The following is a 107578-nucleotide window of genomic DNA, read 5'->3' as shown; positions in this document are numbered from 1 at the left end:
TCAGCTTTTATTTATCTGAAATTAGGTATTGCCTGGGACTTCCCTGGTGATCCAGTGGTTGAGACTCAACGCTTCTGGGCTTCCCTGGTGGCGCAGTGGTTGAGAGTCCGCCTGCCGATGCAGGGGACGCGGGTTCGTGTCCCGGTCCGGGAAGATCCCACATGCAGCGGGGCGGCTGGGCCCGTGAGCCATGGCCGCTGAGCCTGTGCTCCGCAACGGGAGAGGCCACGGCAGTGAGAAGCCCGCGTACCCGCAAAAAAAAAAAAAAAGACTCGGCGCTTCCACTGAAGGGGAGCTGGGTTCAATCCCTGGTCAGGGAACTGAGAACCTGCATGCTGCACGCGGCTTGTGGGGTCTTAGTTCCCCGACCAGGGATTGAACCCAGTCCCCCTGCAGTGGAAGCTCAGAGTCCTAACCACCGGACCACCAGGGAAGTCCCACTTTATCTCTGATTTCCAACACTTTAATTTATAATGTGCTTCGTTGTGCTTTTCTCTGTGTTTATCTCCCCCTGGAGTTCATTGAGCTTCTTAGATTGTGGTTTTATAGTTACTATATTTGGAAACTTTGTGGCCATTCATTCTTTGATTTTTAAAAAAAAAATAAATTTATTTATTTATTTTTGGCTGTGTTGGGTCTTCGTTGCTGCGCACGGGCTTTCTCTAGTTGTGGCGAGCGGGGGCTACTCTTCGTTTCAGTGCATGGGCTTCTCATTGCGGTGGCTTCTCTTGTCGTGGAGCACAGGCTCTAGGCGTGCGGGCTTCAGTAGTTGTGGCACGTGGGCTCAGTAGTTGTGGCTCACGGGCTCTAGAGCGCAGGCTCAGTAGTTGTGACGCACAGTTGCTCCACGGCATGTAGGATCTGCCCGGACCAGGGCTCGAACCTGTGTCCCCTGCGTTGGCAGGTCGATTCTTAACCACTGCACCACCAGGGAAGCCTCATTCTTTGTTTTTTTGTGGGTTTTTTTTTGTCCTTCTTCTCTCTCCTTCTTTCTAGGACTCCAGTTATGTATATTAGATTACTTGATATTGTTCTACAGGTCACTGAGGTTCTGTTCATCTTGTAGGCGTTTTTGTTCTCTGTGTGCTTCATTTTAGATAGTTTTTAAGTCTTTAATTTCACTAATCGTTTTTTACTCAATGTCTAATCTGTTATTAATTCCATGTAATGAATGAATATTTTTCATATGTTGTACTTTTTCAGTCTACAAGTTCCTTGGTTTATTGTTTTAATCTTCCTTTTTCTCTCTTCATTGTGTACATGTTTTCTTTTCAATCTTTGAGTGTATTTGTAGTAGCTATAGTATAGTCTTTGCTTATTCTCATCTCTCTGTTATTTCAGGGTCCATTTCCTTTTTTTTTTGGTCATGCTGAGCAGTATGTGGGCTCTTAGCTCCCCAACCAGGGATCGAACCCGCACCCCCTGCAGTGGAAGGCGGAGTCTTAACCACTGGACCGCCAGGGAAGTCCCCAGGGTCCATTTCTATTCATCCCTTTTGTTCCCTTGTTCATAGGTTACATTTTCTTGCTTCTTCACGTGTCTACTAATTTTTTATTGAACTTATCCAGTTTCCAGTTCTTTCTTGTAGAGTTGTGTAACTTATAATGTTACTTAATTCTATCACCGTAGGTTAAATTTGCCTGCAATTGAACATCATGTCAATAGAACCACACTGTGTACACTCTTTTGTGTTTGGCTTACTATGTTCACCATTGTGTCTGTGTAATTCATCTATTTTGTTCTGTGTATTAGTAATTTGTTCTTTTTTTCCTATAAAATTTAATTATTTATTTTTTTTTGGCTGCATTGGGTCTTTGTTGCTGTGCACAGGCTTTTTCTTTTTTCTTTTTTTGTTAATAGCAACTTTTATTGTTTCACTGGTGAAGCAGGCTTTTTCTAGTTGCGGCGAGCGGGGGCTACTCTTTGCTGTGGTGCGCGGGCTTCTCATGGCGGTGGCTTCTCTTGTTGCGGAGCACGAGCTCTAGGTGTGCAGGCTCAGTAGTTGTGGCTTGCAGGCACTAGAGCACAGGCTCAGTAGTTGTGGCACACGGGCTTAGTTGCTCCGCGGCATGTGGGATCTTCCCGGACCAGGGCTCGAACCCGTGTTCCCTGCATTGGCAGGCGGATTCTTAACCGCTGTGCCACCAGGGAAGCCCCAGTGATTTGTTCTCTTTTGTTGCTGCATAGTATTCCGTTGTTGGATATACCACAGGAGTTATATATCCATTTTATGTCAGTGGACATTTGGATTGTTTTGAGTTTTGGGCTAATATAAATACGGCTGCTGTGAACATTCTTGTCCAAGTCTTTGGTGGATGTATTTATGCATTCTTGTTGGGTACAGTAGTAGAGTTGCTGGGTCAAAGGGCATACATATATTAGTTTTAAAAGATACAGCCGGGCTTCCCTGGTGGCGCAGTGGTTGAGGGTCCGCCTGCCGATGCAGGGGCTACGGGTTCGTGCCCCGGTCCGGGAGGATCCCACGTGCCGCGGAGCGGCTGGGCCCGTGAGCCATGGCCGCTGAGCCTGCGCATCCGGAGCCTGTGCCCCGCAGCGGGAGAGGCCACGGCAGTGAGAGGCCCGCATACCACAAAAAAAAAAAAAAAAAAAAAAAAGATACAGCCAGGGGACTTCCCCGGCAGTCTAGTGGTTAAGACTCTGTGCTTCCACTGCAAAGGCTTCCAGTGTAGCTGTGTAGTTTTACATTCCTACCTGAAATGTAAGACAGGGGAGTTGCAGTTACTCCACAACCTTGCGACACTTGAAATTGGCAATCTTTCTAATTTTAGCCATTTTTATGGGGGTACAGAAATATCTGTGTGGTTTAAATTTACTTTTCCCTCATAACTGAGATACAGCAGCCTATTGGCCATTTGGATGTCTTCTTTTGCATATTCACAATGCATATTCACAATCTTTTGCCATGTTTTAACTGGTTTGTCTTTTTCTTTGCGATTTGTAGGAATTTTTGTTTGGTTCGCTTTATTTTCTGTTTAACTGTATTGTGGATATAAGTCCTTTGTTAGATATATAAATTGCTAATATCTTACCCCAGTTTGTGGCTTGCTTTTTTACTCCCTTTATGGTGGATCCCAGTGGGCAGGAACCAAGTGTATCTCATTCACTGGTCAGGCCTGGCACATAGTAGGCTGTCAGTAAAGTTCGTTGAATAAAAGACTGTGTTGAAGTCCTAGTTCTGGGCCTCAGTTTTTCCACGTGGCCATGTTAATCCCTGCCCTGCCCATATCACAGGATTTTGTGAGATGTGAAAGAGACTCAGGATCGGGAGACTCAGGATCGGTTCGCCGCAGAATCGGTTTTTGAGGTTCTCCGACACCGTCAGCTTTTAGAATCAGAAAGGGCGGAGCTGGGTTCTTCTCCAGGAACCACCCTGGGAAGCTCCACGTGGGCGCCCCGCCCATAGCAGGCCCCGCCCACATATGGCCCGCCCACACCTGTCACTTAGCTGAGGGGCGGGCCAGGGAAGGAGCTACTAGAGGGCGTGGTTACAACCGGAATGAGGAAGTAGGTGGAGTTCCAGAGGTCACTGACCTATGAGAGGGAAGAGCCCTGAGGTGGAGGGGTCGTGGCCGAGCGGCCCGGAGGCTGTTATCTGCGTTTCCATTGGGCTGTCTGGCGTCGTCAGGGAAACGCGGCGTCTCAGGGTGAAGGGGCGAGGTTTATAGGGAGGCGGGGCCTCTGGGGGCTGGCCGCCCGGTCTGGGTTACCGCTGTCAGCTGATCGGCCGCCATTTTGTCCGCCATTTGCAAGCGGCGCGGAGCCGGAGGGGAGGGGAGCGCGGCCTGCTGAGCGGGTCCGCTGCCGCCGCCGCCCCGCCGACCGCCGCCGACCTGGCCTGGGAGACCGCCTCGCCGCGGCGGCTGGCAGCGCAGCGCTCCGCGGGTGGCAGACGCGGCCCCCCGGCCCCCTGAGGACGCCTGGCCGCGGGCCTCCCGGGGTTCGGGCCCGGCGGCAGCCGCCGCGATGGCCCTCAAGATGGTCAAGGGCAGCATCGACCGCATGTTTGACAAGAATCTGCAGGACCTGGTGCGCGGCATCCGCAACCACAAGGAGGACGAGGTGAGCCCGGCGCGCCGGCCCGGGCCCGGATCCGGACCCGGACCCTCGCGCCGACGCAGTCCGACCCCGGCCCTGACCCCGACCCCGGCTCTGCCTCTGATTCCGGCCCCCAGCCCGCCCCCGAGGCCCCGCTCCCGGCTCGATCCCCGGCTGCCCGCGGCCTGGGCCTCCGCACGCCCGCTCCGTCTCCGAGCCTCAGTTTACCGCCCGGCGTTGGGGGCCCGCCTCCTCCTCCCCGAGGGTGGCCCGGAAGAGACTTCACGGCCCACCCAGCGGTGGATCTCCAATCTTGAGTGTGGTTCTGGGTCTCCTGTTCAAAAGGGAGGGCCCCCGGCCCCGCCCCAGGCCTTGGACTCCTGGTTGGGGGACTCTCCTTTCCGCGGGTCGCCCCCGGAGGGACCCCCTGGTGGGATAAACACATGTCCAGGTCACTCCTTGGTGCCTGGCCCGGAACTGGGCCTTGCCTCGTGGGCCCGTGTCCTCGGGAAGGTGGGGCCGCGCCTCTTACGAGGTAGCGGGGGTGGGGCAGCGGACGTCCTAGGCTGAAATGAGGAAGCCGCTCAGGGGTCCTGGAATAGGGAAACCGACTTAAACTAGACACCCGAAAGTCGGGGGGGAAAAGGTTTTCCAGAAGTAATGTTGTAATCGTGGGCACCATTTTCTTCCCTCCCGCCACTCCCCAACCTGTGACCTAGATTTAGGAGGATCGGGGACAGTTAGTGACCACCAGACCGCTGACTTCCATGGGTGGACGCCCAAGCCTGCACTTACACAGTGGGGTGTTGGAGAAGGTCCCCTTTTCCTGGCTGGAGAATGAGGCTGCCCGATGGAGAGCAGCTGTTAGACATCATGCAGGTCCCACTACCAGATTCCACCCCGCCGGCCCTCACAGTGGCTCCCAGGAAGCCCAGCAGTACCCGGAGGAAGATGCACAGAAGTTAAGGAATTTGCTAGGAGGCACCAAGGGCCCTGGGCTCTGTCCTTCAGCCGAGAGCCTGAGTTCCTTGCCTCTTTGTTGCACTTTCTCAGAATGGATGTGACCTCGCTGAAATGTAATTAGGTTGTTTTGGTTAATTTCTGTCACCCCCTTCTCTTCTCTGGCTACACTTGGGTTTTGCACCACGTTGGAAGCTCTGGCCAGCAGCGTTGGTTACAAGTGTAGGGAACTCTTGGTCTGATTTTCAGTTTCTCTTTGAGTTGAAAGAGTAGCTGGTTGCCCTGCATTTTATTTTACTTTATTTCAATTTTTAAAATGTTTATTTATTTTTGGCTGCGACGGGTCTTCATTGCTGCGTGCGGGCTTTCTCTGGTTGCGGCGAACGGGGGCTGCTCTTCGTTGTGGTGCGCGGGCTTCTCATAGCGGTGGCTTATCTTGTTGCGGAGCACGGGCTCTAGGCGTGTGGGCTTCAGTAGTTGTGGCATGCGGGCTCAGTAGTTGTGGCTCGTGGGCTTAGTTGCTCCGCAGCATGTGGAATCTTCCTGGACCAGGGATGGAACCCGTGTCCCCTGTATTGGCAGGCAGATTCTTAACCACTGAGCCACCAGGGAAGCCCTGCATTTTAGATACTAAGCATGGCTAAGCGAATTTGGAAGGTGTCTGCACCCTTAGATTTCTTTTTCTTTTGTCGGTTGGCCTCCTGATTTTCCCGCCTTGGTTAGTGGATGTTACTGAGCAGTCTGTTCCGGGATTCTGAGGAGGGGCCGAGGGCTCTTTCCAGTAGAGAGACGCACAATGCAGTTAGGGGGGTCTGCTTTTTACGGCGTGTGCTGGTCATCACTGGTAGTACCCTGGGCCGTGCTCTGGGCCGTGCTCTATTCATTTGGGATTGGTGGGGATTGATGGCGCTGTCCCCACAGGCTCGGAGCCCACTAAACGGAGTTTTGGTGGTAGAGGCGCTGGTGCTGGGAGTCCTCAAGGCAAGGTTCCACGCAAATACTGCCCTTAGCCTGTTGGCGATTCCCACAGGCGTGGCGTCCGGATGTGGAGGTTTCCTCATCAGAATTGTGATCTGGAGGGTCATTACTGGTTCCAGATGTTCTGGAGCACAGCATGTGGCTGTGGGGTGACTCTTCTAGCTCCAAGATGAGTTCTTCCCTTCTACCCCGCCCGGCCCCATGCATTCCAGGGAAGACTTCTGGCAGCAGTATAGTTTCCCCTCACAGTAACAGATTTTTTTTTTTAAGGATTTACTAATTTATTTTTTATCTATTTATTTAATTTATTTTTGGCTGCGCCGGGTCTTAGTTGCGACGCGCGGGATCTTCATTGTGGTGTATGGGCTTCTTTCTAGTTGTGGCGCGTGGGCTTTGTAGTTGTGGCACACAGGTTCCAGAGTGCGTGGGATCTGTAGTTTGTGGCACGCGGGCTCTAGTTGAGGCACGTGGGCTTAGTTGCCCTGCGGCATGTGAGATCTTAGTTCCCGGCCAGGGATCGAACCCGCGTTCCCTGCATTGTAAGGCAGATTCTTTACCACTGGACCACCAGGGAAGTCCCCAAAGTAATAGATTTTAGCTTAAAACTTCTGTGCGGCACCACAGAAGTGAGACTTAGAGGTGACTAAAAGCCATGTGGAAAGGAAGCGCGGTTTAGTGTGTGACGTTTGGGAGACCCGCATCCTGGTTCTTGGGTCTCTTTGGGTGACCTGGGGAGAGCCCCCTGATGTTTTGAAGTGGGGGTGACAGCCACCTCTCCACCTTGCTGAGTGCCTTGGAGGGTGCAGCGAGTGACGGAATGCAGGCTTCTGTGAGCCCCCAAAAGAAGAAACTAGAAAATCCAGACCACTGGTGGAATAACTTGGTTTTTGAAACTTTTGTTTCAGCTTATGATACTAAGTGTATGCATGCCTGAGAGTTGGGTTACCATGGAAAATATATGTTTTCCAATGAGTCAAAGAAGCTTGAGATACAGTGGTCCCTAAGATACAGTACAGGTAATGTTGGCAGGTAGGTAGAAATTCACTTGCGAATGTCTTTGCTTCCAAAACTTGGGTATGTCTAGGAAAGAAGAAATGACTTTTTAACATTTCATTCTTATGAGTACTTTTCATGTTTTGGGGAAAGGTTTTTTTCTTTCAGTCTTTTAAATTATACTCGTAACTTTTTGTAATGAGCTTAGTGCTTATTAAGTCAAAAGGTAACATTCTTCTCGCCAGAAATCAATTTGAGAATTTTTTCTGGGCATAGAAATTGAGGGTGGTTCTGTCTGTTGAGATTCTGTCCTGGTCTTGCCTGCTAGCCTTCCTGAGTGCTGTCCACGCACGCCAAGCGCCCCTGAGGGCTCAGCCCTCACGAGTGTGGGTTCCACGTGGGGGCACTGCTGTTTATGTACCCTGCTCCCCAGTGGCGTTGAGGTGGGTTCCACGTTTTCCGTTTGGTGCCACAGCTTATTCCACTGGGTGACACTCAGCAGCTTCAGCCAGGGTTTGGGTGGTGTCTGAGCGTTTTCTCTTGGGTCTAAAAATTTCCGACCCACTTAACTGAAGTTTCTGAACTTTATTTTTAATTTATTTATTTACTTTTTTTTTTTTTTTCGTTACGCAGGCCTCTCACGCTCATTGTTGTGGCCTCTCCCGTTGCGGAGCACAGGCTCCGGACGCGCAGGCGCAGCGGCCATGGCTCACGGGCCCAGCCGCTCCGCGGCATGTGGGATCTTCCCGGACCGGGGCACGAACCCGCGTCCCCTGCATCGGCAGGCGGACTCTCAACCACTGCGCCACCAGGGAAGCCCTACTTTTTAAATATTTATTTGGTTGCACTGGGTCTTAGTTGCAGCACACAGGCTCCTTAGTTGTGGCATGTGAACTCTTAGTTGCAGCATGAATGTGGGATCTGACCAGGGATTGAACCCAGGCCCTCTGTGTTGGGAGCACAGAGTCCTATCCACCGCACCACCAGGAAAGTCCCCTGAACTTTATTTTTATTTGTTTGTTTTAAAATTTTTTAAATTTTGTTTATTTTTTTGGCTGCAGTTGGGTTGTCGTCGCGGTGCACGGGCTCAGTGGTTACGGTGCGTGGGCTTACTTGCCCTGGGGCATGTGGGATTTTAGTTCCCCGGCCAGGGATTGAACCCGCATCCCCTGCATTGGAAGGCGAATTCTCCACCACTGGACCACCAGCGAAGTCCCAAAGTTTCTGAACTTTAAAAAATTCAGTTTTAATTGTGTATGGTCGGCTGTGTGTATCTGCAGGTTCTGTATTTGCCAGTTGTGGATTGAAAGTATTTTTTTAAAAAATTCCAGGGGCTTCCCTGGTGGCTCAGTGGTTGAGAGTCTCCCTGCCAATGCAGGGGACACGGGTTCGTGTCCCAGACCAGGAAGATCCCACATGCCGCGGAGCGGCTGGGCCCGTGAGCCGTGGCCGCTGGGCCTGCGCGTCCGGAGCCTGTGCTTCGCAACGGGAGAGGCCACAGCAGTGAGAGGTCCACGTACCGCCAAAAAAAAAAAAAAAAAAAATTCCAGAAAGTTTTGGGACTTCCCCAGTGGTCCAGCGGTTAGGACTCCACGCTCCCAACGCAGGGGGCCTGGGTTCGATCCCTGGTCAGGGAACTAGGATTCCGCATGAAGCCACGAAGATACCGCGTGTTGCATCGAACACCTGGCACAGCCAAACAAATGAATAAATAAATATTTTTAAAAAGCATATATCACATATGTGCTGTTACATACATTAAACACATTTTAAAAAAATTTCCAGAAGGTTTCAAAAAGCAAGACTTGAATTTGCTGAACGCAGGCAACCATTTACACAGCACTTGCATTGTATCAGGTATTGTAAGTCACCTAGAGATGATTTAAAGTGTACCGGAGGCTGTGTGCACGTTGTATGCAAGTCTGCGCCATTTTATACAAGGGACTTGAGCGTCTGAGGATTTTGGTGTCTTTGGGGGTCCTGGAACCAATTCCCCACAGATACCAAGGGGTGACTGTAGAGAGAGATTTTGAAATTGGGTATAATCTGGGATTAAGATGGAACTGTGTGAAGTGCTGATATTCTAGTGCTTCTGACCTCAAAAATGGCAATTTCCTGGGGTTCGTCCTGGTGCCGAGGTGTGTGGGGCTCCTCGGGCTGTGAGGTGTGTGTGGGGCTGGCCCTCGCTCCGGGGACAGTGACTGAAGCATGTGCTATGTCTGGCACAGCTAAGCACTTGGTGCTTTTAAGCTATTTCTGTAAGATTCCTTTTAACAGCTTCTGAGGAGAGTGAAGATAGGACGTTTAGTAAATGGGTGTCACCCTAAGTCAGGGTCTCTCCCTCTTGGCACTGCCCTCATCAGGGCTGGGCCATTCCTCTGACGGCGGCCGGCCTGGGCACTCTGGGGTGTGGAGCAGCATCTCTGGCTCCGCCCATCTGATACCAGGCCATGCCCAGTCTTGACAACCACAGTGTCCCCGGACGTGGCCCAGTGTTCCCTGGGTGGGTGGGATTGCCCAGATGAGAACCCCAAATTGATAAAGGAAAATTTCCCAGAATTCCCTAATGCTGGCCCTTCATCCAGGCGTCCCTTGTCCCCTGTGTTGTCATTGTGTTGTTGGCCCCTGTGCTATTGTGAGATAAGATGGCCTTTGTCCCTGCTCCTGTCGCAGAGCTCCTGGAACTTTTGTCGTTTCCTAAGCAACAGAGGTACTAAGGGCATCCTTGTTGGGATGTTCAGTCTCTGCCCCTGGTTCCTGACACTGAGCTGCTGAATCCCTTGGGGTTTCCTGGGTGATGGGCGTGTCTTTTGTTCTAATGAGATGATCTGGGGTGGGCTCCTGGGTGGGACTGGTCACCAGAAAGACCAGGCCGTGGTTGGAAGCTTCACACCCGCTCGCCCACCAATCTTTCGGAGAGGGGAGAGGGGCTGCAGGTGGAGTTCATGATAGATCATGCCTACGTGATGAAGCCTCCATAAAAATCTAAAGTATGAGGCTCAGAGAGGTTCTCGGTTGGTGAAAGTGGCGTCCCCCAGTGCTACGAGGACAGAAACTCTGCCTCCCGACCCTCTGGACCCCACCCTCTCTGCCTCTTGGTCCACCTGTTTATCTATATCCTTTGTCGTGCCTCTCACTGTGCGATAAACTAGAAAACACGAGTAAGTGCTTCCCTGCGGAGAAGCGGGTCACAGGAACTCTGGTTTACAGCTGGCGGGTGTGTGAGGTGGGGACAGACCTGTGGCTGAGCCCTCAGCCTGTGGGGTTTGCGCTGACGCCGGGCAGAGAGGTTCAGATCCTAACTGAGTTTTGGGACACCCAGCTGGTGTCAGGGAGTCGGTCATTGTGCGGGAGGCCCGCACTGGACATCAGAGTGAAGGGAAACGGGGAGGTTTCCTGGACAGCCCACAGGGTGAGTCTCCTAGATTTGTGTGGGGGTTTTGGGGTTTTTTTTTTGTGGTACGTGGGCCTCTCACTGCTGTGGCCTCTCCCGTTGCGGAGCACAGGCTCCGGACGCGCAGGCTCAGCGGCCACGGCTCACGGGCCCAGCCGCTTCGCGGCACGTGGGATCTTCCCGGACCGGGGCACGAACCCGCGTCCCCTGCATCGGCAGGCGGACTCTCAACCACTGCGCCACCGGGGAAGCCCTGTGTGTTTTCTTCGAACTCTTGTTAGTTGTGAAGTATATAATGCACATTCATACAGCTTAAGTATCATGATAATTATCCTAAGTTCTCCAAGGGTAATTTCCTTGCCTTGCTTATAGTTTTGTCCCTTAAATGTCCCTGAATGTCTCGCTTACTTCTGTTTGCAGGCTGGTGTCAGTGGCTGCCTCTGTTACTCTTTGCTGCGGGGAAGGGCCACAGTGGCTTGTTCGCTTTGGTCGCCGGCAGGGGTCTGCTGTGGTTGATTTATCCCTCGGACTGTTGCCGGACCTCTGGGTTGTTTCCCGCCTGGGGCGTTCGATGAAGCGCCCTGCGTGAGGGGGCAGTCACCGCAGCAGCAGGGCAGGAGCAGCCATGGCCTGCAGGCCAGCATCGCAACCACTAGCAGCGCTCCTGTGGCTCCTGTTCCCAGCGGCAGCCGCCAGGGCCTCGCCTGCCTTTACTCTTTCCTCGGCGTAGTGCCATCTGCAGCCTTCGTGACGCTGTCTGCCTGAGCCTCCGTGCCTGAGTCTGGGCACTGGTGCCCGACAAAACCAGAACGGAGGATGTCTGTGGCGGCACTCTGGGGAGGCCAAGCCTTGGGAGACAGTGAGGGGGGCGCACCCGTCCTGCCTATGCCCACCGCGGACCCGGGCACAGCCGGGGGGGCCCGGTACTCGGCCACGGATCAGCTGCGGGGCTGCAGTCAAGCCTCAAGCTTCCTGACCTTCAACCCCCCAGCCCGTCCCCCCAGCAGAGCTCCCAGCATAAGGCTCTCAGCTCTCCCTGACTTGGAGGAGTTATTCACAGGGCACAGTCACAGGGCAGTGGGTGGACAGGCTGTGGGCGGTGGCAGTTGTGAGGAACAAGTCCGTAGTGGGCTGTGTCTGTGCGGGTCACCAGCCCCTGAATGTCCATTTGCATAACAATTCCAGGAGGTTGAAAGGCAGGAGGGGGGAATTCCCGGCGGTGCAGTGGTTAGGACTCTGCCTTTTCACTGCTGAGAGCGTGGGTACAATGCCTGGTCGGGGAGCTAAGATTCTGCAAGCTGTGCGGTGTGGCCAAAACTATTAAACCAAAAAAAAAAAAAAAAAAAAAAGGAATGGTGACCTAGGTAGGCTCGATGCTGGGGTGCCCCCTTGGCACTGTGGACTCTGGGGCCTGCTCATCCCCTTGGGGGCGGCCGTCCGGGGCACTGGGGTGTGGAGCAGCCTCCCTGGCCCCACCCACTGCCTGCCCGACCCTCCAGTCTGAGGACCAGGGACGTCCCGGGTGTGGCCCTGCGTCCCCTTGGGGCACAGCGGCCACAGAGAGCTGGGAGCCTTTGCGCTGGGAGTCGGGAACGGGGTGGGATTTGAAGGTTGGGAAGCCTGAGGCTTGACTGCGGCCCCATGGCCGAGTCCCGGGCCCCCCGGCTGTGCCCGGGTCCACGGTGGGCACAGGCAGGACGGGCGCGCCCCCCTCGCTGTCTCCCGAGGCTCGGCCCCCCCAGAGTGCCGCCACGAATCCTCCGATCTGGTCTTGTCGGGCACCAGCGCTTACTTGGGCGCAGAGGCTCAGGGTGAGTCCTGGTGCCACCGTCACCGTCCACTGCCGGGGGACCCCGGCGCCGAGGGTCTCCTCCTCCTCCACTTGAATGACTCGGGCCCTGGAGGCCACTGCTGGGCCGGGTCTCCGGGCCGCTGTCGCCCTGCAGGGAGGAGGGTCGCCGCTCCGGTGTAGACTAGTGCTGTGAGCATTTGCAGAACCAGAGGCGCAGGCCCGTCGGGTCACGTGTCGTCGAATAACGTCTTTCCATTCTGGTGGCACCGAAGTGGTTTTTCTCTGTGGCTTTATTGAGACAGTATGGTTTATATAGCTTAGCATCCACCTGCTTGAAGTGTGAAATTCAGTGAAGGTTTTAGTGTATTTACAAAAGCGTGCAGCCGTCAGCACGATCTACCTTTACATTTCCGTCACCCCACCGGAGATGCCGTGCCCACTCTACGGTCCCCATTTCCCCATCCCCAGCCCCCACCCATCTGCTTCTGTCTCTGCCGAGGTGGGGCTCCAGTCCGGGCCGAGGGCGACTGGGTGACGAGAAGGGCCATGATTGGCCGTCAGGACCTGCTTGACGTGCCTGCGTGGGGTCCTGGGGGCTGAGCGCGGGGACGAGGGGCTCGTGGGGTGTACGGGGTGGCGGTGGTCCGGATGGGCTGTCTGGCCTCTGCCCGTCGCACTGCTCAGCGCCGTGCCCTGGCTCTGTTCGTTGCTGGGGTGGTGACGGCTCCTGACCCCAGGGTGGGCCTCAGCTCGGGCTTCTGCAGGAGGCCTGGCTCTTCCGGCCGCAGAGGCGCCGGCGCCCATGCCCGGCTAGGTGAGCACAGGACGGCGCCCTCCTTGTGGGTCCTGCTTGCACCTCGTCAGAAGTTCTCTCTTCTCGACACTGACTCGCCTACGTTTCTGGGTTAAAATGTTAATATTTTCTTGTGGAAGCGATGGTCGTAGATGGCAGCTGGGTTGTTCTTGGCAAGGTGGATGGAATAACGGGGCGAGCCCTCCCTGGTTGTGTATCATAACGACTTCTGAAATGTTTCTGGTCTGACACTGGCATGCCCTGGAAGCGCTGCTGTCGTACACCCGTCTCTGGCGGCGGCGGTGGTGGTCTCAACCTGTCCAAGCCCCCAAAGGTCTGAGCACTGCTGGTGCCGGTGCCCGTGCCCACGAGAGCAGGGTGTTTGGGCTCTGGGTCCCGAGCCCGGGCGCCCGCGAGCAGCTGTGGGTGGTGGCAGGACCGGCATGTTGGGACGATCCGGAGGGCACCTCTGGGAGACCGCAGGGGACGAGACAGCAGAGATGATGTCGCCCAGGTGGTGGACGGAGCATCCAGACGATGCAGCGTCCCTCAGCACTAAGGAGAAAGCCATCAAGCCACGGAAGACACGCAGGAACCTTAAACGCACGTGACCGAGAGGAAGAAGCCAGTCTGTAAAGGCTACACACTGTGATTCCAACTCTGGGACATTCTGGAAAAGGCAGGACTCTGGAGCCGGGGGGAAGGATCAATGGTGCGGGGCTTGGGGGAGGAGGGATGAATGGGCGGGGCCCCAAGGGGTTTAGGGCAGTGAAACTACGCCGCCGTGTGACGCCGTAAAGGTGAACGCGGGTCAGTGTACGTGTGTGCAAACCCACAAACCAGTGAACCTCCGTCAGCTGTGGCTGCTGGGTGATAACGATGTGTCTGTGTAGGCTCATCGGTTGTAACACACGTCGCACTGGTGAGGGATACTGCTAGCGTGGACGCTGTGCACACGTGGGGCGGGGGGTGGGAAACCTCTGCCTCCCAGTCAGTTTTGCTGTGAGCCTAAACCTCTTAAAAAGAAGTCTAAAAGAAAAGCCCAGCGTCCAGCTGTGTGGTTTTGCAGCCTGCCAGCATGTCGGGGTCAACGGCAGCTTCTCTGGGCCTCGGCCCTAGGCCCTCGAGGTGTGACTCCACTCCCCTGGGAGGGCCTGGGGGCCCTGGGGATTTTTAAGTGTCCCAGGGAACCCTGCTGAGCGGGCAGTGTGGAAAGGGCTGTTTTATTATAGCTGCCGGGTTCGTATTCATGAGGGAGGTTTGTATCCTTTGTTCTCAGGTAAGTTCTGGATCACACATCCGTTTCCGTACTGTTTGCTCTGTGGTGAAGTGTGACCCTGCTCAGAACAGGCCGGGGTGTTGGAGACTTTCATCCTGCTTGCATCTCCAGCTTCTTTTTTTTGAAAACAGTGTCAGTGATATGTGTTAGCTATTTATACTTAAGATCTTAAAATATTTCTATTTCATGTTTTTGGTACAGACAGGCCTTATTTTTTTGCGCTTCCCTTCGTTGTGCTTCGCAGATACTGCGTTTTTCACAAATGGAAGGTCTGTGGCGACCCTGCAGGGAGCACGCGTGTCGCCGCCATTTTTCCAACAGCATTTGCTCACTTCCTGTCTCTGTGTCACATTTTGGTAATTCTCACAAGTTTTCAAACTATCTCATTATTACGTGATGGTGATCTGTAGTCTGTGATCTCTGATGTTACTCTTGCCGTTATTTTGGGACTCCACGAACCTTGCCCACGTAAGACATGACATAATCGATTGTTGAAATGACAACAAAGCACTTAGAATATTACATAACGTAGTTGATAAAGGGTTTGAGAGCATTGACTCGAACCGTGAAGGACGTTCTCCTGTGGGTAAAATGCCATCAAACAGTATCGGACGCCACGGAGAAGCCGTTCGCGAGAGGAAGAGGCCACCGATTCGGCAGACTTCACTGTTGCCTTATTTTAAGAAATGGCCACGGCCGCCCCGTCCACAGCATCAGAGCAGGACCCACCACCAGCAAAAAGATTATGACTCGCTAGGAATCCCCTGGCTGTCCAGTGGTTAGGACGACTTGGCACTTTCACTGCTGAGGGCGCAGGTTCAATCCCTGGTTGGGGAACTCAGATCCTGCCCCCCCCCCGCCAAAAAAAAAAATAGATGGCTTGCTGAAGGCTCAGATGATGGTTAGCATTTTTTAGCAATAAAGTAATTTTAATTAAGGTGTGTATGTTGTTTTTTTAGACATAGAGCTACTGCACACCTGGCAGACTACAGAACAGCGTAAACGTGACTTTTACGTGTGACTTGCTTTACTCTGATATTCGCTGTATTGAGGTGTTCTGGAACCCTCCCTAAAATATCTCTGAGGTCTGCCTGTATAATTTCCTGGATCTAGATCATGCCTGTATACCTTGGCCTTTTTTTTTCTTTTTTTGTGAAAAGGAGAGTAAATAGTTCTTTGTTAGCAATGCTGTGTGTAAATAAGACTGCAAAGACTAATCATTCTCTCCCACGTTCCTTACTTTAACTTCATGTGTGTAACTATGTTTTAGATAAATATTTAAATACTCCCAAGGGAATATGAAACGTTTTATTTATTTATTTAAACATCTTTGTTGGAGTATAATTGCTTTACAGTGGTGTGTTAGTTTCTGCTGTACAGCAAAGTGAATCAGCTATATGTGCACATATATCCCCATATCCCCTTGCTCTTGCGTCTCCCTCCCACCCTCCCTATCCCACCCCTCTAGGTGGTCACCAAGCACCAAGCTGATCTCCCTGTGCTATGCAGCTGCTTCCCGCTAGCTAGCTGTTTTACATTTGGTAGTGTATATGTGTCCATGCCACTCTCTCACTTCGTCCCAGCTTACCCTTCCCCCTCCCCATGTCCTCAAGTCCAGTCTCTATGTCTGTGTCTTTATTCCTGTCCTGGCCCTAGGTTCATGAGAACCATTTTTATTTTTAGAGTCCAAATATATGTATTAGCATACAGTATTTTTCTCTTTCTGACTTATTTCACTCTGTATGACAGACTCTAGGTCCATTCACCTCACTACAAATAATTCAATTTCGTTTCTCTTTATGGCTGAGTGATATTCCATTGTATATATGTGCCACATATTCTTTATCCATTCATCTGTCGATGGACACTTAGGTTGCTTCCATGTCCTCACTGTTGTAAATAGTGACATGACTCTTTTTGAATTATGGTTTTTTCAGGGTATATGCCCAGTAGTGGGATTGCTGGGTCATACGGTAGTTCTGTTTTTAGTTTTTTAAGGAACCTCCACACTGTTTGTTCTCTGTAGTGGCTGTATCAGTTTACATTTTCACCAACAGCGTAAGAGGGTTCCCTTTTCTCCATAGCCTTTCCAGCATTTATTGTTTGTAGATTTTTTGATAATGGCCGTTCTGACCGGTGTGAGGTGATACGCATTGTAGTTTTTTTAGTTTTGTTTTGTTTTTTGTGGTACGCGGGCCTCTCACTGTTGTGGCCTCTCCTGTTGTGGAGCACAGGCTTCGGACGTGCAGACTCAGCGGCCATGGCTCACGGGCCCAGCTGCTCCACAGCATGTGGGATCTTCCCGGACCGGGGCACAAACCGGCATCCCCTGCATCAGCAGGCGGACTCTCAACCACTGTGCCACCAGGGAAGCCCTCATTGTAGTTTTGATTTGCATTTCTCTAATGATTAGTGATGTTGAGCATCTTTTCATGTATTTGTTGGCAATCTGTGTATCTTCTTTGGAGAAATGTCTGTTTAGGTCTTCTGCCCATTTTTTTTTTTTTTTTTTTTTTTTTTTTGCGGTATGCGGGCCTCTCACTGTTGTGGCCTCTCCCGTTGCGGAGCACAGGCTCCGGACGCGCAGGCCTAGCGGCCATGGCTCACGGGCTTAGTTGCTCCGCGGCATGTGGGATCTTCCCGGACCAGGGCACGAACCCGTGTCTCCTGCATCGGCAGGCGGATTCTCAACCACTGCGCCATCAGGGAAGCCCCTGCCCATTTTTTGGATTGGGTTTTTTTTTCTTTGATATTGAGCTGCATGTATGTTTTGGAAATTAATCCTTTGTCAGTTGTTTCATTTGCAAATATTTTCTCCCATTCTGAGGGTTGTCTTTTTGTCTTTTTTATGGTTTCCTTTGCTGTGCAAAAGCTTTTAAGTTTCATTAGGTCCCATTTGTTTATTTTTGTTTTTATTTCCATTTTTCTAGGAGGTGGGTCTAAAAGGATCTTGCTGTGATTTATGTCATAGAGTGTTCTGCCTGTATTTTCCTCTAAAAGTTTTATAGTGTCTGGCCTTACATTTAGGTCTTTAATCCATTTTATAGTGTCTGGCCTTACATTTAGGTCTTTAATCCATTTTGAGTTTATTTTTCTTTATGGTGTTAGGAAGTGTTCTGATTTCATACTTTTACATATACTTGTCCAGTTTTCCCAGCACCACTTATTGAAGAGTCTGTCTTTTCTCCATTGTATATTCTTGCCTCCTTTATCAAAGATAAGGTGACCATATGTGAGTGGGTTTATCTCTGGGTTTTCTATCCTGTTCCATTGATCTGTATTTCTGTTTTTGTGCCATTACCATACTGTCTTGATTACTGTAGCTTTGTAGTGTAGTCTGAAGTCAGGGAGCCTGATTCCTCCAGCTCCATTTTTCTTTCTCAAGATTGTTTTGGCTATTTGTGGTCTTCTGTGTTTCCATACAAATTATGCAGTTTTTTGTTCTAGTTCTGTGAAAAATGCCATTGGTAGTTTGATAGGGATTGGACTGAATCTGTAGATTGCTTTGGTTAGTACAGTCATTTTCGCAATGTTGATTCTTCCAATCCAAGAATATGGTATATGTCTCCATCTGTTTGTATCATCTTCAGTTTCTTTCATCAGTGTCTCATAGTTTTCTGCATACAGGTCTTCTGTCTCCTTAGGTAGGTTTATTCCTAGGTATTTTATTCTTTTTGTTGCAGTGGTAAATGGGAGTGTTTTCTTAATTTCACTCTCAGATTTTTCATCATTAGTGTATAAGAATGCCAGAGATTTCTGTGCATTAATTTTGTATCCTGCAACTTTACCAAATTCATTGATTAGCTCTAGTAGTTTTCTGGTAGCATCCTTAGGATTCTCTATGTATAGTATCATGTCATCTGTAAACAGTGACAATTTTACTTCTTCTTTTCCAATTTGGATTCCTTTTATTTCTTTTTCTTCTCTGCTGTGGCTAAAACTTCCAAAACTATGTTGAATAATAGTGGTGAGAGTGGGCATCCTTGTCTTGTTCCTGATCTTAGGGGAAATGGTTTCAGTTTTTCACCATTGAGAATGATGTTGGCTGTGGGTTTGTCATATATGGCCTTTATTATGTTGAGGTAGTTTCCATCTGTGCCTACTTTCTGGAGAGTTTTTATCATAAATGGGTGTTGAATTTTGTCAAAAGCTTTTTCTGCATCTCTTGAGATTATCATATGGTTTTTATCCTTCAATTTGTTCATGTGGTGTCTCACACATTGATTGATTTGGGTGTACTGAAGAATCCTTGCACTCCTGGCATAAACCCTACTTGATCATGGTGTATGGTCCTTTTCATGTGCTGTTGGATTCTGTTTGGTAGTATTTTGTTGAGGATTTTTGCATCTATGTTCATCAGAGATAACTGGCCTGTAGTTTTTTTTTTGTGACATCTTTGTCTGGTTTTGGTATCAGGGTGATGGTGGCCTTGTAGAATGAGTTTGGAAGTGTTCCTCCCTCTGCTATATTTTGGAAGAGTTTGAGAAGGATAGGTGTTAGCTCTTCTCTAAATGTTTGTTAGGATTTGCCTGTGGAGCCATCTGGTCCTGGGCTTTTGTTTGTTGGAAGATTTTTAATCAGTTTCAATTTCACTGCTTGTGATTGGTCTGTTCATATTTTCTGTTTCTTCCTGGTTCAGTCTCGGAAGGTTGTGCTTTTCTAAGAATTTGTCCATTTCTTCCAGGTTGTCCATTTTATTGGCATATCGTTGCTTGTAGTAATCTCTCATGATCATATGTATTTCTGTAGTGTCAGTTGTTACTTCTTTTTCATTTCTAATTCTGTTGATTTGAGTCTTCTCCCTTTTTTTTTTGATGAGTGTGGCTAATGGTTTATCAATTTTGTTTATCTTCTCAGAGCCAGCTTTTAGTTTTATTGATCTTTGCTATTGTTTCGTTCATTTCTTTTTCATCGATTTCTGATCTGATCTCTATTATTTCTTTCCTTCTGCTGACTTTGGGTTTTGTTTGTTCTTCTTTCTCTAATTGCTTTAGGTGTAAGGTTAGGTTGTTTATTTGAGATTTTTCTTGTTTCTTGAGGTAGGATTGTATTGGTATAAACTTCCCTCCTAGTACTGCTTTGGCTGCATCCCATAGGTTTTGGGTCATCATGTTTTCATTGTCATTTGTTTCTAGGTATTTTTTGATTTCCTCTTTGATTTCTTCAGTGATCTCTTGGTTATTTAGCAGTGTATTGTTTAGCCTCCATGTGTTTGTGTTTTTTACAGTTTTTTTCCTGTAATTGATATCTAGTCTCATAACCTTGTGGTTGGAAAAGATACTTGATACAATTTCAGTTTTCTTAAATCTACCAAGGCTTGATTTGTGACCCAAGATATGGTCTATCCTGGAGAATGTTCCATGAGCAGTTGAGAAGAAAGTGTATTCTGTTGTTATTGGATGGAATGTCCTATAAATATCAGTTAAGTTCATCTTGTTTAATGTGTCATCTAAAGCTTCTGTTTCCTTATTTATTTTCATTTTGGATTATCTGTCCATTGGTGAAAGTGGGGTATTAAAATCCCCTACTATTATTGTGTTACTGTCGATTTCCCCTTTTATGGCTGTTAGCATTTGCCTTATGTATTGAGGTCCTCCTATGTTAGGTGCATAAATATTTACAATTATATCTTCTAGAATTAATCCCTTGATCATTATGTAGTGTCCTTCCTTGTCTCTTGTAATAGTCTTTATTTTAAAATCTTATTTGTCTGATATGAGAATTGCTACTCCAGCTTTCTTTTGATTTCCGTTTGCATGGAATATCTTTTTCCATCCCCTCACTTTCAGTCTTTATGTGTCCTTAGGTCTGAAGTGGGTCTCTTGAAGACAGCATATATATCGGTCTTGTTTTTGTATCCATTCAGCCAGTCTGTGTCTTTTGGTTGGAGCATTTAACCCATTTACATTTAAGATAATTTTTTTAAAAAAATAAATTTATTGGGGCTTCCCTGGTGGCGCAGTGGTTGAGAGTCCACCTGCCGATGCAGGGGACGCAGGTTCGAGCCTCAGTCTGGGAAGGTCCCACATGCCGCGGAGCAGCCAAGCCCGTGAGCCACAACTACTGAGCCTGCGCGTCTGGAGCCTGTGCTCTGCAACAAGAGAGGCCACGATAGTGAGAGGCCCGCGCACCGCGATGAAGACTGGCCCCCGCTTGCCACAACTAGAGAAAGCCCTCGCACAGAAACGAAGACCCAACGCAGCCAAAAATAAATAAATTAATAAATTAATTTTTAAAAAAATTTATTTGTTTTTGGCTGCATTGGGTCTTTGTTGCTGAGTGCAGGCTTTCTCTAGTTGAGGCGAGTAGAGGCTACTCTTCATTGCGGTGCGTGGGCTTCTCATTGTGGTGGCTTCTAGGGCTTCAGTAGTTGTGACACATGGGCTCAGTAGTTGTGGCGCATGGGCTTAGTTGCTCCGCGGCATGTTGGATCTTCCCGGACCAGGCTTGAACCCCTGTCCCCTGCATTGGCAAGCAGATTCTTAACCACTGTGCCACCAGGGAAGCCCTAAGGTAATTATTGATACGTATGTTCCAATTACCATTTTCTGAATTGTTTTGGGTTTGTTATTGTAGGTCTTTTCCTTTCCTTGTGGTTCCTGCCTAGAGAAGTTCCTTTAGTATTTGGTGGTGCTGAATTCTCTTAACTTTTGCTTATCTGTAAAGGTTTTAATTTCTCCGTTGAATCTGAATGAGATCCTTGATGGGCAGAATAACCTCGGTTGTAGGTTTTTCCCTTTCATCACTTTAAATATGTCCTGCCACTCCTTTCTGGCTTGCAGAGCTTCTGCTGAAAAATCAGTTGTTAACCTTATGGGCATTCCCTTGCATGTTGTTTGTTGCTTTTCCCTTGCTGCTTTCAGTATTTTTTCTTTGTATTTAATCTTTGATACTTTGATTAATATGTGTCTCTCAGCATGTTTCTTTTTGGGTTTATCCTGTATGGGACTCTCTGTGCTTCCTGGACTTGATTGACTATTTCCTTTCCCATGTTAGGGAAGTTATTGACTATAGTCTCTTCAAATATTTTCTCAGACCCTTTCTTTTTCTATCTTCTTTTGAGACCCCTGTAATTTGAGTGTTGGTGCTTCAATGTTGTCCCAGAGGTCTCTGAGACTGTCCTCAATTCTTTTCGTTTTTTTCTTTATTCTGCTCCCTAGCAGTTACTTCCACCATTTTATCTTCTGGCTCACTTATCTGTTTTTCTGCCTCAGTTATTCTGTTATTGATTCATTCTAGAATATTTTTAATTTCAGTAATTGTGTTGTTCATCACTGTTTGTTTGCTCTGTAGTTCTTCTAGATCCTTGTGAAATGTTTCTCGTATTTTCTCCATTCCGTTTCCTAGATTTTGGATCATCTTTACTATCATTGCTCTGAATTCTTTTTCAGGTAGGTTGCCTGTTTTGTCTTTATTTATTTGGCCTTGTAGATTTTTACCTTGCTCCTTTGTCTGAAACAAATTTTTTTTTTTTTTTTTTTTTTTGATGGTTGGTGCTGTATTCCTGTCTTACTGACTGTTTGGCCTGAGACGTGCAGCACTGGAGTTTGCAGGCAGTTGGATAGAGCTGGGTCTTGGTGCTGAGATGAGGACCTCCGGGAGGCCTCACTCTGATTGATATTGAATATCTGAGTGATATTCCTCAGAGGTCTGAGGTTCTCTGTTAGTCCAGCGGTTTGGACTTGGAGCTCCCACCATAGGAGCTCCGGCCCGACCTCCCGCCTGGGAACCAAGATCCAGCAAGCTTTGTGGTGCAGTAAGAAAAATTTTAAAAAAAGAAGAAGAAAGAAAAAAGGAGCAGTATAATATCAAAGAATAAAAAAACAAAATAAAATTAGAGAGATAAAATATATTAGGAAAAATAAAACTATAATGGAAACAACCGGTCTCCGGGGGTTCCTCCCATCCCCTTAGGTTTCTGTGGTCCCCCACCGGTGCCTGGTAGGTGCTCTAGTTGTGAGGAGATGCGAATTCCACGTCCTCCTAGTGTGCCATCTTGACTCCACCTTCCTGAAACATTATTTTAATATTTTACAACCCATTCCTCTCTTTTCCTGCCTGTAGGAACCATAAGCCTGTGCACCTGTCTTATAGCTAAAAACTAGCATTGAGGCTGGGTCTTCCTGCAGGTCAGCCCCTTCCTGTGGGCTCATTTGTCGCCCCCGTGGGTGCTCCCAGGTGCGGGGATGTTACTCTGCCTTCATTCCTGAGGGGTATTCTTGGATGGAGAGCCCTGGGCCTGGAGCCCTCCCACCTCCCTCAGCCCCCTGCTCCCCTGAAGCAGCACACCCTTTTCCTCTGGCTCCTCTGAAGAGTTTCTCCTTATATTCAGTTTTCAGCAGTTTGTCTGTGATATGTCTGGGTATGATTTTCTGTTATATTTCCTGTTTTGTGGGGGGCAGTGCTGGGCTTCTTGAAATTGTAAATTTATGTCTTTCACCGAATTTGGGGAAGTTTGAGCTGTTAGGTTTTCACATGTTTTCTCTGTCCTTCCTCTCCTGGGACCCCAGTTGTACACACACTACACCTTTGGTGTACCACAGCCTTGCCTGACTTTCCTTCCTTCAGACTCGGTGGGCCCTGTTGTTCCCCTTTCTTCTCGGCTCCAGCTCCCCATCCAGTCCACGCAGTGCCTGTTCTACCTCAGGAATTGTTTTTCATTTCTAGCGTTTCCATCTGGTTGTTTCCTGTCACTTTCCTTTCTCTGCTGAGATTTCCTCTCTTTCTATTCATTAGGAGCATATTTTCTTCCTGGTCAGGAGAGCATGGTTACAGTTGCTGTGTTGAAATCTCAGCAAACGAATGCGTTCATCATCACCAGGTTCACCTCAGGGCCGGTCTTCATTGGCCGTCCTTTTTTCCTTGCGTATAGGTTATGCTTTCCTGTTTCTTTTTTTATTATTATTTTAAGTAACTAAATTTTTGGCTGTTTTGGGTCTTTGTTGCTGCACACGGGCTTTTCGCTGGTTGTGGCGAGCGGGGGCTACTCTTTTTTTTTTTTTTTTTTTTAGAAGGCCGCGAGCGACCGGGGACCTCCCGGACCACCCCCCACGCCGAGGGTGGCGGAGGACCCGGACGCCGACGCATCCGGCAGCGCACGTGCACCGCCGACGGGAGGCTACTCTTCATTGTGGTGCATGACCTTTTCATTGTGGTGGTTTCTCTTGTTGCGGAGCACGGGCTGTAGGCGTGTGGGCTTCAGTAGTTGCGACTCGTGGGCTCTAGAGCGCAGGCTCAGTAGTTGTGGCGCACGGGCTTAGTTGCTCCGGAGCCTGTGGGATCTTCCCGGACCAGGGATCGAACCCGTGTCCCCTGTATCGGCAGGCGGATTCTTAACCACTGCGCCAGCAGGGAAGTCCTTCCTGTTTCTAATTTGAATAATTTTGGCTTGTGACCCGGACATTGCGGCTGGTATGCTGTAGACACTGCATTCTGTTGTATTCTCAGTGGAGTGTTGGTTTTGCAGGGAGAGGATGTGTTTTAGGGCCTGGAAGTGAGCTTGTGAGCTTGTCTGGACTGGAAGTTCGGCTCGGCCTGTCCTGCAGTGGGCAGGAGGCCGCTGGAGTGCGGGGCAGCGCGCAGCGTGCAGTGGGTGCGGAGTTCGCGTGAGGATGTGCCGCCCCGTCCCATTCGCCCCTCGCTTCCCGGCGGCTGCGTTTGCCCAGGCTGCTCCCTGCTCTGCGTGGCTCTCGGGATCAAAGCCGGGGCCGGACCAGTGCTCTCTCCTGTGCTGCACAGCCTGGACGTGTGTCTCCAGACAGTGCTAGTGGGGGACGTGGTCCGACGGTGCCTGCGCAGACGTTACCGGGCGTGGGCTCTGCCCGGCTTCCTGAAAGCTGGGGGGTCATTGGGCCGCCTAGAAAATAGATTTGTGCAGAGAGTGCACTGTGTTGGCCGTTCACCAGCGGACCGACACCTGGGCATTGAGGGGCCAGCGTGTGCGTGTGCATGCGCGTGCACCGGTTTGCACCTGGGACCTGCAGACCATCTCCCGCGGCGCTGCGTGCCGGGCCTGTTCTCCCCCGCTTGGGATCATCTCTCTGTTCTTTCCCTTTTGAATCATTAACAGCACATCCAGGGTGCGCAAAGGGGTTATCGCGCTCTGGGATGGGAACTGAGGCGCCTGGGGGATTCGTAACTGGAAGCCCGTTGGAAGGATCTGGTGACCCATGTTCCATTGTCCGACTCTTGGTCATGGAATATTCATCAGACGCTCGCTGAGAGCGCTCTCAGGGTGGCGCCTTCCCCGGGAGCCTGTGCTGGGCCTACGAGTGGTCTGGGGTGACATGGGAGGAGGGTGCAGCCACTTGGGCGGGGTCGCTGAGCTCGCCAGCCTGGCAGGTTTAGGCGATGCCACTGTGGGTGGGTGACGGGAGCGCAGGACACCACACTCCTCCCAGCCCTGAGTGACGACCCGCCTCTGGGGGCTGGGCTCTCCTGGGACCGCCAGTGGGACTTCTGTGCGGCTCTGGGGGTGGAGCCTCGCGCCCCATGGGGCACATTCCTCGCTCTGCTCTGGACCACCTGTGTCATACTGACCTTTTGATCCGTGTTTTAGTACAAGTGCTGGGGTAGTGAGGAAACTGAAGAGAATTGAAAAGGTGTCCACACAGGCGCCTGTATACACACATCCACGGCAGTGTGCGTCACGGGAGCCGGAAAGTGGGAAGGATGCGAGCCCTTGCGCTGCTGGGTGGGTGGACACGCATGATGGCAGCGCAGCCAAGCACTGACACGCTGCAGCGTCCGTCATAGGGGGGCCGGTGGGGCATGCACACAGACCCCGTCAGACAGGCCCTGAGAAGCGTGCGGGAGAGGCTGCCTAGAGAAGGGCCTCAGCGAACGGGGAGCCCGAGGGGAGCCCGCCAGTGTGGCTGGTCCTGGGAGGAGCCAGGGGTCCTGGGGGCCGGAGGCGTTCACCCTCCCACCCCCGGCGGCTCTCTCCTGCGCCCATGCCATCTGGCCTACCTAGGCCTTAGGCACCTCGACGCTATTCTTGGGCGGCCAGCCCCAGAGCAAGTGAGAGGCCTGCGAGGGGCCCTCCCAGGGGACCCTTGGGTGCTCCTGCCCACGGGGTGCAGCGCTGCACATGGGCAGTGAGCACCGGCCCTGCAGGAGCTGGAAGGCACCAGTGTGCTCACCTGGATGGGGGCACGGAGGGGGGTCAAACGAGTGGAGTTACGTGAAGTGCTGTGACAGGTGCCTGGGGGGAGGCCCCGGCGCCGCCTGTCACCTGCTGGGGCCCGGCTCCGTCATGCGCGGCGTGGGGAAGGAGGACGGCCGCCCGGGCCAGTAATGAACCCGGGCCGCGTGGAGATACTGGAGGGGCCCAACAGGCACAGTTCCTGGGGCAGCCGGGCCCTTCCTGCTGTGGGTGCCGGTGGGGTCCCCCGCGTGGGTGGCCGTGCTGGGCGGGGCTCCCGGGCTCCCCAGTCACAGCAGCGTGGGACCGAGGTGGACCTGCCGCCCCCGTCCACGTGGGCTGAGGGACGGGCCTTTGGCGCTGGGACGTGGGATCTCTTGTGGGCTTGCACTTTCTCTCATTCACAGCTGGTTAAAGGGCTAAACTGGAGGACTAAGAACTTTTCCGTGTCCTAATGCCCTGTGTTGAAATGGTTATTCTTTTTTCCTAAGTTTTAAAACTTTTCATCATAGAAAACGTCTGATATACACACGAGTAGGGGAAGCAGAATCCCCAGAGCTCAGAGTGCCTCAGGCTAGGTCAGCGCAGGCCACTCCTGTTCTCCCGCGGCCCCTGCCCCTTGGGAGGAGAGCTTGGGGGGGTCCCAGGCAGCTTACCGCACTGACAGGGCTTTTCAGGGTAACAGCCTTGTCATCATTCACATACCGTTTAGCTCACCCCTTTCATATGTGTAATTCGGTGCTCTTTAGTGTATTCACAGAGTTCTGTTGAATTCCAGAGCATTCCATCACCCTCCCTCTCCCCCACCCCAGCCCCTGACAGCCAGGACTCCCCTCTGCCTCTCTGGAGTTGCCTGTTCTGGACGTTTCATCTAAATGTAATTGCAGACCGTGTGACCTCTTGTGTCTGGCTGCTTTCGGTTTTAGCCAGACACTTGCAACTCTTCTATTTTTGTTTCCTTTTAGGCAAAATATATCTCTCAGTGCATTGACGAGATCAAGCAAGAGCTGAAGCAAGACAACATCGCGGTGAAAGCAAACGCGGTCTGCAAGCTGACCTATGTGAGTGCCGGGCCGCCTGCTCTGTCAGGCCGGGTCTGGCTCCACCAGCCCCACGCGGTCTGTCCGCCCGTCCCACCACCACTGATGGACACCGCACACGCCGGGCTGACTTGGGGCGGAGGGAGAGGCATGCGTGGTGATCACGTGGCACAGGGCAAGCTGGGGCCCCCATCCGGTTGACCTTTCCCACACGGAGGGGCGGGAGCGCCCCTGCTTTCACGACGCCCCTGCGGGCTGGGCCCCGAAGCCGGGTGGGTGGAGCCCTGCAGTCCCTGGTCGGGGTGAGAGCCTGGGCCGGGCACCCCATGCTGGCCTCCCCCGGTCAGAGAAGGGAGATGAACGGCCTGCCCGGTTACCGGTCCTTGTGGGGAATTTTAACCCATGTAATGCTGGTATTTCAACTGCAGGCGTTTATTTATCAGGCATTATTTTAGTGTGTTACTAACCTGTCGCTTTGGTTTTAAACATGAAGACTCACCTGTCAGAAAAAGAAACGAGTCTCCGCGGAGTGTATGGGGGTGGGGAGCTGGGGCAGGTGCGTGAGAATCGGCCTGTTTCCTCCGCAGCTGCAGATGCTAGGATATGACATCAGCTGGGCCGCCTTCAACATCATAGAAGTGATGAGCGCCTCCAAGTTCACATTCAAGGTGAAGGGAACCAGCTCGCTCTGGGGCCTGAGCCCTGTGGGTGGGGTCCTGGGGGAGGAGGGTGTCCGTCCTGTGACGCAGGCCATGCTGGGAGGGGACAGAGTGACAGACACCAGTGACCCATTCCCATCACCACTTCTGTCCAGTAAGGTCTTAGCACTGTTTGCATCACGTTTTTCTTTCCATTTTAAGTAGTGTCAGTGAAATTCGGGTTTGTAGGGTTGGTTATGTGTTTCATAATATAAATTAAATTCGTGCCTCTTCAAAAAAATAAGCAGACACTGATCGTCTCCCCCAGAGGCCACCACCTGTCACTTGTCCCGGTGTCTCTTATCACCCTCCGAGCGTTTTTTTCTTGGCGTCTCAGCGATCCTACTCGTGCGCAGTTTGAGACATTGCTTTCTTCTTACTTGATATCGTAACAAATAAGCACGTCTGCTGCTCTAGTAAATGTTCTGAAAAGCGGTTTTCAGTGCCCACAGCCCATTTGGGGGTGTCCCGTGGTTTTCCTGGCTTGGCTCAGTTTTCCTTGGGAACACACACCATGCGGTGGCTGAGGCTGAGTCCTGCCGACGGGTCACTGCCGAGGGCAGGTTCCCGTCCTCCTGAAGGACACAGTTGTCCCGCCTGCCAGTTACTCTTGGTGAAGAAACAAAATGCCGTATTTGCCAAAATTGGGCCAGGGCTCTGCACACGCTGTGTTGAAGTATCACACGCACGTGCGGGTGCGACTTTAGGTTACACTCAGCCCGAGTTTAGGCGCTTGTGATGACTTACTCCGTCAGGCCGTAACAGCGCCTCCCGCTGCCAAGAACGCAGTGAGGATGCACACGTTAGCGGCAGGACGTGCTTGGCAACCCCTGAAAGACCCTGTGCTCCAGAGACCATTCGCCTGGGACAGGGCGAGGGGTGCCCTCCTCCTGGTTTGTGACCGGCCGGCCGGGGCTGCGTGGCGTGGAGCTCAGGAGGGCTGGGTGCTTCCCCGAGGGCGCCCAGTCCTCTTGTCACGGCTGACGCCGCCTCCGTTTGCTCCACTCACAGCGAATCGGCTACCTCGCGGCTTCCCAGTGCTTTCACGAAGGGACCGACGTCATCATGCTGACCACCAACCAGATCCGCAAGGTAGGCCCCTCCTGCGGGAGCAGCGTAGCGGGCCGGTGGACAGCCTTCCGCGATCCTCGGAAACGGGAAAAGGGACGGCGGAGCTCGCGGGGCTTTCCTCTCTCGTTCTCCCCCGCTTGGCGATGGGGGCTGCCCCCCTCAGTCACGCCTTTTTTCAGCCCCTTTCCCGTCTTGGGGGGGCACCTGCTGAGGGCTCGCCTCGCCCAGCGTGGGGGCCTGCGTGCCCACTGGGTCTTGTGAGTCGGACCGGGTGCGTCCCTCGGCCCCGTGTGGTATTCTGTGCTCTGCAGTGAGGGCGCTGAGTAGTCAGCGCCTCCTTGGCCTCAGGACTTTGAGTGTCTCTTGTCTCCCGCCTCGCTGCAAGCGGTCAGAGGGCGTGTCAGACCCCGCATCGGACCCTGTGGCCCGGGGCTCTCGGATGGCCGGCGCCGGGGCCGGGGCGGAGCTGTTGTGGCCGCCCCGTAGGTGGCTGGTGTCGGGGCTCCAAGCGGGCGCTGCTGGGCAGGCAGGCTGTTGGCAGTCATCTGAGGGCCCCTCGCAAACCTGCTGCCTGACGCCCTGGGGCAGCTCCCGAGGCGCCTGCTGCTCATGTCGGGCTCTTTGTGCATCACGCTGAGTCGGAGGGACTGTGCCATGAGGTCCTGTCTGCTCAGCCTGGGCGGGAGTGATTTTTTTTTCTTTCCCCGCATGGGGGACCTTAGTTCCCCTATCAGGGATCGAACCTGCACCCCCTGCAGTGGAAGCGTGGAGTCCTAACCACTGGGCCACCAGGGAAGTCCCTGGAGTGAACTTCAAAAGCCTGTGCTTTCATATTGTCACAGTCTGGAAGGTTAACTCTTTTTTTTTTTTTTTTTTTTTCCAGTGACTCCTTTTTTTTTTCATTTATTTATTTTTTGAGCTGCATTGGGTCTTCGTTGCTGCACACGGGCTTTCTCTAGTTGTGGCGAGCGGGGGCTACTCTTCATTGCGGTACGCGGGCTTCTCTTGTTGCAGAGCACGGGCTCTAGGCGGGCGGGCTCAGTAGGTGTGGCTCACGGGCTCTAGAGCGCAGGCTCAGTAGTTGTGGCACGCGGGCTTAGTTGCTCCGCAGCACGTGGGATCTTCACAGACCAGGGCTCAAACCCGTGTCCCCTGCATTGGAAGGCGGATTCTTTTTTAAAAAAATTTATATATTTATTTATTTTTCGCTGCGTTGGGTCTTCGTTGCTGCGTGCGGGGTTTCTCTAGTTGCGGCAAGCGGAGGCCACTCTTCGTTGCGGTACATGGGCTTCTCATGGCGGTGGCTTCTCTTGTTGCGGAGCACGGGCTCTAGGTGTGCGGGCTTCAGTAGTTGTGGCACATGGCTTCAGTAGTTGTGGCTCACGGGCTCTAGAGTGCAGGCTCAGTTGTGGCTCACGGGCTTAGTTGCTCCGCGACATGTGGGATCTTCCCGGACCAGGGCTCAAACCCGTGTCCCCTGCATTGGCAGGCGGATCTTAACCACTGCACCACCCGGGAAGTCCCTGGAAGGTTAACTCTTAAAACATCTCTCAGTGTATCTTTCACCACATGTGTGAAGTTTATGGAGGTTCCTCTATGTAAACAGAGTCCTCTCTTTGTGCCAAGACAGGGCTTCTGCATCGGTTTTAGCAGGAGCACAGGCAAGTGACGTCAGAGGCTAGGACAGATGTGTGCTTCCAGTGGCTGCTTTTCCTGCTCCCCTGAAGGGTGGAGCTCTGGTGGAAGCTTCTCTCCGCTTTGGGGAGGGGCCCAGAGGAGTTACCCCTGGCTGTAGTAGGGGAGACACCCCAATGGAAGCAGAGGTTCTGGGGTTCCACCCTGGGGGGCCCCCACTCTGTTACTTTGGGCGGTCGGAGCCGTCTGGCTGCACCATTTCCTCAGCCCTTGGGTTCTCCCATAGGGAAGCTGTGGGTGGCACTGGCTCTGCCCCATTGCACCCCTGGAGTGAGGGGCGGACCCAAGACAGCCCTCCCCTTAGAGCCGTCCCGGCTCTTGCTCGGTGACAGAGCATGGAGCTGGCTGCTTCTTGTGAGTCCTTGTCCAAGCCCATCTCCAGACCCAGAGCAGGGCTGGCGGACGCAGCTGGGACCCAGCGAGGCGCAGTGGGCGCCTGCCTCTAACCCTCTCCCTCCCTTTCCAGGACCTGAGCAGCCCCAGCCAGTACGACACTGGCGTTGCGCTGACTGGCCTGTCCTGTTTTGTTACCCCAGATCTTGCCAGAGACTTGGCCAATGACATCATGACACTGGTGAGTCTGGGAGTGTGCCCGCCCCCCTTGGCTTTTGCTCCCTGACGTTCCTGGAAAACCGAGGTTGTAATGTCACGTTGAGGGCACTTGGGTGGGCGGAAACGGCCTGGGTCCCCAGGATGAGCTGGGACACCGAGTCACCGTCTCCCCTTCCATCACCTGGTGGGGCCCGGCATTCACACCTCACCTCCTCTGAAATGGTCCTGCTGGGGAGGGGCGGGGTCTGGCTGGGGACGATGGCCTGTCGTGAGCGCATGACCCATCAGCTGTGTTCTGAGGCATGGGTGGTGGTGGCAGTGGTCTTGGCAGGCAGCGTGGTCAGGTGGTTCTCTGGTCAGTAAACTTTTTATTTTCATCTGAACAAATCTGTTGTCTGGGGCCCAGTCCATCCAAAAGGCAGAAACCTCAGCCAGCCTTGATCTCCAAGGTAGGCAAGAACATTGTTCTGAAACGTGGACGTGCTCTTAGAAATCACAATCCTCGACTCCAATAAAAATTAATTTAACAAATAAAAACAAAACTGGAATTTACACCCCCCCCCAAAAAAAAAAAAAAAGGAAAGAAATCACAGCCCTCGGAGGGTTGCCTGCACACCAGATCGTCCATGATCAGGGGCCTTTCCCCTCTGGCCACGGTAAAGCAGCGTGGAAGGATGGCTCGTTCCTCCCGGGAGGATTCTGTCCGGATGTGGCCCGTTCGCTGTGCAGATGGTCAGGTCTTGGCTCACAGTCTGGAAGGCTTTGGGTACACACAGCTTCTAGATCCCGGGCCACCACAGCACGGCCCGGGCTGCACCCAGTCACCACCTGTTATAAATGGTTTGTCCACACACGGCCCCGCCCCTTTGTCCACACAGTGTCCCTGGGCTTCCCAGCAGCAAGGGCAGAGTCAGACGGAGACTCTGGCCTGCGAAGCCGACAGTATTGATGTTCAGGCCCTCTTCGGGAAGTGTGAGGAGCTCTCTAGGTGAAAGCAGTCACGAGCCCACAGCGGGGCGGTAGTGAGCTGTCACAATGAGTCCCGATGCCGGGTCACGGGGGCGGGGGTGGCTTCCTCAGGGCCAGGCTGCCTGGGGCCGACAGGTGAGGAGTGTGCCCACCTGCAGACCAGAGGCCCTCCTGGCCAGAGCACAGTCCCGAGGAAGGACAGGAGCTCCGGGGGTGCAGTGCAGAGGTGTGGAGGGGGCTGAGGCCCGGGCGAGGGGCACTGCTCTGGGGACAGGCCTTGGTGGCCCGAAGGGTCTGAGGCCAGTGTTGACAGGTGGAGGCTCTCTCCAGCGTGACCTTCCATTTGGGGCCCCCCTCCCTCCTCCTGTCCCTCAGTGCGTCCCAGTGAGTCCAGGAGGCCAGTCTCAGCCTCCAGAGGGCAAGCTGGGGTCATGGACTCAGGGAGGCAGGTTTCGATTCCGTCCAAGACACTGTTGTGTAATCCCTGGGCTGGGCCGGGCAGTGGAGTAAACGTGCAGGCCGGGCTCAGAGGCCAGAAGCCAGATGAGCTAGAGAGAGGGTTATCCTCCAGGTGATGGAGGCGAGACGTGGGCAGGTGTGGGAGGGAAGGGGAGGCGCGGGGGTGGGGAGCAGGGGGTGCGGGAAGGACCGGGGAGGGGTGGGCACGGTGGTGTCAGCAGGGAGACTGACACCCTCTGCCCCTGCAGATGTCACACACCAAGCCGTACATCCGGAAGAAGGCTGTTCTGATCATGTACAAGGTGTTCCTGAAGTACCCTGAGTCTCTGCGCCCCGCCTTTCCCCGCCTGAAGGAGAAACTGGAGGACCCCGATCCCGGTTGGTTTGTTGACTTGAGTTAAGGAGGGGCCCGTGTGGGGCTGTGATGCTCCACCAGCGTCTGTGAAGGCTTGGTGCAGGGGTACTAGGTCCCGGGACCCCATCCGAGCCCTCCCCCACAGGGCACCTTCTTACTTCCTGGCACCATGAGATACCAGGTCTGCTTTCTACTTTCCCGCCAGTCCTGGAATCTGCCGTTTCTCCAAACAGCTCTAGTTTTGTTAGCTGGTGTGGGATTTAGAAACCAAGACCACTGGGTGTGCTTATTTCTGCCAGCTGTCATTGCCCCCAGGCCACAGCAGACACCACACTCGCTCACTGGGGAGGCCTCTCTGTCCGCATGTCCGCTGTCTCGAGTTTATTCTGCTGCCTTGACTGGCAGTCCCACACCACAGGGTTCACTCCTGCCTCCGCCTGTCCTTTTCTGTAACTCCTTCCGGGGAGACCCCGGGCCATGCAGATGTAAAACAGCTTCTCCAAATCTTTGCTTGTCTCGGGAGAATCTGCTGTGCATCGCAGAGGATCACGGGGTGTGGGGCGTTGTGGTGAGGGTCAGGAGCCGAGGGACAGGCGAGGCGGGCTGGGGGCATGAGTGGGGGCAGCCCCGGGTGGGGTGGAGGCGGACAGAGCACCTGCAGTGCCTTTGCTCCTGCTGGGGACACGCCCCGAGGGACCGGCCTGCTCTGGAGGACGCCCCCTTGCTGATGGCGTCCCTCGCTTCACAGGGGTCCAGTCGGCGGCAGTCAACGTCATCTGTGAGCTGGCCAGACGTAACCCCAAGAACTACCTTTCCCTCGCTCCGCTCTTCTTCAAGCTCATGACCTCCTCCACCAACAACTGGGTCCTCATTAAGATTATCAAACTGGCAAGTGTCGCCCCTGGGGTGTCCTGAGCGCACGCGCAGCCAGCAGAGCCCCAGGCTGCCGTGCCATCCCTGCTTCCGGTGACCTCTGGCCTCTCTTGTCCCCTAGTTTGGTGCTCTGACCCCCTTGGAGCCAAGGTTGGGTAAGAAGCTGATTGAGCCTCTCACCAACCTGATCCACAGGTAGGGCTTGGGGCGGGCGTGGGAGTGGTGCCCCAAGGAGGGGCGGGTGGGGGGACACCCAGGCCTGAGGGCCTGCTGCTGCCAGGAGCCGCGTCTCTGGGCTCTGCCTTCCTCAGTCTGCAGACAGCACAGTCAAGACAGGATGGAGAGGGAATTCCTTGGTGGTCCAGTGGTTAGGACTCTGAGTTCTCACTGCCAAGGTCCCGGGTTCAATCCCTGGTTGGGGAACTAAAGTCTCACAAGCCGTGCAGCACCGCCAGAAGTAGACAGACAGACAGACAGATAGGCAGGCAACGGGGATATATTTTAAAAATAAAGGGGGCTTCCCTGGTGGCGCAGTGGTTGAGAATCCGCCTGCCGATGCAGGGGACACGGGTTCGTGCCCTGGTCCGGGAAGATCCCACATGCCGCGGAGCAACTAAGCCCGTGAGCCATGGCTGCTAGGCCTGCGCGTCCAGAGCCTGTGCTCTGCAACGGGAGAGGCCACAGCAGTGAGAGGCCCGCATACCGCAAAAAAAATAAAAATAAAAAATAAAAAATCAATAAAAAATTTAAAAAGGGTGGAGAAAGCTGTCCCAGCCAGTCTCTGGTTCACAAGTAGACCTCAGCAGTCTAGTTGAAGAGCCCTAGGTGAGTGTGTCACCACCCAGTTCTGGACTGTTCTAGGAGCTTCTACGCGACTTCAGGTGCCTGTGTTTGAATAGTGGGGGCCAAGCTTCAGGTGCCAGGAGATTCTGCTCCTGGGGTCCCCTGGGAAGTGGCCAAGGGCTTGGGACGTTGCTGATTTTAAACAAGTCACCGGGTTTTATAGTAAGTAGCTTGTAGTTTTCAGAGCATTGACGAGAAGCCATCAGTCCTGTGACCGTTCATGTGGACTGCCTGTGGTGGCCCGTGCTCTGGGGTTTGGGGGACTTGGGCTTGAGAACATCACTATGAGGATATCAGAGCGGAGTGGGCGTGCCTGGTGCCCACCCTGGTCGTCCTGGGCTGTGCTCAGTGTGGCCCGGGACGCCCCCCAGGGATGACATGGGGCACGACTCCGTGTTCCTCCTGCCTGTGCGTGGCCAGGCCTACTCCCTGTCCCGGTGGAGCCGGCCGGCAGTGTCTGGGCTGGAGTAGAGAGGCCTTTGGGGAACTTGGCTTCTCTTCGTGGGAGTTGCAGAATCAGGTTATTCGTGCGTGGGCTGCAGTGGTGGGAGCATTTCAGGCCACTTTTGAGGGCTAGAAGGGGTGCCTCTATCCCTTGGAGGAATCTGATGGCCTCACTGCCCAGGGTGGGGTGTCACCGGCATGGCCTTCAGACCCGAGGCTTCCTGGGCTCTGTGTTTCCTCGGAGGTGGCGCCCCCAGGGGTCTCGGTGGGGTGAGCGGCAGGCAGGCGACCCTGTCTTCCCGGCTCCTATGTTTCCTTCTCTAGCACGTCTGCCATGTCCCTTCTCTACGAGTGTGTCAACACCGTCATCGCAGGTGAGCACCGGGGTGACCTGTTCTGGAGCAGGGAGCTGTCGCCGGCAGGGGAGCTAGCTGGTCCCCGGGCCTCACCAGAACTTTGAGGTTCCTGGCTGGGAATTTGTTTGTTCCGGCCCGTCTGCAGCCCCTTTGGAAGGGTCAGCTCGGACACGGTTGCAGGCAGAGCCATTGCCAACCTTGGGCTCCAGTGATAAACACTGCACCCTGGCATCTGCCACACCTACCAGCAAGACCGCCTTTTGTGAGCATTTTAAAGCAAATCTCAGGCCACTTCCCCTGTGGCGTCTTTAGCATAGGACCTACAACCAGGAGAGTTCTCGAGAGGGAATCGGCACGTTCTCCCCAAAGGGTCTCATGGCGTCCGTTAGTTGCAGTCGGACTGCCTGGTGACTTGTCCCTGCAGCCCAGTTTGCTGTAGATACGCAGAGGGAGTTGGTGGCCCGAGGGTTCAGCTTCTTGCTGCCTGCCTGTCCCTGCCCTAAACTGCTGGGGCGCCCCTCACAGCCCGTGGGCAGCCTTATGTTCAGTAAATTCCAGGAAACTGGCCCGGGGTCTACGCTCGTGACTGCTGTGGGCTGTGCATGTCGCCGAGGGTCAGCGACAGTGAAAGGGAGAGGGAGGGCGAGTGTGGGACTTGGGAGCAGGGCAGGCGGCCAGAGAGTGGTCCCTGAGTCTGGAAAGGTCCATGGGGAGGACCACGGTGTGGCAGGATCACAGATGGCTCTGGCGATGGGCGGGGCAGGGGGATGCAGATGGGAGGTGGGCCTGGTCCATTGTGCGTCGCGCGGCCAGCGGCCCTGCCCCAGATGAGGGCCCCTGGTGCCCGGGGCCTGTGCTCTGCTCTCTTGGTCGCAGAGACCCAGCCTGGGGTTCTCACTGGGGCCGGTCACGCGGGGCCCTCACCCCAGTCATCTGTTTCAGTGCTCATCTCGCTGTCGTCTGGCATGCCCAACCATAGTGCCAGCATCCAGGTATGTTATGGGACCAGGGGCTCCCCTCCCAGGCCCCAGGGACACCGACTCTGCCATCGGTTTAGAAGATGTGACCAGTGGCATCTCCCCTCTTTACAGCTCTGTGTTCAGAAACTGCGGATATTAATAGAAGATTCTGATCAGAACTGTGAGTTACTTCCTCTGCAGGCCCTTCAGGCCCTGCGCCCTGGAGCTCCGCCAGTGAGGGCTCGTCCCTGCCCGAGAACGGAGCGGGCCTGGCATGGCTGGCAGGTTCCTCCCTGGCTACAGCCCCCTCGTCTGCACGGCGGGTTCCTTCCAGCCGGCACCTCAGGGTGTGGCTTGGCCGTGTCCACTGGAAAGGTCTTTAAGCTCTGGTCCCTGTGCCCACATCCACGGGGAGCTGGGGCCCGGTTGCAGAGAGGAGCCGGGGAGGCCGGCGGAAGCGCAGTTGAGACATAAAGGGCAAGCTCAGGCCCGGGAGGAACAGGCTGGGCGTGGAGGAGAGTCCCCGCGGGCATGCTGCAGGCCCCCCCGGCGGTTAATCAGACGGGGTGGTGCGTGGGGCTCCTGACGAGTGAGGGGCAGCCACTGTCCGTCGTGCTCATGTGCCAGCTCGTGCACTTCTTTCAGCCGACGTGTGCTGTCGAGGGTTCCAGCCAGTCACACGCCCCTGCTGCCAGGACCACCGTGGAGAGGGCTTCTGAGGGCCTGGTCATGTGGGCTGCTCAGTTTTTGTTTTTAGTTTTGTTTTGTTTTTTTGTCTGCTCCTTGTGGCTGCTGGGATCCTAGTTCCCCTTCCAGACCAGGGATTGATCCCGGGCCCTTACGGTGGAAGTGCGGAACACCAACCACTGGACAGCCAGGGAATTAATTCCCTGACTGCTCATTTTGAATCCAGGTCTGTTTGTTTTGAGCAGGAGTGGCCGAACTTTTGCTGGCAAGGGCCAGATAGAAATTCTCATCAGCTTTGCAGTCTGTGTGGTCTCTGCCACTGTAGCGTAGAAGCCTGCTGGCGGGTGTAGACCACAGGCCTGTCGTGTGCCAGTAACGCTGCCCTTGAGACGGGCTGTGGCCCAGTCTAGACGATGGTGCGTTGGGCTGCTTGAGGTGGGCAGCGAGGTGGGCCTGGTGCCCGTGAGACGTGGGCCGACAGAGCCCAGGTGGTTTGGGGTGGGGCTGCAGGCCTGGCCTCGCTCTCCGAACCTCGTCCACGTCTGAGAGCGCTGCGCTGTCTCTCCAGTGAAGTACCTGGGGCTCCTGGCCATGTCCAAGATCCTGAGGACGCACCCCAAGTCTGTGCAGGCGCACAAGGATCTCGTCCTGCAGTGCCTGGACGACAAGGACGAGTCCATCCGGCTGCGGGCCCTCGACCTCCTGTACGGCATGGTGCGTGCCCACCCTGCCACCTGGCTTCCCCGCCTGCCCGCCCGGCCCCTCCCTCACCAGCCGCACCCCCCAGGTGTCCAAGAAGAACCTGATGGAGATCGTCAAGAAGCTGATGACCCACGTGGACAAGGCCGAGGGCACTACCTACCGCGACGAGCTGCTCACCAAGATCATCGACATCTGCAGCCAGTCGAACTACCAGCACATCACCAACTTCGAGTGGTGCGGCCCGCGGCCCAGCGTGGGGGTGGGCGGGTGGGCTGGTGGGGGTGCTGCCCTCACGGGCTCTGTCCCGCAGGTACATCAGCATCCTGGTGGAGCTGACCCGGCTGGAGGGCACCCGCCACGGCCACCTCATCGCCGCCCAGATGCTGGATGTGGCCATCCGCGTGAAGGCCATCCGCCGGTTTGCCGTGTCGCAGATGTCCGCGCTGCTCGACAGCGCCCACCTGGTGGCCAGCAGCACCCAGCGCAGCGGCATCTGCGAGGTGCTCTACGCGGCCGCCTGGATCTGCGGGGAGTTCTCTGAGTGAGTGGGAGCCGGGGCCTCCTGCTCCCCAGGGGAAGCGGGTGTGCCCGCCAGACCCCAGCCCCGGCCGCCGCCCCGCCCACCGCCCCACCTCCTCTCTTCCGCCCTCGTTGGGCAACAGCTGCTCTCACGGCAGTCGTCTCCCGTCACGGAGAGCGGTGAGAGGTCTGCCAGCCGCTGGCCCAGCCCTCCTCCCCTTTCTCACCGCGGCAACCACAGGTCATCACCGTTGCCAAATTCAGGCTGTTGATAGTTTTCCTTTCCTTTTTCTCGACTGCTTTGTGCGGGCTGCTCTGTGACTGTCACGCTGTTGCCGTGGTTTCTCCCTTCACACCCCTCCCTCGGCACCTGGCATCGGGCGGGGACTCGCAGGGCTGGTGTCAGCCCTGGCGCACAGACCCGCTGTGGCGGCCGCTCACCGACCCTCCCTGTCCTCAGGCACCTACAGGAGCCCCAGCAGACCCTGGAGGCCATGCTGCGGCCAAAAGTCACCACCCTGCCGGGCCACATCCAGGCCGTGTACGTGCAGAATGTGGTCAAGCTGTACGCAGCCATCCTGCAGCAGAAGGAGCAGGCCGCGGATGCGCAGGCGGCCCAGGAGGTCACGCAGCTCCTAGTGGAGCGGCTGCCCCAGTTTGTGCAGAGCGCGGACCTGGAAGCCCAGGAGCGGGTGAGCGCCGCACGTCGGCAGGTCCTCAGGGGGTCGGGTCAGCTCCGGGAGAGCAGCTGGGGCAGCTGTTCTTTACCTGGCCCCCCCACGCTCGGCCCGGGGGTCGGGCACATCTGGAGCCACCGTGCTGGGGAGGCCCTGGGCCAAGGGGGGTGGGAGACTCAGCGAACGGGAGACCGTGTGAGGGTCTGTGGTCACCCGAGAGGGAAGCATCAGAGGTGACCGCGGTCCTGGAGGCCGCTGGATGGGAGGGTGGAGGAGAGCTTGGCATGGCCTCTGGGCATCGGTGGCCTAGGAGCCCGCCTCTTGGCTCCGTGGTGACGTGGGGCTCTCAGCTACCCAGATCCCGCACCGGCGCTCAGCGGGCCCCGGTGGCCTCTGCGGTCACCTGGGCGGGTGTGTCACGTGCTCCCGTCTGCTGGCTGAGGGTCAGCTGCGCTCTTGGGGGCCGTGTGAAGGTGCCCTGGTGGCCGGCGCCGCTGCTCACTGGGGCGGTTGCCTTGCAGGGCGGTGCTCCCTCCACCCCCAACCCCTTGTCTCGCCCGGGAGCCCGTTTGTGTCCTCGTGAAGGAGACAGCAGCTGGGCTGGCCTCCTGGCCCGGTCAGCGGCTCCTCGCGGCTTGTCCTTCAAGTCCTCAGCAGGAGTCCGGCTGGGCGTCTGCACGGTGTGAGCGATGCCCCGCGGGGGCCGAGTGGCCTTCATGGCCAGGCCTCCGTAACTCCTTCCTGACTCATCCACGGCCCCCCCCTCCAGGCATCCTGCATCTTGCAGCTGGTCAAGCACGTCCAGAAGCTTCAGGCCAGGGATGTGCTGGTGGCAGAAGAAGTGAGCGCCCTCTTTGCTGGGGAGCTGAACCCGGTGGCTCCCAAGGCACAGAAGAAGGTTCCGGTCCCCGAAGGGTGAGCCGTGCGGTCCGTCAGAGGACACAGACTCAGGGTGGCGTGAGGGCCCGTGGGAGCAGAACCACAGCCCGGACCTGCTGTCCAGATGGGCGAGGGGGAGCGGGCTGGGAGGAAGGCCCCCTGAGGCCCCAGCCCACGTGGGCGGGACAGACTCTTCTCACACAGACCGTATGCGTGGCACTCACTGGTTCTCCTGCGGCCCTGGTGCCACCCCTGGGAAGCAGGTTGGCTGGTAGCTGTTGCCCACAAACCTTGCGGGCAGCGTTGAGAACATGGGAGGGGAGCTGCCCAGGCTCCAGGGTCCCTGGTCTGCCTTGCCCGCTGTGACCTCGGGCCACTGCCCAGCCTTCATATCCTTGTCTCCAAGGGGACGGCAGTGTCCAGGGCCGGGCATGCAGGCCGGAGCCACCGTGTGATCTCCCTGTGTCCTGCAGCCTGGACCTGGACGCCTGGATCAATGAGCCGCTCTCAGACAGCGAGTCTGAGGATGAGAAGCCCAAGGCCATCTTCCACGACGAGGAGCCGCGGCACACCAGGCAGCGGCCGCCTGAGGCGGACGAGCAGGAGCTGGCCCGGGTGAGGCGGGCCGGGCCGGGGCCGCGCACGGTCAGGTCTGGGCTCTGGGTCCGCTGTCCGGTGGGCAGTGCTGAGCCCACCTTGGACTTCGGGTGGGGTTCGCGTTGAGACCAGGAGTGGCCTCTTGAGCCAGGAGCTCTCTAGGGAGACCGTGGGGCCCAAGCACACTCAGGCCCTGGGGGGCCCGGCCTGCCGTGCCCGCCTGCTGCCCGCGCTCCTGGGTGCGGGGCCTCAGGGTGTCATGCGGGCTGGAGAAGCAAGGCGTGCTGTGTCCCCGGCTCCCCCGCCGGCCTTCCTCGCCCGGCCCGCCCCCAACCCCAGGCCCTACCCCGGAGCACGCGGCCTCTCCGACCCCCGCCTGTGCAGCTCCTGGTTTGTCCCGCCTGCCTGTCTCCCACCTGCTCTTTCCCACCGCCGGCCTCCGTCTCCTGGTGGTCAAAGGCCAACAGTGAGGGTGGCGAGGGGTCCCGGCCCCCGCCGGGTCTGGCGCGTGGAGGTGGCCCCCACCTGGGAGGATGCGAGGGTGAGGGGTCCGCGTACCCGCTGACGTGCGCGCTGCATCCTGTCTCCTCAGCGCCGCGAGGCCCGGAAGCAGGAGCAGGCCAACAACCCATTCTACATCAAGAGTTCCCCGTCCCCCCAAAAGGTAAGGCCAGCCTGCTCGTCCTTGAGACATGCTCCCACGGGGCCCGTCCGCTCTCTGTCCACGGCCCGTGCAGGGCTGTCAGCAGGTCCACGGGCAGGACCGTGAGGGGCTCCCGACACCAACGCCTGGGGAGTGAGTCCTGCGTGGGCGAGGTCAGGCTCCTTTGCCTCGGTGGGAGTGGAGGGGGCGCAAGGGGACCTGGGGTCCTACCTGGAGCCACCTCCTTCATCTGTACCCTCCACCCTGCAGACCCGTCGTCCGTGTTGGGCTCCCCTGGGGACATGTGGCTCCACGGGGCGGGTGCTGCGCAAACGGGTTTCCCTGCTCTTGGGGTTTCTGGGTCACCCTTCCGAGGGGCTGCGGACTGTCCCCCGCTGGCACCTGTGTGTCGCGCTTGCCGATTCCAGCTGTCCCGGGGGCAGGAAGCGCTATGTCTCCGTGGTTCCAAGCCTACACTGTTTTTCCTACTTGGAAAGAAAACGATTCAGGTGCAAAAAATGGAGGTCTCGCGCCCCATCCTGTACTCGTCCCCACTGGCAGCCCACCCGCGTCTTCGTGGCCCCCTGCTGTGGGGCGTCGGCACATCACGCCGGGCCCACCGCCCTGCTCAGCGGCAGGGCCTCGGTGTCTCCTCTGCAGCGGTACCGGGACGCGCCGGGCGTGGACCACATCCCTGTGGTGCAGATCGACCTCTCGGTGCCCCTGAAGGTGCCAGGCAAGTACGCGCCTGGAGGCACGGGGGGTGGGGGCCTCCGGCCCCGTGCGGGTGCCGCCTCGGGACTGCGCTCCGGCCCTGCCCTGCACCCCGCGCTGCATCCTCGTCCCAGCAGGCAGGGGTGCACGCCACGCCACGCCCCTTGCCACCCTGGGGCCCCCATCTGCGTCTCGGTAGCCAGAGGGCGTTGCCCAGCATCCGCCTCCCCCGGGCATGGGTCTCGGGGCTGTGGGTGAACCAGGTGGCGGCAGGATGCTAGCCGGGTGGGACGTGTCCACGGCTGTGGGCTGAGCGCCGCGTGTGCGCCTGTCGGCAGGGATGCCCGTGTCAGACCAGTACGTGAAGCTGGAGGAAGAACGGCGGCACCGGCAGAGGCTGGAGAAGGACAAGAGAAAGAGGAAGAAGAGGGAGCGGGAGAGGCGGGGTGCCCGGCGCCACACCTCACTGCACACGGAGAGCGACGAGGACATCACCCCCGCCCAGCGTGTGGACATCGTCACCGAGGAGATGCCCGAGGTCAGCCACGGGCCTGCGTGGTGCCGGGTGCCCTTCCCCGAGGTGGGCTCCACCCTCGCGTGGGCCTGCCCATCGCTGCTGCCTCCGTGGCACGGGGCAGCCTCGGCCAGCTGTGCCCCGTGCGCCGTGAGTAGGCAGCCCCTGCGCTCCTGCCCCATCACCTGTGCTGAGTTGGCTGCCCGTGCCGAGCGCCAGGCCCCAGATCAGACTCCCTCGTGGGTGTGGACCCGGTGGCCCGCTTCTGAGAAGGGAGGAGATGGGGGCTCTGTGGACCCGTAAGGCTCGGCGGGGCTGGGGGCTGGATGGGTTGATCTGGATGGATGCAGGGCTCCTCTCCCCGCTCAGAACGCCCTGCCCAGCGACGAGGACGACAAAGACCCCAACGACCCCTACAGGGCCCTGGACATTGACTTGGACAAGTGAGTGCTGGGACTGAGACCTGGGCAGCTGCCCCGCGGGGCTGGGCGCGGCCTGGGCTCCCCACGGCCTGGTCCCTCCCTCTGTTCTCTGTTTACTGCACAAAGGGGGCATGGCCTCGTCACGGGCCACGCCTCCTGTGACCACCCCCAGGCCCCTAGCCGACAGCGAGAAGCTGCCCGTCCAGAAACACAGAGACGCTGAGACCTCCAAGTCCCCGGAGAGACAGGATGTCACTGTCGTGGAAAAGAAGAGCAAGAAGCCCAAGAGGAAGGAGAAGAAGCACAAGGAGAAAGAGCGAGAGAAGAGGAAGGAGGAGGCGGAGAAGGTGAGGGCCCAGGCAGCGTGTGTCACGTCGGGCGGGGCGGGGCGGGCCCGCGTTTCCAGCCGCCCCTCTTCCATCGCGTGCGTGTCGTTCACGTGGAGGGGAGCGCCTACAGAACCGTCACGCACTGCTCGTGGGCCTTGCCGCAGAGCAGCGTGATTCCGCCTGGCCACGTGCTCCTGGTGGCCGCTCGTTTCCATGGCGGTAGCGCTGGACGTGCCCCCAGCTCCCCGCACACTCGGGTCCTGCGGGGCCGCGGCGGCCTGTGCCTGGCAGAGCCACTGTGCCCTCTTGGGGCTGCTGCTCTGGCCAAAGGTGCGTGTTCCCGTGGTTTCAGGGTGCAGACTTAGACTTCTGGCTGTCCACCACGCTGCCTGCTGCCACCCCGGCCCCGGTAAGAGCCTGCTGGTGACCCGTGCTGGCCCCAAGTGCCCCTCGGCGGACACCTGTGCTTTTCGGCCTTGGAGACGTCAGGGCGCCACCTCGGTGCCCTGCCCCGGCGGTGGAGGAGGTGGGGGACCCTCAGGCAGAAGCCCGGTCTCGGCCGGCTCGGTTCTGTGCCCGAGGTCTCGCCCAGGCAGTGGCTGCGTGGCCGGCCCTCAGCGCAGAGCCCGTGCCCTCAGAGCCAGGCAGCGTTCCTGAGCGACCACTTTGTGTTAGCGACTGGGGCCTGGTGGCTCTGGGGTCTCCAGCCGTGACCCTGGTCAGTGCCAGCCAGCCACAGGCCGGGTCTCTTTCCCCTCTGCTGGCCGCCGGCACTTACTGGGGGCCACAGGTCTGTCTGCGTGCTCATGACACGCCTGGCGTGCGGAGGGAGGTTTGTCACTGCGAGGTGTCCGGGACCAGAGCAGGTCAGGGCTGAGGGCGCAGGCCACCCCATCCTGGGCCCCAGCTGCCTTTTGAGCCTGCCACCCGGCTCCCTGCAGGAAGAGCCCGGCGCGAACGCCACGGTCACTGCCCCTAAGGAGGAGCGGGAGGAGCCCAGGGGAGAGGAGCAGGGCGCCGGCGAGGATGGGGCGCAGGACCTCGAGAAGGTGTGGGACATGGCGTGCGGGATCCGGGCTGGGGGCGGTGCTAGCCTGCCACCCAGGTCCCACCGGGGTGGGGGCGCTGGGGCCTCCTCACAGCGGCCTCGGGTCGCTGTGCGTACACGGTCGTACGGGGTTCTGCTTCCACACGGCACCGTGGGGCTGTGACTCGCCACAGCAGCGTAGGGTTGACCTGAGCCCTGTTCTTGCTTCAGAAACCTTCCAAGCATAAGAAGAAGAAACACAAGAAGGACAAGGAGGAGCGGTCCAAAGACAAGAAGAAATCCAAGAAGAGGGCACCTCCAAGGGAAGGGGAGGCCGAGCCCGTGGAGAACGGCGCGCCCGATGAGGAGCCCCTCCCGGTGAGGGTGCTTCCCGAGCACGCTGGGAGTGGGCCGCGGGCGTCGCACCCTCCCTGCCGTCCTCCCCGCCCTGCCAGTGTCAGGAGCCCCAGGGTGTATGTAGACTCATGTTGTCCGGGACCCGCGGGGGCTCCTGGTGTTTCTTGCCGACAGCACCTGGCGGCTCCCGACGCCAGTCCCGGGTCCTCGCCGCCCAAAGCTGAAGCGTTTCTCTTTTGCCCCAGCCCATGTCTAGCTACTCTCTCCTGGCTGAGAACCCTTACATCAAGATGGTGAGCCACGTGGGGCTTCCGGTGGGTGGGGCTGGGCGGGCTCAGGGCTCTTGTCTCTGGACGTGCGAGGTGTGGAGTGGAGCCGGGCGGCCGGCGAGGCCTGCTCACTGTGGGTCGGGAACAGCTGACGGTGGCGGACAGAGCCGGAACTCGGGGGCTCGTGCGAGGGCTCAGGACGTTCCCTTCTTCGCCCGTTCATGTGCTGGGAGAGCGGGTGGTGCCCACACTCTCCCAGGCCCTCGTCTAGGCCCACGGGGGTCCCCGGAGGGCTCCCCTGCCCCGCCGACCCCGGGCCTTGCTCTGCAGACGTACGACGTGCAGGGCAGCCTGCAGAAGGACAGCCAGGTCACGGTGTCCATGGTCCTGGAGAACCAGAGCAGCAGCTTCCTCAAGAACATGGAGCTCAACGTGCTGGACTCGCTCAACGCCCGGCTGGCCCGGCCAGAGGGCTCCTCGGTCCACGACGGTGTCCCCGTGCCTTTCCAGCTGCCCCCTGGTGAGTGGCCCCCGGGGCACCCAGGACCCCCCGGATCCTGTCATCTGGTGCCCCCTCAGGGCGGAGCCTGGCTCCCTGACCAGGGCAGGCAGCACTGAGGACAGACCCGGGCCAGGCTTGCGTCCCTGCCGCCTGCCCAGGTGGCTGCTCCCCCCACCCGCCACCCCAGGCCGTGCCCCGTGCTGCTTCTCAGGTCCGTTTCTCGCCCTCTCCAGGCATCTCCAACGAAGCCCAGTTTGTGTTCACCATTCAGAGCATCGTCACGGCGCAGAAGCTCAAAGGAACCCTGTCTTTCATCGCCAAGGTACCTGGTGGGGAGGGGGGGCACCCTGAGGGTCAGCCGCGTGCCCCGCCCCCGCTCACCCTGCGCCCCTGCTCCTGCAGAATGACGAAGGTTCCACCCATGAGAAGCTGGACTTCAAGCTGCACTTCACCTGCACCTCGTACTTGGTCACCACGCCGTGCTACAGGTGCGCCACCCTCCCGCCCACCCCTGGCTCCCCACTTCTCTGCCATGGGAAGCTCTTCATGCCGTCACCTTGGCAACGTCCTCTGACCTGAGACGAGGATGTGCACGGAGTGTTGGGTGACCGGCTCGTGGTTGGCGCAGAACGCCCGACACGTCTGCCGGGCCGGCCAGCTCGGGCACCTGACTCTCAGCACAGGCCTGGCGGCCCTAACGCTGGATGTCCGAGCCCAGAGTGCGGGCAGGGCTGGCCCTCCTGAGGCCCCTCTCCATGGCCCTCTCCCCGTGTCCTCACGTGCTCGTCCATCCCTGCACGTCTGCATCCTCGTTTCCTGTTCCCACAGGGTCCCTGGTCACGTTAGATTAGGGCCCTATCTCCAAGTGCAGTCGTGTCCTGGGGACACAGTTCAGCTCTTGACTTCCTACCAGACCCTGGGGGACCCTGAGCTATAGGCCCACAAAGGAGGCGCCCCACCCCCTGGGCTGAGGTCTCTGCCTGCCCTGCTGCAGGGGAGCCCCCTGTTGTCCTCCCCCCACCGTTCTGTGTTCTTCCCACAGTGACGCGTTTGCCAAGTTGTTGGAGTCCGGGGACCTGAGCATGAGCTCAGTCAAGGTTGATGGCATTAGTATGTCCTTCCAGAACGTTCTGGCAAAGATCTGTTTTCACCACCATTTTTCCGGTAAGACTGGACGTGCCGACAGATGGCTCAGCCCTCTTCCCGTACCTGTGACTGTCCCCTGCCGCCAGGGGCTGGCCCGGCCTAACCCCCAGGCCCTCTGTTGCAGTTGTGGAGCGGGTGGACTCCTGCGCCTCCATGTACAGCCGTTCCATCCAGGGCCACCACGTCTGCCTCCTGGTGAAGAAGGTGAGCCCCATGGGAGGGCCCCAGCCAGGCCTGTCCACCCCTCGCCGCTGTGCCTCCGTGAGCCTGTGTTTGTGAGGGGTGTCGGCCTTTCCTTTTCTCCATCTGGCCTTGGCATCAGGGCACTAGTGCGTTCCTTCCTCTCGCATTTCCTGGAAGAGATTGTGTGTGGTCAGTATTCCTTCTTGCATGTTATGTAGAATTCGCCAAGGAAATCGTTTTGGTCTGGGGGTTTCTTTTTTTGGGGGGTGGTGAGGGGGGTTTCTTTTTTGAAAGGTTTTTATCTACAAGTTCAGTTTCTTTCTTTGATAGTTGTGAGCCTTCTTGCTTTCTCTCTTTCTTATTAGGTGACTTTTGGTAGTCGTAGTTTTCAAAGAATTGGTCTGTTTCATCCAAGCTGTGGAGCTGATGGTGTGTCACGTTGTCCAGTTCTCTTCGTGTCCTTTTAGTGTCTGAGGGATGAGCGGTGATTATTTTTCATTCTTGATGTTGGTAATTGGTGTCTTCTCTCATACTTCTTGGTTATCCTGGCCAGAAGTCTTACTTAGCCATTTTGTTGATCTTTTGAAAGATCAATTTGATAACGAATCTTTTTAAAAAGTTAGGGACTTTCCTGGCAGTGCAGTGGTTAGGACTCCGTGCTGCCACTGCCGGGGGCCCAGGTTTGATCCCTGGCATGGTGCGGCCAAAAAAAAAAAAAAAAAAAAAAAATGTTTCTTTAAACAATAAATTTTATTGAGTTCTGCCGCATATCTCTTTACTTCTGCCTGCCTTGGGTTCATTTTGCTCATTTGTGGTTTCTTAAGGTGAAAACTTAGACCAAGACCTGTCTCTTCTTCTTCTTCTTTTTTTTAAAAATATTTATTTGTTTGTTCATTTATTTACTTACTTATTTTTGACTCGAGCCAGGTCTTTAGTCGCTGCATGCAGACTTCTTAATTGTGGTATGTGGACTCTTAGTTGCAGCATGTAACTCTTTAGTTGCGGCACACGGGATCTAGTTCCCCGACCAGGGATCGAACCCCAGGCCCCCTGCATTGGGAGCGTGGAGTCTTACCCACTGCTCCACCAGGGAAGTCCGAGACCTGTCTCTTCTAATAAAGTTTTTAGTGTTATAAATTTTCCTCTAAGTACTGTTTTGGATGAACTGCACACATTTTTATGATTCATTTTCATTTCTATACAGTTCAAAATACTTTCTATCACTCCTTCCTCTCTGACCCATGGATTACTTAGAAGTATGTTAATTTCCAAGCGTTTAGAAAGTTTCCTGTTGCTTTTGGGTTACTGATTTCTAGTTTGACTTTTCAGGCCTTTGAAATGTGCTGAGGCTTGTGCTCTGGCCCAGGATGTGGTCATTCTGGGTGGATATTCCATAGGTGCCTGGAAGATGTTATACCTATCACCTAGATCCTGCTGGTTGGTGGCATTTTCTTTTTCTTCTGGATCCTTGCAGATTTTCTGCTGGCCCTTGATGAGTGAGCAAGGAGTATGAGGCCAGTGGTGGTCAGTTGGTCTGCTCCCCCAGTTCGTCAGGCTTTACTCCATGTGTGGGAGCCCTGTTGTTGGCTGTGCGGACCGTTAGAATTGTGGGATCTTGGTGAGGGACCCTCTCATCAGTGGGTGTGCTCCTCTCTGTCCTGGGCTGTGTTCTTTTCTCTGAAGGCTACCTTGTCTGGTATCAGTACAGACATTCCTGCTCTCATTTGATGGGTGCTTATGTGGTATGTCTTTTGTTATGAACCTGCCTTTATCCTGTTTGGCTAAGAATTCCTTGTGAATGCTGTAGAGCTTGGGTCACATGTCCTTATTCATCCTGTCAATCTCTGTCTTTGAGTTGTCGTGTTCAGACCGTTTGTGCTTAAAGTATTACTGATACATTTGGGTTTGTCCCACATTTTGTGTTTTCCCTGTGTTTTTCGTTCCTCTTCTTCCCACTCCCACTTTCTGTGGCGTACGTGAGCATTACAGTATCCTGTGTTTATATGTTGGCTGTGTTGTTGACGGTCTCTGTGTATCTGCTTGGGGGGCTTGAGGGGGATTACATTACACACTTGGAGTGCACAGTCTACTTGGAACTCAGGTGGAATGTAGAAAGCTCACATCCTCTCGGTCCCTTGACCCTCCCTTCACACGGGCAGTTGTCTTACTTAGGTTTTGCCTTTGCAGACGTTGAAGACACCTCGCGCCATGTTACAGCTTTACAGATTTCAGAGAACTCGGGATGCAGGTGGGGGCGGGAGGGGGTGAGATAGCCTCTTGTGCTCGCCCACGTGTCTACCATTTCTGTCACTTTCATTTCTCACTTTCCACCCTTCTGGCTCATTTCCCTTTGTCTGAAGAACTTCTTTTTAGATCAGGTCTATTGGATATGTATTCTCTTCGTTTTCCTTCATCTGATTATTCTTTATTTTAGTATTCCTCAAGGCTATTTTTGCTGGGTATGAAATTCTGGCTTTGTCAGTCTTTTCACTCAGTACCTCAAAAATAGGCCATTTCCCCCTTTTTAAAAAGAAAAAAAATGAAAATATTTACTTATTTGGCTGCGTCAGGTCTTAGTTGCTGCATGCAAGATCTTTTTAGTTGCAGCATGAGGGATCTTTGGTTGTGGCATGCAGGATGATCTAGTTCCCTGACCAGGGATCGAAGCCGGGCCCCCTGCATTGGGAGCACAGAGTCTTAGCCACTGGACCACCAGGGAAGGCCCTAGGCCATTTCCTTTTGGTGTCTGTGGTTTCTGACAAGGAATATTTTCCTTTTACCAGGGAATGCGTCGTTTTCCTCTGGCTATTTTAGGTTTTTCTTTGTCTTCAGTTTTCAGCAGTTTGTGGTGTGTCTGGGCATTGACTTCCTTGGGTTTATGTTATAACTGTGTGGAGTCTGCTGAACGTGCCGAATCTGTGCGTTTATGTCTTTTGCACAACTTGGAAGTTTTCAGCTATGATTTAAATACCTCTTCAGCACTGCATTCTTTGTCCCCTCCTTCCGGGACCCCTGTGATGTGAATCTCAGACCTTTTGTTACTCTGCCCACCCCACTCCACCTCCGACTCCTTTCTGCTATCTGTTCAGCTTGGATTATTTCCATTAATCTCTTGTCCGGGTCATTGACTCTTCTGTCATGTCCATTCTGCTGTTGAGCCCATCCAGTGAGCTTTTCATCTTGGCTGTTGTATTCAGGTCTAGAAGTTCCACTGGGTTGATCCTGACTCTTCCATTCGTTTGCTAGATGTTGTGTTTTCCTGTGTGCTTCAGGAGTGTACGTGGTTGGTGATGGGAGGTTCTCGTAGTATCTACTTCAAAGCCTGTTAGGTGATTCTAACATCCACCTCTTCTCGGTGGGCGTTTGTTGATTGTCTTTTCCACGTGAGCTGAGATTTCCCTGGTCTTGTGGTGCCAAGTGATTTTGGACTGTATCCTGGACACTTTGAATAGGAGGAGACCCTGGGCCCCCTGTGTTGACACACAGGTTCCAGCTGTAGGACGTCTGGTCCCACGCCCTCCCGTTTTCACAGCCTTCCTCTCTGCCCAGCTGCCTCCTGCGTGCCCCTGTGGGGCCGGGCCGGGTGGGGCTGTGTGTCCTCCGCAGGGCTGGCATCGCTGCCTCTGCCGCGCTCTGCCAGAGCGTCCATCCTGGGCCCCTGGGAGACAACAGGGTGCGGTGCACCTGCTCCGTCTCACCTGGAGCCCCTCCTTTTGATTATGAAAGCACCCGGGCATAGGAGAGCATTTGCGAAAGTTGGAGGTACACGGGGGTCGCAGGGCAGCGTCTCAAGGCGCTGGCTGTTGTTTCCCCGTTGCAGGGTGAGAAGTCGGTGTCGGTGGACGGGAAGTGCAGCGATTCAACGCTGCTGAGCAACGTGCTGGAGGAGATGAAGGAAACGCTGGCCAAATGTTGAGCGCGCCGCCCACCATGGGGAGGGCTCGCGGGGAGGGCGGCCAAGTGCCGGGTTTCTCCTCTGTCACGAGGACTGGGTGCAGCCGGGAGACCCAGTCCACCGTCATCCACTGTGTAGACACTGAGGTTTATGTTGCGTTGATTTATCCTGTCATCTTTTTTACTTTGCCCTCACGGCTCTCTCTGGCGAGAAGCCCCCTTCCACTCCCCAGGCCAGCAGGGGCTTCTGTAGCCGGAGTGGACTGTGCACGTGGCCACAGGAGCTGCCCGAGGGTGAGGGTGACCGCCATCCAGGCCGGTTCCTGGTGGGGACCAGACGAGGTGGCGCATCCCGCTTCTGTCAAGCCATCCGAGTCCCATGAGTCCCCAGATGCCCTGCCCACTGGCAGCTGGGGGGTGAAGAACAGGCCAGCTACTCAGCCAGGTGACATTCCTGTTCATCCCTGACGCCAAGGGTCATGTCCTCCCCACAGGACACGTGGTGGGGGAGGGTCGTGCAGGCTCCCGTCCGTCACATCCCGTTCATCCCACCACCATGTTCACGTGTCCGCCGAGAGGGGGGTGCCCAGCGGGGGTCCCGGACCTCACTGGCTTCCGTGCCCAGTCGGGTGTTGGGGTGAGTGGTGGAGAGCTGCGATTCTGGCCCCTCCGCTCATCACTGGACGCTCTGCAGGTCCGTGCCTGCTCGTGCGGAAGGGCCTAGTCCCGGGCTCCGCAGCCCTGACGGCGAAGCACGTGTGTCCAGGGGCGGCTGGGCCCCTGAAAATGCACCTCAGGGGCAGGGAGGGGGACCCCAGCCCACCCCCGTGAGACTGAACTTTGCTCAGAAATGATAGTCCTCGATGACGTTTTAACTTTTCCTTTTGATGAAAACTGTCACTTTAGCATGTAGAGTAACCTATTACAGAATCCTGTGCAGTGATTCTAGAATCTCGAAATGTATGATGTGTTATATAAGAATTTATTTGCTATCGACATTCCTGTATAAGGGAGAGACATATCACGCTGCTGTAATGATTCTGTGTCAAGATGATCCAATAAACTTGCAAAACAGATGTTTACCTGTTGGGTCTCTGGCCCGTGACGGTGTATGCCCGTCAGCCAGGGGATTCTGACCCACTGTGGGGTTCAGCACACAGCCCCGGAAATGCTCGTGGTCCGAGGGGGGTTGCAGGGCACCCTCACGGAGATTGCAGTGTGCGGGGGATCCCTTGCCCTCCTACCATGCACCCCTCGGCCCCTCGGGAGGGGATGTGGTCCTCACGTCATCCAGGCCCCTGGGGTCTGGTGGTAATGAGCCACCTGACCCCCCACCCCCACCCCATGGGATTCTGAGGCATCCATCGATCTCCCTCCCTTTACTAGAGAACCCCATTCGTAAGGGGTGTGTGGCGTGAGCAGAAACATTACTAAAATAGAGATTAAGTTAGGTAAACGCTTGTACACACACGCACACACCCTCATTTCTAATCTTCGAAGCGCCCAGTGAGAAATGGCAGGGTTAGGAGTCCGGACACATGTGTACAGACCCCAGGGCCCCAGGAATCAGCAGGAGCAGATGTTGGAAGGAAGGCCCTGTTGCTGTTTTGGGGGTTTTTTGTTTCATTTTGTTTTTTTTTTTTTTAGTTTTATATTTTATTTTTGGCTGTGTTGGGTCTTTGTTGCTGGGTGCAGGTTTTCTCTTGTTGCGGTGCACAGGCCTCTTATTGCGGTGGCTTCTCTTATTGCAGAGCACAGGCTGTAGGCACATGGGCTTCAGTAGTTGTGGCACGCAGGCTCAGTAGTTGTGGTTTGCGGGCTCTAGACCACAGGCTCAGTAGTTGTGGCGCACGGGCTTAGTTGCTCCGCGGCACGTGGGATCTTCCCGGACCGGGGCTTGAACCCGTGTCCCCTGCATTGGCAGGCGGATTCTTAACCACTGCGCCACCAGGGAAATCCCCTGCTGCTGTTTCAATTCTCAGCGTTTCAGATGGCTTCACTGACGCCATGTGGACAGAGGGCTGTGTCAGCAGAGCCCAAATCAACTCCAACCTGAATCCAAAACATGGGCAGGTGCGGAGCCCCGCACGGAAGCCCCCTCCAGCAGCGGGTGGGGAGAGAGGCCTCGGGTGGCCACCGGGTGGTCATTGGCCTGGCCCGCCCTGCTCCAGCTCGTGGACCCCGCACAGGTCCCTGGGCGTTGGAGCATCCCTCTGGAGTTTCCCGCTCGCCGTTCCCCTGATCTCAACATTCCTGGGCAGGCAGAGGCCAATGTTCCGTCAGTGAACCCTTGGAAGGAAGGCGCCACGCCAGGCAGGGGACCCCTCAGCTGAGGGAAGGGATCGGCGGCTGACCAGGCTGGGAAGGGCCAGCCCAGGAGCCAGACAACTGCCGGGCTCACCACGGCATCCGCGGGCACAGAGGTACCTCCCGTCTGCTGCATGGATGTCGAGCCCTGGGTCACAGTTTGGGTCTGTCCCCTCATGACCCATGTTGGGTGTTTTCTCAAAACCAAGAAGCCAAGCGGTGGGCACAGCAGTTCCCGTGCCTCGGCTGAGATGCAGCCGATGTGGTAGGAGCCCCAAGATGCACCGATGCTGGCCCTGGCTTTCACCAAACAGCCTCCTTTCGTGTCATCAAAAGGATCCCTTGCCCTGAAGGCTGGTTGCCGTGCGTGCCTGGGAAGCCCCGCAGCCCTGCCCTGTAAGGCCAAGGTCGCACCTCGCCTGGGGCCCCAACGAGGACCACTTCGGGATGAGAAATGTCAGGGATATTTAATCATTCCGTCAAAGAGCTGTGATCCCGCCACTATATACAAACCCATCTACCTCCCTTCCCCTCCTCCCAGCCCCGGCCCGGCGCAGCCCGGGCTCCACGGTGGGCGGAGCACCCAGGCAGCAGCAGGCGGGCTCCACAGCATCAGGCCCGAGGTGGTCCAGCGGAGTCCTGGCCCCGCATGGTGGTGGGGGCGGGTCTAGCTGGCCTGGCCGCCCTCAGTGCTGTATCAGGCACTCGGAGGCGCTTTCCAGAGTCAGGTTGGCCAGGTGCGGGGGCTCCAGACACCTGAAGCTTGGTGATATCAAGCTGCAAGGAGACGTGGGTGCCCCCAGTCCTTCTTCCCCTCCCATACCTTGTTCTCCCTGGTGGGTTTTTGCTGGGGGCCTGGGTCCCTCGTCCCAGCTGGGTATTTGACAGGGCTGCAGACAGACCCTCAAGCTGAACTCGGAGGCCTCCTTGCCTGTTCTCACAACTCCTGCCCCTGGAGTCCACCCATGTCCCTGCGGCCTCCCCCCACTGGGTCACTCAAAAGGCTGGAGTGGTTCTGCGTGTCCAGGCGAGGAGCAGGAGGAGCTCATGTTTATTCATGGGGTGACGGCATCGGCCGGGTTGCAGAGGTGATGTCCACATGTCTCAGGTGCAGAGAGGGAGCCCTGCCCGGCTGCGCCCACCCCATCCAACACCCCTGCCCTCCCCCACTGGCCAGGACAACCCCACGCCACACACCCCCGCTCCAGGAGGACGGGCCTGGGGGGAGGGCCTTACCTTGTGTTGGTGTCCTGTCTGAAAGACACAACGGGCCCCAGTTAGCTCCCAGCTCTGGGGCTGAGGCTGTGCCTGTGGCCCTGAGGCGCCTCCACTGGGGCACGTCTCCCCCAGGGGGCGCCCTCCCCAGCTCCGACCACAGCCTGCCACCAGCCTGGGGCAGGGGTAGGACCAGACTCTGGGGACCCCTTAACCGGGATGTGCCCCTCGTGCCAGCCGAGCTCAGAGACCCTGGGAGGTAGAGGCTGGACCCGCCACACGGGGGGCAGGTGCTGCCTTCTGTGGCTGCCCCGGTGCATACTCACCCACGAGGACACACACATGCACATGCCTTTGGGGAGGGGGAACTACTTACTTGCTCCAGTTATTTCTACAACGACAGCAGGGCTGGAGTCAGGGCCAAGCGGCCTTGATCGGGGTCTCCTCCCTGAGCCCAGCTGCCCTGACTCACATGTGCTGGAGGAGGCCCTGCACTGCTGTCTCCCACTGTGCCGACGACCTGTGGGGACACGGGGTGTGGAGGGGGCGCGGCCCACATTCAGGGGCCAGGTGGGGGGCTTCCATCCCCTGCCCGGGTGATGAGGGGACCCTACAAGGGAGAGCCTCGGACCCCAGGGGCAGGGGCCCGTGTATGTCTGAGCCCTACTCGCAGTTGTAGCCAAAGCAGATGACGTGTGAGTCCGTGCAGTTGGTGCAGGAGATGGTCTCGTACTGGAAGATGCCTGTAACACACCAGAGGCGGCCGCCCTCTCCCCTCACCCTCAGCCTCTGGGGCCCTGAGCTGCCGCCACTGCCACCACACCCCATAACCTGGACAGAGGCTCACTCACCACAGTGACGCTGACAGTCGATGCGGCCTGTGGGGGGACAAGAGCACAGCCGGTGCCTGCTTAGCAGGCCTGGCCTGTCCCCCACTCTCTCCCCCTCCCAGGCTGCCCAAGGCTCAGGGCCTGTCCGTTGGCCACTTAGGTGGGCCCCAGCCTGGGATGGGGCAAAGCACGGGGGAGGGCGGCTGCAAGACTTTGAGGCCTCCAGGGACCCGTTGCGGGGAGGTAGCAGGGACGGGTGGGATTTATCCTTCAAGGCCGCCTGTTGGTGCCCACTGGATGAAAAGGACCCCCTCAGGGTGTGGCCCTTCTCCCCCGTTTCTGCCCTTTCTGAGTTCTGACACCTGGCTGCACCAGGCCAGACAGACGCCCTCTTCACATTACTCCAGCCTCACCACGACCTGACCGGGACCCCAGGCCTGGAAGGAGACTGAAATACTCGCGTGGCCCTGGGTCCTCAGGCCCTGGGCAGCAGCACCCTCCCTCCCGACCAGCCCTCGTTTGCTCACTTTCGATGATGGCATTCTGGATGAGGTGCACCTGCTCCCGGAAGATAGCTCGCAGCTCGTTGGGAAAATACCCTGATGGCGGGAAGGCAAGAGGGGGGAGGTCACGCACAGTTGGCGGGCGGACCTGAGGTGTCCTGGGGAGGGTGGGCTCTGCCTCAGTTCCCCATGCGCGGCGGTCGCCCCCTTACCAGGGAAATACATCTTCCCCTGGTACAGTTGATCCATCCTCTGGTACACGACGTTCGCCACTTGGTTCAGCTTCTTCCGGGCTGGGGACGGCAGGAGGAGGCGTGTGAGCGGGCCGGGACCTGGCTGGGCCGGGGGTGCTCCCGGGCGGGGCCCCGCACTCACTGATCTCCGCGGGGATGGCCAGGTGCAGCTCCTTCATTGTGTCCTGGCTCCAGTCAGTGATCAGCGAGCCCGATACGGGGATGTCGCCCACCCACCAGGACTTGAGGTTCACGTGATGGCGGTAGAAGGAGAATTTCTCCGAGAAGTTGCCGTGGCAGTGCAAGCAGCCGCGGGCCAGCGCCGCTGTCAAGGCCAGGCACAGCAGCAGGGCCATGGCCCGCCCCCGCCCGCCGCCGGCCACCGGCCACCAGACGGCGCCTCCCGCTCCACGCCCCTCCGCCGCGCACGAACCAACGGTGTCTCCTGCCACGCCCCCAGCCGGAGACCAACCAACGACGCCCTCTCGGGCCCGGGCCGCGCCCACCACCCCCACCCCGCCCCCGACGTAGGCAACGGACAACTGAGGGCGCTGGTTCCTTTTTCAGGCCCCGCCCACGACCCGCCACTCCCGGTGAGGCTCCACCTCTCTGTTGGCCCCGCCCGCGACCTCGCTCCACGCATGCGCCATCGGCCGGCGCAAGCTCCTCCTTCCAGTCTGGCCTCTGTTCGAGGCCCCGCCCCGCGCTACGAGCAAGCTCCGACCGCAGGCCTCCCAGGAAGCCGGGGAGGCCTCGGCCCGGAACGGAAGTATATCCGGCCGGGGGGCGGGGTGGTCGTGAGCGGAGTTTCTCCCGCCTGGCGGCGAGGCTACGCTGGCCAGCGGCCCGGGAACGTGGTTCAGCGGCGAGCTTGGCCCGACTCTTCTGGCGGCAGGCGGCAGGTGGGTAACTCAGAGAGGCGACGGCGGGCGTTGGGGAGACCGAGCCCCTCAGGAGAGGAGACCGCGGGCGGCGGAGAGACCGGGCTCCTCAGAGGCGGTGAACGGTAGTGGAGGGGAGGGGAGCCCGTGGTGGCCCTTGGTGGAATTAGGGGTTGCATGTGTCACTTTGGGGTCACCCCCTGGCCGTGTCAGTAACCAGGACCCCACCTCCTGGTGTGGATGGAAGTCCACAGGATTTTACAGCTCCCAGCACACACCGGGACCCCGCCCTCTGAAAGCAGGCTTCTTGGTCCCCAGAACCCCTGAGCAGTGGGATGTGTTTGCGTGTCAGCACTGCCCACCGGCTGACTCCACCGCTCCGTCTCTGCACTGGCTGTAGGGCTTGCGTTTGCTTTAAAGGCCCGTGTATTTTACAAAATGTCACTGAGGAAGGAAGGGGGTGAGTGATCGGGGTGATTCTCTTTGTGACGGAGAGTCACAAAGCAGAAAATAACTTGCCAGTGGTGCGCCACCCAGAGAGCCACTCACTGCTCATTTTGGGGTAAGAGTCTTCCAATCTTTATTCATATGTACCTTCTGCTCCTTGCATCTTTTTTTTTTTTTTTTTTTTTTTTTTTTACCTTTTATAGAGACTCAACTGACATGCAATGAACTGCACATATTCACGGCATACACTTGGATAAATTTTGGTATGTGATGCGCGAGCACTTTGCATATTTCACCCCACTGCCTGTCCGCACTTTCGTGATTTGGGGCTTGCTTCTGTTACACGTGGCCCCCGCCGGCGGCTTCTTTGTTCTTCCCTCCGCGCAACATAAAGTTCAGGGGCTTTTATTAGCCCATTTTACAGACTCGGCGCCGAGTGATGCCAAGAATCCTGGCCTTGGCCAGTGTCAGGACAGGGCGCTGCAGCCTCCCAAAGCCCTGAGTACCGTCCACCCAGCTCCCCCCACCCCAAGTTCATGGTAGCCTGTCGGTGTCTGTTGTACTGATTATGGAGTGGAGCAAGTGGAAGTCCTGGCTGCCCCGCCCCTGCCTGCACCCTGAGGCGCCCTGTTTCTCCCCTCCCTTCCGGAGGGACCCTTTGTTCACCTCAAACCTCAACCTTCTCTGATCCGGAGCCTCTCCCCTCCCCGGGGTCCGAATCCAGCGCCCACCTCAGACAGCACCCATCCCATTGCTCCTGTCCTCTGACAGGTGGGTGTTCCCCTTTTAAACCGCCCCGGAGCTGGGCTGTCCAGGGCAGCAGCCACTGGCCCTGCATGGCTAGTGAGCACCCGAAACGTGGATGGTCCAAAATGAGATGCGCCATTCGTGTAAGATATGCACCAGTTTCCCGAGACTCTGTGTGTTAAGGCGGGGGTGGGGCGGGGAGTGTGTGCAAATTATTTCCTTAGTATTTTCTCTGTTAGGTGTTGAAGTGATGTTTTGGTGCTCTTGTTAAATAGTATGTATTATCAATGTTGAAGTCACTTTTTTCATTTTTTACTTTTCATTGTGGCTACCAAAAGGTTGAAAATTACATACGTGGTGTACATTATATTTCAATGTGTTCATGGCATTTATTTTTTTAAAATTTTTGTCTGCGTTGGGTCTTCGTTGTTGCGCGTCGGCTTTCTCTAGTTGTGGCGAGCGGGGGCTACTCTTCGTTGTGGTGCGCGGACTTCTCATTGCGGTGGCTTCTCGTTGTGGAGCACGGGCTCTAGGCGCGCAGGCTTCCGTAGTTGTGGCACGCGGGCTTCCGTAGTTGTGGCTCGCGGGCTCTAGAGCTCAGGCTCAGTAGTTGTGGTGCACAGGCTTAGTTGCAACGCAGCATGTGGGATCTTCCCGGACCAGGGCTCGAACCCGTGTGCCCCTCATTGGCAGGCGGATTCTTAACCACTGCGCCACCAGGGAAGTCCCCAGGGTTCACTCTTGGTATTGTATGCTCTCTGGGTTTGGACAATGTGTACTGACATGTATCCATCATCTTATCACACGGAGTAGTTTCGCTTCCCTAAAAACCCCCGTGCCCCCCATTCATGTGTCCCTTAGCCCCCACCCCCACTGCCTTCCACAACCACTGGTCCTTTTCTGCCCTGCCCTTTCCACAGCGTCACAGAGTTGGAATCGCAGTGTCGCCTTCTCAGACGGGTTTCGTTCACTTGGTGGTGGGTGTTTACGGTTCCTCGTATCTCTTCGTGGCTTGATAGTTTGCTTTTTATTTGGACCTCCCTAAAGGAGAAGAGTAACTATCATCTTGAAAATCTGGACCGTGGCGTTCGCACACCAGGTGCCCCAAATAGCTGTGACAAACTGAGTTCCAAGATCACCTCTGTCTCTCAGCAAAAGCATAAGTGGTTATTTTAGTCCCTGAGGGGGTTCTTGGAAGTGCTGTTTCAGTTCCAGGACTCTAGATGATTCGTATTCCTAAGAAGGTTAAGCTAGTCTGTTTCATGTGTGATGACACTCCCAAGCCCGCCAGAGTTCATGGAAAAGTCAGCCATTAACCATCATTCCGGGAGCTGCTCTCTCATCTCCAGGGCTTCTCGAAATGGAAGTTGAACAAAAATCCCCCAGGCAGCTGGCTCGGAACTGGTTTTTTACTCTGGGAACTTTTGGGCATGCCCCAGCTGGTAAGCCCTGCTCTTGACTTCCTGGAATTGCACGGTTTAGATTGCTGAAGCAGAAGAGGTGACTGCGACTTCAGAAGCCGAGCTCTGGGAAGGAGGCGGTTGTTCCTGCGGCTCCTGAGTCCCAAACAAGACACCCGAGGCCGGGTCACTCTCTGTGGGGGCCGTGCCGGGCGCCGTGGGGTGTGGAGCAGCCTCCCTGACCCCCACCCACTCGGTGCCAGGAGCGTCCCCCGTCCTGACAACCACAGACGTCCTCCGTGGCCCCTGGGGGAAGGGTTGCCTCATTCGAGACCCACGGCTGTGGCTGAGCGTGGCTGAGCGTGGCAGGAGCTCTTGCCGGCGCCTGGAGAGAGTGCAGTCCTTGGTGGACGCCCTCCCCACAGACTGGGTCCACGCACAGGCGAGTCCAGATCCCGAGGACCCTGATGTTGAGAGGAAGTATGGGCAGCCAGCGAAGGGGAGCTCGCGGTGGACAGGAGATCGCGCCGCGGTTTCTTGTCCGTTACCCTTTCTGACACGCAGGACTCGGACTGGGTCCTCAGAAGGAAGAGGTGTGGCTCCTACACAGACATACCGCCCACCCATCTCCCCCAGCGTTTCTCTCCTTTCTGTCCCGCCCCCGCCCCCCGTGACATCGTTCTGTTGAACAGAAAATCACGTTCGCCCCCATGGGGAACTGAGACTGAGGAAGGCGGTTCGGAGGAGAATCGTCGCGCTGGGCTGCGTGCACCCGGCAGCCCCTCTCCCTCTGGGTGGAGTGAAGGTCGTGGACGTGGGGACAGCCAGGTTTAGATCCCAGGCCAGCTCTTATCTGCTGTGGGCTCAGGGCTCTCCGAGGTTCCAGGGAGGGTCCTTCCTGCCTCTCGCGGCTTCTGGTGCGGCCGGCCATCCTGGTCATTCCTTGGCTTGTAGGGCTTGTAGACGCATCACCCGATCTCTGCTTCCATCACATGGCTGTCTCCCGGTGTCTGTGTCCAGATCTCCCTTTTTCTAAGGACAGCAATCATTGGCCTAGGGCCCACCGTCCTCCGGTGTGACCTCATCTTAAGTTAATTACATATGCAACGACCCCGCTTCCAAACAGGGTCCCTTCACAGGTTTGGGGGGTTAAGACTTCAACATGTCTTTTGGGGTGGGGGAATGTGATTTAGCCCATAAAGGGGGATAGGAAGTGACTGCTGAGGGGCACGGGGTTTCTTTGTGGGGTGATGAGAATGTTCTGGAATTAGTGGTGATGGTTGCATACTCCATGATTTTTCTAAAAGCCATTGAATTGTATACTTTTAAAGGGTGGAGTTGATATCTGTGTGAATTACATCTCAATTGGCTTTTGTAAAAGAAAAAAGAAAAAAAAAGTATTATCAGGAGGGCTGGAATATACAGAACCCGCTAAAGCACCTGGCTTTCGTGTGTGTCCTGCAGGATGGCGGGCAGCCTCCCCACCCAGGCTGCAGTCGCAGTATTTAAATATAAACATTTAGTTGATGGAAGACAGCTCTGGAGCGCAGCCATCTTTAACAGGACAGATCCTGGGCTGTGAGCATCTTCCAGCCAGACGCTCAGCCTTCCAGGCCAGGGACCAGGGCTTACACGCCAACCGAAAACGTGCGGGACCTCCGAGCTTGGGGCCTGTCCCCACGGCGGTGGTGGCCGGGCAGGATGTGGAAGCACCGGAAGGAAGTGGCCGCCGGGCCAAGGTGCAGCAGTTGCTTACAGGAACTGTTTCATTTTGTTCTCAGAAGAAAACGGGGGTGCGTGTGTGCCGGGGAGGGTAGCTTTGTCATCTTAAGTTTTGTCACTCTCAGAGTTTGAGTGCCACACGCATCCCGTCTGCAGGAAGAACCAGGGGCGCCCTTAGCGCTGAATTCCGAGAAGCCTGTCCTGGCTCCCCCCGGTCCCGCCGTCCTTGGAGGTGTTCTGAGAAGGACCAAGACAAAGCGGCCCCAGAGATGGTACCTGGGTCGGCGGGGCGGTGTTGGGCTGCAACTCCCGGGCGCCCTGGCCTGTGGCAACGCTTCTCAAGGAAAAGGCACTTTCCGGTGGCCGGCCACCCCGCGGCCGCGGGAGCATGTTTCTGATAGAAAGCTCTTTGCTTTTGATGGGACCGTTGCCCATCCAGGAAGTTTTTCAGAAAATCATTGCTTCCACTTAGAAAAAAAGCCCTCCCACTTTTGAGGAGACAGAAGGGCAGGCAGGAACCTTACAAGCCCCTTCTGCTGCCCTGTCCTGTCTTCCAGAACTGTCCTGGCATGGGTCAGCCCACGGCATGACATGACGGGCTGTGGATAGAGCTGCAGGGTCGCCCCCACCCCCTCCCCGAGGCCCTCCTCTCCACCCCGCAGCCGCACCTGTCTGACAGGTCACGCGTCGCCAGGTGACATCGTGGGGAGTTAGACTCCCAAAGCCGTCTGCAGAGAGGCCCCAGAATAGAAGGCGGCAACGGGACACTAGCGGGCTGCGTTTTTCTTGACGCTTTGGTTTCCGTGAGGGTTAGAAGGCCGGCTGCAGGGTGGATAAGGAACCTGGGCGGGTGGGGGCACAGAAGCAGCTGCCAGGGCTTGGTGGCCGGTCTGGCCCAGCTCTCCGCCCCCCGCCCCACCCCGGCTGGACGACGGGGAGCACCCCGCCTCGTCTTCTTGTGACCAAAGTGGGGCTGCGCTCAGCCCGGGCCGGAGGGTGTTTGGAGGCTGAAATCAGTCCGTGCCGCTGGCGGGCGGTTGGGCATGGGGCGGGACGGCTGGAGTCGCTAGTGGGTCTGCACAAGGTCACTGTCCCTTGACCTGCAGCCGAGTGGCCTGAGGGTGGCTGCTTTGCAGATTAATCACCTGGGCAGGTTCACGGCCCCCCGGGAAGTTTGCAGTCACAGGTGGGGCCACAGGGTCCCCACGCGACGCGTCCAGCACCCATGCCCTCGCGTAGAGGGGTCCCGGCTGCCCAGCGTAGGGGACACGGTCAGTCTCTGCAACAGAGGGTCGGGGCAGGTGGCCTCTTTTAATCATTGCCTCCTGCGGGGTCTGAGTTCTTCCATGTCGGGAGAGAAGCGGGCAGGTGGGGCATTTGTGGCTGCACCCTGTACTCAGCTGCATTCCCTTCTTGGGGGCAGCACCTTCCTGCAGCATCCCTGCCCGCACCCCCAAAACCAGGGAGAGTCGGAGCCAGAAGCATCCAGCCGGCCTGCAGGCATTGCGGAGGCGCCTGGTGCGGGAGCAGCCCCGGCCCAGAGGGCACTTGGCCCTGGGTTTGGGACGAGACGGGCAGAAGCTCGAATAGCGGAGGGCTGGGGCTGTGGAGGTGGGTGGCGGGCAGAAGCAGCCGCGGCTTCACCCCCACGGTCCAGGGTGCGGAGTCGACGCCTCGCGCCGCCAGCTGAGTGGCTTAGCGCTGATTTACTCATCATTAACCAGTGGTACTGAGTCACCGTCTTCTAACCCGGTGGTTCTCACCTAGGGTGGTGCTGCCCCCAGGGGACACTGGGCTGTGTCTGGGCACATCTGTGGTCTTCAGGACTGGGGGGAGCTCCTGGCATGGAGGGAATGGGGGCAGGGGTGCTGCTCCGCCCCCCACAGTGCCCGGGATGGCCCTGATGTCAGCAGTGCTAGGTCTGGGCCTCAGTCTTCCCATCTGTAAAGTGGGGGCTCTGTTGTGTTCTGAGGGTGACTGTGAATGCCTCACTGGGTGTTAACCAAGGTGGCAGGAAGTGATGACGGCTTTGGGGAAGGAAGCGAAGGCACTTGTGGTCTGTGGACGAGGCATGGGGCCTTCTTGCTCCAGAGCACAGGTGGCCCCCGGCCGCGTTGCCGGGGGTGGGGTGGGGCCTCACGCAGCGAGTGTTCACTCTGTGGCACATCAGTGACTGCACCTTTTATCCCATGTGGTTTTCCGTGCTTGTGTTGTTACCTTTCATGGTAAACAGATTTTACAGGTAGTGCTGACCTCAGTTTGAGCTGAGAGGGAAACCGCTTTAGTTCTTTATGGTGCCTGGGGCAGCAGCTGGGCCCGCACTTGCTCCGCTTGTCCCCCGTGCCCCGCTTCAAAAATGGCAACTTGACTGTCATTCACATACCGGACTTTCCGCCTGGTTCCCGTGTACGTTCCAGTGTTTTCAGTACATTCACAACGTTTGCGGCCGCCATCTCTGTCTAGTTCCAGAACATTCCATCACCTCAGAAGAAGCCCCATCGTCAACAGCAGTCACTCCCCATCCCCTGCCCCAGCCCCGGACAGCCAGGAACCACGCTCTGTGTCTGCGGATCGGCCGGCCTGTCCTGGACGTTTCCCATCGATGGAATCACACCCCGTGGGTCCTTCTGCGTCTGGCTTCTCTCGCTGAGCGTCGTGTCCTCAGGGTCCGTCCACGCGGTAGCGAGTGTCAGGGCTTCACCCCTTTTCACGGCTGAGTGACGTTCCCGGGTGTGGGTCAGTGCACCCGTCGCTGGGCATTTGGGTGTCTCTGCCTTTTGGCTGTTGTGAATCATGCTGCTGGCCACATGCACAGGGTTTTGTGTGCACATGTGTTGTCACTTCTCTTGGCTGGGCACCCGGGAGAGACTCTCTGGGTGCGATTTAACCGTGTTTTGGTAACTGCCAGGCTGTTTTCAACAGCGGTGGCCCCATTTTACGTTCCCACCAGCAGTGCGGGAGGGTTCCGACTGGTCCACGTCCCCGCCAGCCCTGGTGATCGTCCTTTTTGATTACCGCTGTCCTCGTGGGGGGAGGTGGGTCCCTCTGCTCTTCCCTGGAGCTCCTCCCGTCCCTCTGGCTCCGTCCCCGGATGCTCAGCTCCTGTGTTTTGCACAGTTCGTGCTGCCTTCAGTTGACCTTCCCACACCCATAGTGTCCGGCGGGGCCCAGAAGTGTGAGTGGGCTTTGCCTGCCAGCGGGGAGAACAGAAGATCCCAGGCCCACATGTAACCAGACCCAGTTACATCAACTGCAAGTTATTTTGCCCAGCGCTCATTAGGATTATGTCCGTAGCCTCTGTCTGAGTTTCCCAAGACTGCTGTAATAAGTCAACACAGACTTCGTAGCCCAAAACCACACAGATTTATTATCTCAGGGTTCTGGAGGTCAGGAGTCTGACTCGGGGCGTCACGGTGCTTAATCCAGGCGTGGGCAGGGCCGGTCCTTCCAGAGGCTCCAGGGGAGCAGCGGTTCCCGCCTTTTCCAGCTTCTAGAGGCGCCGCATCCCTGGCTCGCGGCCCCCCCTGCATCCTCACAGCCAGCGGCGCAGCCTCTCCCGTCTCTCTCTGCCTCTGACCCTCCCGCCTCCCTCTTGTAAGGACCCTGGGATGATGCAGGGCCCCTCAGGGAATCCAGGGTCACCCCCGTCTCAGGGGCCTCAACTTAATTCTGTCTGCAGAGTTCCCTCTGCTGTTTGAGGTGACACGTCCTTGGGGCCCAGGACCAGGACGGGGACGTCTCTGGGGCCCTTATCCTGCCGACCACACCCTCTCCCCTAACCAGGGCAGGGAGGCCTCCTCCATGCTTCCACATTGGATGCTTTTTGAGCCCTCTGTGAGCAGGCCCTGTGGACACGCTGAGGACACAGGAGGAGGTAGGGTCAGGGCCACCCCCGCCCTGAGGGGAGAGACGCTGGAGTCTCCTCCGCCCCCTTCCATCCATCGGGCCCCACCCTCCCCACCCCTGGGCTCCAGAAGGATCAGCTCTCAAGACTCAGCTCCAGTGCCATCTGCCTTGAGGCCAGAGCAACCTTTTTCTTTGTAAACTCTCATAACTTAGAGTCTGCATGCTCCTGGCTCTGCTGCCCTGGGGGCAGGACCGCCCTGGCTAGAACGCTGGTTTGAGCCCTAGACATCATCTGTAACCCAGAGGCTCACTTTCTAGAGGCAGCTGCTGAAGGCCAGGCCAGGAGCCCTGGGCCTGCGGGGGTTTCCAGACCTCCGAGCTGTCGAAGGGCTGAGCCTGCAGGAGACGCTGGCCTACAGGATGTGGCGGGTCGTGCCTCAGCTCTTACTAACCGTCTGCTGAGGTCCCACCCATCCCGGTCGCTCCGCCTGGACCCGCGGACACGGGTCTTCCAAAGCCGGGGTGACCAGACCTGCCGGCCTTGGGCCTGCCCACCTGGAACGGCTTCTCTATCACTGAGGCTGTCCTGGTGGCGTTGACATCCTCTCTGCAGGGCCGCCCTGGGCCTGGGGGGTGACAGGGTCCCTGCTCAAGGACACATGAGGCCCGGCTCAGATGTGGGGCGTGCAGAACTTTCTGATAATGAAGGAGGGCCCTTCGAAGCCACTCAGCTTGTGGCAGTTTGCCACACAGTGTGCTAGTCTGGAGGGCGGGCCACCAGACAAGGCTGCTGGTCCCAGGGCCCAGAAACCAACTGCCGAGGGATTTATTAAAACGTTTCAGAGAAGTGGTCACTCATCATACAGGGGTGCACGGGTGCGTGCGGTGCAGCCCGGCCTGGGCGGTGCAGAGGCTCTGCTTCCGCTTCCCCTCTCGGCCGACTTCCCCTTCTGCGGCTGCTCCTGGGTGGGCGCCCGGGACACCCCCATGCCGGCCAGGTCCACACTCCCGGGAAAGCGCACCTCCCAGGCCGCAGATGGAGAGCCAGGGGCGACGGGCGGGCGCTGCCGTCGTAGCACCAGTGGGGACGGGGGTGGTGCCGTGACCAGTCCCGAGCGAGAGCCCGACCTGGGCTCCTTGTGCTCGACTTCATCCTGTCCCGCCCTCCGACGTGGGGTTCGTAACAGAGGAGACAGCGCAGAGCAAAGGCTCGGGGGGAGCCGGAGGGGGGCCGGGCATCACGGCAGGGCCATGGCAGCTGCAGCCCCTGTATCGGGGCCTCGTCCCCCAAAACGGGCAGCGTCAGTCACGAAACCAGACGACTCATAGAGGCATCTTTACTTAGTGCACTGGGGTGGATAGTGTCCCCCCAAATTCATATCCACCCCTTGGAAATGGAGTCTGTGCAGATGTCACAATGGAGAGATGAGGTCGTGATGGGTCACGGCGGCCCCTAATCCAGTGACGAGATTGGGACACGAGACACAGGGAAGATCAGAGAGGCAGCAGGAATGTACCCCCTCCCAGTCCCGGAGGCCAGAAGCCCCAGACTGGTGTGGGCAGGGCCGGTTCGCCCTGGGGCTCTGAGGGGGCATCTGTCCCAGGCCTCTCTCCCGACTCTAATGGGGCTGGCAGTCCTTGGTGTCCCCTAGCCTGTAGACACATCACCCCATCTCTGCGTCCGTTATCACATGGTCTTTCCCTGGGTGTCTGTCTTCTCTTATAGCGACATTCATCATTGGATTTAGGGCCCACGGGGATAATCCGGGAAGAGGGCATCCCAAGATCATTAACCCCATTACATCTGCGAAGACTGCAAAGTCTCTTTTTCCAAATAAGATCCGTTCGCCAGTCCCAGGGCTGTGGACGTCTCTTCGTGGAGATGAAGAGACCACCTCGCCTGCGGGGGCCGCCCTCAGCCAGAGTGTGGGAGCTAGCAGCTCTCTCCGCTTTACCGAAAGCCTCCGGGCGCGGAGAGGATGATGCAGGGCCCGGCTCAGTGTCTTCGCTCGGAGGCAGGGGGATGTGCCTGGGGCAGTGCTGTGCGCCCTCTTGGTGAAACTCAAAACCAGAAGTCCTGGGAGTGTCCCCAGTCTGCCCGCCGGTGTTTCCAGAGCAGGGTTCTGAGAAGGGTGACAGTGCTTCCTCTTTGTGTGTTCCAGGTCTGGGGGAGAGCCGGGGGCCCGGTGACCTTCCCATCGTGAGCGTCCCGCCCGGCCCGCCCCGTGGAGGCCTCGCGGGGGGGCATCCTGAGCGCGCAGCGGAGATGTCCAACCCCTTCCTGAAGCAGGTCTTCAACAAGGACAAGACCTTCCGGCCCAAGCGCAAGTTCGAGCCGGGCACCCAGCGCTTCGAGCTGCACAAGAAGGCGCAGGCATCGCTGAACGCGGGGCTAGACCTGAAGCTGGCCGTGCAGCTGCCCGCCGGCGAGGAGCTCAACGACTGGGTGGCCGTGCACGTGGTCGACTTCTTCAACCGCGTCAACCTCATCTACGGCACCATCAGCGACGGCTGCACCGAGCGCTCCTGCCCGGTCATGTCCGGCGGCCCCAAGTATGAGTACCGCTGGCAGGACGAGCACAGGTTCCGGCGGCCCACGGCGCTGTCGGCCCCGCGCTACATGGACCTGCTCATGGACTGGATCGAGGTGCAGATCAACAGCGAGGACGTCTTCCCCACCAACGTCGGTGAGTCTCTGCGCTTTCATGTTCTTTTCTTTCTTTCTTTCTTTTTTTTTTTTTTTTTAAGTTTTCTTTTTCTTTATTTATGTTTGGCTGCGTTGGGTCTCGTTGCTGCACTCAGGCTCCCTCTAGTTGTGGCGAGCCGGGGCTACTCTTCGTTGCGGTGCGCGGGTTTCTCACTGCAGTGGCTTCTCTTGTGGAGCACGGGCTCCAGGCGCGCGGGCTCAGTAGTTGTGGCTCGCGGGCTCTAGAGCGCAGGCTCAGCAGTTGTGGCGCATGGGCTTAGCTGCTCCGTGGCATGTGGGATCTTCCCAGACCAGGGCTCAAACCTGTGTCCCCTGCATTGGCAGGCGGATTCTTAACCACTGCGCCACCGGGGAAGTCCTCACCTTCTTTTCATAACAGCTTTATCAGGATGGAATCCACACCCCGGAAAACCCACCCACTTAAAGTGCACAGTTTGGTGTCATTTTAGGACAGTTACAGCTTCGTGCAGCTATCAGCTCTGTCTAAACCCATCACCCTGGGACTTCCCTGGTGGTCCAGTGGTTAAGAATCTGCCTTGCAATGCACGGGGTGCGGGTTCGATCCCTGGTTGGCGAACTAAACTCCCACGTGCTGCATAGTGTGGCCAAAAATTTAAAAAATAATAATAATTAAAAAAAAAAAAAAAACCCATCACCCTAAAAGAAGCCCGTCCCCATCAGCAGTCACTCCCCACCCCCTCCCCAGCCCCTGACAACCAGGAACCCACTCTGTCTGTGGATCTGCCTGTTCTGGACGTTTCCCATCAGTGGAATCACACCCCGTGTGTCCTTCTGTGTCTGGCTTCTCTCACTGGGCATCGTGTTCTCGGGGTCCGTCCACATGGTATCGAGTGTCAGGGCTTTCCTCCTTTTCACGGCTGAGTGGTGCTCCTGCGCGTGGAGGGACTACATTTTGCTTCAAGTTAAGGATCTTGAGATGGAGAGATTATTCTGGATTATCTGGGTGAGCCCTAAATGTCATCACAAGGGTCCTAACAAGAGGGAGACGGAGGGAGACTAGACACCCAGGAGAGCAGAAGGCAGTGAAGCGACGGGAGGAGGAAGGGATTGTGAGCCCGGAAAAGGCAGGAACGGGTTCTCCCTGGAGCCCCCGGGGGACCCATCCCTGCCCACACCTGCACTTCGGCCCAGGGCACCATGTGGACTCTGGCCTCAGGAGCTGTGGGAGAACCTGTATCAGTTGTTCTGAGCCACTGAGCAGGTGGTAACTTGTCCTGGCAGCCCCGGGCAATGGTAGATGTCGTTCTCACGTTCACCGGGGCGACACGGCTTCCTGGCAAACCACCGGCCAGCGCGCAGGCCTCGGGCCCAGCTCTCGGCCGCCGGCGTGCTCTGGGCCTCGTTAAGTTTCCTGCCCGCCGTCGGTACACTGAACCAGGCTGACCGTGGTGGGGTTTTCAGGGACTCATCTGGGAAAAGGCCATCCCGGAATCATCACTTTCCCAAAATAGAGATTCCTGGGCAGTCCCCCATCAGTTTGCGGGGTCCACGTCTACACCTGCTCCCTGTCATCCTGAGTCCCTGCCTTGCTGGGACCCCCTGAAGCCTCCCCAGCTCCTGAGCGGTCCACATCCTAGAACTCAGACCCTGAGGGCCTCTAGTCAGTGCCTTGCCCACGGAAGCAAATTCTAGTAATCCTACCAAAGAGGAAAGCACGAGAAGGGCGAGAGACGTGACCTTGGCAGATGTCACTCCGCTGCCCGGCAGGGGTCAGAGACCTCTGCCACACGGCCACAGTGGGTCTGTGGCCACCGGGCCCAGGCCACACCTTCCAGCCCTGTCCGCGGACCCCGGGGCCAGCTTCACCCCTCGCCTTGGTTCGACCCCCCCCAGCCAGGCACGGAGACTGGAGCGCTCCTCTTTGCTCACCTGCGGTGCTGCCCAGAGCCTGCCGCGCTCCTCGCGGTGAGATTTGCGGCCGGGCGAAGGAAGGGTGGGTCCAGAGTTCGTCCTACCTCTCGCGCTGGTTCCACTCAACCTGAGCATCCGCTCGGGCCCCGGAGCCACCTGCCCACGCTCTTGAGCTTAGTTAGACCCAGCTTCTTCCCCGTAAAAGAAAAGGTCTTTCACGGACTTTTCCCGTAAAAGGTCAGACAGTAAACCTTTGCGGTTTTTTCCTCTAGATGGTCTGTCTCAGCTACGCGGATCTGCTGTGTAGTCTGCAAGCTGTCATGGACGATATATAAACAGACAAGGGTGCATAAGGAGGGAGCCTGCGTTCCAATAAAACTTTATTTACAGAAGTGGGCGGTGGGCCGGACTTGTGACCCCCCCTGTGTGAGGGCATCGTGGCAGGTGTGGGCAGTGCAGTCCCAGAATCTTCTGTTTCTAGGCCCTTCTCCTACGGGGCTGCCGCTCCGCCTCCACCCAGGATGGCCCAGGGTGACCTCGGTGACTCCTGGCATCCCTCTCCCAGGAGAGCGGGCAGGGCAGGGCCTTAGCCTCGTTGGGCCCGGGACCCCGTGTGGCTGGGGCCAGCCACCCGCTGTGCTCGCCTTCCTCTGCCTGCCATGGGCCCTGCGCTCCCTCTGAGTTCCTGACACTGTGAGGGGGACTTCCCTTTTGGGGATCCCCATGCCCTGGAGACCACTGTCCCACCAGGTGGCTTCCACGGGTCTTCAAGACGGCGTGTGCTCCTGAGATGCCCCGTGAACGTGCCCGTGTCTCGAGAGTGGAGCATTCCTTTTGTTTAGTCTTTTTTCTCCGGTCGGTTGGAGGGAGAAAACCCAGAGGCCTCACTGATGCTGAACGAACCTTCTGCAGAGGTAGATCCCTGGAGCCGCTGGGCCCTGTCCACCTGTAACAGACGTTCACAGGCGCTTCCGGCCGATGGAATACCAGTCCCATCAGCCGTCACGCCCACCAGGACACGCAGGAGGGAGCAGGACGGGAGCTGGGAAGGCGCACGTCCGTGGGAGCGTCTTTCCCGTTTGCCTCGTGCCTCCACAGGCCTGGGACCTTTCCCTGGTGTGAGCCGCTGCGTGGGCTCGTCCTCCACCTCCCACTTGGGCTGGGCTGTTCCCCGTCTCGCTGCAGACCCCGTCCCGTGACGCCGCCCTGCGCACGGATCTCTGGCACTTGCCTGCACGTCTTTGGGGCCTTTGCTCACCGACCACAGGGCTGAGAAGCACAGCACCGTCCAGCAGCTGACTGCTCCATCTTCCGGAAGCACGTGCCTTGTGCGCCGTGGCCTTCCTCACGCTTGGTGGCACCTTTGTGCTCCCCCCGCGGGCTGCCAGCTCGGCAGCCCCTCTCTTGAAGGACTGGGGCCGGGCCACTCTGGTCCTGGGCAGCCCCCTGGTAGTGCCGCTCAGGTGGAGCCAATGCGTGGCATCTGCCCCGTGGGACAAAGAGGACGCGAGGCGGGGGCGGGCGAGCGCGTGGGCGGCGCCGACTAACGCCCGAGGAGGGCTGGGTCCGCCAGTGCCTCCGTACCTGTGTGTCACCGCGGTTTAGAAAACAGAGGGCCCTCCTGGTGGCAGAGTGGCCGAGACGCCACGCTCCCAGCGCAGGGGGCCCGGGTTCGATCCCTGGCCAGGGAACTAAGATCCCACGTGCCACAGCCAAGCCCACGCGCTGCGGTTACTGAGCCCAAGCGCTCTACAGCCAGCGCGCCACAGCAATGACCCAGCGCGGCCAAGATAAATAATAAATACACTTTAAAAAATAGAAGAAAAACGTATTAAATTCAGTAATTGGACAATAAAGTGCAATATAGTGTATGCATGCAATTAAGTTAGGATATGTACACTCAAATTTAAGTGATGTCATGAAACGTACGCTGGAGAGAGAGAAGTGTATTAAGTGAAAAATGTCAAAGGCCAAAACATAGGTTTTTATGGGTTCTCCAGTTCTATTCCAAAAAATAAACGTAACCGGAGACAGACACACACAGAAGCCTGTGAGCCACCGGAAGCGGGGAAGCAGGCCGGCGTGTCCACAGCTGGCCAGACCGGTGCGGGGGGCGGGGTCTGGGGCGCTGGGCCGCAGTCCTGGCGCTCTCTGTCTGCCGGAGCCCCGCCCCGCCCCGCCCTGCCCCGCCCCGCCCCGCCCCGCCCCGCCCCCAGGCACCGTTAGGGAGCCGAGAAGTGGGCTTCCCAGGCCCGGGGTCGCCAGAACCCCAGGGAGGGGTTCGCGCCTGCAGCTGGGGGCGTGTCCTAGCTGAGCTGCCCCTGCTGCCTCCGCAGGCACGCCGTTCCCCAGGAACTTCCTGCAGGTGGTGAAGAAGATCCTGTCGCGGCTCTTCCGCGTCTTCGTGCACGTCTACATCCACCATTTCGACCGCATCGCGCAGCTGGGCTCGGAGGCGCACGTCAACACCTGCTATAAGCACTTCTACTACTTTGTCACGGAGTTTGGCCTCATCGACACCAAGGAGCTGGAGCCGCTGGTGAGCGGGTCAGGGCGTCGTGGGGAGGCGAGTGCCCCCTGTCCTGGGGCTGCACGCCCGTCGGGGTGCGGGCGGGCGGGTCACCCCTTCGCGCAGCCCAGAGGGGCTCCTGCCTGCAGCTGCCCCCCGCTTCCCTGTGGGAGAAACAGATGGGCCTCTGGGTGCCTGTCCCCACCGACACCTCCTCCACCCACCCCCGTCCCCTGCCTGCGGAGAACAAGGGTTTTTTTTGGTTTTAATTGAGGTAAGATTTGCATAACGTAAAATTAGCCATCGTGAAGTCAAGGGTTCAGTGGTGTTTAGCACATTCATAGGATTGGGCAACCGCCGCCTCTATCCAGTTCCAGAACCTTCCTTCCATCACCCCCAAAAGGAGCCGCATCCCCATCAGCAGTCACCCCCACCCTCCTCCCCAGCCCCTGTAACCACTAACCCACTTTATTTATTTCTTCTTAAAAAAATTTTATTATTTTTATTTATTTATTTTTGACTGCATTGGGTCTTCGTTGCTGCGCGCGGGCTTTCTCTAGTTGCGGCGAGCAGGGGCTACTCTTAGTTGCGGTGCGCGGGCTTCTCATTGCGGTAGCTTCTCTTGTTGTGGAGCACGGGCTCTAGGCGTGCGGGTTTCAGTAGTTACAGCATGTGGGCTCAGTGGTTGTGGTGCACCGTGGCATGTGGAATCTCCCCGGCCCAGGGCTCGAACCCGTGTCCCTTGCATTGGCAGGTGGGTTCTTAACCACTGCGCCACCAGGGAAGCCCCAGCCCCTATTCTTTGACAACTTTAAACAGTCTCTGAAAACACCGTCACAGAACTTTCTCATTTTTGTATCTGCCTATCAGTAAGCATTTTTCCGGAGTTAAAGTTAACAGTGCGCATGCTTAGTGAGGTTGGGGTTTTCCTCTGGGCTAGTGGAATGTTTTGGAACTAGAGGTGTGGTTGTGCAGCCTTGTGGCGGTGAATGCCTCTTTACCACAGTTCCCTTTATGTGAATCTCACCAAATACTAAAAATCATCGTGTGCAGTTTTGTCATCAGCTCACTTTTGTTTAACTCAGCGCCCTAATCTCATGGTCATGTGTCCCACACTGATGCTTAGAGTTAGCTCTTTCTGGACACAGGGACCGCGGGGCCCTTCACAGAAGGAGTCTGCGCCCCAGCCTGAGGCGCGTTGCCCGTCTGCTCTGTGTTTCGTAAGATTTGCTTTAAGGGAGGCCTGAGGGCCCCCATGAGACTGCGTCCCCCGATTTCCTGACGTCCTGCTTGTTCTTAACAGAAAGAAATGACTGCACGGATGTGCCACTGAGAGCCCTCGGCCCCGTTGTCACCGAGTCCGCGCCGGGGGGACAGTCCTACTTGAGGGCCACGTCTCCAGAACAGGGACCGGTATTTTCTAGCCCAGCGAATTCTGTGCTGTCTGCGCTGCATCCTCTCTTGATCCCAAGGTGGCAGCGCCCGTGGGTCTGAGCCTCCGTGAGCCCCAGTCTCCTCGGCCAGCACGGGGGAGATAGATAGAACTTGAACTCTGTGATCCCACGTGTTGTGAGCAACCGGGAAAACCCACTTCGTTTGCAAACCAATTGCACCTGCCCGGAGGCTGGCCCCACTCCGGTCCGTCTCCTGCACCAGCCCGCCTGCCCGGCCGCGGGTGACCAGGCCCCCGTCAGCGAGGCTGAGACCCCGCAGCGCTCCCCGCTGCGGCCCAGGCCGGGTTCCGAGTGGTACGAGCGCTCGGCTTGCGTCCTCCCCGCGTCCTCCCCCACGGCCACTTCCGTCCCGCGGTTCCTCCAGGACCCTAAGTCTCCCGTGCCGGCTTCCCGAGCCCACAACCACATCCCAGGCGTCCTGGAGCCCCTTCATGTCGCATAAAAGATTGAATTCATCTAGTTGCATTTACGACCACCATGAGATGTTACTGGAAGAAAAAAGGTTTTTCTACCTACAAGGAGTGATCCCCCTCCTCTCTAGAAAAATGTCCCCTTTCCGTCGTGAATAGCAGTGCGATTCTGCCAGGGAGCGCCTCTCCCCCGGTTTGGGACCTTTGAGTTTCGCCGAATGTTTAGCCGGACTTGGCCTTGCTTCCCACGCCTGCCAACCTCCTGTTGAAACCCTTTGTCAGTGTGGCCCTCCGTGGCCCCGGGACCAAATCCCAGCACCGTCTCCCCGCAGAAGCTTGGGGGCCCCGCCCGCTCGCGCCCCACCCGTGCACAGCATCCTCCGTGGCCTTTCGCTATGGCCGTCCTGCCCGCCTGGACCACACCAGCTCTGAGTGCCTCTGGGTGTCTGGGACGCTCACGGGGAGACGGGGCCGCCAGCCGACACCAACAACCCAAAAGTGCAATTAACACGACCTGGGCCTCGGTCCTTCCAGAAGTTGCCGGGGTCCCGCTCCCGTAGTCCTGGAAAGACTGCGGGCGACCGCCCGCTCACGTGTAGCTGCTCTTAAACGCAGAACCGCGACCAAATGCCATAACCACTGTGCCACTCGGGGCGCCAGCCAGGTTGGAAAGGTGGCGGGGCCGGTTGGGGGGCTCCCCTGCCCACCCGGCCATGCCCGTGGGTGTTCCCACGGGACCATCGGAATAAATCACGTGTCCCCCGAGCTGCTCCTGGTCCTTGTCACCTCTGTCCTCCTGGTGGGAGGGCCTGGCACTGGGACGCGCCCCCAGGTGGCAGAGAAATCTTAGGTGTCACAGCAGTTTGTGGCCCCCCCGGAGTGTCCCAGGCAGATAAGCAGATGCACAGAGTATCAGTGGGATTAGAAGTCCTCGGGGTGCAGGGCGGGGCTGATGAACCAGGGTCTGGAAAGCAGGTTGAGGAGGTGCCCACTCCCTCTCCCGTTTCCGCTTTGTCTCACGTTGCCTTCATGCTTTCGGCGCTCAGCAAACATGGTTGTAACTGTTGCCTCTTTACTACGTAAAGAACGTTCCAGAAAACTCTGAACCGAGTGGGAATAGACAGGGGTGTTTTCTGTCTCAGCCCCGTCCTAGCTATCCTGTGACCTTGACACATGAGTTTACCCCAAAAATCTCTTATATGTGAGGAATGGGAACGGGTTACTTAACTCTCAGGGGTCGTGGGGCTGACAGGATGGTCTTTTTTTTTTTTTTTTTTTTTTTTTTGCGTTACGCAGGCCTCTCACTTTCGTGGCCTCTCCCGTTGCGGAGCACAGGCTCCGGACGCGGCTCAGCCGCCATGGCTCACGGGCCCAGCTGCTCCGCGGCACGTGGGAATCCTCCCGGACCGAGGCTCGAACCCGTGTCCCCCGCATCGGCAGGCGGCCTCCCAACCACTGCGCCACCAGGGAAGCCCCAAGATCGTCTTTTGCCAGGCGCGTTGGGGCCTGTGCTCCAGACCTTCCTGCCTCTAGAGGGCGTGCCGTCTCCATCGGACAGACAGTGACTTGGGGGGACTCCCCATCACTTGTAAATACTTCTAAAGAAGCCGCTGTTTCCTTACCCCTTGATTTTGCAAATGCACCACAGAGGTTTCCGGGACCATTTTAAAGTCTGAGGAGCTGTGATTCGGAACAACAGACCCCAAAGCCATCTACATCCCGGTCCCAGGAGCTGTGGATGTGTCACCTCACGGGGCAGAGGGGACTTTGCAGGTGGGATTAAGTTGAGGCCCCTGAGAAGAGGAGGACCCTAGTTTCCCCGGGAGGCCTAGTGTCATCACAGGGTCCTTATAAGAGGGAGGCGGGGGCTTCCCTGGCGGCGCAGTGGCTGGGAGTCCGCCTGCCGATGCAGGGGACACAGGTTCGTTCCCCGGTCCGGGAAGATCCCACATGCCGCGGAGAGGCTGGGCCCGTGAGCCGTGGCCGCTGAGCCTGCGCGTCCGGAGCCTGTGCTCCGCAACGGGAGAGGCCGCAGCAGTGAGGGTCCCGCGTACCGCAAAAAAAAAAAAAAAAAAAAAAAAAAAAAAAAGGGAGGTGGGAGGGTCAGAGGCAGAGGGAGACGGGAGAGGCTGCGTTGCTGGCTCGCCTCTAGAAGCCGGAGAAGGCGGGAACCGCTGCTCCCCTGGAGCCTCCGGAAGCATCCGCCCTGCCCATGCCTGGATTTAGCCCTGTGAGACCCATTTTGGACTTGTGACCTCCAGTACTTTAAGCGAATTAAATTGGTGTTATTTAAGCCACTGAGTTTGTGGTGACTTGCTAGAGCCACCACGGGAAACTCACACACCCTTTAGAAGGAAATATTTCACACACAGAAGGCCTGGGACCCGCCGACGGGCTGCCTGGAATGCAAGAATTAGCCAGGCCAGCTTCTGAGCAACTCCTCCCTCCAGGGGCCTGAGAATCACTCATCTTAACAGGACAGTTCACCCCAAAACTTGTCCAACCAGGAGAGGTAGTGGGGGACAGGAACTGGTGTCTGGAAGTCTGGTCAGCCAGGGCAGTGGTAGAAGAAACCAGTTGTGTTGCTTGTACAAGACCAGCTGGCCCGATTCCTTCCCGGTCAGCATAGGAGAGGCTGCCACTTAGACATGGCTGTGGATTCGTATCATCCCAATGAAGGTGACAAAGAAGGCAACCTCTGGTGTACCCGGAAGGGATGTTCTTGCAGGAAGTGGAAAACCGTTGAGTAGGGCCATCTTGGAAAACCAGGAGCCCCGTGCTACTGGAAACTTCCAAACTGGGGCAGGCGTTGTCCTTGTGTCCCATGCTGTCCAGTATGGTAGCCACTAGCCACAGGTAGCTGTTTCACTTCTAATTCAAGATCAACTAAAAGGAAAATGGGGACTTCCTGGTGGTCCAGTGGCTAAAACTCCGCACTCCCAGTGCAAGGGGCCTGGGTTTGATCCCTGGTCAGGGAACTAGATCCCACATGCCTCAAATAAGATCCAGCACAGCTAAATAAATAAATTATTTATTTTAAAAAAAATTTTTTTGCGGCACGCGGGCCTCTCACTGTTGTGGCCTCTCCCGTTGCGGAGCACAGGCTCCGGACGCGCAGGCTCAGCGGCCACGGCTCACGGGCCCAGCCGCTCCGCGGCACGTGGGATCTTCCCGGACCGGTGCACGAACCGGCGTCCCCTGCATCGGCAGGCGGACTCTCAACCACTGCGCCACCAGGGAAGCCAATAAATATTTTTTTAATTAAAATAAAAATAAGAGGATGATGTCTCAGCTCCTCCGTCGCACTAAGCCCTTGTCGGTGGTGTCTCCACGGCCACCCATTTCTGCCACGTCTGTTGGCACTGCTTCTAGAAGCAGTTCCTAAGTCAGGACGAAGGTCAGGTAGAGATGATTTGAATCCTTCCCAGTTCATAAAACTCGATAGTAGTGAAATCCGGAATTTGATCATTGGTTCTCACCTGGACCACCAAACGGAGAGGCCGTGTGGGGTCATGGAGGGGAGGAGTTGGCCCTGGGGACGGATGGAGGATTTGAAAAAGCCCTGATAGACTCGTCCTTCTGTTGAGAACCAAATGAAGCCCCTCTGGGTTGTTGCCATTATTTTATAGCTATGATAAATATTCCTCTAGCTGAATCTTTATAAAACATCCTTAATTTTTTTTTTCAATTTTTTTTTTCCAATTTTTTTGGCCACCTCGAGCAGCATGTGGTATCTTAGTTCCCTGACCAGGGGTCGAACCCATGCCCCTTGCAGTGGTAGCACAGAGCCTTAACCCCTGGACCACCAGGGAAGTCCTTAAACATCCTTAACTATGGACATAGCCAATATTGCTGTTCGTGTCAGAGGGAATTACATCATAGGGTATTTTTGCACATGTTGTGCGGTACCCTGCAGATAGGGGAAACCAATTCACACCCCCATCGAGGTGTCTGGTGGTTCCCATTTCCTGCATCCTCCTCCCAACACTGGGACTTAGGCCTTGAGTCACTTATCGATTCGAGGTGGAATATCCTCGTTGTAGTAATTCATTATTTTGTTTGTTTAGTTTTTTAATTTTATATTGGAGCATGGTTGATTAACAATGCTATGTTCGTTTCAAGTGTACAGCAAAGTGATTCAGTTATACATATACATGTATCTATTCTTTTTCAAATTCTTTTCCCATTTAGGTTGTTACATAATATTCAGGAGAGTTCCCTGTGCTCTACACTACGTCCTGATAGGTTATCCATTTTAAATATAGCAGTGTGTACATGTCAATTCCAAACTCCCTAGTAGTAATTCATTGCTGACCAGAGATACTGCCAATTCACATCCCTTGTCCATTTTTCCATTGGGAAGTGGTCTTTTATTGGTTTCTGAAAACATTTTACATATGGGCTTATTAATGATTTTTACATACTTGTTTATAAAAGCTTTCCTATATATAATTTGTCATATGTTACACAAATTTCTCCTGGTTTCTTGTTTGTCCTTAACATTATTTATGATCCTTTTGACATACTTTTCCCTTATTCTTTTTTTTTAAAAATTTTTATTGGAGTATAGTCGATTTACAATGTTGTGCTATTTTCTGCTGTACAGCAAAGTGAATCAGTTATACATACACATAGGTCCACTTTTCCTTTATTCTTGAACTTTCATATTTTTGGTCAACCTTTTCCCTGATGGTTTTACCCCTGGTGATGAGCTTACAAACTTGAGCTGGGGAAGGCCTTTATGTGAATATTCACCTGTTTTCTTCTCGTTCTCCATGTTTCTTTTTTTTTTAATATTAAATACCAGGTAAACTAAAGAGTTTAATTTCCATGTATGGTGAAAGGAAAGGCTGTAGAGAAATTTTTACTTTTATTTTTAAATTTTTTATTTAATATTTAGGTGCTCCAGTGTTCGATGCATTTTTATTTATTTATTTATTTATTGGCCGCACCCCACAGCATGCAGGATCCTAGTTCCCCAACCAGGGATTGAACCCGTGCCTCCTGCAATGGAAGCACGCATTCCTAACCATTAGAACACCAGGGAAGCCCCAATTTTTAAAAAAAAAATTTTTTTTTTTTGCTGTACGCGGGCCTCCCAGTGTTGTGGCCTCTCCCGTTGCAGAGCACAGGCTCCGGACGCGCAGGCTCAGCGGCCGTGGCTCACGGGCCCAGCCGCTCCGCGGCATGTGGGATCCTCCCGGACCGGGGCACGAACCCGCGTCCCCTGCATCGGCAGGCGGACTCCCAACCACTGCGCCACCAGGGAAGCCCTATTTGCTAGCTATTTTTAAAATTTCTCACTCAACAACTAGCAAGCCTCTATTTTTCCAGACTAACATCAAAGCATTTGTGAAAACTGATTTTCTTTTTCAATTGATGATCTACTCAACTATATGGAAAATATCAAATTCCAAAAAACGTGAAATAATACCCAAAACTGTACAGGCCATTGCCTCTAATTAGAACGCAGTTGTTGTGTGCAGGTCTCAGCCTCTTGATAACCAGTGCTGTGGCTGGCTGGACCGGCCCCTGTGGCTCTTATTATGATTGCAGAACAACCTGCAATAAGCATCAGGAAACTTTGAAAAAAAAAAAAATAACAGTTTATTACCTACAGGACCTGGGAATTACAGGGCACACCTGGGTAAGAGAAACATTATGTAGCAACCTAAATGGGAAAAGAATTTGAGAAAGAATAGATACATACGTAGTATGTATAACTGAATCACTTTGTTGCACACCTGAAACTATCACAACATTGTTAACCAAGTATACTCCGATATAAAATAAAAAGTTTTAAAAAAGAGAGAGAGCTTAGGGGTCTGCTTGTGGTTTTACTAGGGTTGAGGGTGAGGGCCTCGGTTTCATGGACTCACTCTTTATTGGTGACTTTAAAGCATACGAGCAGGAATTTAAAGCATGGGAAGAGAAAAAACAAGCAGCCCAAATGGTCAGTTACGGAAACCAACCAAGATGTCTAACTCAGCGAGGGGTGGTCGCCTGGCTCTTTACTTCGTCCCGTGGCCGGCAAGGTGTTTATTCGAGATGCCATCTTTTTTTTTTTTTTTTTTGGTTTTGGTTTATTTATTTATTTGTTTATGGCTGCATTGGGTCTTCGTTGTTGCTGCGCGTGGGCTTTCTCCAGTTGCGGCGATCGGGGGCCACTCTTCGTTGCGGCGTGCTGGCTTAGTTGCTCCGCGGCATGTGGGATCCTCCCGGACCAGGGCTCAAACCCGCGTCCCCTGCGTTGGCAGGCGGACTCCCAACCACTGCGCCACCAGGGAAGTCAGAGATGCCATCTTTGAAGTAGGTGTGTCAGCAATCTAGGTCAGGCACCTGCATTATGAAAAAGAAAACAAAAAATCAACTGTCAGGGCTTACACTACACCACTAAAACTGGAAATTAATAGCCAAAGATTAAGTAACTCTCAGACACCAGAAACATACTAAGCCTTCTCCAGAATGGATACCTCTGCTTGGGGAAAAGAGCCCAGATTTTTTTTTTTTTTTAAACGATGTTTTGGGGTTTTTTCATAATTTATTTTATTTATTTGTTTTCGGCTGCGTTGGGTCTTCGCTGCTAAGTACGGGCTTTCTCTAGTTGTGGCGAGCGGGGGCTGCTCTTCTTTGCGGTGCACAGACTTCTCATTGTCTTGACTTCTCTTGTTGCATAGCACAGGCTCTAGAGCACAGGCTCAGTTGCTCCGCGGCATGTGGGATCTTCCCGGGCCAGAGCTCGAACCCGCGTCCCCTGCATCGGCAGGTGGATTCTCAACCACTGCGCCACCAGGGAAACCCAGGAGCTCACATTTTAAGGGGAGAGTTCTGACTGTAGGGTCAGACAAACCTAACAAAAAATGTAAGCTCTGTAAACATCAGCTTCCTTGAGTGAAGTGGAGATTGCATATATGTGTCTTTAAGAGAAGCTGTTAGTTATATAGTAATGGAGTAGCTGTATTAGTCAGCTAGTGCTGTATAACAAAGCACCACAAACAAAACTTGAGACAACACACATTTGCAGTCCACAGTTCCCGTGGGCCAGGAGTCCAGGCCCTGCCCTGCCCTGCTTGGGCTGCAGTTATGGTGTCAGCAAGGCTGGGGTCTCACCCAGAGACCCAGCTGGGGACCCATCCTATTCGAAGCTCTCGTGGTTGTTGGCAGAGTTCAGCTCCCTGCAGTTGCAGGACAGAGGGCCTTAGGTTCTCGGGGGCTGTCAACCAGAGGCCCCCCTCAGCCCCCTGCCACGTGGGTCACCCCAACGTGGCCACATGCTTCATCAGAGCCAGCAAGAGGAGTGGTCCAGACGGGCGTTAAGACCTGATGTGACCACTGCCTCACTCACTGGTGCCGTCCACACTCAGGGGAGGGGATGGCACCAGGGCAAGACCACCAGGGGGCGGGTCACAGCGGCCACGTGGGAGCCTCCAGCTTTTTCTCATTAAGTGGACGTGAACCCCACCATTGAACGACTGGGGTCACTCCATCACGTGACAGGAACACAGATCGGTGGCTCTTTGGTGGCATGAAGGCAGTTGGAGTTATTCACCTCTAGAGACATTTCTGACGTCTCCTCCTCCTCCCACCTGAGGAGTCTCTCTGGACCAGGCTCTGTCCCCTTCGGTGCTGCTGGCGTTGGGGCTGGTTATTCTCAGGGGAGGGGTGTGGGGGCGTCCTAGGCACTGGGGGGTGTGGAGCAGCCTCCCTGGCCCCACTCACTGGATGCCAGGAGCCCCCCAGTGTGACAGCCACAGCCACCCCCAGACATGACCCAGCGTCCCCGGGGGCAGGACCCCGCAGGTGCAAAGGCTCCAGGGCACACTCCTGGCACGGGAGGTTGGTGCTTTCCCCGACCCTCCACTGGGTAGCGTCTGGGGGTCCTGCCGACCTCACACCCTCACCAGCACCGTCCTCTCTTGCATACACTGAAATGTCTCGCGAGTGACAGCAGGTATTTTCTCAAATGCCTGTTTCCCGCCGTGGATGTTTTCCGAAAGTGCGGTCTTCAGCGCCCAGCTCCTGACCTGTGGCGGACGCGCGCTGGCTTCCTTCTCTTTGTCCACTCAGGCCCTTTCCTTCCTTCCATCATGGCCAGGAAACGTGGAGTAGGCGGATGTTTGCTCTGCATCCAACCTCAGTTAACAGTGGACAATTCAGGGCTTACAGTCCATTCACAGGTCATCCAGCCGTCCCCTCTATGCAGTTCCAGAACATCCTCACCGCTGCAAAAGAAGCCCATTAGCCCCAGCCCCCCAAGCCCCAGCCTTCTGTCTCTGTAGATTTCCCTGTTCTGCACGTTTCATATACCAGCAGCTGCCCTCCAGCCACCGCGCTGAGGGCCTCGCATCCCTGGACAAGAATTCTGCCCCAGGAAGGCCAGCTGGGAAATGGGGGAGGGGGGAGGCCGGTCCCCAGACCCGCCAGGCCATCAGAGTCCCTTTCACTGCCCGCCTCGGGGGCCCGTCTGAGCGTCTAGCCGATGTGGAGGGTCGACATGCATTTCCCGCTGGGGACACTTGACCCCTTCAGCACTTTGCTGGAGAGTAGAGATGGAATCAGGTGGTCCCTGTTAAGCCCCGCAGCCCAGGAGCCCCAGCCAAGTTGCTGGAAACTTCTCCCTCTGGCCAGGCACTGGGCTCTGGTTCTGAGCTCTGGTCCCCCAAGGTCCCTGGTTGGTCATGGTGCAGGGAGACAGCCTTGAGACGCCCGGCATCTGCTGGACCTGCTGGCCTTCCACTGTCATCTGGCCCGTTTCCTGCTTTCTGCGAGCCCATCTCCCTGCCTGTTGCCCCAGCTCAGCTCGGGGGCCACCATGAGTTCCTCCGGGAACTCTGTCAAGTGAACGTACTCGTCCGTCAGTCCAGGCCCCCAAAACCACCCGGGAGCCACGCCAGTCTGTCACGCGGTACCCTCAGCCCTTAGGGTTAGTTAGCCCAGGGTGAGGGCATGTGGTTTCTTGTGGCTGCTAGGATGAATCACCAATACTCAGTGGCTTAAAACTACACGTGTTTGGGACTTCCCTGGCGGTCCCGTGGTTAAGACTCCGTGCTTCCACTGCAGGGGATGCAGGTTCGATCCCTGGTCCGGGAACTAAATCCCTGGCCCGGGAACTAAGCTTCCGGGCGCGGCCAAGAAAGAAAAACAACACCACACACCTTTATCATCTCAAACTCCTGAAGGTCAAAATCCAGGCCTGGGCAGGGCTGGCTCCTCCAGAGGCTCCAGGGGGAGCATCGGTTCCCTCCTTTTCCAGCTTCTAGAGGTGCCGCATCCCTGGCTCGCGGCCCCTTCTTTCATCCTCACAGCCAGCAGCACAGCATGCTGGCCCCCTGGATACAGACAGCCCACCCCAGTGGTACCTCCGTAAACCCCAAAGAATCCTGGATACGTGGTGAGCTTCCCCCTGGCTGGGGGTCCCAGGAGAGTGTGGAGACCATGGACAGCTGACCGGGAGGGCCTCGGGGGGCTGGGTGCCTATGACCTCCCCTCTGCAGACCAAAGCAGGCCCTCCAAGGACATAGCATGCCTGGAAGCAGTAAAGGCTGCTTCCAGAGCAGCTGGAGGCCATGGCACTTCTGGGACATGTCCAGCTTCACGCCTTGGAGGGCCTTGCTGCACCTGCTGGTCATCTTTTCTGGGCCAATGGGCAGGGACGACAAAAATGTTTAGAAATTACTTAACACTAGTGGTGTGCTTTCTTTATTATTTTACTTTATTTTGAACAAGTTTTAGACTTACAGAAAAGTTGCGAAAATTGTACTTCGAGGTCCTGGATGCCCTCCACCCAGTTTCCCCTAAAGCTAACATCTTACATCACCAGGGAACAAGGATCAAAGCAGGACACCCCAGGTTAATGGTGTCCAGGGTGCTGGGGTCGGGGGTGCTGGAGGTACAGGAAAGAGGGCCACCAGGGGGGAGCTGATTCCACATCCCAAAGTCTGACATGGACCAGGGACCCTGCCCAGCTAAATGTCCCCCTCCTCCCCAAATCTCTGGGCCCAGTCACCCCTCCAGATTCCAGCCCTGTTCTTTGAGACCAGCCTTGGCAGGAACCCAGGCTGCAGGCATCTGCAGGCTCCAAAGGCCACCCCTGGGGGCACTCCAGTCTTGGGACACAGAGGGTGCAGGTGAATGGTTTTTTGGAGGGGTCACTTCTGCTGATCTCTGCACCCAGGATCAGCCAATGTCACTTCTTACTCCTGATTTGTCTTTCATTGACATGGGCCACCTGACAGCAGAGAGTAGGGTCCGTCCAGAGTGGAGGGACATCGTGGCTGTGGCCATTGCCCCCCAGAGGCCACAGGAAACAGACCCTCACCACCAACCCCCTTTGCTTTCCCCTGTGGGAACTGAGGGCGGGTGGGTATAGTGCCGGGGCATTGAGACCTGAGGACAGGGGAACCAACCTCCCAGACCTACAGGTGGAGAAGGGGTCCTTGTAAGGGATGTTTCTTGGCCCTTGAGGAGGAGGGGTGGGCGCAGGGGCCCAGGCCTGAGGACAAATCTGGCCCCCCAGCTGCAGTATGGTCTTCTTGGGGACGCGATCGCCCTAAAGCCGCTCAGCCAGGGTCATCCTGCGGGAGGGGGAGGGGGAGGGCGGGGGAACGGCGCTGCATAGGGTCCAGGTGCAAACTGGCACTGAATAAATGCAGGGGGCCCCTTGGGGGAGCTGCGGGCTCTGGATGCACTGTCCCCGTGCCCTTGCTATGAACACCTGGGGAAACTGAGGCTCAGGGAGACCTGCGGACCCCTAACCCCGCGCCGTGTTCTTCTCTCAGAACCCGTAGGCAAGCCCAACGCGGTGAGATGAGCGCGATCCCTTTAAAGGGGCGTGGCCCTCCTAGGGCGACCTCGACAACAACAATCCCATTGGACGGTGGGCAGGCCTCGGCCATGCCCCCTCGCGTTCAGTCCCTAGAATTCTATTGGCCCAGCGCCAGGGCCCGGCCTCCCGCTCCAGGGGAGCCCGGGCCCAGTGCCGGGTTCGGTGACGCAAACGCGTTGCCCGGCAACCGGTCCCGCAGCGGGCAGAGGGGCCCCGCGCCAGAGCCAGAGCGCAGGCGCTGCCGCCCGGGTCCCCAGGGCACCCAGTCCTGCAGTCCACGGCGCCCCCCGCCGCCGCCCCAGGCCGACGGCCACCCCAGGGCAGCCGGCGATGGGCCCCCCGGGAGTCCCCGCTACTGGAATGAGGAGGAGGCGCCCCGGGGAGAGCATGCCTGGCGGGGGTCACGGCGTGGGAACGGGGTGGGCGCCGCTGGCGTCTCGCTGCAGAGGGCGGGGAGGGTTCAAAGGCGCCGGGTCACACGCCAGGCAGCAGATCAGCTCGAGCATTTAGCAGCACAAGCAAATCCGACCCCGGGGGAGGACATTCCTGGAGCCTGGTCCCTGCGCCAGCCCCGTGGTCAGGCAGAACCCCCCTCCTCCGGCCACAGCGGCCTCTGGGGCCTTTGGCAGGTCAGCAGACACCGGGCCCAGGAGTCCAGGCTGCGAGGTCCACTGAACACATCGCCCCTGTCCCCAGCCCCATCAGGGGACCTGGCCGGGAAGCCGGGGTCGGTTGACCTCCTCCGGACCTGGCTGGACTTGCCTCATTTTGCTCATCTGCTAAATGGGAACTCTGGGATGCTGCGGGTGTTGGTGCCTGTATGAACCTCCTAGGGCTGCTGTAACAAGTTATCACAGATTTAGGGGCTCAAAATGACAGAAATTTAATCTCTGACAGTCCTGGAGGTCAGGAGTCCGACTCGGGTCTCACGGGGCTGTAAACAGGTGTGGGCAGGGCTGGTCCTTCCGGAGGCTCCAGGGGAGCATCGGTTCCCACCTTTTCCAGCTTCTAGAGGCGCCGCATCCCTGGCTCGCGGCCCCTCCTGCATCCTCACAGTCGGCAGGACAGCCTCTCCCGTCTCTCTCTGCCTCTGACCCTCCCGCCTCCCTCTTAGAAGGACCCTGTGATGACACTGCCCGACCCCTAATCCAGTATCACCCCCATCTCATGGCCCTTAATCTCATCTGCAAAGTCCCTTCTGCCACATTAAGGTTTCATATCCACAGGTTCTGGGGAAAACACCCCACCCTCCTCAAAACTAAGGGCTCTTGTACATGACGCCCAGATCACTGTTGGGGAGCAGGTCAGCTGGGAGTGGGCGACCTGGATCCCCTGAGAGCCACCTGGTGTCCGCTGCCTTGGACCCGGAGGGAAAGCGGGGTGACAAGCCAAGCTCCCCGTCCCCAGTCGCAGAGTGGCAGCCTTTGGCCGTTGTTGGGCCAGCACTGCTCAGCCCCCGACCCCACCCCCACCCCTCCCTTGGGGACTTTCAGTGACTGACCCCTGGGAGGCTACACAGCCGCCACCATCACAGCAGAGCGGGCCGCAGGGCTGCAGACACCCACAGCCAGGCAGGCGGGCCAGCCCCGAGCTCCTGGCCACACCCGCCCCTGCTTTCCCTTCTCCCTGCCCTCTCCCCACCCCCACAGAGGACAGCGGGCCTGGCTCCATCCCCAGGACTGCTGAGCCACTGGAATGGAGCGGGCTGTGAGTCAGCCAGTAGGAAGGGACACTTACAGCCACTTGCATCAGACGTTCCTGCTGCTGGGCCCCACGGCCGGAGGCCCCAGCCCAGCAAGGGCCCAGTGATGACCCTGCCCATGACCCTCACTTATCTGGGGACCTGATAAGACCGGGAGCTGGTGGTTCCTATTTCTGGGGGTCCAGACAGGTGGGAACATGCAGAGGGGGCACAGGCCAGGCTGGGCTCCAGCCCAGGATTCCAACTCTACCTTCCCCTTAGGCCCACAGTCACACCCAAGCACCGAGTGCTGACTCGACCCTGATTCTGACACCCTGATCCTAGCTCGGAAGCTGCATTGGGATCTGGCTCCTTCCATAACCTCTCAGGGCTTTAGGGCCAGCCCTGTGCCGGCTCTGAGCCTAAGGTGCCTGAGCAAAGGAGGGAGGGGCCCAACCCTCCCCCTCAAAGGCATGGACTCATGAGGATACTTCAGAGGTCCCAGCACTGGCCCCAAGCACGGGCTTTACCTCCACTCCCAGCTGTGCACAGTCTGCCCTAAGCAGACACAGGCTCAGTGCCTCTAAATGTGCACACACACACACACACACACACACACACACACACACACACACACACACACACACACACACACACACACACACACACACCCCGATCTGCTCACGCTCACACACAATCACACCAAACAGGTAGGTGCCTCTTTTGAATGTTGGGAGACAAGGACTTCCCAGGTGGTGCAGTGGCTAAGAATCCGCCTGCCAATTCAGGGGACACGGGTTCGAGCCCTGGTCCGGGAGGATCCCACCTGCCACGGAGAGACTAAGCCCATGTGCCTGCAGCCTGCGCTCTAGAGCCCGCGAGCCACAACTACTGAAGCCCGTGCGCCTGGAGCCCGTGCTCCACAACAAGAGAAGCCACTGCAATGAGAAGCCCGTGCACCACAAAGAAGAGTAGCCCCTGCTCGCTGCAACTAGAGAAAGCCCATGCGCAGCAACAAAGACCCAACGCAGCCAAAAGTAAAAATAAATAAATAAATAATGTTGGGAGACAAAGGTCTTATCATTACCCCTTGGTAAGTTTGCCAGATAAAATAGAGGACACCCATTTAGATCTGAATTTCAGATAAACAAAGAATAATTGTTTTGGATATACTTACGCACGGAATATACTTTTGCCTGGGAGTTATACTGGAAAGTTATTCATTATCTGAAATTCAACTTTTTTTTAATAATCTTTTAAAATTTTATTTGTTTATTTATTTGTTTTTGGCTGCTTTGGGTCTTCGTTGCTGTGTGCAGGCTTTCTCTAGTTGCAGCGAGCAGTTGCCGTGCGCAGGCTTCTCATTGTGGTGGCTTCTCATGTTGTGCAGCACAGGCTCTAGGCGTGCGGGCTTCAGTAGGTTGTGGCACGTGGGCTCAGTAGTTGTGGCTCGTGGGCTCTGGAGGGCAGGCTCAGTAGTTGTGGCGCACGGGCTTAGTTGCTCCGAGGCATGTGAGATCTTCCCAGACCAGGGCTCGAACCCGTGTCCCCTGCATTGTCAGGCAGATTCTTAAGCACTGTGCCACCAGGGAAGCCTTGAAATTCAGCTTTAACTTGGCGTCCTATATTTTTATGTGCTAAATCTGGGGGCTCCACCTGCTGGGTTTGGAGGACCTGAGCTGTCCTGGGGTCCCTTGGATGCTGTCCAGGAGGTGAACTCTGCACGACTGAGGCACCAGGATGCCAGGCCTCTGGCTGCCCAACCAGGCCCAGGGGAAGGTGGTCAGAAGGGACCCCAGCCAGCCAGCCAGCCTGCCTTCTGGCTCATAGGAGGTAAGGGGAAGCAGAGGCTGTAGAGCTCAGCATCATGTCCTGCCTGGTGTCTCCTCCGGGGTTTGGGGGAGACCCCATATACAACACGGGAAGAGAGTCACCTTGCAGAAGGGAGGGGCTTCTAAGAGAGCTGATTCTCTGCCCCTTTGGCCTAAGGCTTGCCAAGCCCCCTCGGTGACTGGGGTGGAAGATGGGGGCCAGCACCCCTGTCCTCCTGGTCCCCTAGGGTATCACAAGGGAAGCTGGGGTAGGGGAGGGGGAGACCCTGGAGCCAGGGAATTGCTCCAACTGCTGCAGAAGCCTTGGTCCTTCTTTATCAGGCTAGCGCCTCCCAACTTCAGGACCCCCAGAGCAATCCTGAGCCCCCTTGTGCAGCTGGCTGCCTCCCCTGCCGTCCTTTTGGTGGGGGGAAGTATCCTCGCCCTGGACTCTGCCTGTCCCTGCTCTGTGACGTCCTTCGCCCTGCTGGACCTGCCCCTCACTGTGTCACTGCCCCAACCCCGAATGCACTCGGAAGGGATGGAAGAAACTGGCTGGCAGGAGGAGGGGCCAGGGCCCAGGTTTTCTGGCTCACTCGCCCAGAGGCAGGCAAGACTCCTGCGGCCCAGGATGAGGTGGGCAGGGTGGCCAGGCCCCCAGCTACCTCCCAGCCCCTGGGCACCCAGCACCCCTGGGAGCTCGGCCTGTACATGGGGTCAAGGAAGATGACAGAATTGGCCGGGTCCGGCAGCCGGCCCGTGGCAGGACAGGGCTGAGGCCCCAGAGCCAGCAGACCAGGCACAGAGGTCCCTCCTCTCCCCCATTCCCAATGGCAGCACCCTACCCCCACCCAGTGCAGGCCGGGCTGGGGCTGGGCCTGGCTGCCTCGCCCCGGCTACCACAGCCCAGGCCCCCACAGGGGCCCGCTCCCACTTCTCAGCCCTGGGGGCTTAGGTGCCTCCTGAGGGCTCGGGTGAGTCTCCAACCTGTCCTGTTCCGGGGGGACGTGTGGCGACTGTATGCACATGCCTGTATGCACCCATGGATACACGCACACGTGCAAGCACTCGTGTTTCCAGCACAGAAGCCCACGTGCGTGCACACACACATATGGCCCCTACCCTGGTTGAAGAGCCCATGTGTGCACCAGGACCCCTCCCAGCACTCACACAAGGGCTCCCTTGGTGGCCACCCTCCTCACGCAAGGGGGGGGGGGTATGGCAGGACTCAGTGCACCCAGTGGGCAGAAGCAGTGGTTCTTACCTAGGGGGTGATCCTCCCCCCAGGAGATACTGGGCGGTGTCTGGAAGCATTTGTGGTCATCATGACTGGGGGGGCTCCTGGCATTGAGTGGATGCGGATACCACTCAACAACCCACGGTGCCCAGGACGGCCCCGCACAGAGAATGATCCAGGCCCCAGATGTCAGCAGGGCTGAGGAGGCAGAGACCTGGGTGGAAGGACGCCAAAGGCCCGGGGGTCATCTTCCCATCTCTGAGCTTCCTGTTTCCCAACCTGTGGTACTGGGCCCGGCAAGCGATCATCTGTCCAGGCTGCGTGAGGGTAAGGCAGTTCCTCTGAGCAGTGCCTAGGGCTGGATGCTGCTTCTGGCTTTGGGAAAAAAATCTGCCCCCACCAGCCGGACTCCCAAATCAGGCTGCGCGGGAACTGAGCTCGGCTGGACCGAGGAAGATGGCCCGGCAGCAAGACCTCAGTTCATTTCTATTCCCTGAGGTCAGCGCGACCGGCAATCCCCAGGCATCCACACATGAGGATGGACACAGCTAAACACCCGCACCAGGAGATAGCTGTATCACAGCCACACACCAGAAATTGGGTCCCCTTCCTGTCTGATCTGAATTGCGTGCCTCAGAAAGATATGTCCACGTCCCAACGCCCAGAACCTGTGAATGTGACATTTGGAAACAGGGTCTTTGCAGGTGTGATCAAATTAAGATGAGGTTGTACTAGATTAGGGTGGCCTTTTTTTTTTTTTTGGTTGCATCAGGTGGGATCTTAGTTCCCTGACCAGGGATCGAACCTGTGCCCCCTGCACTGGAAGCACAGAGTCTTAACCACTGGACCTCCAGAGAAGTCCCTAGGGTGGCCTTAATGCAATAACTGGTGTCCTTAGGAGAGAGGAGAGACACAGAGAAGATGGTCCCGTGACAAGGAGGCGGAGTTGAGGTGATGAGGCCATGAGCCAAGGCACCGGGGATTGCCAGCAACCACCAGAAGCTGGAACAAGTAGGAAGGATCCTCCCCTAGAGCCTTCAGAGAGGGTGTGGCTTTGCCGATGACACCTTGATGTCAGACTTCTGGGCTCCAGAAGCAGCCTCAGAAAGCTCATACCTTACCCAACCCCTATATGTGTGCACACAGACATGCACGCACGCACTCACACATGCCTAAATACATCCTTTCTCTTCAGCGCTATTCAGTGAGCACTTCCTGTGTGTGTGCCAGGCCCTGTGCTGGGTGCTGGACCAGCAATGCGGTCCAGCTTTCTCAGAGCTGGCCTTCTGGCGAGGGGCATCTGTACACACCCATGCCATCCAGAAGCACATGAAGACCTGCAGGTGACGGTGTACACACAGAGAGGGACAGCCAGGTAAGGAGAGGGCTGGGGATGGTGAGGAGGGAGCCTGAGGCTTCTTCCCCTGGGCAGGCAAGTCCAGCAGCCCCACCCCAACACCTGGAGCCAACGTGTGTCTACACACACACACACACACACACACACACACACACACACGCACATGCACGGGGCAGGGGAGGGCTGGGGGCTGGCCGGGGAGCTCCCTGCAGGTCCCTCCAAACACCCCAGAGCTGGCTGAGGTCAGGCCTTACAGCTCCTGTGGCCTGAGCTGTGGCCTTTGGGGGCAGCACAGAAATAGAGGTAGCCTAACAGGCAAGGGGACGGTCCAGCTCAGGCCTCGTTGGGGGACAGTTTGGGGTGGGTGGTGGGAAGCCTCTGAAAGGACAGGCTGGGGCCTGGAGGAGAGGGAGGACAGTTCACTCCGCAGGTCTGTAACACTAAGAGTCCAGACACGCGGTCTGAGGACCATGCACCACTGGGCTGCGGGGACAGAGAGCTGACTGATTCTCTCAGAGCCTGGGTCAGGGGCCCCAGCCAAAATGGGGTTGTGTTTTGCCTCCCGTCTTGGTCGCCCCCACCCCTTGGGCTTTCTCTCCATCAGGCAGGGGAAACACTCCTTTGCAGGACTGAAGGACGGTCCTTCACAGGTCTGTCCTCACCCCCTAATGTGGTCCCCTTTCCCAGCCAACAATCGCGCGAACTCTTGGGAAGCAACCTGGGGAGGCAGCTGGGCCTATAAGCCTGTTGGGGTGCGCCTGCACGACAGCTGGGGCCAGGATCGGGAAGCCCAAAAAGAGAGCCATGGCAGATCCTAGGGAGGCAAGAGGGAGCCATGGCAGGTTCTAGAGCGGGGGTGTCGCCCAAAGTGTTCAGTGTATTCTAGGCCCCGGCCGACAGACTGCCTGCTGTTGTTGCCTGAGGGCAGGGCCGGGCTTCGGCTCAGTGTCAGGGTCCCGCGGGCCTCCCGGAGCCTCCGGCAACCCTGCCCGCTCCCGCCAGGATCCTTCCCGGGTCCCGCCCACCAACCCCGCGCACCACACAGCGCAGGCGCGCAGACACGCCCCGCCGGCAGAGCGGCCTTCCAGTCCCGCCCCCGCCGTGCGTACATGGGCGGAGCCACGAGGGGCGGGGTCTGCGTCGCGGAGGGGGCCGAGAGCTGGCCTATAAAAGTGGCGGCGACGCGGCCCGCCCGGCTCCTCTCGGCGGTGGCGGCCCTGGCGGAGGAGTCCGCGGTGGCGGCGGCAGCGGCGGCGGCGGCGGCGCTGTTCCCCGCGCGGTCCGCGCAGCGGGCTCCGGGCTGCGCGTTTCGGGCGGCGGCACTGCGGCCCCGGCCCGAGCCCGATCCCGGTGAGTGTGGCCCTGCGACTCCGGCCCGACCCTGACCCGGACGCGGGGAGCGGGCTCCATGGAGCCTCGCCGCCCTGGCTCGGGCTCCCGGCGCGCCGGCCGCGGCCACTCAACGCCCTCCTTTGTCTGCTCCCGCCCACAGGGTCCCCTCACCGGCCGCCCCCCCGCCCACGGGCCGCCCCCCGGGCCCTGCGTCCCCTCCCCCGCTGGCGGGGCCCGGACAGAAGATGGTGCAGAAGAAAACAGCCGAACTTCAGGGCTTCCACCGATCCTTCAAGGTGAGGGCCGGGTCGGCTTGGGGCCGCCCCGCGCTGGACCACCCGAGTGGCCGGTGGCGGGACGCGGAGCCCACCCCGCAGGATACCACCCGGGGCTCGTGCCAGCTCCCAACCCTTCGCCTGGAGCTGCCCCAGCCTGGTGTGCATTGTCGGGAGGTGGGGGGCGGTGTCAGCAGGCCACAGTCCAATCTCAAGCACCCTGGGACCTGTCGGGTCTTTCTTCCAGAAGCCCCAAATCGGGCTTCTGGGGACCCTACATATGTGTCCCCTGCCGACCCGAGCCAGGCATGTGCTGGTATGGTGAGGAGGGGGGACTTCAGTAGGCCACAGTCAGTCCCTAGCGCCCTGGGGCCTCTGGGGTCTTTCCTCCAGGAACCCCGGACAGGGCTGAGGGGCGTCCTGCCCGTGGGGTCCCCTGGCTGTGTGTCCCCTGCAGAGCCCAGCCGAGTGTGCACTGCTGGGGACTGTCAGCAGGCCACAGTCCGGTCTCCAGCATCATGGGGCCTGCGGGGGTCTGCGGGGTCTTTCCTTCTGGAACCCCAGGCAGGGCTGCAGGCCTCCCCGACACCCTCCTGGGTGGTCTGCAGAATGGGGCAGTGGACTGGATGGCCTCCCAGCCCAACACCTCCCAGACACCCCAGGCCCAAGGCTATTTCCTGTCGGAGCAGGAAGTTTCTGCGGTGGCCCCATGGCTGTGGCATGGGGCTGCCGCAGTTCTAGTCTCAGATGAGCGAGTCGGGGGGGGGGGGGGCGGGCAGGTGCTAGGCAGGGACCCCACAGGGCCTGGCCCAGGGGACACAGTGATGTCAGCGGCCACCCACCCCACTGGCCATGTTATGTAATGGCTTCCCTGGGCCTTCTTGGGCAAGAACCTGTTGCCCTCTAGAGAAGGCAAGACCTGGGTGTATGTGCATGTGTGAGTGTGTGTGTGCAGCATTCGCGCGCCTACAGGCGAACCCGCACACCAGGGTGGGAGGAGCGAGCTGAGACTGTTTGGGTTAAAATTCCCAGGCCCGTCCAGCCAGCGTCCTGGGCCAGCGCCCCACCCCTGCCCACACGCCTGTCATCCTGGCTTCTCCCCCCAGGGCAGCCACAGCCTTGGCACGTCCAAGTGTTCAGGGCTGGGCGGGAGCAGGGTGGACTTGAGACGTCACTGGTGGTGGTCTGTCCCCTCTGGGGGCTGGGTGGGAGCCGAGATGGGGTCAGCGCGTGGGGCCGGCACAGTGGCCAAAGCAAAGTCGAACTTTCTGGATGGTTCCAGCCACCTCCTGCCAAGGCCTGCTGACTGGAGGCCCGCAGCCAGCCCTGGGCCTGGCCTGGCAACACTGCCTGGTACTATGGGTTGGCCTCTGCAGGCCGTGCGAGAGCCCAGTGCTGAGGTGGGACTGTGGGAGTCCTGAGGGAGTTGGAGGGACACTGGGCAGGGAGTGCGGGCTCTGAGGTGGCCCTCCCGGTGGCCAGAGGCCGGCCTCGCTAGGTGTCTCCTCCCGCTGCACCCCAAGCTCCCTCGGGCCGCGGCCACCTCCCTCCCCTCAGCCTGGCAGCAGCCTCTGCCAGGCGTCTCTGATGTATTTTTCCCCATTTCCACATGGGAGAGTGGATCCTTGGACAGTGTGGGCATTTGTCTTAGCACCCCCTGCACGTGGTGACAGGGACACAGGAGCTGACATGGCTAGTGTCCCTTCACCTTGGTGGCTTGGCCGCCCCTTCTCTCTAGGGTCCAGCTCTTTACATTGGAGGCTGGCACAGGGATGTGGGGTCGGTGACAGGCCCCCTGAGGTCCTCGTGCCCTTACGTGGTCCTTTCGAGTCACCCCTGGGTGCTGGTCAGGCCCGGAGCTGAGGTCACTAGGCCGAGGTAAAGTAGCTGGTGAGGGCCGCCGCTGGCCCCGGGCCTCACGTCCACCCTCCCTCCTGATCACCCCCACATTGCCACCCTGGGGCCCCTCCTCCTGGGAGGAGGGAGTTAGCTGGCACCTCCAGACGCCTCTGGACTGAGCCTTCTCAGAGCGCTGACTGCCGGTGCTGGCACAGCCGTGTGCCTGGCTCCCTGTGGGTGCAGGACCCCTGGGCGGGCAGGGGCAGGTGCTGTTGGATGATCCTGCGCCTCCTTCCTCCCCTCCCCCGCCCTCTGGGCCTCCTAGCAACTATCTGCAGGGCGGGTGGGTGGCGAGGCCGGGAGGGCCCACGCCTGTTTTTCAGCCGCTCCCTGTGACCTCTGCCTGCCCCTGTGCTGCCGGACTGGCTTCCGGGCCTCGCGTCTGCAGGAATCTGGCCTGGCCCCTTCTGCTGTTAGGCCCCTGGGTATCTCCCTGGGGCTTTCCCGGAGTTCCTTCTCTACCAGATGGCCCTCCTGCTGGAGCCCTGCTTCCCCTTGTCCCAAGGCCCAGAGAGGGGCAGTGACTTGACCCAGGTCCTCCAGCATCAGAGCTGGCGCCACTGCCGCGTGTACAGGGCCCCCACGCCCACCTGAAGCCCTGGCCACCTGGACCGCCAGGATTCGGGGAGCTAAATGAGAGCAAACTCCTAGAGAAACACGGTGGGGCCACAGAGCCCCAGGCTTAAAGCCTCAGCCTTGTGCGTTGCCAGAGGCCGCCAGTCCTCACGCTGGATCCGCAGAAACTGGAGGAACCCCAGCTGCCTTCATTCCCTTGTTAGGATCCCATGTACCGCCCCCCCCAGTCCCGGGGGCCATCAGGTGACCTTGAGCAGGCCCCTCCCTGCTCAAGGGCTGTTTCCTTAGCTGGACATCGCGGCCTGTGAGGGGCTCCGTCCTGGGGTGTCTGAGGGTACATGGGACAGTGCGGCTGTGGCCGGGCCAGGGAGCGGCCCAGTGCTCACGCGGGAGACCGCGGCTGCCTTTCCCGTGAGCCCCCGGAGCCGGGTCCCAGCGGTGCGGAGCTGGAAGCAGATGAGCGAGGGGGGTCGGACCAGGAGAGGAGGCGCAGAGCTGGGGATGCGGCGCATTGTGGGCGCATCAGGAGCAGAGGTGTGGTGACGGGAATCATCTCGGGCCGGGAGGTGCAGCAGGGACAAGTGGACAGCGAGAGGCAAGGAGGGCAGTGGTGCCCCATTCCACAGAGGGGAGACTGAGGCCAGGAAGCCATGGGAAAGCAGGCAGGGCCGCCTGGCTGGGAGCCCCGCCCCGGGAAGCCGCTGACTCACTCCCTCCCACTGGCTGCCCAGCGCTTTTGATCCCTGCGCCCTGCTCCGGCAGGGCCACGCGCGGTCGGCCAGGCTGTGGTGCAGGCCCCATCCTGCAGGTGAGCAAACCGAGGCTCAAGACGTGGCCTGGTGCCCCACGGCGACTCAGGCCCGGCTTGGGAGGCGGCACCCCCTCCCCTGCCTGCGTCTGGCCTCTTCCCGTACCACACCCCCTCCCCAGAGGCCCTGAGGGCCCTGGGCTGGGGGTGAAAGGTCCATTTCCTTGTGGTCAGGCAGAGCCAGGCTTTCTGCTCCGCAGCGTGCAGATGTGGAAGCCGGGGCACTCTGGGTGCAGCTGCCCCGCAGGGCTGGGGCCTGAGCTCTGTCCTCTCCTTTCCTACAGGGGCAGAATCCTTTTGAGCTGGCCTTCTCCCTAGACCAGGCCCACCACGGGGAGCCTGACTTCGGCCTGGAGTGCCCGGCCCGCCCTGGTGAGGGGCTGGTGGGGAGGGCGAGCCTCTGGCGGTGGCGGAGGGCTGGGCCACCTCCTGAGCCAGGCGGGCCTCACCTCCGGCTCCCCTTGCACAGATATGCCCGCAAGCCAGCCCATAGACATCCCCGACGCCAAGAAAAGGGGCAAGAAGAAGAAGAGGTGCCGGGCCACCGACAGCTTTTCGGGCAGGTTCGAAGGTGAGTGGGGCCAGCGGGGGCAGCGGTGTTGGGGAGGTGGGCTGGCCCAGGGCGGCTCTCACCAGCCCCCTGCTCCGCAGACGTCTACCAGCTGCAGGAGGACGTGCTTGGGGAGGGCGCCCATGCCCGCGTGCAGACCTGCGTCAACCTCATCACTAACCAGGAGTATGCCGTCAAGGTGAGACAGGCCCCAGCACCTGCGCGGCCCCCCTCGCCCCTCCCCAGCCGTGCCTGGGATCTGGCACCCGCCAGGGGTGGCAAAAGGAGGGGAGCTGGCATTTGAGCTGCCGGCCTGGCAGCCGGGGAAAACCAGTGTCTAAAAATGGCCTCAAGGCTGGTGACTCAGGCTACACCTGGGAATCCGGGTCAGCCTGGGCTGAGCCCCTAAGTCCGGGTGGGAAGTGACAAGGGGTGGCCCCGCTGCACAGGTGGCCAGGGACCTGGTGCCAGAGGGATCGCCGAGAGCTGGGGGCTTCAGTCAGAGCTGATGCTCACCTGCTGGGTCACTCGGGCCAGGCCCCTGTCCCCAGGGATGACGAATGCTTCTCTGTACTGGTTACAAACATTGAAAGGCAGTGCCCTACTCGGGGCCCCGGGGGAGCTGGGCGTCAGGGGAGACCAGGGAAGGCCCGCAAGAGCCTCCTGCAACCTGGGCCGCCTCTGACCCAGGGTGCGCCTGCGCAGCCTGTGTTGCCTGGCTGGGTGTCAGACCCTGCGTTCCAAGAAGCCTTCCAGGCTTCCCTCGTGACCCTGCATCTGGGCTGGGTGGGGTAACAGGAGGCTGGCTGCCCAGGAAGGAGGGCCAGGTGCACAGTGGCAGGCGGGCTGGCCGGAAGCCTCAGGCCCTGGTGGAAGCGAGGTGACCAGGGTGGCTGTGGTCCCTGCCCCCTGGGAGCGCCCGGGTTGGGTGGGTGATGGTGCCGTAGGACTGCACACCTGGCGTCAAGCACACTCTGCACGGTCAGTGTCCTCCTTCCTAAGACCCCTCCTGGGCAGCCTGGCTTCTGTCACTCTGACGGACAGGGAGACCAAGGCTCAGAGGGTTGGGTTAGTTGTACTGTGTGTGGCCCCCCAGAAGGCCGTCCCCTCCTGAGAGGGACCGCTGTCTCCTCCATGGAGTTGGGGGCCCTAGCCACATTCCCAAGGGATGGAATGAAGTTCAGGTAACTCCAGGAGGGCACGGCTGCTGGCATTATCTCAAGGAGCCCTGGAATCTGGTGGTTCTGCTCCTCTGTGGGGCAGGTGTATTTGTCTCTAGACAAGCGGGACAGTGCTTAGGGTGGTGGCCGAGCCCCCGTGACCAGTGGCTGTGCGTGCCCGCCTGCTGCTGGAGCCTGGCCTGTGGAGCACACCACGTCCCCTCCCCCAGGCTGCTGGTGGGCCGGGAGCCCCGGGCACAGTACTGACCCAGGCTGCCCGCCCACCCAGTGAGAGCGGGCCCTAGGTCCAACCTGGGAAGAGGTTCCCAGGAGGTGTGTGCGGCCTGGCTTTGCTGGGAGAGAGCTGGCACACGCTTTTTTTTTTTTTTTTTTTTTTTTTTGTGGTACGTGGGCCTCTCACTGTTGTGGCCTCTCCCACTGTGGAGCGCAGGCTCCGGACGCGCAGGCCCAGCGGCCATGGCTCACGGGCCCAGCCGCTCCGCGGCATATGGGATCTTCCCGGACCGGGGCACGAACCCGTGTCCCCTGCATCGGCAGGCGGACTCCCAACCACTGCGCCACCAGGGAAGCCCGCTTTTTTTTTTTTGGTGCACGCTTTTTGACCTCCCCTCTCTGGAAGCAAAGCGGCTCACGCCGGGGGGTGGGCCCAGAACCCTCCCGTCCTTAGAGCTCCTGGGTGCCAGAGCGAGCTGGGTGCAGAGGCACGGGCTGGTTTCCTGAGGCTCCGGGGTCCTGGGAGGCTGTGCCCGCTGACCTGGCCTGAAACAGACATGGGCTTATGGGGCCGGGGGCATCGTCCAGACTGGTGCCCAGGGGGGATGTCTTGGCTGGCAGCCAGGTGCCCCCAGGCCCCTCCAGTCCCCCGGGTGGTGCGTGAGCCGGCACAGTGGCCCCCAGTCTCCTGGTCGGGGAGAGGAGGCCGCTAGGCTAAGGAACCTGCTGCCCTGAAGGGGTATCTCGCAGGGCCTCCAGGCCCCCAATACACCCCAGGCTTGTGGCAGTCAGGGGCGGAGAGCTACCGGCTTCTGTCCCTCCCGCCCCTCCTGTGATGCCTCTGGGGAAACACATTGCCCCCAGTTTATTCTCACACCACAGTTTTGACTTCCAGTAAGTTCTGGGCCCCCATAGGATAGCTCTGTTTTCCAGAACTTCAAAATCTAAGCTCTGACGAGCTTCAGGCATGACACAGGGGAAGTTTCTGGCAGGGAAGGGGGGGTGGGTCTCGGTCTGTAGGGGGTCTGGCTGACCCAGTTGGTGTCTGTGTGTGTGTCCTCCCCCGGTTGACGTTTCAGATCATTGAGAAGCAGCCAGGCCACATTCGGAGTAGGGTTTTCCGGGAGGTGGAGATGTTGTATCAGTGCCAGGGACACAGGTAATGTGACCTACCCTCACCACAGCACTGGGCCCCGAGCCATCTTTCAGTGGCTGAATGGGCCCAAGTGCCCCATCACCCCCAGCAAGCACTTAGTGAGCACCCACTGTGTGCCAGGCCCTGTGCTGGGCATTGTGGGTGGGCCCAGCGGCAGGCAGGCTGACAGTCCGAGGTGGGCAAGGCAGAAGCAGGCCTGTGGCCCCAGGTGCAGCCTTCCTGTGGGTAGGTGGGGTGGAGAAGGCAGGCCCCTGCTAGGCCGGGCTGTGGCTGCCCACAGGCCTGAGGAAGCCTCACTCCTCCCCCGCCTCCCTGCCCTCACCCCAGGAACGTTCTAGAGCTGATTGAGTTCTTTGAGGAAGACGACCGTTTCTACCTGGTGTTTGAGAAGATGCGGGGCGGTACGTGCGGCCTGGCAGGCTTTTCCAATCTGATCCTAACGGGCCGGGGGCTTAGGGCCACCAGGGAGAACCTTTCAGGGGGGCCTGCACATCAGAGGGGCCTTGTGGGGTCCACACAGCAGCTCAGGTTGGAGGACTCTGGACCCGAGGAGGCCAGAGTGGGGGCTTCCCTCCCAGGGTGGGGTGGGTGCTGGCCGTTGTGCAGTGGAGGTGACCCCTGTGTGTTCTGCTCCATGGCCTGGCCCAGGCTCCATCCTGAGCCACATACACAAGCGGCGGCACTTTAACGAACTGGAGGCCAGCGTGGTGGTGCAGGATGTGGCCAGCGCCCTGGACTTTCTGCACAACAAAGGTGGGTGGCCACACTGCCTGCCCCAGGGGTCCCTGGGTGTCTAGCCTTGCGCCCAGTCCACCTGCCCCGGACTCCTGGAAGACGTGCCCACACACCCACAGACCCCTGACCCGCCCTCGTGGTTCTTGGTTCTCTCTGCAGGCATCGCCCACAGGGACCTAAAGCCGGAAAACATCCTCTGTGAGCACCCCAACCAGGTGAGGGGCACCGGGGGGTGGCCTTCCCTGCGGGCCAGGGCCCCCAGGGTCGGGACTCCACCCTCACAGCCCCCTCTGACCCCGCCCAGGTGTCCCCCGTGAAGATCTGTGACTTTGACCTGGGCAGTGGCATCAAACTCAACGGGGACTGCTCCCCCATCTCCACCCCGGAGCTGCTCACCCCGGTGAGGGCCTGCGGGGTCAGCTCGCCCCGAGTGGGGTGCGGGGGGAGGGGTAGCTGTCAGGGGCGGAAAGGGAGGGAATGGCCCCGAATCCGGTCCCAGGCTGCAGTTGCATAACCTCGAGGTGCGGAGCCTGCTTGGCGGCTCGGGCCTCGGAACTCGGGCTTCCGCTTAGCAACAGCCGCTGATTGGCCGGGCAGAGCGGCTGGGCGGGGCCGCGGTCGGGCGCGGTGAAGCTGGGCGGGCTCCCGCACCTGTTGATTGGGCGGGGGGTTGAGGCGGGGCCGAGTCCCTCAGCAGCCTCTGATTGGCCGGCAGGGCGAAGGCGGGACTGGCTCCCTCAGCAACCTGTGATTGGTCGGGCAGGGTTGTCTGGCTGCGGGCTCCGGGAAGTCCCTGTCGGGGCGCCCCGCTTCCCCCTCCGCTGGCCCTGACAACCCCCGCTCCCGCCCCCGCCCGCAGTGCGGCTCCGCCGAGTACATGGCCCCGGAGGTGGTGGAGGCCTTCAGCGAGGAGGCAAGCATCTATGACAAGCGCTGCGACCTCTGGAGCCTGGGCGTCATCCTCTACATCCTGCTCAGCGGCTACCCGCCCTTCGTGGGCCACTGCGGCAGCGACTGCGGCTGGGACCGCGGCGAGGCCTGCCCGGCCTGCCAGGTGCGAGTGGGGTCCTGCCGTGCACCCCTCCCCCGAGCACCCTGTCTGGCCTGCCTCGGCATACACACGCACACACACACGCATCGCACCCTCGCCCCTGCCTGCCCAGTGCACCCCAAGGCCTGGTCCATGCACACACCTACCCCCCACCCTGGAGGACCTGGCCTGTGACACCCCCCTCGAGCACCCCTTAGGGCTTGGCCTCCAACCACTGACCACATCCACAGGCCATTGCCGGCCTGACCTTTCTGGGTTTCCAGCCGTTCGTTGGGTTCCCCGGCCCAACGGGAGAAAGCAGTCAGGGGTCAGGAAGTTGAGGTGGGGTGAGGCCTATGGTTTGGGGTGGCCATGTTCCAGCCTTCTACCCACCATGTGAGGCTCAGGCTTCATGGCCTGATCCTCCCAGAGCCTGGCCGCCCAGAGCCACCCTTCAGTAAATCGGGCCCCACTTGAGCAGAGCCCACCAAGTGCTTCCCCGAAGCTACTCTGTGGCCCAGCCTCCCAGCCACCCCCAGATGGGTGGGTCCCTGCCCTCCTCGGTCTGCCAGAGACCCCGGCCTTGCCAGCTGAGCTCAGGGCACTTTCCTCCACCCTAACCCTGGGCCCAGGTCACGTGCAGCTGGTGGAGGCTGGGGGCCCTGACAGAACTTGTCACTCAGTGGTGCTTCTCCAGGTCCAGGCTTGCCACTTCAGGTGTCTGTGACGTGGCCTCAGCCCTTGCTGGCTGCAGCTCACCCCACTTTCCATGTTCCCTCCAGAACATGCTGTTTGAGAGCATCCAGGAGGGCAAGTACGAGTTTCCGGAGAAGGACTGGGCCCACATCTCCTTTGCTGCCAAAGACCTCATCTCCAAGCTCCTCGTCCGTGACGCCAAGCAGAGGCTGAGTGCTGCCCAAGTCCTGCAGCACCCCTGGGTGCAAGGGGTGAGTGGGAGCCCCAGGGAGGCCTGGGGGGCCGCTGGCCTCCATCCAGCCTCTGCCAGTGGGCTGGGGTGACTCAGAGCAAGGGTACGACAGCCCTAGGTGGCTCAGCATCGCGACCTCCCAGAGCGGGCAAGGGTGCAGCAGGGAGACCCCCACTGCCTGCCGGCCAGGTTGAGTTGGGACTGCAGGAGCTGCTTCTCAGCGAGTCACCAGGCCCTGTGTCCTGAAGGCACAGGGGCCTCTTCTCACCTGGAACAGAGTGTCAAGCTGAGGTCAGGCAGGCGGGGCGGGGTGGGGGGGGCTGCCACCCCCCCGTCCAAGGCTCTGTCCCCACCAAGCTGAGAAGAGCTTGCTGTTTCTTCTGCCAGTTGTTGTCCTGGCGGGCCAGATGCCTAGGCCACCAGGGCAGGGAGCTTAACAAGAATACAAGTTGGCACTGTGGGGAGCAAAGACTGGGGCCCCACTGTCAAGGCGGATGGGCTGGTGGAGGGGGCTCCCAACCCCTGCTGGGAGCTGGGAACCATCTGGAAGGAGCAGCTTTGGTGAGAGGCAGGCCCCGCCCACCACGCGGTCTGGCAACGTCCACCGTGCTCACCCGGCTCGGGCCGCGCCCCTCCCCCCAGCCTGGCTCGGTTCCCGGGCAGGTGCACCGCCTTAACTCCCGGTCCTGTCGCAGCCAGCTGGGCGCCCCGAGGCGGGCGGGCTCTGCTCTCCAGCCTCACCTCTCCTGTCTCCTTGCAGTGCGCCCCGGAGAACACCCTGCCCACGCCCATGGTCCTGCAGAGGTGAGGCCCGTGTGGGATCTCGGGCTCCGAGCGGGGAGCCCCGGGTCCAGGAGGGGGCGCTAAATGTTAAGATGTTTAAAGAAGACTACGCGATCCTCTTTCAGTCTTGGCGGGGGAAGCCGTCCAAGCGCTTGGGTGTCCTTGTACCGGGTGATGAGTTTGTGACCCCACCGCGAATTCCAGTACGCCGGCCCCTCCCGCCCCCTGCGGAGTCTGGGGCCTCCTGGGGCCTGCAGCCCCTCCCCCAGGGCACTGCACAGACCCCGGGGGTCCCGAGGGAAGCAGCGGGGACGGGCCGGCGGCTACCTCCCCCTCCTTGGTGACCCCCGCCCTGTCCCCAGGAACAGCTGCGCCAAAGACCTCACGTCGTTCGCGGCCGAGGCCATTGCCATGAACCGGCAGCTGGCCCAGCGCGAGGAGGACGCGGCCGAGGAGGCGGGGCAGGACCAGCCCGTGGTCATCCGAGCTACCTCACGCTGCTTGCAGCTGTCCCCGCCCTCCCAGTCCAAGTTGGCCCAGCGGCGGCAGCGAGCCAGCCTGTCCGCGGCCCCCGTGGTCCTGGTGGGAGACCACGCGTGACCCCCTCCTTCCCTCTGTACATAGGCCGCCCCTCCCCCCGTCAAGTCTAAAGATTTTTTTAAGCTATTGCCCGCGGGTGACCAGCGGGCTGCCCTCCCCCGGCTGGATTCCGAGGCGCTAAGCTCAGCTCGGGGGTCTTTTTATGTAAGGTTTTTGCTGTTGGGTTTTTTTCCTGTTCCCCCCCCCCCTTTTTTTTTTTTTCCTTTCAATGGTGTTAAATGCAGAGCAGGCGCCCGGGGAGGAGAGCGGAGGGCCTGTGGCTGGGTGGGGTCCTCCCGCTGCCCCGGCCCGGGATGCGCCGGGTACTGTGAAGGCTGCTCCCCGCCGCCCGCGTGACTCAGGAGAGGAGGGCGCGGCGTCTCCCCGAGCCGGCGGGACCTCGCCGCCCCCCTCCCCGGCCCTCACAGTGTTTTCAGGGACGGGTCGACCCCCACCCACCTCCCCTCGACGAGACGGTAGCTCCTTCCCTCCCCTCAGACACCCTGGCGGCCGGGCGGGCCGGGGGCTTCTCACATCTCCCTTGTCGCAGGGCGGGGCCTGGGGGCGGGCGGGGGGCCCGCTGGAGCCCCCGCCGACTGACAATCGGGGCTCCCTCGAACCTTGACCTTAAGCTGCGGCTGCCCAGGGCCCCTCCCCTGGCCTCTCCACTGGGGACTGCCCACCCGGGAAGGGGGGCGCCAGAGGAAGTGCGAGGAGCCGGACAGGCCCCCGACAGCCGACGTGGGGGTCCCGCGGACCCCCCGACCCGGGCACCCGAGTGCCCCTTCTCAGGGCTCAGTCTGACCACGGCCACGTCCTGCCCGGCCGCCCCTCGGGTCTGGCGTGGAAGCTCTCTCAGCCCCGCCCCCGGGGTCTCGCGTGACTCCCCCCCCTCTAGGGCGGTGTCTCTGTTCCGCCCACCTTCAGGAAAAGGCCGCAGCTGCCGCGCCCCTTCCGCCCGCGCCTGAGTCAGACGTCGCGTGACCCGCCGGGCTGGGGAGACTCTGACGCCCTTCGTCCTCGGGTGGGAGACTCTATGCAATTCACAGGCTTCCTTTTCCACGTGCACACGGGCTTCTGCCGGGGTTGGGGGCGCGGGCAGCCGCCCAGACCGCCCTCCGGTTCCTCGCTGTTCGTCCTGTCTCGTTAGTTTTCCAGAACATCAGCTGACTTCCCTTCCCTGTTCTTGACGAATACTTGAATGTGGGGGGGGCGGGGCGGGCCTCGAGGCGTGGGGGGGTTCGAGCGCCGTCTCTGCAGCCCCCTCGAGTCTCGGAGATTGTGGCCGTCCTTGGTGGCTGGTGGGGGGCCGCCGCCCCGCCCTGCCCGCCCGCCCGCCGATCTGTGGACTGGCCTTTCCAAAGACTCCGGGGGGGGGGAGGCCACCCCCCGTCATTTTTCGCCCATCAGTGATTCCACGTTTTGCAACCGAGGATTCTGCCTTTTTGTAAAAAAGAAACGAATGGACTCTCGCCCGCTGCAGGCGCCATGGCCATTTTACTCCGGAAAGCTGAGCTGTGAGCAGCTTTTTTTTTTTTTTTTTTTTTTCCTCAAAGGTGGGACAGCCACTTCCTCCCCCTCCCCTGTCACAACGACAGCGCGGCCCGGAGGACTGGTCAGAACCGTTACTGTGAACGAGCCTGGCGCTGGGGGGAAGGGGGCACAGCAGTGTTTCAACGTTAAGATGTGTAAAAAAGACAAAAAAAAAAAAAAAAAACTCAAATTTTTTTAAAGTGGGGGAAAAACATCCAAGCACTTTAACTCCACTGTACCAGGTGAACTGATACAGCTCAGAAGTTTTCCTTTACACCAACTGTCAACGCCGGTATTTTGTATTCTGTTTTGTAAGGATTTAATAAAAGTCATAAAAACTAGTTTGCGTGCCGGCACCCCGGTTTCTGTTGCCTTGCAACAAGCTGTCTCAAACCTAGTGGCCCAAAGGCATTTTGATATTCCCCGTGATGCTGTGAGTTACCGATTCAGATGGGGCACGGGTGGGCTCGGCTTCTCTCTGCTCCAGGACGCCTGGGTCCTCGGGCTGGGAAAGACTCATCATCTGCAGGTGTGGGCTGGGCTGGCACCAAGGCTGGCTCGGCTGGGAACGAGGGCCAGGTGCCCACACGTGGTTTCCTGCGTGGCTTGGGCTCCCTCGCAGCATGGCTGGCGGATCTGAGCGGCCTGGTCTCGGAAGCCTTCCTGCATCAACCTCCCCACGTCCGAGCTTAGGTTGGGGTCAAGCGCACAGCTGTCCCAGATCCAGAGGGAGACAGGAAAACAGCTTTGTGCGGGGGAGGGGTGCCTTTGGACTGCGCGACCTAATTCGATGAAACCCGGTGATTCAAACCTCCCCCTCATGGCTGGCCCGCCTCCCTCTCTAGACTCCATCCCCTCGGCCATGATTAAGTTCTTGCTGTATGCAGGTTTCTGCTGGACAGTCCAGGGCTGACTTCAGGCCCTGGGGGCCATGCGGGGAGGGAGGCGGTGGATCAGGGAGGGCTCCCTGCAGGCAGGAGCCAAAAGGGGGTGGCAGTGGAGTCCAGTGGTTAAGGACTGCTGTGCTTGTCAGTTTCCTCAACTGACAACAGGGATCTCAGAGGAGCCAGGTGAGGAGACCAGCAGGTAGTGCAGTGAGAGGGGCAAGAAAGAAGTAGATGTGGTCGCCTCTGCAGGGCCTGGGGTGGGGAGCAGGCAGTCCGAGGGTGGGCCAGTCCGGGTCAGCCCCCAGAGGCTGCTGTGTCTGGCTTCTCTCACTGAGCGTCACGTCCTCGAGCTCCATCCGTGTTGCGGCGAGTGTCAGTGTCTCACTCCTTTTCATGGCTGAGTGACTGGTCCATCACCCGGACCACGCTGTGTTTATCCATCACCCATCGATGGACACTGAGGTTCCCGCTCTTTGGAGCTGTGAGTCATGCTGTGAACATCCGTGTACGTTTGTCTGGTGGTGGTTTCATTGCCCCGTAGGAAGAATGTGAGCAGGGCACAGACCCCATCAGATGCCATTTTGGGGAGGACTGTTCTTGTCGCCAGGTGGAGTGTGGGCTTGGGGCCCAAGGGACCCCAAGAGCCATTGTCACCCTTGCAGCCAGTCCAGTGAGGGCTGACGGGCCTGGTGAGGGTGGAGGACACAGAGGACACAGATGCTGGGTGTCTGCCAGCGCCCGGGGACAGCCTGCATGTTGGCGGGGGATGGGGGCGCGAGAGGGGGACTCTCTGGGCTGTCCAAAAGGCCTCCTGGCAAGGTGTACGCGCTAGGATCCCCTCTCCTGCCCAGGATCCCGGGCCCGCCAGGTGGCACCCTCCCCCACCTGGCCCTTCCAGAGGAACCTTCAGGCTCCACCTGCTGCATTTGCTCAGCCGCCTGCTAGAGCCCTCCTCTCAAACCCCGCAGTCCCCCTCCCAATGCCTCCAGGCCCCGCCCCGTCCCTTGCCTGGCCCGGTATATGTGGAGGGAATAGGGTGGGTGCCGCACGCCAAGCCGCCGCCCTCCTAGGTGGCACCGAGCCCCGCCCATCCCCTCCAGGCCCCGCCGCTGACCTCTGCCTGCCCCGTGCCGCCTGCCAAGTTGCAGCTGCCAGGCACAGCTTGTTCTCGGAGCTGCCGCTGTACATTTCATGTTTGCGGTTTCCTCTTGGCCGGTCCCGCCCCTTCCACGTCCCCTGGGGGAGTGGCAGGAAAATCCCGGAGCTGGAGGAGCTGAAGCCTTTTCCCAAGCTGGCGACCGTGGCCACCTGTCTGCACCTCAGGAAACGTGGCTCACGGGCTCACGGCAGGTGCTTCAGCTGGTCCGGGGCATCTGCAAACCGGATCTGTCACCCCGAGATCACGGCGAATCACATGTGTGATTCGGGAGCCGCCCTCCACCCTGCCCCGCACACACATGCTGATGTACGGTGTTAAGAGTAGGGGACACAGGGCAAGTATCTGGAGACTTTGTACTGTCTTTGCAGTCTTCCTGTAAACCTAATACTGTCTTTTAAGAAAGAAATTTTATTTTAAAAAATAAAGGGAACTAAAAAAGACACAGACGCAAAAGGCCCACTTGTGTGAAATGTCCGGAACAGGCAAATCCACAAAGACAGAGAGTGGATTGCTGGTTGTCAGGGGCTGTGGAGGAGGTGGGGGTGACTGCTGATGGGCACTGGTTTTCTTTTGGGGGGATGGAATGTTCTGGAACTAGAGGTGATGGTTACATAGCTCTGTGAATGTACTAAACGCCCCTGAAGCGTTCATTCTGTTTATTTTTTCGCCACGCTGTGGGGCAGGCAGGATCCTAGTTCCCCGATCAGGGATGGAACCCGTGCCCCCTGCATTGGGAGCGCAGAGTCTTAACCACTGGACCACCAGGGAAGTCCCTGAAGTGTTCATTTTAAATGGGTGAATTTCATGTTCCGTGAATTTCTCCTAAATAAGAATGAAAGAGATAACGGGACCGAGTCTGTGTTGAGTCTGGTACACAGTGAGTGCCCAGTAAATGCATGGAGGGATGTTTTATCACCAGCACAAGTGTCTCCGCCCCAGAGCGTAGGGGTCTGTGCGGGTTTTGTTCCAGCCATCGTCACCAGTCACCAACCCAAGTCCTCTGCGTGGACCATCCCGTCTCACAACCTCTTTCACTGTTCCGTCTCAGGAAACTGTGGCCTGTCCTGGTCTTAGACTCACCCAGAAGGAGGAGAAACTGGTTTAAAGTGAAGCCTGATGAAATCAAGTCGGGACGTGAGGAAGGACTTGGCCCGTCGGTGGAAGCCTGCATGGGGTGAGCTGGCGAGGGAGGGAGGGAGGGCTGGCTTCTTGGGGGCGGGGCACCTGGGCGAGGAGCGTCACCCGCCGACCCACCTCGCCTGCCTCTGGCATTTGAATGGGCATCCGGAGCCCGTGGGCCCTGGGCCGTCGTGTGCCGTGAGCCATCTCCGGTCCGCACACCGGGCTGTATCCATCCCTTCCGTCCAATGGGCATCACGCTCCCCTGCACAGAGGGGTCTGGGGTCTGTGGGCAACTTCGGGAAGATGCCGCGGGGTTTCTGTCCCGTCCGCCAACTCCAGCTCTCCCCGGCCTCAGTTTCCCTTTTGTGACCTCCTGAGAGGCAGCAGAAAGCTGGGACACCAACAAGAGGGGGCTTGTCCAGCGCTGCATCCTTGGCTCTGGAACCAAGGAGGCCTCCAGGATCTGGGTCCCAGGATGCTGGTGCCAAAGGCCACTGGGGAGAGCGTCTGGTGAGCAAGTCCCCAGCAGAGACCCCCAGCAGACAAGCAGGGACAAGAGCCTGTTGCCAGTGAAGTTTTCTTGTTTTGTTTTTTTGGCTGGTCCGAGGCCTGTGGGAGCTTAGTTCCCCGACCAGGGATTGAACCCGGGCCCCCTGCAGTGGAAGCGCAGCGTCTTAACCACTGGACCGCCAGGGATGTCCCCTATTGCCGGCGTTTTATCTACACATTCAAAGGGGCATCCACCGCGGAGGTGCAGGGGCCACATAAAAGTTGTGGGTCGGAGCCCTGATGCCTCCCCAGCTGAGGTCATCAGCCCCGTGAGTCACCCCTGGCCACTTACCCGTTTACTGGGGGCCTGGTGCCAGGCACACGATGGTGAGAAACCAGCTCGCCACCACTCCAGTCCTGGGCCAGGACCCTCCCCTGGGCACGAAACTTAAGGGGGTGCCCAGAACCCTCCGTCATCCGGATGACGTTTTGCGCCATGACAGCGGTAGATTCATAGCCGTTGTGAGAAATAACATTTTCCCCAGTGGCAATATTTTTGCAAAAGTCTATTACAGTGTCACAGGCA

The 107578-nt window shown here is 58.0% G+C and overlaps 4 protein-coding genes, 1 long non-coding RNA gene and 1 pseudogene across 15 annotated transcripts in view; 5 read left to right on the top strand and 1 right to left on the bottom strand.

The window, feature by feature from the left end:
* The first annotated feature begins 3875 nt into the window (after positions 1-3875).
* AP3D1 (adaptor related protein complex 3 subunit delta 1) lies at positions 3876-50839 on the top strand. Of its 3 annotated transcripts, none has more exons than XM_059060411.2 (32): positions 3876-4080; positions 26354-26449; positions 27016-27096; positions 28138-28218; positions 30359-30466; positions 32121-32250; positions 32976-33115; positions 33222-33295; positions 34712-34761; positions 35686-35735; positions 35835-35883; positions 36958-37103; positions 37177-37325; positions 37402-37632; positions 38071-38302; positions 39057-39202; positions 39640-39781; positions 40356-40427; positions 41067-41142; positions 41459-41658; positions 42004-42077; positions 42229-42403; positions 42738-42794; positions 43327-43434; positions 43644-43790; positions 44015-44062; positions 44369-44558; positions 44774-44862; positions 44943-45028; positions 45583-45704; positions 45811-45890; positions 49690-50839. In XM_059060411.2, the coding sequence occupies exons 1-32, from the start codon at positions 3985-3987 to the stop codon at positions 49783-49785; spliced, it is 3621 nt and encodes a 1206-aa protein (XP_058916394.1). In that variant the 5' UTR covers positions 3876-3984; the 3' UTR covers positions 49786-50839. The 3 variants fall into 3 exon arrangements, with proteins under 3 accessions (XP_058916394.1, XP_066889281.1, XP_066889282.1); XM_067033181.1 differs by having other exon boundaries at positions 3941-4080; positions 30429-30466; XM_067033180.1 differs by lacking the exon at positions 42738-42794 and having other exon boundaries at positions 3903-4080.
* On the top strand, positions 49829-50839 carry LOC131754588 (uncharacterized; annotated as a pseudogene).
* A 588-nt stretch (positions 50840-51427) lies between these two features.
* Positions 51428-55265, bottom strand: IZUMO4 (IZUMO family member 4). 4 transcript variants are annotated; one of them, XM_067033466.1, is made up of 9 exons: positions 54994-55265; positions 54831-54911; positions 54643-54714; positions 54137-54163; positions 53953-54028; positions 53758-53805; positions 53662-53676; positions 53307-53324; positions 52533-52847 (listed from the first exon to the last, which is right to left on the bottom strand). In XM_067033466.1, exons 1-9 carry the CDS (start codon positions 55205-55207, stop codon positions 52757-52759), a joined length of 642 nt encoding a protein of 213 aa, XP_066889567.1. In that variant the 5' UTR covers positions 55208-55265; the 3' UTR covers positions 52533-52756. The 4 variants fall into 4 exon arrangements, with proteins under 4 accessions (XP_066889568.1, XP_066889567.1, XP_066889566.1 ...); XM_067033467.1 differs by lacking the exon at positions 53953-54028 and having other exon boundaries at positions 51428-52847; positions 53662-53805; XM_067033465.1 differs by lacking the exons at positions 52533-52847; positions 53953-54028 and having other exon boundaries at positions 52889-53324; positions 53662-53805.
* A 224-nt stretch (positions 55266-55489) lies between these two features.
* On the top strand, positions 55490-73611 carry MOB3A (MOB kinase activator 3A). Of its 3 annotated transcripts, XM_067033179.1 has the most exons (5): positions 55550-55753; positions 56383-56442; positions 66057-66581; positions 70810-71012; positions 72286-73611. In XM_067033179.1, the coding sequence occupies exons 3-5, from the start codon at positions 66161-66163 to the stop codon at positions 72313-72315; spliced, it is 654 nt and encodes a 217-aa protein (XP_066889280.1). In that variant the 5' UTR covers positions 55550-55753; positions 56383-56442; positions 66057-66160; the 3' UTR covers positions 72316-73611. The 3 variants fall into 3 exon arrangements, with proteins under 3 accessions (XP_058916367.1, XP_066889280.1, XP_058916368.1); XM_059060384.2 differs by lacking the exon at positions 56383-56442 and having other exon boundaries at positions 55490-55753; XM_059060385.2 differs by lacking the exons at positions 55550-55753; positions 56383-56442 and adding an exon at positions 60090-60320.
* A 17449-nt stretch (positions 73612-91060) lies between these two features.
* Positions 91061-103676, top strand: MKNK2 (MAPK interacting serine/threonine kinase 2). 3 transcript variants are annotated; one of them, XM_059060341.2, is made up of 14 exons: positions 91062-91107; positions 91250-91385; positions 94932-95019; positions 95117-95218; positions 95299-95396; positions 97671-97750; positions 98075-98148; positions 98396-98500; positions 98642-98697; positions 98787-98882; positions 99342-99536; positions 100295-100459; positions 101201-101244; positions 101592-103676. In XM_059060341.2, exons 2-14 carry the CDS (start codon positions 91335-91337, stop codon positions 101821-101823), a joined length of 1386 nt encoding a protein of 461 aa, XP_058916324.1. In that variant the 5' UTR covers positions 91062-91107; positions 91250-91334; the 3' UTR covers positions 101824-103676. The 3 variants fall into 3 exon arrangements, with proteins under 3 accessions (XP_058916325.1, XP_058916324.1, XP_058916323.1); XM_059060340.2 differs by having other exon boundaries at positions 101586-103676; XM_059060342.2 differs by lacking the exon at positions 98396-98500 and having other exon boundaries at positions 91061-91107; positions 101586-103676.
* A 1788-nt stretch (positions 103677-105464) lies between these two features.
* LOC136794121 (uncharacterized) overlaps positions 105465-107578 on the top strand; it is a 17463-nt gene continuing 15349 nt past the window's right edge. For both annotated transcript variants that reach the window (XR_010840486.1, XR_010840485.1), the window contains exons 1-2: positions 105465-105715; positions 106430-106555. This is a non-coding gene — a long non-coding RNA (uncharacterized lncRNA). The remainder of the gene's footprint in view (positions 105716-106429; positions 106556-107578) is intronic.

This window comes from Kogia breviceps, chromosome 4 (genome assembly GCF_026419965.1).
Source record: "Kogia breviceps isolate mKogBre1 chromosome 4, mKogBre1 haplotype 1, whole genome shotgun sequence".
In the NCBI taxonomy this organism is placed as follows: Eukaryota; Metazoa; Chordata; class Mammalia; order Artiodactyla; family Physeteridae; genus Kogia; species Kogia breviceps.
Note: the sequence above shows the minus strand (reverse complement) of the source record. Positions and strands in the feature narration are given on the sequence as shown.

Coding starts and splice junctions, on each gene's coding strand:
- AP3D1 (XM_059060411.2), top strand. CDS start 3,985: ATGGCCCTCAAGATGGTCAAGGGCAGCATCGACCGCATGTTTGACAAG. Junction 35,736..35,834: donor ACCATAGTGCCAGCATCCAG/GTATGTTATGGG, acceptor CCCTCTTTACAG/CTCTGTGTTCAGAAACTGCG. Junction 42,795..43,326: donor CTGCTGCCACCCCGGCCCCG/GTAAGAGCCTGC, acceptor GGCTCCCTGCAG/GAAGAGCCCGGCGCGAACGC.
- IZUMO4 (XM_067033465.1), bottom strand. CDS start 55,207: ATGGCCCTGCTGCTGTGCCTGGCCTTGACAGCGGCGCTGGCCCGCGGC. Junction 54,715..54,830: donor GGGGAAGATGTATTTCCCTG/GTAAGGGGGCGA, acceptor TCCCGCCATCAG/GGTATTTTCCCAACGAGCTG. Junction 54,164..54,642: donor CCAGAATGCCATCATCGAAA/GTGAGCAAACGA, acceptor GTCCCCCCACAG/GCCGCATCGACTGTCAGCGT.
- MOB3A (XM_059060384.2), top strand. CDS start 66,161: ATGTCCAACCCCTTCCTGAAGCAGGTCTTCAACAAGGACAAGACCTTC. Junction 66,582..70,809: donor CGTCTTCCCCACCAACGTCG/GTGAGTCTCTGC, acceptor CTGCCTCCGCAG/GCACGCCGTTCCCCAGGAAC. Junction 71,013..72,285: donor CCAAGGAGCTGGAGCCGCTG/GTGAGCGGGTCA, acceptor TGTTCTTAACAG/AAAGAAATGACTGCACGGAT.
- MKNK2 (XM_059060340.2), top strand. CDS start 91,335: ATGGTGCAGAAGAAAACAGCCGAACTTCAGGGCTTCCACCGATCCTTC. Junction 91,386..94,931: donor GCTTCCACCGATCCTTCAAG/GTGAGGGCCGGG, acceptor CCTTTCCTACAG/GGGCAGAATCCTTTTGAGCT. Junction 97,751..98,074: donor TATCAGTGCCAGGGACACAG/GTAATGTGACCT, acceptor CCCTCACCCCAG/GAACGTTCTAGAGCTGATTG.